We start from the raw sequence: 144179 nt of genomic DNA, 5'->3' as shown, positions 1-144179 counted from the left end.
ATCTCGATGCTTCCCCTTGCGAGAGGAATTCACCATTGATAAGCTCGTCGCTGGGGGTTGGACGTGGACTTTTTTGATACTTTTCCAAGACCCTTTGCACCAAGGAATAGCCAAGTTCATAACTAAATCGTAGTGAGCGTTTTTCCAATTTTTCCTTCAAGTAAACACTAGGTCGGAGGAAATGAGCTTTTATCCCAGGTATTTTTGTCAATCGAATTCCCAACGGATGAATATGCAAAATTTCACGCATTCTTGGCGCTCGGTGCGTCCGAATCCCAATAATCGTGGAACCCGGAAAATGTTACTACCACTAAGTACTGTACTACACTAATGCCCCGGCAGAGGCGCTGATGAGTTTGCGAAACACCGAAACTCCGTGAAAATTAATATTTGATGACTACGCGAAACTGGCGCAGCTGCCGTTGGTTTAATCCAATGAAAATTACCGAGCGCGCCAGGAGGATCTGGGTAATTATTCAAGAGTATACATGGGCTTATAATCGATGGATCATAATTTCGGCGAAACGATCCATTCCGGCTGTTGAATATTCAACGCCCTGTAATCAGATGCGTTTTAATGATTAGCACCGAGGATGTACGTACATATATGTACATACAAGATAATGATTTTTCGTTGTCGTTATCATTGATACTTGCACCGACCGCGTGTAATAACGATTGTTGACGCAAAACGGTGAATCGAGAACTGTAACGGAGTACGTACTATGAACTCTGCCATGACAAACAAACAAACAAACAACCCGGTGCTCGATAAACATCATTAGCATCGGTGCAATTTCGTCAATAATTTTCAGTTGCTCGAGCAAACGATAGCAACGCGAATAAACAAGTATAAACGGGATTGTTAGTCCAAAATAATACAGCTCGACCCATCAGCCAGTCTATGAAAAGAAAATGGTCAGGCTTCGTTTCGGGTGAACAACTTTAGAATACAACAAAAGTGTACACCATAGCCCTTCCAAGCACCTATACAGTGGACTCATTAGCACACGCGAACGCTGCACTTTGCGCTATCGCACACGTGGGGATCGCCTGTAAATGCGAGTTCCATCAGCACAACCACATCCGTACCAATATATCAACGCACTTGCGGCTTACGTTGGGGGTAAAAGGTCCCGAATGGGCGGCCTGATGCGTGCTCATTACGAATTCACGGTTTTATTGCGCCACGCTACGCGTCGAGCCACAAATGTGGTCGGCGACGGTACAATGTATACGCGCTCGATGCAAAATCGACTCTACGTTTAGCTGTAAATGGAGGCTCGAGATATTTTGGAATATATTTTTTTCCCCTCTCTATACGCACTCAAACGGATGTGACGTGTAAATGGAGTACGGAGCACGAAAACACGACATTGGGCCCAAAGTCAAATCATCGGTTTATGGTGAACTTTCCGCGATTAAAAAAAATTTCAGTATCTGTCACACTCGTCCAACACCGCAACTTTGTAGTTCGTCTGTCATTGGAAAAGAAGAATCTACGAGCAAAGCACATTTCACTGAAAGGAGAGAATAATCACACGGATATGTGGAAGGGGTCGATGGGCACAATCGTGGAAAACTGGATATCGATTTTTCCGACAATTTTCCTGTGTCACTTTTGCAGATTTTCTTTAGGGTTAATTGGAATTTCATCGCACGGCCGATTAATCATTGCCCGTGTTTGTTTTTGCCTCTGCACGAAATCTCCTCTCATACCATCGGATCTCTTTTTTCCCCTGTCGTGTCCATATCCCGTCCGTTCGTTTGTTTGGTTTCCGATCGAAATTTTCCGTTTATTCAATTAACATTTCGTTCGATTTGGTGCAAAGGCGCAGCTACATTGGACCAGTTGGTGAGCAGCTGGTGTGCATTGGCGATAACAGCAGCGATGATGGAGTGCGATGAAAAAGTTTCGGCCCCGTTTTGTTTCCACGCGATTCAATTACCACCGAAGCTCTCGAGCTCCTTGGTCTTTTTGAAATCAGTGATGGTTAGCGGGAGGGGGTGCAATAGAAGATTATCCAGAGAAGCAAGAGAATGAGCTAACATAGGCCATGAAGTGGTACTGATACTGTGTAACCAAGTGGCTATCATCGTTTCGTGGATAAAGAAATTGTTAAATCCTCATTGCTTATCTGTTGTTACCTCATGTTCTTTACGAAAGAATAGAGAAATTAATTTTTTCAAATAAAAAAAACTGAAGTTCTGTTTGAAATAATGAAGATAGGTACCTCAAATGATTTCGACAATTTTTAAAATGTAGTTTGAGAAAATTTTTTTTTAATCTTATGCTAAGTTATAAGTAGGGTACCATTTACTTGCTCACTTTGTAAAAGTGTGTGTCATGTTTTTAACAAAAGATTACGATACGAATGCAATGACAAACGTTTACTGTATTTTTTGTCTGCACAGCAGTACATTGTCAGCCAGCTCTAGATATGTTTCAAATTGACTGTAACAGTTATAGTACGCACTAGAAAAAAACCTCACAATTTTTGCCAAAATTTTCATTTCATCAAGTAAACAAAAAAATTTGAAATAGACCTTTTACTCTGTTTGTTATCACTCGCAACCGCATTAAAGTGACCAAATTAGCTTTATTTCAGACAAAGCAACTTGGCAGTGTACCTGTCGGTGATCCACCAACTTACCACATAACCAGCTACCCTTAGTTTCAATTATGTAATATTTCGCGTTGAGAGAAAGTTGGAGCTGTCCACGACGATTGAACCGGAAGAAATATGAAGGCCACTTCCTCCTTTACTCCAGCCCCTTTCTCACCCTCCCTCTGCTTCTCCCCCTTTCGTCTGGAGTTTGAAGGAGTCGTTGATTACGTGCGGATGTAAAACATGTTCGACGCCGCACTGCTGCTCCCAGTGGCCTTTGTATACGCGAGCTTGCATCAGCGATTGAGTCGTGTATAGGTGTTGGAGGGGGGGGGGGAGGGTAGCATGCCTGGCCAGTGGCCAACTATTCGAATTACCATGTAAATGGCATCCTCCGCACACTCTTCTCTCTCACTCTCGGGGCAACGCTTTGTTTTTGCTTTTCTCCCCACTCCGTGTACCCACTTGTGATTTATGTGCGTCGGACGCAAAAGGGCAGAGCAACTTTCCTCGTGGCCCCTCGGCTGTTAATACACCTACCCCGGTCCGAAATATCGTTTTTCCGGTTTTTCCAAAAAATTGTACGTAGCTTTTGGCGTTTTCGCGCTTTGATTTATCGCTCCTGTGTTATTTTTCCTTCGCTGTTTGCTTTACGAATATTAGGGATGTGCGTGGGTACCATTTGCATAGTCGATTGCATCGACTTTATTGATACCTCTGGAAATCGCGCGTAGCACGACATATGATGCAATAAGTATTTCGGGTGAGGGCGTCTATAGGTTCGTTTGGTTGGAAAAATAAGCTCACGCTTTGCAAGCTGATGGTTGCCGTAGGGTCTCATTTCTTTATAAATATTGGAGCATCGATTCCGAGTCGACACTGTAATAATATTTATTGCCTTTTTTGATATTGCATGTTTTTTCCAAAATTTTCGTTAGACCCTACCTGCTGTTATTCAACTCATTGAAAATAAGACTGTATTTGAACTTTTTTTTTTTTCATATAAAATCCTGCTCCCTCAACTGCTCAAAGATAAAATTACACAAATAAAAAGAAAAAAAATGTTTACGTGTACATAAACGCCTTTGAAATTATTTTTAAACTGTTCATTCTAGTCAAAGTAATTGAAAAAAATACATAGTATTGGTTTAATTACCATGTTTGCTTTTTCTTCTCTTGTTTTGAAATCAGAGTATAAACAAAATTCTACCTACATATTCGACCGAGGACAACTTTTTTCTGGTCAAAGTAATTAAATTTTACAATCAGCGTACATGAACCAAGTGCCTGCAGAAACTCAATATTTGAAAGGAAATTTTATTTTTGTTGTGTTTGCCTTCGAAAATTCTTGTAAAAACGATGCTTATTATTAAATTTTCCAGCCCCAAAGTCCAGGAAATTCATTCGAAAACCAGTAAAAGAAAAAAAAACGGAGCAAGGACTTGCAGAAAAAGTCAAAAGCGAGTTTGTAAAAATTTTTCCCCCGACTTTCGTGAATTTTCATTTCTCCGTCACCCAGCCCACGCACCCAAGCAAATTGAAAAGTTTCGATGTAAACGTCAATCATCGGGTTCCACCCATCCGAGTGACGACTCCACTTTGGCCGACTTTCGCCTTTCCATGAAATACCGTGGAAAACATATACGTATATACTCCTTTCTTCCGCCAGCCAAAGTAGGGGAATATAAGTCCAAACTATTTACGAGGGCTGTTCCGAGTTTTTTGAGTTTGCATATATACATATGCGTGGAAAAGTGCGCAGCACCACTTTTGATGATAGAATCTATGGGCGAGAGAAAACGCTTATCTCCATCGTCGCATTGCAACAAATAAAGCTTTTTTTCACCGTACCCTTCGTTTGTCAAAGATTGCAGCTCGAAAAGATAAAAAAGATAAAAAAGAAAAATCGTCAAATGGCGTTTGGCCACTGCAGAAACCTGGTCTAATCATTCGGAGCTCAAGCTTAAATTATCGAGCTTTCAGCGCGGAAGCTGTGGCTTATTTGCAGCGGCAACGACGGGCAAATTCAATGGGGGAAAATCGATTTCCGTCGATTTCTCGGCGAGGAAAAGTTTGTCCGCCCCGCGACGACGGAGACAATGAAAAACTTTGCCAGCTGCTTTCAAGGCGATTAAAAGAGAAAAGCTCGAACGCGGCGGTGGGATGGAGAAAGAACAGCCGGGCTGCTTCTTCGAGGCGGAATAATGTGGTGGGGAGGAAAAAAAAAAAAAAAAAGAGAAGCCACGCGCATTGTGTTTTTAGCTGGCTGGTTATTACGAGGCGCGTGCCCCTGCGATTTTTTTTTTTTCTTCTTCCTCCGCGAGAGTATACCTACGCGCTTCTTTTAACCCTCCCAAAGTCGGTGGTGCCGAGTTTTTCCTTACCATTACCACCACATCCAGTCGGTTGTTTCCTTTGCTTTTCTTTTCGGTCTGGCGGCGCAGCCTTTAAAGTTTAGCAGCAACGACAAAACGAACGACCGCTTTCAGATGACAATACTATTGATCACTTGATTTTTTTTTTTTACTTTACATTTTTATTTTTTTAACTGTATTTGGAGAATCGAAGAAGCAAAGTGGCGAATAAAGACGTGGCGTCAGTCGGAGGGTATCTGCAAAATGATATGTAAATCCCGCATATCTCAAAGTTTCCGTGCCTCCGAGTCTTCCTGCAAAATGTATAGGTATATGCATAGAAGCACATTACAAAGATATGCCCGATGTTCCTTCAAAGTCGCTGTCGCTGCTGGTGCTTTTCTTATTTTCATTTTTCTTTTATCTCGAGTTAGATTAACGCAATACACGTGAGATTGAAGTCGTGGTGAAGAGTAAGTAGGGTTTTTTTTAAACTTTGGAGTGAAGGATTTATTTTTGTTACGCATGTTTTTTGCATTAAAAAAAAAAAAAAAAAAAAAAAAGGCAAGAGTACACGTCGGAAGATATTTTACCGCTATGATAATTAAGGTTAAGCCTTAAACGGAGTTGTTTGTTCACAAGGAAGGGGCCCAGAGTGCTGTTATCCCTAATTTTACAGGTGAGATCCGGAAGGTCTACAACTGCACCATCTGTTTGCGGTCGTGTCGTCTGTGCCATATACATGTATTTGTACTTGGGAAGGCCATGATCTTGCAATTAGCTCTCCGGGGAAAGGAAAATGGGGCACGTACGCATGAAAATTTTAAAAATTGAAAAAAACAAACCACGTGACTCGGCTCATTCGCAATGAACAAACGTCCAGGAAATTGGAGGGTAAAAAGGTAAAAGCTCGCGAACCGCAACACTTTGCCATCACGTGTTTCCTCTCTGGTTTGGTTTTTGCCCGCGATGCGGTTTGAGTTTCCGGGCGGTGAATTCGCTCCGTTGCCGCAAAAAAGTTGATTCAGCTTTAATTTGCTTTATTTTCGGGCTCCTCTTTCCCAGGGCTGCATTATGTTTACCCACCGACGATTTTTTTTTTCCTTTTTTTTCGTGTTTGTAATTGTGTTAAATTGGGGGGTACACAAACATCACCGCTTATTAAGATCGTCTACTTCATGAACATGGATTTTTAAGCAAAATTTTCCTCCAATGACAATATTCCCTTGATTTTTTTTTTACGAAATCAACTCTGCCAAAAGCCGCTCAAGTTATTAAGTTATATCCCAGAGTGTCCGCCACTGTAGTTTCAAAGAAAATTAAAAATCAATTAGCTGAACGTGTAAGGCAATATTCGTCCCTCGCGCATCGAAAAAGTCGTACCTCCAAGCAAAATTAAAGCTCTCATGGCTAACGCGCCAAATTGAATACCTAATTACGCGCGTTGGCGTTACCCGAGCTCGTAATCCTCCCCTACGGTAAAGGCAATATTGCTCAGTATACCTTTGTAAAGCGATGCAGCAGAAACACGGCCCTTTTCAATTTCAGTCAAAATTTTATAGCGAGTAATTTCGTGGTGATGATGCTGCTGCCACTCACGGAATTTTTCATTAATCTTTTGCTTGGCAATTAAAAACCATGGGAAGTTGTGTAGTTCCTTCGAAGCAAAATAACGGACCTCTGCCGATTTGTAGATCTAACTCAGTCCGAAGAGTAGGCAAGTAAAAAAAGCTCTCGTGTGTCGCAGAGAGTGCAGTTGGACGTGTAAGAAAAAGGAAAAGGGAGTAACGCTGTGCAGAAGAGTATGAAGAATTTTCATTCCACGTTATTCGTCGCTTCTTACAATTCAAATCGAGTGATCGATATTCCCGCGAAAGCTCTCGGGAAGCCGACCCGGAATCGGGTATAACGGCGATGTGGCGCTTCACTCAAAAGTTGACTGCTAGCTCCAAAATGTTGCTTCTTCCGCACTGGATTTCATTTAAAAACTGGCGAATTCAAGAAACTTGTCCGAGGACAATTTTTACGGAGGACAGGAGTTAATCGATAGGCAGCTCTCGTTCGCAGTCGAGGAGAATAACAGTACTCCTAATATACATTCGATTAAAAAAAAGTCGTTTTTTAAGAATATAGTCACGTGTAACATGTTAATTCTTTGTAGGTATACCAATGGAAAATATATTGAAGATAGAAGCATTGAACGTCAATTTCGTGTCAATAATCAAATGCATTAGCTTTAAAAAAAGGACAAAGGGTGCTTCCAGCAGGCTCATTAAATTTACTCTCTGTCATTATAAAGTTGCCACTAGCAGAAGCGCCAAAATGAACTGTTTCAAGCAAAATAACGTGATGGTACAGTGCTACGAAGGCAAAACCGCAATTGTTGCGAACCGTGCGAGTGGTCTTTATTATATCATACGTGTATACTGTCACGTGCACATGTGGCGCGTCGATAGAAATCCGAGGTGACATTTTAATGACTTTGAATAATCCACGGCTCTCTCGAACACCTCGAGTCATAAATGGCATGTACTACATACGACTACGTGTACGCACATGGTACTCTATTTTCGTGCGTTGCTCTGCGATATAATTTAGAGCGCACGGGCTGCGATTATCCGGAATTGCTGGTAACTAATGTTTCAATTGATGGCTTTTCGAATAATTACTACCTCTATGGGCACCTGTACTCTATATGCCAAGTTTTTTTCCATGAAATTGAATCAGTTCTTTTTTATTCGATTCAAACGTTTGTTTAGTGGAGTGAAATCAGGTGGTGCCTTAGACCTGTCTTTGAGTGTTTTTAATCCTATTTATTGTACGTTTAAATTCATACATCTCCCTAAAGATCAATTATAGCGAGAACTACTGCGATGCCATGTGCCAAAGTTACGTAGTACACCAAAACTTTTCAAAAAAAGTGAAGTTACACATGAAAATGCATAATTGTCGAGGAGCACGCAGGCACTCGATTTTAATTGCCAATATTCCTTGGTGTTGGACGAAAGTTTGCTTCCGTCGTTTTGATTGATGCCACGGTGGGGATTCATCCTCCAGTTTCGGTTACGGAGCTAATCGTCGTGCGGTGTCCTCTTATTAGCCGGAAAGTTTTGATTAGATTCACCTAAACTACATTTCAGCTTGAAATTGTTAATTCCGACTCTGCCGTAGCGACAAATTGACAAAGTTCATTTGAGTCCGCATCATTGAAACGTGGAGTGATCAAATTTATTTCATTACCCCGAACAATATGCACGACATTTGATTCCATTAGCAAAGCAACTGAAACGAGTTATCATCCGTTTCCATCACAAATGTACTGTTCAACAGTACGCCATAATATTAATTACTCAGTCGTCAGCACATTGTGAGAAACTTTATTCAAACTCAATACATACTCTTCTTTCAGCGTAAATATTTGTGTAACTGAATCGTCGTGGAAAATATATTGTCCAATTTTAAGACTTTGTAAAAAAAAATTAAAAGTTTCTAGAAAATAGTGTCAAGGAGATCTAAAAAGCAAATACTAGGGCTCTACATCGTATTCTGTATATAAATTTCGAATACATACGTATCTGTTTTTATTTATACAATTATACGAGAGTAAACGTTTACTTTGACTTTCTCAACTTCAATTTTCACGTTTATTAGGGCTGTTAAATGATTAAACGTTTTATGTCACGGTGCTTAATTAATTAGATGGTTTTTTAAGCGATAAATCACACGATTCTTTTAAACACCGAGAAAGTAACGGAGTATTGAATTAATTAATGGCTGGGTACGATTTTGTCTATAAAGTGCAACAACGTTAGGTATACCAAGCCGTAAAATAAATCCTAGCAGGGCACGCGGGAAATTTATCTCATGGCATAAATCTATACGCGACCCACAGCGATTTTCCGGAAAGACATTTCGGATTTCGTTAATTAATAAAAAAAAAAAAAACACAAAGGAAGAAAAAGCATCAGGTTAGGGGTAAAAAACGTCTTCCAAATTTATAGCGCCAAACGCGTAAATCAATATGCGCGCAAAACAATCGTGGGAGGTGCACTCGTGTGCGCGTCCGATATACCTGAGCTCAGCGAAAACTCGGAGGCAGCAGAAGCTTATTGCTACGTCATTCTGCTCCCACTCTCTTTTTCCATGCTCAGCTTGTTTTCGCGAATCCCCACGTCCTAGCTCCGACAGGCCGAAGATAAGCTGCGTTTTTTCTTTTTTTTTCTTTTTTTTTTTTTGCGTTTTTTTTTTATGCCTCTTAGAAGTGACGCTGAAAACCCAATGTTGTGGGCGGATGAGTTCGTTGAAATCCGATGAAAAGATGTATGAATCAATGCTGAAATCTAAAAAAATCTTACGTCCCTTCAGGCCATTAAAATAGTGATTACATTTTGGGAAAACCCGTAATCAGTAGTATTACATGGTTTTTTCTTATTTCCAAACATGTATTAATTTTATTGTCAGCTCCTACTTAGCTTTTTACCTTAAAAATGAGTGCACCAACAATGTCGTTGTCTCTGTATAATAATCTATAATTATTGATTAAGGTTTTTGGAAAACTCCAGTGGATGCTTCTGCAGTTTCTGGAAATTCGATTGTTGTCAAAATTAATTGGGGCACACGTACGAAACGGATAAAAAATGCCAAGTATGTATGTCAACAATGCCGTTGATTGCAATCATAATTTTGCACTTTCAGCAAAGTCAGCATTTGCGATTCAGAAGCAAGTCACGTCGTTGCGAAAAATTAGCGAAAATAATTAGTGGCGTCGCGTTATTATTACTCCTTGTAATCAAAAGATTTTTGGTAAAATGTGAATATAAAAACCAATACAACCCTTGAATGAAATTAAACACTTTGCTTTCGCTGCACTCGTGTGTACGTGAATAATATACGTGCACGTACAAATATACAGCGCCACGGCCAGTGAATTTTGAATTTCTATGCTACACTCACGCTTTATCGCTTTAATTAAATGATCCTTCGCTCCTTATCGGATGGATTAATAGACGAGAAAAAGAGAACTATGGGATAATTGGGGAAAAAATTTTTGAAAAAAAAAGAATATTTGTTTTTTCCACGTGACATCAAAAACCGCTTTACTTTAATCTCCCAATACACGCCCATTTGGCTTTTCAACTTCGTTACGGAGATTCAATGATCACTGTACACGTTATTATTACTGTAATCAGCTTTTGTGAAAAGTTAAAAATTTGAATTCCACATGGCGAACAGCACGTGCCGAAAATAATGGAGCGAGTGGAATATTTCGAGCGGTGAAAATTTCGCACCGGAAGGGGTGCCATTAACTATTGACTGCTACACCTAATTTTGGAATCGCGCTTCCACCTCTCCCGCCCTTTTTCTTGCCCGAATAATTTAGTCGATGAGCAAACTCGAATCGTATAATGAAATTTCGAAAGTGCGCCATTTCTTTTTCGAGCTCGCTAGTATGGGGCCAACACGCGAAATTATTAAAGTAACGGGTTGGGTTGAGAGCGAAGTTTCGGCTGATTTGCTCACGCCTACTCTCATTGCGCTCGAAAAGCGCTTCCCTCGATCTCCTGCTTCAAAGAGGCCCATTATTCAACGTCATGGGTGAGCTAAGCTGTCGGTAATTTATTTCCGCAAACTCGAGTTTACTTGGGCTGTCGAGGTTCCTCTAGTTTTCTCCTCCTTTGGGAGGAGGGTTCAATGCAATTGATCGGTTGGGGCAACAAAGTTATGGGCTTTTTACACTGATGAAGCTAAGAGATTTTTCGGAAGATCGAGCAAATCGTGCAAGTTTTTTCTTTTAATTCTTCGAAAAATAATTTTATGGTATGAAAGACGGTTACTTCTGGCATTTTCGGAGAAGTTTTCAATCTCTCATAGCTTCATAGCTCTCTCTAGAGAGTCAAATAACGATGATACACACTATACATGGGGTTGAGAGAATTCAAGTATCTTTGAAAATTGCATTGTTTTGGGTGTGGGGAATGATGAGCGTCGAACATGATGAATTCACCCAAAGTAGTGCCTCTGAATCAATCAATAGTACATTCATTAGTTAGCTCAGGAGTACGTTTTGGGGCGATAGTGGTAAATAATTTTCAACGATTGAGATATTAAATTATTGTGAGTAGAGCCATGCGTTTGATTAGACATGTGTTCTTCGTTCTAAGCTGTGATCAATTCACAATAAATTTTTTGTTTAACTAGTAATTCATTTGTATTAATTTTCACAAAATGAAGACTGAGTAAATAAACTCTTTTAGGTAAAATAATGGGATAAGCAGTAGTATAACCATGCCTTTGGTCAGTCATGTGTTTCACTTAGCTTGTCGTGATCGATTCACTAAAGAGTTTAAGTTAAATTGATGTCTAATATAGTATCAAAAATACTTATAGTACGTCTGATGAAATTTTCAGTAGTAAAGCCACGTGTTTGGTCAGACACATATATTTTGTCACTCGTAGCGATCAACTCACATTAGAACTTTTTGTTAAACTAGTAATTTGTTTGTACTGTTTTCACAACGTTAAGACCATATAAATACTCACATATTATATAGTCTATAGGTGTACATACATATAAGTATAATAATGGAATAAACAGTAGTGTAGCCATGTTTTTGGTCAGGCATGTTTTTTACTTAGCTTGTTGTATAACCTAGAGTTATATTTAATTTCATGTATTTATTTTGACTAAATTAAGACAGTATCAAAAATTATTTATAGTCCATCTGATGAAGTGGAAAGTAGTAAAGCTGCGCGTATGGTCAGACTTATGTATTTTGTCGCTCGTAGCGATTCATTCACATCAGAATTTTTTTATTATTCTTTTATAAAATCAATTATTTGCTAGTATTTTTATAACATTAAGATAGTATCAATAAATACTTCGGCTGAAAGAACGGACTGTACAGTAGAATATCCATAACATTAGTCAGACATGTGTTTCACTTATCTTGTGATCAATTCTGTTGAACTAGCGATTAGTTTGTATGAATTTTACACACACAAAAAAAAAAGAAAATTTTTCTCGGTGGAATAGAAGTTAGCCAAAATATTGTCAAAAAATTTTCAATTCTGATTTTAATTTTTCCGTTATCAAAACTTTTGCCAAGTGATCGCAGGACTTTTCTGAAAGAAAAAAACAGAAAAGAAGAGAGAAATAAAAAGCTAATTATTAGTTGGTCTATAAGAAAAAACTTCTCTCACTTTGTTCTTTATGATTGCATTCTTATCGACCTCCAATTCAATAATGCAATCAAGGGAAAAATGAAAGGAGTAAAAAAGTACTAATAAGTACTGTGCTTTCTCAGCTATGCTTGGCTGCTGAATCAATAAAAAGTCAGTTTACCCAATTGTGTTAAAACAAAATTGAAATATAGTCAACAGCTAACTTGCATGGGTACTTGATAATGTAGTACCAGCAGCAACAGCAGCTTGGCAAGTTTCTGCTGTAATTTGTAATAGAGCCTGCTCCTGTTCTATTGGAAGAAACCACTCCCAAGGGACGGAGGATAGTATGGTACACAGCCGCATTTCGAGCTCGTATCCAATTAAAGTATTTTCAACAGGAAAAAAAAAAGAAAATTAGAAGTAAAAAATTTGCCTCTTACATTTTTTTAAACGATATGTTGCAATTTTTCACTTGATTTTTGACCGATAAAATTTTTTTCCCATGAGTTGGCAATAGAATCAGAAGGCAGATGAAAACACGCACATAAATCTGGCCACGTCCGAGCGCCGGAATTCTTCCATTGAGCCGAGAATGGTGGGGATATTTAAGGTACCGAGCAATTGCAGAAACGTGCCCTCTTTCCTTTCCTCTGGCGCGAATGAAGATCGAGAGGAGCTGCGAAACCGCAACTTTGGCCAAACTGACTCCATTGTGATTGTTTTCACTTGCTCGATTTTTTTTTTTTTTCCTGATTTTCAGGGGGAGAGAACGAAGAAAGTTTTATCCATCGTCTGGCTCAATAACTGGCGGCGATGGGTGTACGCTTTGCACGCCGTAAATTTCTCGAGGCATTTGTTTTGTTCCATTGATTTTTTTTTTTTTTTTTTCATAGAGAAAACTGTTCATCAATTCTACGAGTTGGTGCTCTGCTCAATTGGAAGTCACTCAAGAACAGTAACCTGACTCAGTCTTTGAAATCAAAGGTATCATTTGATCACACTTTTTGCAATAAGTATAACAAACGCATTGATAAGAAAATATGTAGTAATTACTGGATTGACCAAGAGCAACTTTTCTATCAAGGCTTTAAAAAAAAAAAAAAAAGTCGCATCTGGATACTATATTATCATCTATGCAAGCGTACACGCAACTGGGGTGGAACGCGTGTTTAACAATTGATCGATATTACACACAACACAAAGTGCACCCAAAGTTTCCCGCCCAAGTGCAGCACACGTTGATAGGGAGAAGGAGGCAGAAGAGGGAGAGGCGGCCATTATCCCAAATTACATGTAATGCAGCTCGGATCTACGCGTAAACTTACTTTTAATTAACCAGCACTCGTATACTCTGTCTCTCCGGCCTTATGATCTCCACTTGAATTACACGAGCACACACGAGTGGGGGGTGCGTAGGTACTCGCAGTTGAGCCTCTCCCACGAATATATTACCCTCGCCAAATCGACACATGCAACCAGTATACCAAGTACTAGGTTCCCCGGAAACTTGGCATCCACTATTGACGCAACTTACCAATATTAGTGTGCAACTCTCGAGTAATAATGTATCACACTGCGAACAAGATTAACTAAACTCGATAGCAATGCACAAAGTTCCTCCTTCGGGTTCTGTAGTGGCACTCCGGAAGCTTCTCTCGAATCGTCCGTGCACGTAGCACCTAAATGGCCAGCGATGCCGTGACAAACAGCCTTAGTTCTCGTGGTTAATTAGAAAGCGATTATTTTAAGCTTAACATGTATAAACGTGGAAAATAAATTATTCAGGTATCGAAGGATTGTTTCACACTTTCTCCAAAAGAAATATGTGTTCATTTCGTGACTCGCGTATCCATCTCAATTAGGGATTCAATTTATCGGAAAACGATTATCGGCATCAGCTGCGGAGCTTCGTGCATTGAAACGTACGTTCGTTGCAAACTAGTTCGACGGTGCTGAATTGAATAGGTACAGTTCTCAAATCGCTATAATGTGTTACGTTTACACCGATACGTATCAATCTGCATCAAATATAAATCACCCAAACTTCTAATCTCCTTGGTAGGAAGAGCATAAATAGACAGAGGTGAGGGAGTCACCGTAGAACTAGCTCGTCACATGTTATGTATCTGGACCATCCATCGTTGGGTGTGCCTACGCCTACCTATCCAATGTCAACCGTTGAAACCACGTGCAATGCCAGCACGGGCACTTGTGCTCCAGCTAGAGACATGCGTACTTATAATGAGGAACCGTGTGTGTAGAATTTCGTGTGTACCAGCCGGACAGAGAGACTAGATTCCGCAGCTATGCAGTGGCTAAAACCAACAGAGCCCGGCTCCGGTTCTGTCCACACTCTGCTCTTTCCTTTGACGTCTGTCCCTCTCGTTGTAGTTGGCGCCCACTGTGCACCCTGCACATCCTGTATTTATAGAGGGTGTCCATTCTACCTATCTCCTGTCCCTTACTCCCACCCAAGCGATCCGTCTTTGTGCGCCATCCTCGTTTGGTTCGCTGCAACTGGACTTGATGATACTCCGCTATCGCAGTTTGCGCATAAATTTGGAGGATCAGGTCTGTTGATACCGTGTAAACACGTGGGGTTTCCTTTTTTGTTCCTGTAGATACTCGTTATCTTTGTCTCTAATGTTGAAAAGCTCGTTTTACAGCCATCCAACATTTTCCTTCCATGCAACGGTCGACCAGTGCCAACAAACGAAAACTTTGAATTTAATCCGCTACAACAAGGGGACCGCACCTATACCTCATTACCCCATCGGAAATACATTATCTTTGAGCCTTGATCCACAAAGAGCTTGCAAGCTCTGTTTTTTTTTCCGTAGAGTGCTGGGTACACTCGATCTATTGTGTTGGTGTAGCGGTGATCAAACAAACTCCGAGATGCTGTAGCATTGATAAACACTAGGCTACACTGGAATTACCGCACCAGTTAATTAACCATCCCTGTATACATTCGCGTTTGATTTCTTTAGATGCCTCAATTTTTTGTGAAATATTTTAATACGATGACACCTCTGGTAGCAAACCAATGAGAATCTCATCTAAAGTTTATCATCGATGTACGCGAGAACGAGAGAAATTATAGCCATTACTGTTGTACTGACTACATCGTGCGGCTTCCATAAATGGACCAACGCTCTTCTTGAATTCCCGCGTACTCCCCCGTGAAACTGAGTCCCCAAGGACAGGTATCTCAGTGCTGCTATTGTGTTATCCAATAATCCATTTCCGCCTCGACGAAATCGAATATTGCGATTCTCTCTTGGTCCGATGCAAAGTAGTTTCGAATTTCTGTACAATCACCGGGAGACTGAACGACGCCACGTACCTCTTTGTCCTTGAAACAGAACGCACTGGCTTTTGCCAGAATCGCTTTGTCGTTTGCCAATGGTAATCTGCACTTGACATGTGAACTCCGTGACTTCCACCTTCTCTATCAGAACTTTATCGTCTCTCAAACAGCTAAATGCCATCGTCATCTCGCATATATAACACTGTGCAACTGATCATTGTTCAAAAACTTCACATGGATACTCATCTCCAGAAACACGTTATTTAACACGCCCCACACCTATAGCCGATACTCTGCTTCTCCGTTTAGTGACGAGTCGTGAAAATCCCCTCGTAACATCTCAGCTGCAGCTGTACTCTGTTTGCTCATCCCGAGCGAAGCCTAGACTCAAAGCGCGTCTGCTCCTTGGCAAATATTGAAGCGTCTTAGTTCTACTTCTTGCCCATTCTCGGGAAGAGCTCGATGTGCAAGCATACGGGCCGCGACGAGGGAAAAAATGAAGGGCAGCCGAGTCGAGAAAAGAAAGACTAAGCTCTTTTTTCAATTTGCTGTTTCATGCCCACGCGTCAAAGGTAGGGTGGGATTCTTCTTGTTTGCCATCGTTTTGGCATGACTGACGGGAAAAATGGTGGTTCCTTTTTGAATTACAAGCGCGTGGATCTTTCCCACTACTGCGAATTTCACTGATTCGATGTAGAGAAAAGTATACGTGCAGGCTCGTGGAAGGACTGAGCTCTCGATGCGGGATGATATTAAGACGGTTTTGTCGATGAAGAAAAAAAGCACCCGCTTCTAGAAGATGAATAGGCCAAAGTACGGATTGGAGGAAACGATGGGCTGAGGGTGGGTTGATCGAGTCTGCTTTTATTCGTTTAATCGCAAAACACAAGTTTTTGACTTTTTTTCGTAGTGTTCCCGACAATCAAAAGCCTTTGAACTTACTGCATGTCGATTCGTAATACTATTAAGATGGCTCCAGTGTCCTCAACGTTAAAATTATAAATAACCCAATCTAGGTTAATAAAATTGAATTATATTCTTTGAATTCCCATCTTTCTATTCGTATAAAAAAAAATTAAGGTTGACGATGAAAATTGTAAGAAATCATGCTTACAAAATCGTAGTTTTAAGACGGGTTAGATAGGAAATGCAAGCTTACGCGATATACAACCTACTGCTGCACTTATATAAATAACCCGTAAGGTGTAAAAAACATACTATCTTGTATATATATTATTACGCAGTTTTCGATGACATGAGAAAAGTGTCTTGTTATCGAACAAAATCTTTAAATAATCGGAGACTAAGTATACAGTTGCGAGTGCAAGTCAGCTCTCAGCTGTCTGCATTCTGCAGAGTACATATATGTAGATATAACTACTCTTGAACTTAGGAGCGTACCGTAACAGTTCATCAATTAGGGCACCATAAAACTTTTTTGTTTTTTTATATTTACTCACTAAAGTAACAGATAAAATGTAGAATATGGCTAACAACAGTCTCTACGATAATTTTATACCATATTTTAAAGAAAATAATGATTAATTTTAGTCTCCCCATTTTGATACGGCACTAGGCGCTGGAGCCACCTTAAGTGTATGGGATGAATGACAAATTCTGTTGGAAATAAGACGATTACGTTAACGTGTTTTAACTCCTTTTAACGTATTTCATACTTACTGTGATATTTCAAGAATATAGGGCTTTGAGTTGTGTCATACGTAGTACTTTTTGTTGGGTACTTCAAGTGCTTTTCTATCTTTTTCGTCAAACTGTTAACATGGACGGTTGGACTTACAGATTCCGATTGGGATTAGCTTGTATTTCATTTTATTATTCAAAAAATATTGCAAAGTCTGACATCGACGCTTTTTCGTACCAAAAAATCTGAATGGCTTTTAATTCCGACTTCCAGTCGTTGATTTGTCGGAAACAACAGCTTTTTATTGCGTACAAGAAATGCAGTATAGCCAGGGAGAGAATTTTGCCAAAAAGCTAAAAGCAAAATAAACTTCGCTTTGTAATCCAGTATGTGACCAATTCTTTTTTAAGTTCTCACGGAAGGCATGAGAAGGGTTAAAAAAAAAAAGATAAAAATAAGCTGCAGCTTCGTTTCAGGGCCTAAATGGCTTCATTAATATTTGCCTGGTAAAATTGCAACAGCAAAAAAATTCTGTGGCCTAGCGAATGAACGAACCCGTGAATAATTGCATAAAAGAGAAAGAGACCAAGGGTTAATTTACGGGCTTATGCGAAAGAAGCTTTTACGGGGAAAAGTAACCGCTTTCTCGCTTGGCTGGCCGTTGGCGTGGCGAAGGAGGGAAGGAGAAGGTGGGCAACACTTGCCAGTGAGCTACTGCCGCCGCACCTTTAGCAATTAACCGTGAGGTGTTAATGCTCACTCCCACCTGACCTGCGGCTTCTTGGGCTCTCATGTGCTGCTGAAACTGTACGGCTCTCCAACGGCAGCTAATTTGGGCTTTACGTGCCATTTTTTCTCGATTGTGTTATATAAGCTGACCACAGCTACATGGCACGTATTGCGGATCGTCCATTTATGGGAACGTGAGCATTGGCTTCCCAAACCGTTCGAATTGCTGTTCGTGGTCTATTGCTAGGACTCGAATAGCAATGAGATACTTCATGGTAACAACAATGCTAATGGTAATTGATCATCCAAATTTACATAGACCCTGTGTTGTACGGCTCCTATATCATAAATATATCGTATGTTGATCTACAAATATGTTTATCTACTTTTTGTAAAATCACATTTACGGTTTTTGTAGCGTCTAAAAGTTGTAAATTTCACTCTTACAGTCACAGTTTATACTTGAATAATTTACAATTACAACATAATAATTAAAACGGCACCCATTGCATACTCTTATCGTGTACTTTATAGTATAAAACATTGGAAAAAAAATCTTTCCTTATTTATTATTATTATTAAAAAAAAAAAAAAATTAACTTACGAGCAGGATCAGTAAGATCTTTGACGTCCATTGGACTTCCGTGGCTTGCAAGCTGTACACAAGCGAAAACCGTGAAACTTTTTCTTGTGCGCTCACTTCAATTTTCTGGAGCAAAACTCGTGCACGAGTATCTGCACCCGGCACGAGCAAGAGACAGTTGGACCGAAAGTTGAGTAGATAATCCGAGAGAGCGGCAGATAGGAGCTGATGGTGATGAGCCAAAGTGGAAAGTACAAACTTGCTTTGTTCTCCCTCTATCTTTTTTTCATTTTTTTCCTTTTTTTTTTTCAATGTCTTTACACAAAATTTACATGTTGGCACTACAAAGTTTGTTTACGCAAAATAAGGAAAAGGAAAATTTAACGATAAAGAGACATCTTTCTACTTTTCTTTTCAATTAATTTATGTGACGTCGATACATTATAAAAGTGTGAATATCTTGTCTCGCGAATTCAAAGCTCATACAGAAACAAATGACATTTTCGATCTTCTTCGAAACGTATCTAAATGTTTTGTATGAAAAAAATCCTCATTTTTCCTTAATATTAATATCAAGCTCGATTACACCATGGTCTGCAGACTAATCCGAAGCATCACCCAAAGGGATAATGGTCAAGAGACACAAAGAAATTTCCTCGATTTTTCTAATTTCCGAAGCAACAACCGTACACCTCTGTATTATTTCCGGCTCCCGGGTTATTTCTTCCTCTCTCGTTCCCTCAGCATTTTACGTAATGCGAACAAGCTCGGCTGCAATATCCTCCGGACGGATAAGCTCGCGGCGAAACAACGAAATTGCTCCTTTTTTTCTGCACCACCCTCCGGCCCGCTCCCCCTTTTTCTCCTTGGATCCTCAGAATTACGAAACAGACCTTTTCTCTCTTTTTTCCTTTCTTTCTTTCCAATTTCCCTCTTAAGCTTCTCTCGTTGGATTCACCACACGTTGTGTAAGGCATCCCCGTGTTTCCTATCATAAATATTCATCGATGAAGAATCCGCACCGAACGCGCAATTTAAATAATTCTTCCGTTTCAAATTCACTAAAATTTTTTAAACTCACGAATGGTTTATCGGCGTTTAGCTACTTGCTTCGATTTTTTTTGTCACGCCCCCTTACCCTCTTACCTATAAATATTGCGATGGCCACCGAAAAAGTAGTACACCTATGTATCTAAGAAAAAAAAAACCACTCCAAGACTCTCACCAGTAAAGTTTTTTTGCTTAAATCCTTTTTTTGGCTTCCATAATAAAAAAAAATAAAAAAATAAAAAAATAGTGATTTATTCAATATAAAAAGCTTCCGCAACTAGGTAAAATATTAAAGGTCCGCAATATGCGAGCTTGGACGCGGGTACCTACGTAATGTCAGTGGGGAGCCTCACGCGTTTTATGCTCGGCTTTTTTTTTAAGAGTTATGGGCGCGCTTACGCGCTTCTGAATTTTGCAAAAACACTCGCAAGAATCCACGATTCCTGGAAAAACGGGCAGGGTAAGAGGAACATTTTTTGTAAGTTTTTTCGTCCTGTATTTAATAATTTATTATCTGGAACAAGAAGGTGGAGGGGATTGCGAATGGTTTTGCGGCTAAACGTGGCCTTGAAACATTATTATTGCTAACTGTTCCGCGCTTGAAGAAATTGGTTCATGTCACTGCTACTTTTCGTTTCGGATCTCTCCTATTTCTACTTTATTTTTATCGTTTTGCTGTCGAAACATTGTAGACTGTGTAGATTTTTTTCAATTTGTAATTTTTCCAATCATTTGGTTTAATTCATCGGTTGAAAAAATACAAGGCATATTAATTTGAAATTACATAAGTATGTATAATAATCCAAATGAATTTTCTTGAATAAAAAACGTAATATTTACCACAAGGTATTGAAACAAACATGATGAAATTTACAATAAATTGGATATTTTTTGTGTTTTAGCAAATATTCGTCCAATCTATTTGGCATTAAAAATATCGTGGCTGGATGTAATACCCAAGTGCACTTCTGACGCAATCCATTGAAGCTTCTAAAAAAACGTAGAGCCCAAAACACTTGACCCAAAAAAAAGCTCGCAAGCTTGTCCACGTCCAAAAATTTTTTCTACCCCCAGAGCAAAAGGGGGAGGTTTCCGTGAAGAGAGGAGGTAGGTCTGCAAATTATTCCAAAAAACGAGAGCTATGGGGAAAAAAAGTGTAGGAGAAGAAGGGACGGACGAAGCAGAGGAAACGAAGAATCGAGAAAAGGCAGTGCCACACGGCTAGCGTGTACTAGTCACGGGTAGGGCGCAGGCGTCAATACGCGGTGGAGGAAGGGAGTCTTAGGGGTGTCGGAGCCTGTGCGGCAATATCAACTCCACGATCGCCAGTGCGACTCGCGTCGCGACGCCTGACGCCCGCGTGGCTTCTCTACTCGTTTTCCGACTCCATTGTATAGGTATTTGTATTTGATTGTCCATCACTCGGTCTTTATTTCTACGACTTCATCGAGTCCCGCGGTTTCGTGTTTCTATTGGTAACGGATAATTGACGCTGATTGTGAGTTATTGGTGTCGATTGACCGAGTCTTACGTGCAAGTGTGTGTTGCGCTACATGTAGCGAGAGGTTTTTGACCTTCGACGGATGTCAACAGAGGAGTGCCGCGTCGAGGAGATTCCGCAAATCAGAGTAGTTCCTCCAGAGCTTCTGGGACCAAGTAACCCTTGCCTTTTCTCCTACAGCGAGAATTTCATCATCAGTTGATGGTAAATCTTTTGTTGCGTTAATTATGTGCTCTGAAAAAATCGAGTTACTTGTTGAAAATAACCTGTTCGACGCTATTGATTCTGCGACACGAACGAAACGAGCTGAAATGTGTTTGATGAATCGCGAAAGTAGGCTGGGTTATTATTAGTATAGTAGTTGGGAGGGATCGATGGTGTTAAACGGCGCACTCCAGTCTCGCATCTACGTAAAGGTGATTTATGAATTTGAATTTTCCCGCGCGCACAAGCTTGTGCAAAAGTTCGAGCCCAGCGAATTTGTGATTTGCCTGTGTCTCATTCCTTCCTTTGCAAGTAGCTACTTGTTATCGAGTAGAATTGAAAATTATGCTAATGGCAATTTTTTTGGGGCTTGTACGGTTTCCCAGATTACCATGGTCCTAACGTAGTAATTTCGATTTCACGCCCTACTCTTTAGTTTGTCTTTTGAGTCCATGGAAGGGACAATGGGGGGTGGAGGGTATTTTGGTTTATCTCTCAATTTTCTATTCCTGTAAACATTTATCATACGATTTTCGGTTTCATAATATACGTAACATGCAATCAAAAACAAGACGGGGCTATACGTACAGATATCGTACCGATTATCATCAAAACTGTATGTTAATTGAATATTTCATATAGTCGTTCGCTTAAACTCATTGGTACATCCTCTTTAACGCTCGGTCGTCACTGAGCTGTGCTGTTGATTGGAAGTAAATAATTTTCTTTGAAAGACGTAATAGAACGAATCAAAAAGCTCTTTTCTTGTGTAAAAATGTATGGAATATTTTTTTAAAGTAAATAAAGTGTGATTCATCTGTATCAATAGTTATATTCTGGGTTCCCTCACGTTACGCGTCAGTTGTCATTCCATTTTTCATGAATTTGACAGCCGTCACAAAAATTCACGAAAAAGCTTTAAATAAAGTTTTGTAAAATAAATCTACGTTAATTGTTTGTCCAAACACATTTTTTATCGTTACCTTTTACCGGACTATATCTGTAAACATGGATGAATAAAAAAGTCATCAGTCGATCAAGCGGTGCTTATCCCCATACACAAATCGCAGCTGTGCTTGGTATTCGGAGCTATCTTTTTCAAGCGAGGGGTGAGGTTTGAGTGCCGAGTACAACATATTTATATACGCATAGCAGCGATAAGCACAAATGTCCACATTAATCAAACTGAGGCCAAATTTTACCTTCAATAGCATTTTTCCTCTGTTTTTTTAAATTTATTTATTTTTTAAAAATATTATCCCACTTAAGTCTGTATTTCTCGCAGCTTGCAGGGCTTGAAGACTCAATTTGTCGGCCAAACAAAGTTCCAGCATTACTTATGTAGGTCATATTAGTTTTCCGAGTCATAACGAGGTTCCCCACTATTTTTCCAGCGGGAACTTTATATTATATTGTATACACACCCATACACATGGACAGATGCGCTACATCACATCAAAGTTCAACCCTATTTTCAGGAGACGTTCAAAGTTTTTTTACTTCATCTCCTTAAACTCATTTTTACAATTACTGTTCCCTGAATTTACATTCTCTCACTCATAATTTACGACTGGACTTCCAGGGCCTCTTTCCTTAAGGATTAACTGTTTCCTATCCAGTTAATGTCTTCCTCGAGAGTTTAAGGACTACTTCAGGACTTTTTTCAGCCAAAGAGAATAGAAGAAAATCTGACATCATCTATGTTTTTTAAAGTAGTGGTATGTTGGTATTGGATTCAAATTAATGTACGAAACTAGAGTCCCGCCCGAAACCCAGACAAATCACCAAAGGGCACCTATAGCGCTGACCCACACGGAACAGGTAAAAAGACAGAGGATGAAGATACCTCAGCCTCTGGGATCCAAAAACTTTGCCGGGGACATTCCTCTCGATCGCTACGGGCGTACCACGACAATTTCACATCTCAAGGGGCTACGGAGGAAGGGCCGAGATTTACCGCACAGCCCCTCCCTTTCCTCGGCAGGTCATGTTACTCACCGATTCACGAGAACGGCGTGGCTTAAAACATATATACCAGACTAATTCCGCCAACAAATCGAGCATCTACTGGAGCTCGAAGTTTAGATAGTCCTGGAGCTAAGAATCTGAATCATTTAGTGATTGAAGAACTATTTCAAATGAATAAAATTGAAAAATCAATACACTACTTTTCTGTGGGAAAATAAATGATAAAAAAAAGTAGGTAATTACTTTTTAAGCGAGGTTTCACAGGATTAAACAAAATTTTTATTTCATTTAATTTAGCGTGTCTCTTGTTACGCTGTTTCAACTGGAACGAAGCATTATTTGATGAGATAATACTGCACTGCATGTGATTGTTAATTTTATTTTCTCTCGTGAGTAAATTACACGAAAATTAATTAGTAGTAATCTCTCAAAGGGAAATAATTCTGACCCGCATATGAACTAGCCTTTGTTTGACAAAGGCATACCCACAAAGCAAAAAAGTAATTACTGCAACAAAAAATTGTACAATATTTAAACCAAACTGAAATAAAAATGTTTTAAAGTAAGCCTTAATTTATAAAATTCGCTTATTAGATGTCAGAGGGTAAAATCGTAAGAACGTACCATGCTTAGCAAGCCATATGGAATATTCAGTGCTCATGGAATGTAGAACAAGAGTCGAAGAGAAGACGGAAGCCAGTAGTTACAGTAACACAAGTGCATAAGCTTGTCCTACGAGTTCGTATGTAGAGTCACGTGTAGTTTGCGTCTACATGCGTACGTACACGGAGTTCCAGCTGGTCTGGCTCCTTCCACGTGTTAAGGTAGTTACGTATACTGGGCCAGAAATCGTTAATTGAACATACACTAATTTGAGCTGCTGTTAAGGACCTGAATAATTACATTTTGAAGCTGGGCTCTGGAGGTTTCTCTGTGTAATAGCTGCCTTATACGGAGCTCTTCTCCCTCCATCAGACGATAAATTATTTGGGGTACATAAGTACAATCTGACTGCTTTATGTGTTTTTCGTAGGTGTTGAGAAAGAAAAACAAAAATACTAAAATAAGATAAATCAAGATGCTAGAATATGATATTCCAGGGGAGAATGCAACACTCATGTTGGAGTTCAACTTTAACGTCGTACACATATGCGAATATGTCCGACAGCTGTCAGCAAGTATTGGGATCAGCACGTTCTAGTAGCCTCGGGTGGACGTTTTCATCCTGTCTCGTTCCCTCTACTTTCATATTACCTGACAATCTCGACGCGTGACGCGTGATGTCGCTGTTCAGATAAAAGGCATTTCGTGTACCGCGCTCCTACATGTACACGAATGCATTGTGCAGTTTTTTTTTTCTCTGCGAATGTATCTTTTTTCGTATACTGCCTAGCTAGGTTTGAAAATGTGTGATGGATTAAGGATTTGGAGGAAAAAAATTGTTTGGTACAAATGCAGTAGATGTACAACGTAACAATATTTATAAATGAAAATAATGTATGGTGTCTGACTATTTATATGCTATACTACTTAATTTCAGATTTTAAGAAGAGTACGGTATTGAAAGTAACTCGACGTCGTCTGACTATTTTTGTGTTGCACTACTTGCTTTCTATACTTTCAGAGTTAAACTTAAAGATGTATGATTATTTTCATGCCATACTACTAGTTAGTTATTTTCAAAGAATACATACTATTTCCTATATCGTTAGCGGTAATTCTTGAAAAGTTTATAAAGCTAGAGATTTTTGTTTAGTCATGAATACCTAGATGTACATGCAGTTTTCCGAGCTAAGGACAATCCACACAATATCAATTTAGGCACACAATGAGTGAACTGTAAGGAATCTCCCTTAACCAGGTCCCCCGAGGGAGGAGCAAAAATCCGGAAGAGGGAAATAAATGACCTCGAAAAATCTCAGCTACAATAGTAACGTGGAAGATAGGGGCACGTCCAAAAGAGAGACGGCCTAATCCATGCGTCGTTGGTGATAATACGGAATTGATCGGGAAAAGGGAAATTATCTCGATCGGGGAAGATTTACTAAAATTTAAGGGTTGTTCGAGCTGTGCGGCTACGGGAAGATGCCACGGCTTTGTACTGACTGAGATAAATTACCAATCGGTGAAGCGACGATTTAAGGGCCAATCCAGAAACGAAACGATGGGGGCTTTGAAAACTAAGCTGCTCAGAGTACGAGTACAGTCATAAGAGGTGAATTATTTTTTCTCATACCATTACAATTACTGAAATAGCCTTGTGTCATATGCTAAAAAACACATCATATAAAAAATTAAAGTACCTGCTTACCCGAAGCCAATAAATTAACTTTTTCTTTTATTTTTTCACTTACCAATGTCCAATTAAACAAACATCAGTAATAATTTAACAATATTTTGGGACATAGCATAATCTTTGCAGGTAATCTGATTTTCATATTAATAAGTATGATAATACTAGTATTTGCGGATAAAGAAAAATGAAAAGAGTTAAAAATAATCAGGGTATATGCGTAAGGTGCAAAAAAAAAAAAAAAAATAAAGTTGCTGCATCATCATTACCCGAGAAATTGCTTATTAGACGAAGATTTTTCATTGCTCTCCAGCGAATATTGAAGGCACGGAGCAACCGCAAGTCTAACAAGCTCAAAGCTCGTCAAATCTCAGAAAATAAGCAGACACCTAGAATGAAAATTCTTCACTAAAAAATTAATCAGGCTTCACCTGCACCAGGGAATTACAAGCTCCAGTGCTTCGCATCTATTTCTAGCTTATTAGCATCTCATAACGCCCTTAGCGGTAAAATACAACTACCACAATCCACCTCGTCTCACCACCCGCATACACATACACACACACGAGCGCGCATAGAATTCAGCGGCTGAAGGACAAGGGGCGTACGGGGTTCATCGATCGGTGCTCCCCTTCTTTCCACTCCTGAATTTAATTTAGTTGGTGTTTGCTCTTTCCTATGGGTGACGAGCTTCCATCCTCCCCCCCACTCTTTTTCCTGCCTTTGTGAATACCAATTGCGTGGCCCCATTCTTTTTGGCAGTGGACGGAGCTGGATTTGCTCCGCGACCGCAGGAACGCTTTGTCAACGAGGCGGCGTTGAAAAGAGGGTAGATCAAATATAGATTTTTCGGTTGCAATTAAAGCCCATCGAGCGCTCGGTCGGTGGCAGGGGGGGGGGGGCATCGAGAGGGTTTCATCAAAGTGCGAAAACGCCGGGCTTAATGACACGGACTCGCTGAGTGTGATTAGGATAGGTAAGCCGTGGCCACAGTCCGGCCACGAAACACCGGGTCCTCCCTTTGTGCGTCAGCCCTCGGCAGTAGCTATACGTACAGGACGAGTGGGCTCTTTTGCTTTTGTCCGTGTATGCTGACGCGGCTTTTGCGTCAAGCTTCGGTATTTTGTGTATACATTCCCGTATGGTTACGGTATTTTCGTGGATTTAATATCAAAGAGCTGGAGCTGGAACAATAGCGACAATGGTACGGAAAGTGAATGAGGGGGTTTAATGTTATTTTTGCTTCCATTCGAAGGAAAATTAAACGCACTTTTATTTCCCTTACTTCTCGTGTCACTAGTTCAACATTGTATGTATTATGATGCCAGATAAAGTCTGCCGGTTCGAGCTTTTTGTCCTTCCACTGCATCTGAATAAAGAGGAATGGATTCAATACGCATTTATAAACATTTGTTGGTACGGACGTACGGAATTGTCTGTAGCACGGATAAATATGAAACAGCCTGGACACGTAAACATGATCGTTAAAGCTTGCGATCCTCAAAGACTGCACATATAGCTGGAGCTATGTAGGGGGAGGGGGGGAGAGACACCGAGGTCGATGGTACACCGATGCAATGTCCAAGCCACTTTACCATCGAGCGAGTGACCTACGGATGGTTCAATGGTACAGGTATACAAGCAGAGAAATGTATATATATACGATGGCCACTTGAAATGGTCCGTTAACCCTGGCCAGCTTTCAAAGTGGGCAGGCTCTTTGTAGACTCCTCTCCTCTTTCCCTCCCTTTCGTGTCGTTTCAAGTACCGCATTGATAAGTAGTGGATGGGAGAGCTCACGTGGAGGCCCCGAAGAATAGTGATCTCTCTCTCTCTCTCTGCTGCTCAGCTTTTAGCCCAAGAAAGCTTTCAAGTTCAAGCTGTAATTGCCTATAGGCTAGGCTCAAAGTTGAGGTCTTCCCGAGAAGGACACTTGCTCTCCTGGCGCGGATCCAAGTGAGGCTCGATGCTCGATCTGATATTGGAGTTGGTGCTCGAGCTGAGACTGTTTATTGGCCAATGTCTGCGTTAATCGAGGCCTTGACTCAACGAAGGAACGGGGAAGAGCTATTTTCCAAACCATATCTAAGCTTTTCACGAAATATTTTATCTCGCAAACATTTGTGGATTGTATTTGAAAGGAAAGGAGTAAATTCTAGGTCTGACCATTTTTAAACCTTACTACTCGCCTCGGCCATCGGTAGTTACAAGATCGCGCTACTTTTTATAGCGCGCGCGCACACACAATAAAATTTTTACTGTAACCTTTTGCAGTTCTTTCCAATTCCATACGCGGTATGATAGCGTATAAGGCGCCAGACTCCGGACTCGTTAAACGAAACGACCCTTAATCTTTACGTAATCGACTTGGCTACTCTCTTTTCTTCCCTTCATTTTCTTTCTCTTCTTTTTTTCATTATATCGCAGACATCATCGAGTTATTAAAAACGAGATATCGCTTAAGATCAGTGAGCTTTCCTCCCCCTTTTCTACCCCCGCTGTCTTATCGAGCGCACGTAAGCTGGGCCATTCTCTTTACTCCCTCCCCCCCCCTCCATTGGGTTTTTCTTTTACTCAGCTGCCGCCGTTTCACGTGGATCGCCATGTCATGCATTTTAATAATAAAGTCGTTTCGCTGTGGCAATTATTGCGTTTTATTTCACGTTGCCTTCAGCGGGCAATTGTCCTTTCGGCGCACGATTAAATTTTACGATAATGGAGAACGAACCTTTTTTTTACTTTTTATCACTCGATAGCCCGCTTCCCGATGGATTTTTATGTCCCTCCGTGAATAGAAACGCCGACTTCAACGTCAACGAATTTGAAGTATTGATTTTTTTAATTGGATGAAAGTGTCAATGGATGAATTAAAATAGTTTCTACCGTTTCATACCGTATAAGCCAATAAGCAGCTCTCGTTTCGGGATTTTACACCGAAATATCATAAAGCCCAAAAGGAAATTACAAAGCCCGAAAAGCAAGCTAATTCTTTTCTCTTCGCGTAAAGTGAGCTCTTTGAGGCTAAAATGAGTTTCGAGGGTGTGATGTTGCTCGTAAAATAAATGAATGCTTCAAAAGCGTCTCTTAAAAAAGAGGATTGTTTTAATCTTTCAATAGACGCAGAAATAATTTGTATGCAATATTCTGAAAAATACTGTTGCACGTCATTACATTCTTGGAAAGTTTTTGCGTTATAAAATGAGGTAGGAAATACAGACCAAAGTTAATGTAAAGTCACGTTAACTGCATTTTTCGTTTCATATAATTGAAAGCGCGAGGGTAGGATATAAATGGACAAAGCGAGGAAGGTAGCTTTAAAAGGGTGGTTGGTAGGGTATAGGCTATGGGAAAAGTTTCAGAGGAGGTCCACAACGAGTTGATCTAATTTGCCTGCTCAGCCGGGATTTGCGAGCTCACTGCGATGAGATACGAAGTGTATACGTCCACCACGTAGTTGACATTCTAAATAGCAGTCCCTTCCTTCCTTGCAACGCGAATGTATGTGGACGTGGTCTGCTTTTTAGGGAAAGTTTGGGATTACCGTAATTTCGTGCGCTTTTATAATTTTTTCGGTAAACTATGTTTTATATCCCCAGAGAAAAAAAAATTTCTTTAAGTTTTTTTTTTTTTTTTTTTTTTTTTTTTTTTTTTTTTTTTTTTTTTTTTTTTTTTTTTTTTAAGAGGTAGAAAGAGGGCACAGGTGCAGTTTGAACAAATTGACATTTCAAGCTCGTTCTCATCGCGACGTTTACGTTACATTTGCATACATGCGGCATGGCATCCCTACTTTGTGCGCCTCGGCGATTTTAATCATCCCCTCTGCTGCCTCACTGTCCCATGAAGCTTATTCTTTCTATCTATAATCGAGGCCCGAAGCCATAGCGTCCCTTTTATATGTTTTATATTGAAGATTTTTTTTCTGTAATCACGAACGTATGGCTTTTTCGGGGTTTTCATAGTACACTTACAATTTTAACCATTTTACCCATTTTTCTCTCCTCCTCCAATCATCATTACCCTCCTTTTCTTTTCAATTCACTGCTCTAACGTATACTACAGGAGCAAAAGGAAAAATTTATATTTATTTCTGAAGCCCCTGCACGTCTAAATGGCAACGTCGTCTCAAGGCCATGTGCCAACACGTATCGAGCACCCACACCTAGACATAATGCCGAGAACAAGAGAATTGCTGATATCCCCTGCCGGCACACACAGGCGTACACATGTACGGGGTTGGATCATAAGTAGCATTTGGGGATGTGAGCTATATGGGGGGGGAGGTAGCAGGGCGACCCTCATCTTTTGCGAAAATCATGATTGACGTGGTGGCGGCGACTTTACCATCGTCGTAGGGGAGATTTTGCGTGCACCAGCGACGCCCCTGTGCCTCACTCTACAATTACAACGTCTTCTTTCCGTGCGAGTGGGTGTACGTGACCATTTTATTCTTCTTCCTTCTTTGTTGTCCGTGTATTCGTTTATATTTTTTTTTCCATCGCGTGTGTGAGTGCCCCTGTGGTACGTGATACGCAAGGGCGTACCCCCCCCCCCTCGTCTAATTGGCTTCCATTAATCAACATCTGTCCCTTAGTTGGAGATTTCATTTTTAGAGCTTGATTGCACTTTTATTTCGTGCAGCTATCTTTTTCTTTGACGAGATTTAGCTCACACAGACATGAAAGGGATGAGAGTGGAAAAAGTAGTTTAAGCGTATTTTCAAAAGATTTAATTTGTTGATAAATATTGTTGGTGTGCAGATAAAATGTAAAAAATAGAGAATTTGTTATATTTTTTCTACTTTCTCGCGAAATTCATCCATCATCAGTATTGAATATAATTATACTTTACGTATGACGAAAAATTATTTTTTATTCACATAAATGCACTCAGAATATTAATAGTGAGGGCCCCATCATGCGTGAGCACACAGCAACGGAAACCTTTTCACTTTTGCATTCACTCTAGTCTACGAAAAATCGCCTCTTGTTTCCTTCGAAACGCTTGGCATGACAAACGATTATTCTTCCAGTTACGTAAGCTCCACTCCGTCCTCCATCCAATTCTGTTTTGCTACGACGCCACTGATCCAGAGGGTAAGCTCACTTCATTTAAAATCTTTTCCCCTGAAACTTCCTCCAAGTTGCACAATCAAGAAAAAATATGCCGAGTTAATGTTCGATCAGCAGCGAGACTACAATAGCCATGAGAATAAAGTCGGTCGGTCTCCATCCCCCTATTTCCATGCATACCCGTACGTAAAAAATGTATGACACCAAAGAGGTTTCCCTAGGCTCTCCCTTCCTCCTCGCATCTACGTACGAGCTCAGATTGCACGTACAATGATAAAGTCGGACAACTACATGGTAGACGAATAATGATACAACCAAACTGGATATACAGTCAGCCAAGTCGTACGTGTTTGTATATGTATGTCTCTCTCTTCGTCTCCCACGTTGGTATACGTAAGTGGATTGCGAGTGCAGTTGGACTGGGTGACGATACCAACTAATACCATTACCGCACCACTATGAAATACTGCACTTTTACACACATTCAGATGCAGGAGGCGTGCGCTATCGAACGATCCAAAGCCGCGTCTCGACAGTATACTCACTCTTGGAAAAGTGTAACGGAGTTAGGGTCAACAAACTCTCGCTCTCTCTCTCTTTTTTCTTTTTTTAATCTAATTTCTTTTCCCCTGTACCTCCCCACGCTCTCTTCCATTGCCTCTCGTGTATCCTACTTTTTCAAACTTTGGCTTTGACGCTCACCTCGGCATCGCGCGACTTTTATTGATGCAGTGGGTATCGAGATGCGAGACACGTACGTTTGAATTAAGTACTTTTTCTCGTTTTTTGTTGAATCTACCACATGGCTATGCTATGGTGTATTCATTTTTTAGCACTTGGTGCCGATTGAACGGTGTACAGCTGTTTTTACGAGTACTAACAGTTTTACAAAAATTCTGAAAGCTTTTGTAAATATTTTTACTTTGCTGAGTTCAAACACAGGTAGGATTGATAGAAGTTTCCTCCCAAGGTATCGGAATGATAATATTTCTAGATCACCCAATTTTCCGCAAACGATGACGGTAGCGAGTTCTCCAAACAGTTGTACTCGGCTCATGGGCCAAAAATCACGTGTCCACGTATGACTCATTGATTTACATGTGAGGTAAAAAGTACAGTCCTTACAAATGTACTGCGAATAAAAATAAGTTGGAGGTCTCAATCCATATTTCACACTTACATGTACTTCGCTCGTAAATCCCATGGACACAACCGGAGAACTTTGAGGCCTGCACTGAACGTCTTTAACGTTCAAAAAGCTTATGCAGTCCCATATAACAGTGTAAGGACTAAAGCGAGAGAGGAGCTTCGATTTTATGGCACAGCCGATGATTTACACGGTAAGCTCCTATCCACGCCTTCGTTGTCAGAGCACCGGATCGCTTCTCGGAGAATTTCATGAAAGTGCTCGCGGAATTTGTTGGGTTTACAAGGACGAACGAGAAATCGGGGGTATATAGAAATGGTGGAATGTTCAGTGCAGTTCTCGCGGAAGCGACAGCCGTGGGAGTTTTTAAATTTTCATGCAACGGGGGCTGGCTAGTGGCCGCTGCTGTTACTTCAATTTTGCACATTTGTAGACTAAATCACAGTAATCCTCGCCTCAATTACTTAAATGAGTAATAAAAAAAGGGTTAAAATTTTTGTTTCAGCATTGTACACAAATTGAGGGCGTACAAACGAAGTTTTACACTATATATAGTAGGAGAGTATCATAAATTTGTATGGCCTGGCATAAACAGAATATTAAAAAATGGTTAAGTGCTTTACGGAATTCAGCTACGGGCTCCTGTTTTTTTTTCCGCTTCTTCCTCGTCCCATCTATTCTCCCATTTGTACCAAGAACCAAGGAATATCATAATGGATTCGTGAAGACATAAAATACGTGTTTATTTCAACGTAATGGTCTCTGCAGTTCCTTTGAAAATATAGAACAAATGCGAGGGGAAGGGAAATCTCGGATTCGGAGACTTTCTTTTTTTTCCTGCCCCAAACCTTAGCTGCAGAAGCAAGACGAATAAGCTTTTAACGTGAATTACTGAATCGACTCCCTTACCCTCTTAACTCCCCTAATAGCTCGGAAAGAAAGAATAAAAGAGGCGAAAAAACGAGAAAATCGTCCAGACCAAAAAGATCTGCCTCCACACTGATTTCAGCTGCAAATGACACGGCAAAAGCCCCTGCCAACATACACATTTGGCTTTCAATCACTCAAATTGTTTTTTTTTTTTTTTTTTCTCTAACCCCTCATTCTACCCTTGAAGCTATTTTGTTGAAATACCAACAACTAAATTTTTTGACGCAAACACGTTTATTTCACCCCAGCGTGACGTATTTCATTTTTTTTCTTTCGTTTTTATTCTCATGAAATCTTCAATACTCAAGTTCTCCGTAAAAAAAACGTGCGGTACAATAAATGTTTTCCAAGCAAAAACACTTACACGGCATCATCACCCCCTCGCTCCATCATCATCCAAGTATACACACCTCCGTGAAGCGTGGCAGTTTTGGGAAATCCCCCGTTTTTATCTACACCCAGGCAGACGCGTTTTTCTGCACGAATGACCATCGAAAGTTGCGTCCAATCACCAACCGCATTGGAATAAGAATGAGGAGGAACGACATGTGGTGGAAAACGTGCATCGGAAACTTTCCTACGCTCGTGTAATCGAAGTCGTGACGACGCAGAGCCCGCGCTATGCTGGTTTCTCCCACTGATATTAATATTCAAGGGACCGTAACGGGATAACGCGGGAGGTATAATTTTTTTTCCAATCTTGGCTCGACAATTTTCTGTTTTTCCTCGCGCTGACTGGAAATTACGAAGATCTCCCGATTATCAACTGGGCTTTTCCGTTCATCCGTATGATCGATCGAGCCACACGTACACGCTTCCAGGGTGATTGAGTATTGAATGGGGACAAGAAAGATGATGGAGCATTGCGCTTTATTTGCTGGCGGGCAGCTCCTTCGCAAGTTAATTTTCGAATGCTGCTTTTTTTTTTATTCTTCATTGTTTCCATGGAGCGGTGAAAAGTTACCAGAGGCGTTCAAGAGCAAATTACCATAAAAAGGAGAAAGTAACTTTGAGCGAAAAAAAGTAATTGAACGCTCTTAATTACGCGCATCAAGCGGGCTACTTTGTCTTGTTTTGCGCTTGACTTTTTAATGGCCTATCAAAAGTAAAAGGATGAAAAAGGTGTGAGTAAATTAAGGGAGAAAGTATAGCAGAGCAAAAAGGTGAAAAAATGGCGCAGGCGAGTTGTTTGAGAGTTCCTGAATTATTCTGCAGAGCAGCTTGCAATTTTCCGTAGAAATAAAACTTGGCTCTTATCTTCTTCGTAGTTTCGTGCTTGAATATGAATTAACAAAGATCCCTGTAACATTGCGTCGAGAAGATTGTAAAAAAAACTGCTCATCATACTTGGCTAAATATTTTTTTCGACAAGAATTTTCCGAGACTTTGAAATACTTTTTTGGAAAACAGACAAGATATTTTGTGGAATTTCACTGCACCAGTCACTTGACTATAGACATACTTGTCATTTTGCTTCCTTTCTCCATAGAAAATCCAAATCAAGGGAAGAACGCACGTTTACAATAATTGGTGGTATAATAATTAACGATGTATATTCATAATATTCACATTTTGTATACTTGAAAAAAATTGACAACAACTCCATTTGTATCAAATGAAATAGATCTCGATAAATTAAATCTGCAGACGATGCAGCGTAAACTTGAAAATGCACACTGGAGGACCATCACTACATTGTAAAATTCAATGCGAAAGATGAAATAAAAATAAAATGTGCTTGTTTGGCAAAGAATCGAGTATTATTTTTGCTTGTGCTCGACACAACAATCGCGAGCCAACGCCGAACAAAGTGATTACTGCAGCTCGAAAGTGCTTCTCGATGTACGAGTTATGCATCAAACTTGGAATGCTGTGCTTCGTGGGCAGAGGACGGGAGCACTTTTATCTTGCCAAAATCTCGATAAACACGAGAAAACAAACACATAAAGTCACCCCCACTCACTTTGGCTCATATATGTGTGTGTTTGTTTATTCCCTGTGGAAAATCTTTGGTGCCGGTATGGGTACTCGATTATCGGCGCACGCCACCTCGGGACGTAATGCTAAATGCAAATGAGTTTCTCTCGCACTCGTGAACGGCTTAACTTTGGACCCAACTCCCATTCCCGTATCTATTCTCTATCTCCGTTTCCTACTTGTGTACGCGGTTATGTGTATCTGCGCTGCTTTTGACTCTGATTATAAGTTTCGAGTTATGTAATCTATGAGTTTCGTGGCTTCTTTCCAGCAAAGCAGGGGACAAACTTGTTTTTATCGCGTATCACTGCATCTATACGTATAGAAATACAGCAGCATTTCTCTTTATCTTTCTGAACTACACAACTAAACTATAACCAATAATGTATACATTTTTATTTACCACAATTTGTATCGATTGATTTTAAACGAGTTTTGCCGATGTCTGACCATATCTTGATCTCATCTACTTATTCGATTCGTTAATGCAAAATTCATCCAGAGACCACTCAGAACTTATAAAAAAAAAATTATACCCACAAAGACTATGCACACAGAAAAAATATAAGAAGACTCTTGGTCCGACCCGATTTTACGAAATAGGGCTCACGAGTCGTCGACCAAGAGTTGCCTGCCACACGCAAAAGAGTAATTTAATTACTTCTAAGAGCTGCTGAAAAGAATAAAAAGGCCATACAGGCCAGCATCATCACATTCGCCGTAGCCACTCGTATAATTTTTCGACCACTTTTACCATTTTCTTTTATTTCGAGACTCTCTTTCTCTCTACTCTTTTGTATAGGTCTTTCTTTATTTCCGTCTCTTGCGCGTGTGCACATCGTAGCTTCCGTGCTGCGATCGTCTTGCCTCCAGGCTACCAGCAGTAGCTACTTTGAGAGTCCAAGTATTCTTTACACATGACCTTTTGCAACTATGAGTTTGACAAACCTCCAAAGAGACGCAGATGTGTGCCTATGTTTACTTAACGTGAAAATATCTTTAAAGTTTTATGCATTTTTTTGCGAGAGAGAGTCTCAAATTGATGAGTAAAAGAAATGTGATAAATTAAAACCCAGCTCCACTTTACCCTCTGTTTCTTCATTTATCTCTGTACCGTTTTTTTCGCAGCAGCGCACTTTGTTTTCCCAGCTAAAGCTGAAGTTGTAACAAGGGCTTGGTGGAATCGGATATTACAAAAGAAAGGGCAAAGCTCCCCTCAAAAACTTTTTCTCTCGTTACTACCGCAAGTAATAAAACTGTGAACGTGTTGAAAATTTTTTACTCACACCTCCCTCTCTCTCTCTGAACGTCTTTGTTTTCTTCTCTGTCCATTAGTATTCTCCACCACATCCCTCGTGCTTTATATGCTTCACCCATTGTTTATTACGTACCTTGTTATCACGTGCCTCGTAAATCTTGTATTATTAACTATCTTACGTGCGTGGGTACGTGCCTGATAAAAGTTATCCAGCTATAAAGCTACCGCCCCGTTTAACAAGCGTTGATGGTAATCGCGGGTTAACAGTAAGTACCCCTGTGGACGACAGCCGTACGCAAAAAGAGAAAGAATCGAGGTAGCGGGTGGAAAAAAAGTAAAGAGCTCTCGTCTCGCTCTTCGCTCCGATCGGATAAAAATCACACTTCTTGCGTCTTTTTCCTCCACGATATTGATTGCCATACCGTGCGCGATATCTCTTTCTCTCTGTCTTATTCCTGCGTTTCTTGTTGTCTCTTCTTCCGGATACTATACCTCAGCCAGTGACTGAATGGTTCGTCAGAAGGTCCCAACCAACTTGAAATCAGTACAAACGACTTGATGCTACTCACCCTACGGTTCTCCATTTTTTTTGCCCTTCCTTAGCTTGACGGTTGATTATTATTGTAATTTGTAATTTGTAATTTTTGGTACTTTTCACTTTTTCTTTCGAATATGATTTTGGCCGAGTTTTAGTTTTGGTAAATGTTTATCATCTCTAGCGTAGCTTGAGAGGAAGCGTTGCAGTAAATTTAATGTATCCGATGCAGCTGGAGCTATGTATTGAACAACATCAATTACCTTCCGCTTGTTTTTTCTCCTCCTCTTTCGCCTACACATTTTATCACCCTTTTCGTTTTTCCCCTTATGTACTTTTCTCCTCCACCCAGCGAATAATCGGACGGGAATTACCCTTCGTGACCCTGTGCCGAGTGGGGCCGTCAGTGCTCAGACGACTGTATTATTCATCGTCCCTTCGCTCAAGAATTTCAGCTCCACCCTCCGTGTTTCTATAATTTACTCGTACGAAGGTTTGTGCACGCCAACACCACCACAGAACATTTTATGCTGAGAGAGCTCTCGTGTCTTGAGTAAATAGACGTACATTTTTACTACAGCAAAAAATAGTCACCCATTGTTGCAGTTAGTTTTTAAAGAATTACAAGAAAAATTTTCTTTCCCACAAAAAGCTTGATACTTACCGTTTGTTTCGATAAAAACAGGAAGCAGTTGTTATAAAAAAAAATATATCTTAAAGTAATAAAAACAATCTTAGTGGGAGTGAAAAAAAAATGCCATATCAGCTGCAATTCGCGTATTTGTCTGTCACACGCAGAGTAATGTGGATAAAATCCACGGCGCAGAGCATTGCCCGCAAAATCTGACAAGATGCTTCCGAGCCATGCTCATAAATCCTCGTTCGCAAACGTGTTCATCATTTTTCCACTGCTCTCTTTGACACATTGGAAAATCGGAAAAAGAATATCTGTCCAGTGGCTCCTGAGTGTTATCGTGTCCATTAACTATTTGTCATCTTCACGCCCCCGCCTTTCCCCCACCCAGAGTCTTTGTAGATATTCTCCAAATAAGACGAGACTTTATCCCTATTCCTTCACTCAAACTCGCGTTAGCAGATAGAGACACTCCCTCTTCTTGAACTTGAAGGACAAGCGCGTGCAGAAATTAATTAAGTATGCACCCCTCGTTTAGAAAAAAGAGGTGCTGAGCTGGTGTCGTGCCGTGAATCAGCACCAGAGTATAAGAAAGAGGGAGCTGCCGTCACTATTTCTTTCTTCCCGGTGGCAGCGTCATGCTTGCGTTTCGATTCTTACAACACGAGAAACGGTGTGTACGTTTTTGCGACCACAATAGACGGAGTTCAGGGGAGGGTTGAGATTCCGTTTGATTTACATCCTGAGCTGGTGTGTGACTCAGAGCAAAGCAAAGGAAAGAGGGTTGGCGAGGCACGCGATGGTGCGTGGGCCACTATTGTTTTCGAATGTATAGTATATTCAATGCGTGATGATCTCATTGTCAGCAGAACGGTTTTTCCATATCCTCATCACCCTCACAGTCTATTTCTCTTTCTCCCTCTCTGGCTCGGGTTACATCCACTTTCGGCTTACTCGGATTTCAACAAACGCCGTGACTCTCTGGCTGTGCCTTTACATGCGATACTCAATTACTCGCTGTTACCATTTCATCGATCGTGTTTCTATTTGCAATGTGTTTATTGACTTTTTTTAGGTAAACAAATTTTTTCAGCAATCGGATTTTGTTATTGTATAAATATTGAAAATGTATAAATAAATTTCGCTCTCGTTATTAAGCTGACTCTATTACTGCTAGAGAACATCTACCTTGTTAAAAATCACAAATTCTTTTTTTAGCTCCATGCTTATACTCCAATAAAAATGCATGCCTCAAGGGGTATTCTTATTGTACGATGATGAAAAAAAATGTCCTAAGGGTGTGTTCCGGCCTTTATTAAATAGTATATTGTAAGGCCGTCTTTTTGAAGGGTGACGGCAGGGCTCCCATTCACCCTTGCGACATGTATAAAAGACACTGAAAGCTGAATTACGACGACACGCGTGTCTGGGTAAAGGAGAGCCTGGGGTCCCCCTTGTATTTTCCGTCAGTTAAAGGGGATATTTGATATACTTCTTTATTATGGGTGCACTACCTCCATTTTGTTATGTCAATTAGTAACTTAATACACCCAGCTCAGGTGTAGGAAATGCATTGAATTTTTGTTGTCACAAAAAGGACACAATGTAGTAAGGATTTTTTAGACGTGAAACAGTTTAACGGGTAAAAGTTAGCTCTTCAGTTTCACCTAGCTTGCATTTTACGGATGATAGAGAGCTGATTGGGATACGGATAATCTGAATTTTCGTCCGTGTAAGGTTCCACTGTGTTCCGTACACGTTACTCGAGTTCAATTTCCCGACAAAGCTGCAGCAATCAGCCAGCCTTCACTCGAAACTACATGTCAAATCACTTCTGCTCCAGATATCACGAATGTACACGTTCGAAACGACACTTTAATCTCGGTAAAAAGCCATATCTCCTTCACCTTTGTTAGGTTATTGCGTCGCGTGATAAATTGATCATGCGAGAGAGCAGATTAATTGCCGAGAAAGCCGATGGTGAAGTAAAGACAGGTTTTCCGGTAGGTGCTGGTGTCACGGTATCCGGGATGTGTTGGGTGACAGTTTCAGTAGTGCCGAGTCCCTAGAGAGAGGTGAAACTCGATTCATCATGTTTTACGTTGTCACTCCTCTGTATGTTCATGTGTTCGCGTGTGTGTACGTACGCATCGATGACAATAAATTTTCGTCGATCTGGCGTCACTAATACATCAACGTGTTGTTGTTGTCCGAGTGCCCACTAACGTCGACTCCCTTTTTCCGTCGGTGCATATTAGTTTTTCTTTTGCTTGGTTCTTACGTTTCTTTTTCAACAGATTTTTCTCTCCTTTTTTTTTGTTCGTTTTATTCTAAGCGAGTAAAAAGATACACCTTCCCATTTTAAGTAGAAATATGCGATTTTAGTCAGACCTCGGTATCTTTTTTTCACTTAAATATTTTTTTTTGCAGCTAAAAAAGTATTTTCCGATGTTTTGTTTAATATATTACCATAAATATTAGAAACGTTGATGGCTCCTCACTTAGTTTCAAGCTGGATATTGCCTAACTCAACAGCATCACTATGACGTATACTTACGTGTGCTGCATTGGAGCATCTTTTAACTGTGGGTAATTAATGATCTATGGGGAAAAGAGGAAAGCTAATCGAGAAGTCGACCCTTTCTGCATTGTTTTTAACACAATTTTCTTCGTCACTAAGCGGATTTGTGGCTTTGCAGTAAAGTATACAGGTATCAAAAAAAGATCATTTGTACACGCGATTGTTTATGAAGATATTGTGCTCGTCTTTTTATTCAACATGAAAGATATTTCTCTCGTGTAGGCTGTAAAATTTTAACCATGCGATTGCGAAACATTTAATTAGCTGGAAGTGACGTTACAAGGATATCCAAATACAATCAAAGTTCAATAATTAAATATCATATATGGCTGAAGTATTAATAAAGTTGGCATGTAGTTATAACATACCTACTTTGTTGTTGTACAACACGCGTATATGCGTTACATTAAATAAATTACATTCCGTATAAAATGAAATGACGACTGCTTATATTAAATTTCAATAGTATAGATGTATGTAAATAATGTGAAAATTTCATACAGTGGAATCGACGTTTGCTTGCATTACGAGTGTAACATGCAGTGCACCAATAATAATCAGGATTTTGCATGTCGTCTTGTGATTCGTACACCTATTTTGAAAAAATCTGAATCAATCATTATTTTTCAAATAAGTTGTTTCAAACCAAATATTTGACTGATTTTTTCAAATGAATTTTTTGCCCTATATGTATATTGCATAAACCAAAATCTCTAGTGTGAGAGAACATTCATCAAAAGCACACGACAAATCTTAACTTTTTTTTCTCATCGTACGATAACGTCAACAGTAATGGGATCTCGAATGAAGACGAATCTGCGAGGTGCATAATAAAAGCTTATCTAACCCCCAGAAAGTAATTCGTACACTACTATCGAAGAAGAGAGGAAGACTGCAATTTTCGGTACGGAAGAAGGAGTGGGTGGGATGCTTAATTTCCGCTCATCGATTTTCCTATAATTTTACGAACGAACAAGTCCTCATTGGAGCCAGGACTTATTCCCCTCGAGACTAGCTCGGCGGACGCGTCGCTACGTATGCTCTTCCACTTCCAGCTTCTCTTCCCCTTATGGGTGAGGAGAGAGAAGATACAATGCTACTCTGCCTCGCTATCGACTCTCGATCCCATTTCTCTCCCTGACGCTTCACCCTCTAATGGTGTAGCCCGTTTGGCTCCAGAAATCAAAGAGCCGCGTGAGCTCGTGATACTTTCATTCTAAATACGAAAGCTTACTGTTAATAATGATGCAGATAAGGATACAGGGGGATGGCAAAAATGGAAAATGTCAAGGCAAATGGATGACCGTGTAGGTACATTTATCATGGCAATGGGTGCTCGAGGGTATGTAGTTTTTAGTGACTCGAAGTTTAATTTTAATTTACAATAGTAACTGCAGTGTTGGATCCATACCGCTCGTATAGTACCAAGATTTAGTGTTCTATTTTGGTTTAACTATACTCGGCGAATGCTTTTTTTATCCGAGCAACTATCAAACAAGTTTGTGAAAAGTCTTTTGGTGGAATGAGCATCTGCTGGTGATGAGAGATAAATAGTGTGTAAGAGAGAAAGGTGTGACTAAGTGACTGAGCGAAGCAAGCGGACCTAAAAGAGTCAAGTTGCTCTCTCGAGCGTTGGTTGATGAAAGTCTGGAGGAGTGAGAGAAAAAAAAGCGCACGTGATTCATGAAGAGAGAAAGAAGGGTCGAGCGAAGAAAGGAAGAAAGCGCGAAAGAGACGGAAAAGTGCATTAAGAGAGAAAAAGCGCCGCTCGGCTCGAAAACTCCGAGGATTTCATTTCCTGCGATAGTCCGTCCGTGGTAGCCTATGACCCTTTTTTTCTTTCTTCCTTTTTCTTTCTCGCTATCTCGATTTTATGCCCCATTTGAAAAGTAACTTGGTGATAATTTCAAGTTGGTCTCGCTCTTCTCTCCACTCCTCGAGCACAGCTCTCTTCTCAACTGTTTTCAGAATGCCACTATCGACGCTTTTGTTGGAAACGAACTGTTTTAATTAGGTGGCTCTTCGCACTTTCACGCTTTTTACCTCTTCTCTTTCTTCGCTCGCAACGAGTTCATGAATACTTTAGCATGCGACTCGATTATCACATTTGCATGCATGAGCAGCTTTTTATCGATTTTTTTTTTATCTTCGTGGTATAATTTTTAACACGACTGAGCAAATATCGATGAATTTTAAACGTTTAATTGATGCTTCTTTAATTAGGTTAATTGTGTAAAAAAAAAATGTTAATTAAATGTATCGTGTTGTCAATGTATACCAATGTTTGACGGACAATTATTTAGGAAAATCTAAAATGTAGAAAAAAACAAGTAAAGATCGTTAACGGTTTTTCTTGCACAGATAATACTTTTGTTAAAAGTTGATTGATTTTTTGATAATTTGATCTGTGCTCTCGTCTTTTAAAACTGGATACTACAAAACTGGATATTGGACCTGACGAATCAGTCATCTGATCTGGTACAGAATCTGTTGCACAAAAATGGTTTACTGCTATTAACTTTCAGTAGTGAAAGTCAATACATAGTCAGACATCGACGAAAGTTGCAAGTGTAATTCCATTTTACTGTCACTACATTACACTTTCCTATAAGTAAAAATCCCACAGATGGATTGATAATATGCATCATAGCTTTGTAGTTGCTGGTCACATAAAATATTATATTTGTTCCAATTTCAGTACCACCCTCATCAGTGCGATATCTGCAATATCGTACCCTGTGGTAAGTCGCATCGACATGTGTACGGATGACCTTTCCTCGTTCTCTGAATGTCTTTCCGCTTTGCTGATTTAAAGTTGCGAGAAAACATTGGGTAAGGAAAAAAAACGTCCCAACGTGTATCAGACCTCCATCCAGTGACATACGGCCCAAAGAGCAAGTATAAAAGAAGAGGAAGAAGACGCAGCAAAGAGAGATGCAAATTTACCCCGAGCGTTACTTTCACTCACAGGCTGCTGTTGCATGACAAAGAGACTCTCGCTATATATCTCTCGTAATCTCTGACCTTCTGACGTCCTTCTTTCAATCTTTCTCATTCTTTTTTTTTTTTTTTTTTTTTTTTTTTTTTTTTTTTTTTTTTTTTTTTCTAATGCCAGTTTTTTGGTCTAAACCTCAGCTCTACATGTATTTGCTTCTCGTTATCTTTTTCTTTTTTTTTTTAATGACATTTTCTTCTTTACTCTTTTCTCCTTACACTTTCTTTGTAAATATGAAAGCTCTTACAAAATCGTACCTCTACTATTTTAATTTTGTAGCGTATTTTTATTATTATGTACCCTATTTTTTCAGGTATTAGTTAAATCTATCATATATATCATTTTGCAATATCCATACGAAGCAAGTAATAACAACATCGGCTTCTGTACGTCAGTTGTATTTACGTGCGCAAGAATGAGTATCCAAGTATCAAAAGCCATGCATCGTAGAAGAACCCTATTTTTCCGTGAAACTATTGTTTTATAACTTTGCAGGAAGCGCTCAGCGTAGGAAGGCATTACTTTCGCGTCAATGCAGAGGACGTGCGCAATAAAAGTAGCGTCGAGGGGGGAGGCGGACGATTCGAAAGGAAGGGCAAAATTTCAGGAGGTATTTTTTCGGTTCACATATTTTACGTACGCCACGTAATACTTTGGAAGAGTAAGAGGAAAAGGAGAAGTAGGACATTGGAAGAAAAAGGAGGCAGACCGTATACTTTGAGTACAGAAAACTGTCGTGGTGCTCCAATGTCATTCGGAGGATTTATGCATAAGCGCGGAAGCGACAGCAACAGCACTGGCTCTCTTTTCTGTTTTTTCTCTTGCTCACCCCTACGTGCGAGGATGCTAGCCATAATTTACTTTCGGATAGGCTGTTGCTCCTAGAGTTAGAGGAGGATCTTCTTCTTGGCCTCTTTTGAATTTCGTGCTTATATTTGTCGAGAGCAGAGGAAGAGGAAAAAGTCGCTCTCAAGTTCTTTGTCTGCTCGCGGGAAAAATATGTGCGGCCCAGGCAAACTTTGGCACGCAAGGAGTCACGATTCCTCACTTATATCCGGCTCGCATTCGTTGCTGTCCTGTTCCATCTCAAAAAAGTGTTTTCTCCTTTCTTTTCATAACTCCAAGTATTTCCCCTTGTAGAATGTTTAATTTTTTTTTTTTTTTTTTTTTTCTTTTTCGTTTACGGTACATAGTGTAGTGTAATTTATATGATACAGAGCAAAGCGTAAGCATCAAATACGATGAGTAAACCGTAATACATGTATTATCGTTTGATGTTATCTTGTGTGTATGTAATTAATATTTATGAGTAATTGAGAACGATTACATCAAAAGCAGGGGTAAAGTTTGAATAAGATATTTGGACCAATAAACATAAATTTCAGTAAATTTCAAACAACCCCAATAAATCAACATCACACGTAAGCTGCTTTTGAAGGTAAATTTGTTCGATTAATAGCTCGTCAGATCTGTCTCGTGGTCGAAACTATACCATTGAAATACGCGCTTAGTCGTAGTTTTAATATTCAAAGTAATTCCCAGGAATATAGCATTAAATAAGCGTAAAGTTTGGGATTATTTGTGTTTGCAATAATTTTAAAATTTTTATGAATAATTTTCGCAACGGTGATGAGACTGGTTTAACTTTGAAGTGCCTTGCATAAGTATTACCACGATTTTTTTAGTCACTCAACCATGGAATTTAATTGAAATGTATTTAAATTTATTTATTGATATTTTTTCAATGATTCATTTCAAATAAACCAAAAATGTAGTTGACTAGATTGTTTGAAGTGCAAATGTATTTTATTAAATCAATTGAAACTTGAATTCAGATACGCTTGCACACATAAGAAGAAATTTGAAATTAATCCTGAAACGTATTAGTATTTATAATTAATTATAAAATGTATAAAAATTTATCACACGTAAATCAATTGAGTACAATTATAAGTAAATTTTATGTATTTACAATTTAAGATTTAGAGCATTGTATTACAAATGAAATAATCATTTTTTATTGCAACATCGATTGCTTAGAATATTGTTACTCAAATAATTTTGATATTTTATGCAGTATCTTATATGATGGAGATTATTACTTTCAAAAATTTTATATAATTTAAAAACCATTAAACTTTTTTAAAAACTTTAAAGACCATTAAACTTTTTTTAAAAAGATTCTTCTTTTTTCAATTGTTAGACACGAATGAAAACTCTGCCAAGCTCTGATGACACGAGAAGTTATTCAATGCGTAAATACATAGTAATACGGTCGTTAATATAAATAAAATCATACGTCGATGGATGTTAAGCAAACAAGGAAAAAATTTAATTGACAAAATAATTGGCACAAAAAAAGCTGGCACTAATTGTTTCGGTAGGATTGGAGGAAAAGGCCAAATTTATTCGGTTCAAAGAACAGTTGAGTTTGTCACCGCTTCCTCGTTTCATTTAAAATTTTATCTGCAATCAAAGGGCCATTCAGTTATTGCATCGCGTTCGACAAAAAGCGCAATTTCAGTGGAACATAAATATAAATATTGATGGTTTTTGTAGCCAACAGACTGCTCACCTGGTTCACAGCTAAAATTTTTTGTTAAAAATGAAGTTATTTGAAAAAAATGAATTGATAAAATTTCTCGTTGTAAGTGTAACACATATTAGCGTAAATTAACATTCGTGTTTTGTAAATTATTTTGATTTTTAAATATCAGCCAATGTATCATTTTTGTGTTGTATGAGTTAGTGCATTTTGCTGTTAAAAACATCAAAGTAAATTTTCATTTCTGATATGCCAAAAAGCTTTTACGAGTATTTCAAAATTAAAGGAATACAAGTAAAAACAAATGCAAAAATTGTTTACAAGCATTACTTTGATGTAAAAATTTTCTGACGAATACATGTACAAGAAAACAAAAAATTTTAAAATACAAGATGAAATGATATTTATTAAGCTTGATTTTCACATTTCTGTTACGTAACTTGAAATGAAAAAAAAAAAGTTTGAATAAAATCTCATGAAAATATTTTTTCTCAAAAAATACGACGAAAGACTAATCGATTATAGTAGAACATAACAGAGGCACAGGTAAACCATTGATTTACAGTATCAGCATTGGAGGGGGAAAGGTAGCTATGAAATTCAGAGCAGTGTCAGGGGCTTCGGATGTACGGATCGGTTAGTGGAAGGACGAGAAATGAAAGGAAGGTAAGAGAGAGAGAGAGAAACCTGCGAATCATGGGGTGATCATTAGTCACCTCCCGCGAGGCTTGACAAGCAGCTCGATTGGACGCTCGGACCATCCAAATGATCCTCCCGTCAAGCCAACGAGTGTTCGGTTGCTTGCGCCAGGTGGAACGACTGACGGACATACGTACACCTTTGACCCTCGGAATTACCCGATATTATTAGATACTCGGTACCCCATGTGAATTTTACCGTTTTTTCTATTGCAATGGAAAGTTTTTTCTTTTGTTTCTTAATTCAAGATAACCTTTTTTTTTTACAACGAGCAATAATGCAGAAGTACAAAATTTTCCAAGGGGATGAAAAAAGGAGATATGTAAATGTACACAAGAGCATTATATTCCAAGGGAGTTTTCAAAACTCTCCTCCAGACATTGACTAATTTTCTACCGTAACAACAGTAATGCTAGTTAGCTATTGATTTTCGTGATTTTTTCTTTTCTCATCACGATTCTCGATTTTTTTTTTTCCTGCGTAGGTGGATCTTCTCCGGCACTTATCCCTTTTTTTACGGCCCCCAATAAGAACCCTCCACCATTCTGGGGCACCTCGCTTACAGCCCGAAATTCTCATCACGCGCTCTTATTTCTAGGAGGTCGCTATTGCTCTTTGAAGCTGGTCTTGGCTAAATTTATTCAGGCTCCGTTCGCAGAATGGGTTTTTTTTTTACTTGCACGGATGCTAGCACGCACACGTCCGTGTAGGGTGTATCAGGGCGTGGAAAGGTGATCTCGGAAATCATGGTTGGTGTAAATATTTCGGCTGGGGAAAATCAACTGTTTTTACGCTCCAGTTGCGAATTGGAATCGAACGAAAACGTGGATAAGCTGCGAAAGTGGTAGAAAATGTATAGCGGCAGCTGTCGAAAGTAAACAGTCGGCGTTCAATATCTTTTTTTGGCCCACGAGTTTACTACAATTTCTCCAGTTGTAAATACCGACCTGGTGCGTTGAAATTTTTTTTTTTTGTCTAGTTTAAAGGGTATGGGAAATAGATTAAAAAGTCGCGATGAATGATTGTGAAGAGGAGATGGGTAAGATATTAAAATCATCACGCAAAGTTGCATAACCAAAGATCTGTATAAAAGAGATAACGAAGTGCAAAATTGGGATTATGACAAGATTGACGTCCTATACGGTAACCTCATACTTGTGAATTTGTTTAAGGAGAGTTTGAAGGTGAAGGGGATCTGTAATCCAACTACCACTTTGCCAGACATGAGGTCCACCAGCCTGCCTTGCCTACTCTTGACTACCACGGACATGGTGATTTCTCTCTTCGGACCCTCAATGTCTCTCCTCTTTCCCTGTCACTCCATCATGCGGTCCTCCCCCGCCTGATTTTTTTATGGCTTTTATTTCCGTCAGGGTAACAAAAGTAATCTTGTCCTTTTTCTCCTCCATTTTTTCATCAGCTTAGAAATTGACAGCACAGCTAAAAGTTGATGGAAAATAAACTTGGTTGTTTGTTTTTAAAACTTTTCTTCGAGGGCTACCTAACCAGTGAAGGTATCGATCAATTTTCAAGATAATTTATCCCTCGTTAAAAAACAGCCAACAATAACAGCACATAGCAGTACAGTGTGGTGGCCGAGCATCTGGTGGGTTGGGTTATTTTGAGCCAAAGAGGAGGACGCATCTGCCGAGCAATTTCAATACCCTCGACCGCTAGGCCCCACTTCCCTGTCACCCAAAACCGCTGCCTCTCTCTGCAATTCTGCTCGCGACCCCCATTCCTCGCTTTCCCCTTTTCCGAGCCATCCAGTTCGGCCTTTCGAGATTTAGTGCTCGTACGCGGATATCACCCCGACGATTCCCTCTCTCTTCTCGTCCTCGTTTCCCTTTGCTGCTGCCTACCGACAGAAAATAGGGTGTACGGGACGGAGAACTGGAACACAAAATGGCTGTGTCAATGGCACGTCACTCATCCCCTTTTTTCCGATCCCTCTTTGGTTTTTGCGTTTGAACAAGCGATTGCTTGTCGATGCGCGTGTTGGCTTACGTGAATTGCTCTGGTTTTGACTATCGTGTAGCTTTTTCTTAGTGACACAACTGCAGTTATTTGATCAACTTTGAATCTCTGAGGATCGAGTTTTTTTCATCGAATTGTTTTTGTATTGCTCTATAATTGGTTTGAGAGTAAATACAGAATTGACAAAGTAACAGAAGATGGTCATCTAACCAAATATTTTTCAAAAATTGCTGGAACCATAGTATAACTTATTTAATCTCGTGAGCAAAGTTGTAATTTATGTTTTGATGCCACTGAATGTTCTTTCAAAGCTATTAAACCATATAATCAAATTGTACTTCAGTGTGGAATTTAATATCGAAAAAATTATTATTTTTTTTTAAATGTCTGACCATACTCGAGTTGCACTACTTATTTATTTTCATGCACTCTTGGCTTTGTTTCGCTTCTTGTTTCCCTGAAGCATTAAAGAGGGACGGAAAATAGCATGGAAAGGGCTATTTATCACATCAATCCAAGCAGAACTAGAGGGTCCACTCTTGGTTTACCGCTAGCGACTCTTTGCTCTTTGCTCATTAGCACGTGAGAGCAGTTCTACTTATTTCATTTAACACGGCCTCTTCTTTAGTTTGTAACTTCCATTTTCACGCATATGTCCCTGTCATCACAAAGTTTGTTTCCTCTTAGCAAAGTAAAAGTCACCCTTTGATGTCGTCAGGTGGACGTTTGCTCATACTTTAAGGCTGCAATTAGAGGTGATTCCTTGCGTTTGAGCACTCGACGTCGCTTTGCCTTTTGCCTTTTTCTCCACTTTTTAGTTACATTTGCCTTCGAATTCTTGGACTTTTAAAATGCTTCGGCAAGAAAAATTTCCAACTTGAATTACCTGGATACTATTACTCGTGTACCTTTGAAAATTAACTTTTGGATGGGGTGTCGAAAATAAAAATTCATCAGGATGATAATGTTTTTGGAAGAAATTTTAGGATTTTTTTCTTACTTCCTAATGTAATCATATTCATGTAATAGGACTTTGACAGAGCGTGTGCTCAAATCTGTGCCTCTTGTTCCAGAATAACTGGACAATAACCATACCTGTAGCAATAAAAAAAAAAAAAAATCAGATAAACAAAAACGAAATTTGGAGATGGATACCAGAGCGGCTCGACACACAAGAGCGTCCTCGTCCACAAAAGGGAAACTAAGCCAAGGGCCCTTCTGCCAAAAACAAAAGCTCTAGACTGGTCAGGCAGAGGAAGAGAGAAAGAGAGAGAAAAAAAAGGAGGCATGGTAGTGTGTAGTGGTAAAAAAAAGAAAATTGAGAACGCGAAGGTACAAAAAGGTCTGCGCGCGAGACACATGGCACGAGTAAAGCTCTCAGGGCAGCCGGTGACGCGCGTATGCAGGTCACACAGTTATAGGCTCTCCTCCACCCCCACTCGTCCGAATGGCCAAAGGGTTTTCGAATTTCCGAGGAGATCCCCGGCTTTGTGTTTTCATTGTACGAAATAGAGGGAAATAGGGACAAGGGACGTGGGGTCCACCCGCCGCGATGCACACTGGCGGAGACGAGCGTTCGCGTTCGGAATTCGATTAAATCGCCGTCCACGACACACTGGTATAGACCGAGAAGAGGGAGGAAGGGGGTTAGGGTGAGTAAGTGAGTTTCTTACGCTGCAATCCGGGAACTCTATTCTTTCGCTCGCTGCGGCCCGCTATGTCTTTTGTGGCTTTGCGCAAACTTTTGCCTCGGCTCGTTCGGCTTTTTTCTCCTTCTTTTCCTTTTTTTTTTTTTTTTATTACTTTGTGGCTTGTTTTGCTTTTCTTGCGGGCGCTTTCTTTCTCCCAATCGTTTTTTTACTCGTCGAAATACGAAATAACTTTGATAGCCGAGTTTGGCACAAATATTGAGCCAAGCCATGTGTTCAACTGAAGAGTTGGAAGGTATGTAGTTTATAAAAGGATATGTTTGGAGAGGAAATTAAAGTTGTGGAGAATAACAGTAAGAGAAGTGATCATGGGGTAGGGAACCCGTCGAAATGTAGAGTTTTTAATCTGTCCAAGCTGGTCTCATATTGAGCTTCATTCTTTTTTCCACGTAAAAATTGTATTCATTCAGGGCTGGCTGGATCGTACTTTTTTTGACGAGATTGAATTGCAGCCACGGGGCTTTTCGTACTTCGCAGTAGCTCCCCTGTATGTTGTACAGGAACGAGGAGGGATGATGATTGAAACTTTGTTGGCTGCTTTTTTATCGTCCTTCCCCACCTGCTTCTCCCTCTCTTTTTTTTTTTTTTTTTAGTACATTCTTGTTTAATAAAAGCGGAAGCCCTAGATGGATAGATGTCACGCAGGCAGGTATACTTATTTTTCTTCTCAGTGAACATTTTACAGTAACATTTCCAATTTGCTCATTTTTATCAATAGGGTGGTACGAAGGCTAAATTTCCTTACGGTACATGTCATTGAGCTATCAGTTTTGTAAGAAATTATGCAAAAGTGCGAAGCTAATTGCAGTTGGAAATTGAATGTCAGGGTAGACTTTTATCGATTTAATGTAGGCTCGCGTAAGCTCGATGGTCCTTCAGGAAATTTCCTCGCGTGCCCGAAAAAAAATGATCCGATCGATCCTACGAAATAGGAGAGGAAGAGGAATAAACTATTCGGCAAATTTACCATCCACGAACGAGGAACTTTCTGGGAAGGGTGGAAGGAGCGAAACGTGTTCCTGCCATGCTCGCCGTTCGAGAAAATTGGTCTAAGCAATCTAAGCGCCCGGACGATTAATCGATTATCTTCTGTGGTTGATAGTGGTGGCAAAATGAATTATCGAGTGGGTGGGGAGCTACCTCAACTTTTTTTTCTTTTTCTCCCAGAATTTCATTATTAAAGACAAAATGTTGATCTAGTTGAGGTTGACAATCTGCTTAATCGTTTAACAGATTTTCATTTTTAATAATTCCATTTAATCTGTGCGAAGTAGGAGCAATATTTGAAGGATTTAGAGATTAAATAAAAAAGGGTTCAAGGATGAAAGAGAAAAGTCTTGGGTGATGGAGAAAATTAGTCATGGTTTCCCCACGAGAGGATATCTGCGAATGAGAAAAGATAGCCCGAGTTGATGGTTGGCTAAGGAAAGTCTTATAATACACACACACGTGCATGGTAGTGCCCCCAGGAGCTCGATCGGCTTTCCCACCCATTCTCTTAAATCCAACAGTAACAGCGTAAGCGACTGCGGATCCTCGAATTTACATTCAGCTCACGTTGGTAGCCTCTACGGCCTCCTCTCTGGCACAGGCTAATGGTACTAGCTGCATAGGTAAATTTTTACGATGCTTATCGTCATTGCCAATTCTTGTGACTAATTTTAAATATGCATCAAACACGTCTTCTTTATTCTCTGTACCTAAAATTGTTCAGTAGTTTGCTGGTAACTGCCTGTCAAATGTGGTCAGTGTATATGTGAAGCTTTTAATAGAGAAAATCAGGGAGGAAAATGGCATTAGAGCCCTAGGTAAAAAGGATTCCTTAGCCTTCAATTTCTCACCTTAATGTACCAGTCTGATACTTGACGTGTAGATATAGGTAGATACTTTTACCATAACCCATATAGTTAATTGAATTCCAGCTCAAATTACGCGTGGAAGATATATTGAGACCAATATCGGTGTACCACAGTTATGCCTGTGGCTATCGAAGCTGGCCGCATTGAAAGCCCCTTCTTGATGTGCCTCTAATTAATACTAGTGCATGGTAGAGTAGGTGGAAACGATCGATCAAACACATGTCTTCATCGTTACATGGTTATTTGGTTCTTTCGAAAGATCAATGGACTTCTTTGTTTTTGGATCTCTAACCACATACAAGGGTGCTGATATTTAACGCGGCTTGTAGTTTCTTAAATTTTTCTCACTTTTTAGGGCAAAGGGAAGTCATAAGCCCAAAATCGTGCGTAATGCCGCACTTGAGTCAGTTCTTGCTTTTGTAACACCAGCTTTAATTATATCTAGGAGTGTCCTCCCTCGATTCTGTAATGTAGTATTGCGTATGAATTTCTCCATAAATATATGTAGTAAGGTAAACATAAGTTAAATTTTTCAAGTCTTGTTCATTCATTTATTTATTTATTTTAATAAAAAATTGTTTATTGAGAAATAAACCAACAGCTGTACCAATACGTAAATGAATAGATAAATTATTCTAAAGTTGGTTGTACCCAACCCTCCAGCTACCTCCTCCTTGTCTATTTCCTTAGTCTTTCTGTTGGCCTCGGGAATCAGACTTGTCCCAACTTCTAATGAATTATTTCCGGACGGAAGTCAGTCCCTTTCTCGGCAAGGAACGAAAGAAAAAGGAAAAGAGGGCAGACAAAAAACGCCAAGGCTAAAAGAAGTCACGAAGGGAGGAAGAGTTACTCGTTCCGGTGCTTAACGGAGGGAGAACTTTTCTCTCTCCCTTGCGTATCGCGAGTCGACGAAAGCTTTTCTTTCTGGGCTTGTGGGTGCTCCTCTGCTGTTTCTGTCTGTGGTGAATTAGAAGAGGCAGAGAGGGGAAAGCAAAAGGAGATTGCCCCAGGGAGCTGACGTTTTGAGCGTTTATTTCGTACCGACGTTCGGCACAGGCTTTTAGAGCTCTGTACTGTGCCATGGTTCACGTACATTCTGCGAGCGTTGTTTTGTCTACCCATTGAAATAATTAAACAAGCAAATGGCTTTCTACATTCCTATCTTTTTTTTTTTATTTCATAATGTAAAACGTAAAAAACCGTTTGAACCCAGTGAAAAATTGTTTCGTCAACTGGCAAAAAAGTACTTATAAAAACAGAAGAGATAACAAAAACAACGTACAAGTACATCAAGAGACTCGTAATAAAATAAAATCTTAAATTTTAGCACGATACGAAAGCCCCTCGTTAAACCAAATATCTGGAGGCACTGTTCTAAAAACATTATGGTGTCCCAACTTTTTCTGCAAGTGCGTCCATGTACATTAAACCATTTAAATAAAAAATCCTCTCTAGTTGACTCTTACTTTGAACTGTAGTTTTTTTTTCTCAAAAAGGTAATGGCCATCGCTTTTTTAATTGTAATGCTGTACTCTATATTTTATATTGCTTTTTTATTATTTGACGTTCGAATGTAAGTTAAAGAGAAGATAGCATTCCCTACGAATTAGGTCAAAAAAATAAACTGTTGATGCTGAAAAAAGATTCTTTGTGGGTGGGTAATAAAATTAAAACAATTATAAAACATTTACGTGCTTCACCCGAATAAAATGATTAAATCTTTTTAAGAGAAACAATCTTAAGTGACTTTAGCGGTGTATGTTCAAGATTGTCATTTAACAATCGAATATATACCTTAGGAGCCTACGCCAAAAATACTTGTAAGCGTATCTAAATTGAAAGGCTGTAAAGGAATCTCAAATCCTCTCTCGCAAAAACAAACAAACTCTACGAAAGCAGAAATAGTAAAATAGAAAAAATTTATAGTATTTAATTAATTCTCTGTTTGCCTTAAGGGATTAACCGTACGTGTGTCTTCTTGGTTTGTTTGCAGTCACGGAGGGAGCCCCTTGAACTGCAGCAGAAAGAGGAGGAGAAAGACGACGGCAACAAAGTTGATTACAACAGTAGCATCAGTAACAGCAGCGACAGTGGAAGCACTCGAAACCGTCCTAATTGAAAAGTTCAGGAGAAGGGTGGTTTGCAGTTGTCATTAGGACGGTAGTGGGGAAGAAGGAGGCGAAGATGATATTGAGACAACGGATCCTCGCTGATTGAAACGGCCACTCGAGATTTAGGGGGATTGGGAGAAGCGAAGGTCAGAAGAGAAAAAAGGAAGGCTCGAGAAACACTATCGAAGCTGGCGATGGCGCATCCAGGACTGTACCTCGAGCTTCTGCTGCTGCTACTACTTATGCTCAGCCACTTCTGCCACGCCCAATTTACCTGGACGCCTATCTACGTTGGTGGCGAGAGTGAGTCAAATTCTGTTTTAATTTTTTTTAAGAATGCCCAACTCACCAAGTGCTTATGACATAATCGTTACGATTATCTTCAGTAGTGCGAGTCGACTTGCGGTCAGACTAATACGTGATTTTTCAATTTCAACAGAGAAGTCAAAAAAAGGGTTCTTTAAAATATTACGCCCCCATAACATGTATCTACATGATAACCTAAAGTAGTATGGTTAAATAAATGGCCAGACTACCTTGTTGTTGATATTTTAATGAATGATATCTAAAATAATCAAGCAGGTTATTTAAAAGCTACGTATTTCAATCAAACGCATATTTGTAATAGATTGAAGTAGTACGAGTAAATAGTCAGACGAAATTGCAAATGATGATTTAAACGGATAAAAGAAATCAGTTATGTGACTTTAAAATGGTGTATTCTCATTAAACTTAGGATTTTTATTAACTTAAGGAGTAAGATTCAATATGGTCAGAAAAATCTGTTGTGGATGATGTACAATAGAAACCTTAAAAAATTCGTGGTACAGTTACTTACAACGCGCACACGACTATTTCACTGAACGCATTGATTCATTGTAGACTTGAAATCATTGTGAATTGCGATATTTGATTCCTTTTGAAATACGACGGAAAATCGAAAGATGCTTACAAGCTAATGCAAGCTGGTGAGTGAATTTTTAAGCAGTTTTTTAATTAGTTCTCAACTTTAAGAACGTTTGAGCCCTGTAAACAAAAAATTTGCTTTTTCCTCTTCACGAGACAAAGTCTGGAAAATCAATTTGCTTTGGCTCACCCCAACGTGACAGAATACCATGGCTGAGGCTTTAATCCAGGGCCATGCGTCATTTGATCAACGTATAGCAGTGGATCAAAAAGTAATCAAACGCGCTCGAGTCCACGGTTTTGCATTGGTAATCAATTCGAAACGTGCCAGAATTAACTTGATTTTCTTCTCTTGCCTCTCGGTGCTTTGCAAGCAGTATTTCGCATGTTGAGTTGCAGTGACCAGGTATTTCATGATATTCCAAAATGTAGCAGCTCCCAGATTGGCTTCGTTGTTTAATTTACGGTTTATGATGTCTAGAAACTAAATAAGTTGGAATTCGAAAGAATCAAAATCAAGTCAAAGCAAAAGAAGAATGTGAATATCTAATGAAGAGTAGTTGATCACTACTAGCAACGATATCACTTTTATTAGCACGTTTATAGTTACCCATTAATGTGCTCTATTCCAGTGAAATAGCTGGTTAAGAGAAATTATGAGCTATTAGCTTATGAGACTTTTCATGCAAATGAAATTTTAAACCTGGGACAAAAAATAATCACCGATTGTTTTACAAAATTTTTTTTTTATCGTTTGATGATTTTTTATTTTTATTTACTACTCGAGTGTAATTTAATAAAAGTATTAATTAACTACTTGACTTCTTCTCCAAACTCTCTTGCACTTTTGCTGAGTTAATAACTATTCACTTTCGTCAAGTATTTATAGCAAGTTTTGCAATCATTTCAGCCTAATTTCTCACTCCAGTAAGTTTCTGTTTTTTCTCCTTTTTTAAGTTTAAGTAAAATTCTAAAAAGTTCCCAGTGTAACTTTTTGAATTTTTATTTCAAACTTTTAACTTATATTTTTGAACCATTTCTCTTTTCTCTCAACAAGTTTTGTAAAGTAAAGGTGAAAAACATGATGAAGACTAAACTGGAAGCCATCGTACGCTATCGCTTTTTCATTTTCCTCCTCTTTTGCGACGAAATTAAAATTCAATTATATGATACGCGTAGCTGTTAGTGGTGCTTAAATGGTGGCAAACTTTACCGTGTCTCATAATAAAGTAAAATTGCCAGGTTAATGAGAAAGAGGGAGGAAATTGCGTGATGAAAGTCTAGTGCGCTATCTAAGGCGTCTCAGTAGATATGAATTTCAATGGTGGCGGTCTACCTTATACCTAAATAAAAAGAGAAGTATACTGTTTATGCAATAAACGACCAACAAACATCTAGTTAAATCTAGAAATCATTAAAAATTATTTATTTTACGGGATGGATTTATTAAAAACGAAAAAATACTCAAAACTAATTTGAAAGTTACAAGTTAAAAAGAGAAAAGTCAAAACTCACAATAAAATCTCTGAATCATCGGACTCCCACTAGACCTTCGTAATCATCAGCCATCCTAAAGTTTCAACAGAAATTTTTATTTCAAACTATTATTTAAGCTTTCCAGCAATTAGAGATCCATACCGTGGTACATTTATTCACGAGACATGTTTGTTCCAAAACCCATGTTTCGTATTGTCTCACGTCCCCCAGGGCGTCCCCGTCAATGCATCTGTCGAATTTGCATTGCACGTGCATGCGCTTCGATTCGGTTCTCTTTACGTTGGCTCAGCATTCCCTACTAGTCACGAAAATTAACCACTGGCTATACCTGAAACGCAGGTACACCGAACCAACTCCCACGTCGGCAGTTTGTAAACGTAACTGCTGTAGCCATAAATTAATTATTCGACAAACGAATGTCAGCTCGGGTCTTCCTGTATCTTGTGTCTGTTTGCGTGGTGGCTAAAACTACAGTGTACCCGTCTCCTTTTCAACTCACTCTCCAGTATCACGAAAGGTTTGTTAAGTGCAGGCAAAACAGTGTAAATACAAAGAGAAATGAAATCCGTTATCGTCCAGCAACTACTTGAGGATGCACAGTACTGCAGATGCGTTTAGCTCTTGGTTTTATTTGCTGTGTTGTTTCAATTTGTCTCTCAGCTAATAACGTTATATTTTTTTTTTTAAATGTGGGTATTTACCTTTGTATGATTTCTTAAAAAATGATCTTAAACTATAGATACAGAACTAAAACAAAAGAGGAAGTATTTGCACTGCATTTACTTGCTCGTTAACGCGAATGCACAAGTTCACTCTTCTTTTTCCGGGTTGTTTTCGTACTTTCCGATTCTCTATCTCGATCATTGTTCGCTACCAATATACAGAGAGATATGAAAGCAAAAGGGAGAAAGCCAAGTGTGCTTGCCGAAGAGTTAGAAACAGTTATCAGTCAGTAAAGTTTTCACGCCCTCTTAAAAGTAACTATGCAGCTCACTTTTTTAAATTTTGTTTTCTAAATGTGAGTCAACTTTGGCAAACAAGTGTATGCCCGACTGCAAGAGCTGTTCGATAAATCGTATTCATGATGGCAATAACCGCAGTAGCAACAGCAGTGCCGGTCTACAATATTCAATAATTTAGCTCTCGGCCTCTGCTCTGATATTCCGCTACCGTTTATTCTGGCTCTTAGTTGTTATTTTTAATGACAACAAAAAATTAAGATTTTGTTGATTATATATCAGTGATTAAGTAGTACATTTTCGAGGAATTAATTTTTAAATACTTTGTCAGTTTTACCCGTACGCAACTCGATATTTCAGTAGTCAACATCAATATATGGTCAGACGGTGGTTAAATACACGAGTTTTCAATTTTTAAATTCAAATAATTTAAGTATACCACCGTATTTATTATAATATTTCAATTATTACTAGTGAAACATTATACACATAGTAGAAAAAATTATAGTTTTCTAAATCGTACCTTATAAAACGGGTACGGTAAGGCACATAGGCCGTCGGCGCTATCGATTTCCCTTTCTGGCTGTTAGATACAACTGCGGCCCTATATGTCGAGCTTTATAGGAGCATTTGTTACTTGTGGTATAGTCTCGCTGGAGCTTTACAGTTTTGGCTCAAGCCAAGCCTAGCTTCGGCCTGGCCATGTAATTGTCGCGCATTAGAAAGCCGATGGGGCAGCGATGGTAGCAGTGGTATGTATAGCAGTAGTTCCACCGGTGTTACAGTTATACAGGTACCAATGTACTGTGAACCAGCGCTATCGAAACGGCCTAAACTCTGCATTAGCCAGCTGGCCATGTAGATATGGAGTGAGGAAGGGTCCGGCCTTTGGATCACCACATTTTCTGCAGCTTAATCTGATTTTAATCGGTGAATACTTGCAGAGTACGTGTATTTTGATATTTCAGAAAATACCTGATGCATCATCTTTACTTATCGTCATTGGAGAAGATTTATGGATTTGCAAAATAAGAACAACAATTTGAGCAGCTACGAGACATCAATATATAGACGCTTTGAAAACAGTGATCCTTTGAACTACCAGAGTTGCTGGAAGTTATTCGTACCCCAGATTCAATCACTTCCTCCACTATGGCAGTACTAGGATCAACAAAACATACACACAGAAAGGACTTCGAAGCTCACCCATGCCACCTCGGGATAATTACCATATGGTAATATCGTGGAGCGAGGGCGTCTGGTAAATTATCGCCACCCTCCATTCCTCCCTCCTTCTCTTCGTCGATTCGAATCGTCGAGATTGTGGGAATTTGAATAAAAGCTATTTCACGCCGTCGTCATTTCAGGATATTAAAGGAATTTCAATAGCACCGGAACTTTGGCTGTCGCTTCGGAAAGCGAGGCGTGTAAAACGAAGCCCGGGATCGAGTAATTTGAAGCGATAACAGAGAGCACGATTTCTCGCTCGAGAATTTCGTGCCCAAGCCGAGAGTGGGTGTGTGCATGACTGCTTTGGAAAGGGTTTGAAGGGTTGTATTATTATACAGCCCACTACTATTTGTAGGAACTTTCTGGTGGAAGTAGTCGGAGAAATTTCGTTTAGCCTCAGGATAAATACTCATATCTCCGTATCGCGTTTCCTCCACAACCAACTTACTAACTTACTTGGGAGTACGATGATGTACTTGTCTATGCATGGACCGTGTAATCCCACCACAGTACAACAACAACAACAACAACAACAACAACAACAACAACAACAACAGCATCAACAACAAGTTGCTAAAGTCTAGCCAAGATAACGGTAAAGGAAGATACGTATATATCTATCCACTAACCAATTAAAAGGATGTACATGCGTCCAGAGGATAAGGTGTGCAATCGCTGCGGGGAAGGGCCATTAGTTCGAGCCTGTACGGCTAAAACACCGGAAGCGATGCTAGACGTACTTGAATCTCTTTCCGTTCATCTGAGGAGGTATCGACTCTCCTCTTCCATCTTGGCTCCCAATCGATGACGACAATCGACTGGTATATAATATATACCTTCAACAATTCTTCAGACGAGGGGAACCTTGCCGGAGATCCTGGAGTACTGACGTTAGCTCTGATAGCTGGATGAAAAAGATGCCTGGGATTATTATACGGTTGGAGAGGAAGGGAGAGAGGGAGGGAGGGAGGAGTTTTCTAAATAATTATACTTTATGCTCTGGGACGATTGCGTCGAAGCACTTGAATGGTCCACTGCTGCTGTTCTTGGGTATGAAAAAGGGAAAGGCCTCGGAGTTGTTTGGTTGGCTTGATTGCGAGCCGAGTTTTAATTACTGGATTTTATTTGGGGTGGGCTGAGAAAGAGTGATTTCGTCTGGAGATTTGCATTTTGATGATTGTTGGGTCTTTGGACGGAGGGAGCTGTGTCTTTTGGATCAGGTTTTACGAGAGTTAAAACTTTTTTATACCCTTTAGCTTTTTTTAAGATTTTAGTGAAATTAAACTCACACAATCTCTGAAAAATGAGTTAATGACAGTTGACGCTTTTAAGCTTAATACTTACATATTTATGTCATTAGCCGTAATAATTTCAATCAATCGTTTATTTTAAGAACAAAACTTTCCATCACAATACATCCATCGCTATTATTATTATTATTATTACACGTACGTATTCGAGATTATTCAAATATATAGGTCAAACATTTTTTAAGCGCATTGGAAAATAAATAGTCACGTTAAAATACGAATAATTGCATAGTTCAATCGTAAAAATTATTTTGAAAAGTTTTTCGTTTTATTTGCGACGTATAATCTAGTGGTTAATAAAGCTGACAGTAGAATAGTCTATGTTTGGTCAGACATCTGGGCAACTTGATTGAATCAATGTATTTTTGCTTCTCAGTACATGTATGTATCCTGGTTCTGTAAATTAAATTTCGAAAAAATTATCAAGATATTATATTATAATCCCCTTCATTAAAATAGTGATAAGCTGTATAAGAACATTTTTTGAAATTTATTTCGTGGTATTCAAACGATTATCCAATGGGGTGTTACTAATTTGAGAGTAGGTAATTGTATAAGGACTTGAGATGCAATTTCGTAGCATAGTGTGTGATGTACAATGTATAGTTTAAAATAAATAGAGATACTTTAAATTCAGATTTTACTATAATAGTTATGTACGTCACATCGATAAGATTTCCTTTTTTCTATAGTGAGTCATGAATATGGGGGCTTTAAATTTCTACACAAAAATTTTGTGGTCTGCCTGCTGACAGCCTATGTACTATTACTCGTTTGGAAAAACTATTAATTTTATAACCAAGATGCTACTTTTATAGTCAAATATTTACTCACTCATTTTTATCAATAAGTCAAAAGTATAAGATTCAAACATTTCAACATAAGATCCAACTAGTTTACCACTCATTACATACGCATAATTTTTTTGTAACAAGAGTGTCCTCATATTTTTCTCAAAGTTAAAATAATCAGTTATGCAACAGAAAAACAGGATTCACATAGTTTCGCTGAAGTACCGTCTGTACTTGCAATACATGCGCGTCTACCAGCTAATAATCCTCGAGGGTAGTCTCACGCCCAGACAGCTAAGCCACGTCCCCTTGCTAATCCGCTGTTTAATGGCCTTGTAAAGCTTCGTCCCGAGGTCCGTTCGTGGTTGGTTCGTAAGTTCTGATGGATTTTTAATCCTGAGTCGAAACCACTGGTGGCTCTGAGAGGTTTGCTGTAATCCTTTTTTTTCTAAAAACACAACTGTTTTTTTTTTCTGTTTTTTACTCACAGTGCGACAGCGAGATATTTCAAATATTAAAAAATTTAAATGACATTCGCCACCACTCCTGGATGATAATGCATTTCACATTTCATATCTGTCACGAAAATTTTTATAGCACCAATAAATTGAAAAGTCACAGCTGCCACTTGAATTTAATCGAGGCACGCAAATCTGCTGGTGCACTTGACGTCGTGCAAAAAGTGAAAATTGACATCATTTTAATGTGGAAAGCTGCTTTGCGTCAGGATATATTCCTTAGGACGTTTATCGATCGCATCGCTGTCATTTGCAGATGCGACGTCTACGGCTTCAGATGTACGAGAAATCTTCGAGACGTCATCCTACCCAATGGAATCCAATCTTTTGCTTCTTAAATATTTTTAGAATTGAATGTATGCTATGAATGTAAATTTTTCTGTCAATCATCGTACATCTTTCTTTCTTATTTTATTTCACACTGACGCAACTTGTTTTTTGGATCTAAGAAATTACTAATCAAAGACGTAAAAATATCTTTCGAATTAAATTTCAATGAACTGTAGAGAATTAAAGTCATAAAATATATAAAATAAGACCGAAAAATGCACGAGAGAGATGTTCCCTTATTTCACTTTACTCTGAGATTTCCTTTAGACTCTTTTCGAGTGGCGATGTACAGCAGAACTCGATCGCTCGTACGAGATGAGAAACGAATGCTATACTCGCAACTCAAAGGATAATTTATCGAGGAGCAGCTGCGATAGGATTTCGATAACAGTGTGATATAACAAAAATAACGAATAAGGGGGAGGCAAAATCGATTATGGCATGAGCTTTTTCTAATTTTTTTTTTTGTATTAATCTAAGGGTAAATTGAATGCAAAGAAAATAAAGGTTTGCGAGAATGACATTCAAGTGTCCGCAAAAGGAAAACTTTGAATGATATACGGATTTTTAAGTTGTTCTCAAGGATACAAATAAAATAAACTTTATAGCTCCAACGACGACGTGAGTAGCGAACAGTCCACTAGAGCACCTCTCGATGATGCCACACACGTGCCCACTCTTTTCGTCTCTTTCTTTCACGTGAAACATACACGTGCCCATAAAGTTGACAACGACAGAGAATATAAAGTAGCACGTCGTGTACGAGACAGAAAATCAAGTCCAGCCACACGTTTTCCGGCGTTTCCAAGCTTTTCGGTATATTCAGTGGCTACAACTTACTCAAAATGCTTGTCGCAAGTGACCCACCAACTGGACACGTTATTTATAAATTTTCCGAATATTATCTACGAATTCTGGTAAGCATGTTTAAGAAAATTTTTTCTTCTCAATTTCGATCAGCGATCTCAAAGAGCGAAATATTTGAAGGTATCGTTTCGAAACAATCACCGAGTGCCTACAACGTGTAATCCGCTCTCGGTAGCGCAATAAAAAGCAACAGCCCACGTGGGCCATAAATACAGTTTTTTCTCTAATCACAGCTACCAGCCGCGCGAAAGAATAGGGGTTGTTGTCACGCAGCGCGAGGGAGCGTACGGTGACTGGTGGCTATGGCTGAAAAATACGGCCTCGCGAGGCTGCAGTGCAGAAGCGCAATTACGCGCTCGCGTTCCACCGCACCAACACTATGAACGAGGGCGAAGCTGGGAAAGAGCGCTTGAGGCAAATGTTCGCAGAAAAAAAGGGAGGAAAAAAGGCTTTTCGATAACGCTTGTGCAACACCAGCACTTTTCGGGGGAAAAAAAGGAAAACAGGGACGGCTTAAGCCTCCACGCGTGTGTGTGTACATGGACGCACTGGCCTTCCAATAAACCAGCCGTTTTACAGGCGGGACAAACGTGGGAGGCGAGAAGTATAGGACTCTAAATTCGGGGATCCCCTTTGGGTGGTGGAAATTTTAAGCTTCTCGCTTTTCATCCCATTTTCCCTCTCTGTCGAATCCTATGGTTACAATCGCTTTGTTCCGGGCTTTTACTTCAAAGGCTCAACTTTGCTTTTTGGTGGTTTGATTTTTTTCAGCTTTGTCACGCCCCTCGGTTTATTAAACCCACGTCTATTTATCGTCATCTCGCGTGTCAAAGTACGTCATTAAAAAAACTAACGAAAACTAACGGCTGTGGCAATTCAGCCACCAAAATTGGCAACTATATTCAGTGAAAAAAATTTTTTAAAAACGAAGGTATCTAAAGTTTTTCTAGTGCCAGCAGTGGGCTGATTTCAATGGTTAAATCACTAAAAGCTCACAGAATCAGTTTTAGTGGGTTACCCCCCTCCTCCTTGGCCCCGGATTTGCGGCTTCATCAATTACGTTTCAAAGGGACTTCACCGTATGCCAAAGGGCTCAACTTTCAAAGACCATCAGACTTTCCCCCGTTGAACCCGATGCCCGCGAAAATGATTCACTAGCGTTATCCTCAGATCAACGGATCGCTTTCACAAAGCGAAGCCCCAATAATCTTTTTCACCCCCCCCTGTCGTGTGTATATTACGTATGTAAAAAAAGTTGACATTACGTATGCGCGTATACAATCCGTTTCGCTTGAAGGCAGTATTTTCTCCTAGCCCTGGGAAAAGCCCTTTGCCCGATATCTCTTATTTTCTCGCGGTCGTGAGCGGGTGCGCAAGTTAAGCCGACTGCTGCAGATGGCCGATTGTCTGGAAAAGTGAAGAAATGGTAGAAAAAAGGAGGAAAATCCCATGGGGTTAAATTGTTGGGTTAGCGGTGAATGAGAGTCGCAGATTCATGGATTCATTTTGGTTTTTCCGATTTATTGGTGGGTACGTGAGTTTGAATAAAACAAGATGATGTTTTGGGTATCGAGTTGAGCTATAATATTTTAAGGGGATCATTGTGTTGATGTTTTTATGGTTGTAGTGAAGAAAAAAACAGAAAATTGAATTAGATAGAAGTCAAGGAAACAAAAACAATGCTGGAAATTAATAAATAGCCGAGCAAGGCTTACGAGACTTTGTGGAGTACGGTTTTTGGGGGCTACTGGAATTAGTGGCCTTTCCAAGCCTGGTCGCCCCGTTCAAAAGTTACATCAATGTATACAAATCCCAAATGAGGGGCATAAAAAGGAATAAGATAAGGGCTGGACAGGTAGGACTGTAAACTAGAGCCATAATTCAAGAGCACTTGGGTAAATTTGACTACCACCTACAGGCCCAAGTTCAAAAGTTGCTATCGGCTTCCGAGGCTGGATATAATTGATTGGCCCATACTACGCCTAGGCCTGCTTTCTCCTCTCCTCCTTCCTGAGCGAACTTCTTCGGCGTCCACAGTGTCACTACACTGAGAGAAGGATTTGTTAGTAATTAACTTCATATGTTAATTATCAACTTACGTACAGAATATATACCACGTGGTGCCATGTAACGCGGCGCAGGTTCAACGTTAATATAGTATCCGTCTGTTCCAGTTAAAATTGAAAAATTTGTAAGGAACATGTAAACTAATTTTTTGTTAACATACTTGCACGTTGACAGTAAATAAATCTTTTTTTCTGTGTACCGGAAACTCGTTCTCCCCCTTTTATTTGATTTAAGTGTATTTCTTATTGAAACCCTTTCCTATGGTAGGTACGTATAAGTACGAATAGAAAGAGATGAAGAAGCAGCTGTTTTTTTTGTATTTCGTCTACTGCCATACTTACAAGTTGTTAGTACTCTCCGTATTGGGCATTTGTCAAATGTATCAATTGTATGAGACTAGGTGGGTACTTTGATTTCAAGACAAATAAAACAATTACAATCAACTGGTTTCGAAAGAAAAGCTTGTATTAACTAGTGTTGAGTAAAATAAACAAATCGCAACCGTAAATGATTTTATTAGAAAAACAAATTATATTCAATTTTTGAAAATATGGTTTTAATCATTAATATCCACTGTTTTAAATCGATATTTGTGCGTACATATAAACACATCAAAGATATTTATAGGTACACCTACATATCGTTACTAGACAAATGATAAATGAAAAACAGGTAACATTTTCATTAAAAATCATAACCTTTTTTAATCAAGAGTTTTGAGATGTCATGGTTTTGTCAAAAAAAAAGATATCATATTTTATGTTATGAAATTTATATGTACTATTCCCTATTTAAATACAGACACAAAATATTTTAAGTATATTGCGTTAATAGAAAGTACGAGGACATATTTTTAACCACATACTCCATCGCAATTACAAAATGGATTCGATTACAACTAGGTATAATTTTTACTATAGAATTTTGGAGAGTGACAAGCAATTACAAGACTTTTAGAATTGTATTAAATTTTTGTCACTCGTCATGTTGATTGTTACACACTGCTGAAGAGCGTAAAATATTCAGTAGATGTACATTTGTTGATAAAAATTTTTTTTTATAGTCAACAAACTTCTATTGCTGTTTTGGTGGACTTCACTACAATTAGTTAGCTTCAAAACTCGAAGCAAGTCAGACTTGTCTCGTTAGAATACAATTCAGCAATGACAAATAATATTACGTATGGTTCATAACTTTGTTTCAGTGAAGATTCTCGTTATTCGCAAAGTAACATAATTGTAATCTGTAAGTATTATCCCATAAAAAAATCTGTTACAGTTAATACACTGAAAAAAAATTATTTTGCCTTGACTAAGCCACCTCTTTCTTTCAGCTCAATACATTAATTGCTACGATGATTGATAAACTATTGGCAAGGATAAAAAGAAAAAATTTCCAATTCTCCTTAATAAAATTATTTTACTTTTATAGTCGAATTCTTGGGTCTGTAACTATGAGTTTTAACGAGATCTCAATTGAAAATAATAGTTTCAAACGCTGGTTATTTGAGTATTCTTACTCAGGGATAGCTTACAACATTTTTTTACTAATATTCTTCACGGTTTTACAATTTTATATCTTACAAGAATATTTGAGAGTACCTGAACTTCGTCTAGTAGTTATCGAATTTTACGTACTGATTTCCACTTCTATGCTTATTTTTGTAGCAGTTAACATTATTTTAATTCAAACGATTGTTAATAGTAAAAAATTTGTAAATATTTTTACAAAATTCAATTCAGTAAAAGAATTAGTAGGGGGATTGAAAAAGAACATGAAAAATGATAAATGGACATCCCAAGATATAAAGTATGTTTCTTTTGTTCTTAGCAAGTATATTGCATACGTAATTATGGTGAGTTATCTTACAGAGAAATCCATGTCAAATTTTGTACTCCTGAATTACTTTAGAATGACAAATTATATGTTGATAGACGTCATAGTTTTGCAGTACGTGTATTGTACTATCTTGATCAGAGTTTTATTTAAAAGGATTCGTCAGAATTTAAAATACATTTTTCAAAAATCTAGTACAATGGAAATTGATTCATTAAATTGTGTTAATGTAGAAGAGAAATTGCTGACCATATCAAAATTGCAGAAAATGCACATGTCATTAGCTAAAGTATCACAAAAGATATCTAATTTATTTTCTCCGTTAATATTTTCATGCATCTCAGTGTATTTCGTGCTTATTTTGCGATTAAGTCATCATACCATAAATATACTTTATTATTATGAAAAGAGTGGAATCCTGGGTTCAAGTGTAGACCAATTATTATTTCACTTATTTTTTATCTTTGATTATTTAATTATGATTTTTGTATTAACCAAGTGTACCGGATTAGTTACTGAAGAGGTAATACATTACTTATTTTACATTTATCATTTGAAATGCTAACATTTTATAAGATTTTAATACATTGCCTAGAGTATAAAGATGGACCATACATTAATCAATTGTTTGATGAACTATGAAAGTGTAAAAAACTATAGCATTACACATGAGGTAAGAATTTCAAGAGAACACAAGTTGAGTAGTTTTGAAATCGGAATGTTTATTTTCAGCTATTACTTTTCTCATACCAGTGTAAAAGTACAAACATCAGATTTGAAGCACTGAATGCATTTTCAGTAAATGAAGCATTATTCGTGTCGGTAAATTTTTAAAAAGTTTTTTAAATTTAAATTTCAAAGGAAAAAATAACTAAAGAAATCAAGAACAGTTTTTTTATAATACTGCAAATTGATATTTCATGATTTATGATTTTTTAGATAATCAGTGTTACTACATCATATATGTTTATGCTGTACGGATTCCAGAAGTATTATGATTAGTGCTATGCAGAAATGTGTATCTGATCATTGTTGATATCCTTTCAAACTGGAGGTCTTTAGAAAATTCATAGCATTATCACAATATTAGATTTTACATTACGTCGCACAAAGTTTTTATGATGTCAGAAAATGGTTTTTGAATGTCATTAAACACGTTGATTACAAATAATTCTATACTTAGATTTGTATTCTCTTAATTCTTTAAATTCTTGTCATTGGCCAACCAAAATGATTTTCTTGACGTAAAAATAAATTTGTTTTTTCTATTCAATGATGGTTTTGTTTCTCATATTCCCTTGTCTAAGAGCATTAAAATTAATTTGAACGAAGTATCACTTTTGTATTACATTCGTTTAAGTTTTGAGTAATGAACTGTTTGGCATGTAGTGGCGACATATCAAAATTGCAGAAAATGCATATGTCATTAGCTAAAGTATCACAAAAGATATTTAATTTATTTTCTCCGTTAATATTTTCATGCATCTCAGTGTATTTCGTGCTTATTTTGCGATTATGTCATCATACCATAAATATACTTTATTATTATGAAAAGAGTGGAATCCTGGGTTCAAGTGCAGACCAATTATTATTTCACTTATTCTTTATCTTTGATTATTTAATTATGATTTTTGTATTAACCAAGTGTACCGGATTAGTTACTGAAGAGGTAATACATTACTTATTTTACATTTATCATTTGAAATGCTTAACATTTTATAAGATTTTAATACATTGCCTAGAGTATAAAGATGGACCATACATTAATCAATTGTTTGATGAACTATGAAAGTGTAAAAAACTATAGCATTACACATGAGGTGAGAGTTTTAAGAGAACATAAGTGCAAGGGAAAAATAATTAAAAAATTGTAATATTTGTTTTCAGTTATTACTATTCTCACATCAGTGCAAAAGTACAAATAATAGTTTTGAAGCACTAAATATATTTTCAGTAAATGAAGCATTATTCTTTTTGGTAGGTTGTTTTAAAAATTTTCTAAAATTAAATTTCAAAGTCAAAAGTAATTATAGAATGCAAGAAGAGGTTTGTCATAACATATTTTTTGATTTTTCGGATAATAACTGTAACTACGTCATTAGTGCTTAACAGAAATAATTATCCGATAATTATTCACATCCTTTCAAACTGGAGGGTTTTTGATGGCTCAACCACAGTATTAGATTTTACGTTACTCGCTCAAAGTTTTTCTGATATTAAAAATTGGTTTTGGATGTAATCGTACACATTAATTTTTAATAATAGAATTTAAATTTAAATACTTTGATTAATATTCCCATAATTCTTTAAATTCTTATCATCAGCCAATCAAGCTTTCGAACACACTGAGATTTGCCTACGGGCCCAAGTTCAGAATTTGCTATCAGCTTCCTAAGCTGGATATAATTGATTGGCCGATCCCACGCCTTTCGTCTGCCCCCATCCATTTTCACCTTAACTCTCTTTCTAGAATTAAAATTGTTCTAGTTTCAGCATCGTCAACGTAAAGTTTTCAAATTAATTTCACCCCTCCTCTTTTTTGTAGCTATAACACTTCGCTTGAGTTTTTTATCTCCTATTCTCTACTTTTGGACTGTTTTATTTTTAGGTTTGTTACCTGTACCGTTAATTTGATCCGAACAAGCCATGCTAATATTGCTTTTTTTCTTCATTGAACCTTTTCGAGGCTTATTTTTATTTTATCCTATACCCTATCTTAATCACCCTATTTACTATATTAACCAGTTGGCAGCACCCCATTTTTTACTAATATGAGTTTTAATTACTTCATTTAACTTGTATGTGCATACTTTTATGTAAACTCTTGCTATCGTACCAAAACAGTCAGAAACAATTCTGTATCGAGTTTGCGAGATGTGACATTCACTTTGCCGTTCGGAACTATCCTGATAAGCCCTTTTAAAGAAATAAAAAGAAGAGTAAGTATCGAATGAAGAAAAAGAGGAAGAGAAGCCCTTTTCTTTCGTTCTTTTCAGCTGACTTTCACCCCCCCCCCCCGTGCGCGAAATTACTTTCACCAAGGTCCTTGCACGGAATCTACGTAATTGCTCGTTGCCGGTCGTCTGAGTGGATTTTTTTCGCACCTCCTGATTACCCGACCGCCAGAACCTCTTTCGATCCTTAATTGAAAACGACGGTGTCTCTCTTCGCCGTACCTACTCTCCTTCCCAAGTCCATTTTATCACCTAAAATTCGTACGAGAAATCCTCAAATTAAGAAATTTCCTTTTATCTGTGACCAACCATATCTCTAAAAAGTTTCCTTAAAAAAAGAAAAGCCAACAGCAGGATCCCCATCAGGACCTTCGATCATTTTCAAAGCTGACAGAGCAAACGGTACCACTGGAAAAATTCGTGCCTGCACGTGCGCCGCTGTACTGCAAGAGTCTCCCTCGTCCGAACATCGTTTAATACGAGGGCACAATACCAATAACAGAAGTCGCGTACTATGCGAAAGTTAGCCCGAAGGATGGGAGTCTCACGAAACTGTTATTATCCTGAAAGAATCCCCCAGAGGACTCCCGCAGCAGCTGTGGGGATGTTTTTTACTGCTCGTTCGAGGTATGGGCACACATGCGTACGTATGAATGGGTTGCTTCTGTCTTCTGGTTACTTGAAACAAAAATGCCAAACACGAGTGTACACTTGTTGAAAATTACTTTGCTCGTGAAATCAATGGCCTTATGAGCTTTTCCGCTTCACCCAAAGCTTTTTTTTTGCGAGGGTTGGCAATGTGCTGTACGAGTGGACGACTGTGTGTCTTGAAAGCTTAGAAGCAAGAGAGAACCGGAGAAAGGGGCAGCCGTAATGGCTTATCATTTCATAAGATAGCAAAAAAGGAGATAGCGTCGTCATCATCATGGAGGAAGTATAGCATTACGGGATTTGCGGTGCTCTTGTTTTATTGATTTTTTTTTTTTTTAACATTCACTCTATATCTTGAAAGTTTTGCATTGTCCCTCTATATAGCTGAACAAGCTCAGGTGCTTTCATGGATTAACGCAAGGAAGACAAATGAAGAGGCATAACATACATTTTTACTATCTTCCAGACCATTGTAAAATATTTACATTTTCTCTTTCTCTTTTCTGATTGGAAGGGATTCTTAATGTTTGACAAACTCTCCCATCTATTTTTTTATTACTATACGAGACTTGAATAATTTAGTACCAGATTATTGTGGTGATTATAAAAAATCATGTACAACGGATTCTTTTTACGCGCAAGTTCTCGTCAGTTACTATTATCTACTAGTTGTACAATGCGCCATCTAAATGTCAAAACGCTGTGTTGGCTGGAAAAAAATCAGCTCCGTCGCATTAAAAACCCTCAAACTTTTATACATACCTATTATCACGGAAGTAACCTGGTGTTTGCAGGAAACTCTAGCATATAGGTAGGAAGGAAAAAAAATAATAGGTGTAAAACCGAGGCTTCCTTTTTTCGTAATCGTAACAATTATACACAGCCACAGCACTCGACAACGCAAGTAACTTTATAATGAGCGGATTTCACGTGGAAAACGGAGTAGCCAGCCTTTTCTTAAGCTGCATGAATAATAAAATGCAGTTGGCGAAAGGAGAAAAAACGAGGAAAATTCAGCCCCTGGCTTTCTTTCGAGACCACAAGCAAGTGCGAGGGTAGCTGCTGGCTTTACAATTAGCGGGTTAATAACTTTACCTCTCCCTTGGGGGCTAATCGGAAACCGATGAGTGTGAACGGACGCTGCTGGCACTGCTCTCTACAAGCTAAAAAGAAAAGAGGTTGTGATAATAACACCTTGAAGATTATACACGTAGTGCTCATTTTATAAGAAAGTCATTGATAGACCAAGTGGAGCAGAGGATGACGATACGGGTATGCTCTGTTGGACGAGTGATCTATACCATTGAGGTAAACTGTATACAAAACAACTCAAAATTTCAGTTTATTTAGGACAAAAATTAAGCTCGACCCTTTTAAGTTCAATAAAATTATTCAAAATGGATCAGTTTGTTGCTATGCAGTAGTATAACCTCGATATAGTCAGACGCCGGGAGAATGTGCGTTGCAACCCGATTTCACTTTAAATTTAATAAGAGTATTATAAATTTTAGAGAATATCATTATTTATGATTATAATCAATAAGAATATTAATAGTCATAAATTAAAATAGCAGCGTAATGTTAACAAATTGCGTACCACAACTCACGTCCTCTGATACAAAAAAACCGACATTTTTTGTGAAAATTGACTATTATTCGCAAGTTAAAAGACCAAAACTCAAGAACGAGACTATTGAAAGAAGGAATAATTGAATGAAACTTGAGATCGTAATAAAAGGAAGGAAAGGACGTAAGAAGGAGATGATCACGATAACATTGTCGCTCGATGAAACTCCACGGACTAAGCCAATTATCGAGCCACTGAAAACATGTGGGATTCTAAAGGGGGTGGCAATTTACGTTATGGCTTCCTCCCCCTCTTAACTGTATAGGTGTATATAAGCTCTAGACAATAGTGCCGACTTAATGACTACGATCTCCTTTCATGATTTAACGAGAGTAACGAAGGAAGCCACCGAATTGGCTCTGCACCAGCCAACTATTTTATTTCCTTACGACGAGTTTCTTGATTTCGCGCTTTTTTTTCATCAGGCCTTAGTTTTATACTTATGATGTTAAAATTAGGCACTTGAAACATTTACTAATGCAATTGTTTACGAGTAGCATCGATTGTGTGCTTAAGACTTAATTTGAAATCTGACACAAATAATTTAAATGTGTATTTTTGTCTCGGTTTATTTTCAATCGACTGATCAATTCAATTTTCATCAAATTTCAGGGCTTAGCACTTCAAATAAATTATATATGTATTAGAAAATTATACAAAGGTTGTCTATTTTTAAGTTTTAATTCGGCGTTGTTCTTATATCAAATTTATTCAGGCCAAAAATACAAACACCTAAAAGTACATTGCGTTACATGAAAACGAATAAAATATAAACCCATGCCGTTTGATCGTACTTGGATGCTAAATATAAACACCTGAAAGTACCTGCCTGAAAGTATAATGGATAAATCACCCATCCACCCGAGAAACGGCAATCAGACAGCATCAAGCGCAATTTACTGGCTTAACCAGTAGGAGGGTAGGATCGGTAGAGATCGGAATATTATAGGGTGATATTTATACGGATGGTTAACTGGAAGAGACATTTAACTCTTTCTGCTTCTCTTTTCGCCTCTCCCTGCCCGTCTGGAAATTTAAATGACACTAAAAGACTAAATAGACAGCTGGTGCTGCCACTGGAGGGGTAGTAAAAAGAAAGGGGGATAAATCGATTGGACGCAGGAAGCGGCGTTAATTAAAATTTACCCAGCTAAATCAGCTTTGCTTATCCCTGCTGCTGGAGGAAGCCTTTCTATCCAACGATCTGATTGGCTCTTTTTTTTTCTCTTTGTCTCGGCCCGACGAGTGAAAAATCCCATTTTTATTAAAATTTCCACCAGCGAGTTACCTTAATCGAGGCTTTATTATCTTGCCACTGCTTCCATTGGAGGGCTAATTAAATTACTGATTTTATCACGAGCGAGAGCTGAAACTCGGTGGTGTATATTTAACGATGTATCGGGTCAAATGAGTTTTTTTTATCGTACGCTTATGAACTAACTCGATGTCGAGCCATTTTTGAAACATAGGTACCTACCCATGGATTATCGTCGATGGATGGCATGAAAAATTAAATTAGGCCGTATCCATTATGAGGGTTAACGTTCCGTTTAAAACGAACGGCAGCAGCAGTAGCATATTACACTACCACCATTACTTTCCTCGTGGGCATAAAAATTCACTTATCCCCTGGAACGTTTTTCTCGATTCTGCCGCAGCCCCTTGATCCACCTCCCCTTTTTCCTTGAGAAAAATTACGGCTCCTAAAAAAAAACCTACGCCCAATAAACCTTCGAGTCTCACTTGTACTATCTGAGGTAGTTACCTTCAGCTTAAAATTGCGTATAAAAATTAATCGGTGGATCAATTTTACTTATTCAAGTCGAAGGCAAGAGCGAGGATGGAAGGCTGTCGAAGAGTGCGATCGTGCAGAATACATCACGTGTTTGTGTGTGTGCGGGTGTCACACACTCAGGGAGTTGCTGCTCCTGAATCTTTTAAGAGTTCCTCACCTATTTTTGGCTCTTGAACTTTTGGCCCGACGGGTCGAGTCGAGCTGCAGAGCAAGGGAGTCAAGAGCTAAACATACACGCACACACGAAAAGGTGAGAAAGGGTGTGGGATATTGGGTTACCTTCACTGGATAAATCGAATTATTCCTGCACGACACAACCTACCCGCTATATTGAATTTCGCTATCTATTTTGGACCACCGATGCTACGCCTCCCCCACCCTCCTCCCATCACACTCTCTCGTACTCCTGATACTTTACCTCTCCCCCTGAACTCTAGAGTGCTATTTATTTATTTATCATCGTTCAGCTTTAATTCACTCACCTCTCTCGCGAAGTTTATTTCAGGACACCAACTGGATTTCGTTCTCTACTACTTTTTTTTGTTTGCTTAATAACAAGCGTTATTGGAAAACTGTCAAAGTGCAAGGGCGATTGAAACTTTTAAACGTCTCTGATAACCAAGTTCTGACTTTCTCTTTTTTTTCGTCCAGTCCAACAATGATCCTAGAAAAAAATTAAAAGTTTCTCTTCGTTCACCGAGTACGCTCCAAAGGAGAGTCCTGGGAGTCTAGCCAACAGTGCCTTTTTTTCGTCCCCCAAGTTCTTCCATTCGTTCACTCCTCGGCCGAATAAGTGCTGAAATTTCACCTTGTTAAAAGTAGCCGGCACCTTGGTCTCACATACCTCCCGGAGCCCTGTAATGTACCGCTTGATTTTACTTCACAAGTTTTTCTTTCGATTTTTTTCCTTCCGATAAGCCTTTCTCCCTCGGTTCTTCAACTTTGCCTGTTTATCTTTTTCTCCGTGCACTCTCGGCCTTTTTCGAATTATCTTCCTTTGTTTTTATTTCTTCCAGCCCCCAGGATTTTTAACTATCCCCACCTGATCGCCAACACGACACTGCCAACCTTTTTTTTCGTCGGAGCTATGCAAGGCGTAACTTTCAACTTTTCAAATTAAACTTTCGGATGTACCATTACTTACTTTTCTTGTTACTGAAGGGAATGGCACAATGGCACGCCTACTCGAGAAAGGTCTGAAACGTTCAAATTACTCCCAGTAAATTTTATTCGTCACAACTCATGGGCCAATAAATATTCAGATATTAATTTTTGTGTAAATTCACTTTTTCTTAAAAAAATGTTAAAAAAACTAACGAACGTGATGCGAAAAGCTCTTTTAATTAATTAGCAGCATCAAAAATTGCGTCTGTTCAATACCAATTGGCACATTCATTCACTTTTCCTATACGCGACACACAGGCACTCGAGCACTTGCAACATATTTTCACACTCGAGGGAGCGGATTTAGTTACTAAAAATTAAATATCTACCCACACCTTCCAATTTATAATTAACTCCGAGCGCGCGTCGATTCTTAACTGCTGTGCAAAGGAAAACTCGAACACTCATGTAAACCTCCACTAACTCTACCTTTTTAATCACATGTTTTTGGATCCACGAAAAAAAATGATATGAAAAAAAAATCAATTAATGAAAAATAAAAGTAAAATTGAAAAAAGACCTGGCATTAAAATTTGCTGAATTTTCAGCGAGTGTGTACGAGGAGAAAGAAATTGTACAGCAGCATCCGAAGGCTTGTAATTCTTCCGAGGAAAGTGGGGCGTCTCTAAGAAGGAGGGAGATAAAGCTGGATCGTTTTTCAAGTAGCTTTTGGCTTTGCCTCGGTCCTCTGCCGGAAAATGTTGCCGAATCGTCTTTTTATTTGGAATATTTATTCCCCATTGTTATGCTCCCCACAGGTAGAGAGCAGAGGCCAGACGCTTCCACCCCTTTTTTTTCTCTCTTTTGATCCTACCATGTCCTTAGCATCTTTTGCTTCATCGGGCTAAAGACGGAAAAGACAAGGAATGCCTTGATTTTCTTTCCCACTGATGTTAGCTCGAGGATTTATCGGTGCTGTATTAGTATGGCAAAAGTTTCCGAATGTAGTTGAGGAGGTATTGCTATTGATTTATCAATACGTGTATTTCTTTTCTTTCTAGAGTTGATTGAACAAGTTGCAATTCACTGTTTCTGTAGATATAACATATTGTACCGCTACACTGGCCTGGTTTTTTGTTTTGAAAAATCATCACTCCCTGACCTCATAGGTATTAAAATAACTTGAACTCTCTCAATGCGTAGGCAATGTATTGTCGTACGCATAGGAAAATTACTCGACGACAACAACACATTTTTAAGTACAAGTACTACTTTCTGCCACTACTGGCGCATTTCCTTCTTCGCGATAAAGCCCCAACTCTACTCAAGTCGAAGTGAAGAACAGGAGGAGGATCCATTACAGCTAAACATAGCGGTTTGATGCAAGTGTCATTTGTACATGTGCGTTTGTGTACGTATGCGTCACAGAGTCATAAAAAAGTTACTCACCGTAAGTGCGGGTTTTACGATGCCATACCTCCAGAGTATATATAAGCAACGTAGATGCTATCTAGCTAAAGTTTCGATACTGCAATACCTGAGATATACGTACAACTACATTTATAAAGTTTGTAATTCGGATTAATAGCTTGGCACCTTCAACTTTCGCTTTAACAAATTTTCATTGGGGTAATGTGTTGTAGTAATGGTACCAGGTGAACAACTTGATAGTACACGTTCTTTTCAATCAAATTCTGATGATTTACAAAACACCAGTAAAAATAATAATCTTCCTTTATTGTGAAACACCAGACATCGCAAAAAAAGAAATTTTGTATTGCACCTGGTGTCATAGAAACATATCACGGCTCTATTTAAAGTGACATTATAATAAGATTTGATTAATCAATGTGAACTACAGTACGTCAACACGATCTAAATTTTGAGGGAAATGCAACATCACAGTGGTATACATATAGTAAAAAAGAAAGATAAGGATATTAAAAGTACAATTAAATTTTCCAGCCTCACCTCGCTTTGCTCATCTTATGGGCTTCAAAAGTCTCGAACGAAAATATTGCCTCGCTCCAAAAACACGCCAAGTGCAAACGTACACATTCCAGCCGGAAGTGGCACTCTCTCCGCGTCATATCCTACTTTACTGCAACACAAGCAGCCGGAGGAGGAAAAACTTTGCGTTTCTCTCGTTCCACCCCTCCGCGTTTCCACCACGTGGGTGCTACTTTTCCTGCTACTGCGTGCAGGGGCTGTGGCACAGCAGCACAAGTCGTTACTCCCCTGATATGACAATTTTGTGGTCGAGAAAATATGCCTCACCTTTCCCTCCCACCCTGTCTCCTCCTTGTGCTTACTCCGTTTTAATATTACCACTGCGGAGGATGCGTGCAATATACAGGAGCTGCAGTTGTGGCTGTTTATTACCCTCTCGAGAGTACAGAATATTTTTTTAAAATTCAAAGCACCTTTGCACGTAGATTTTTTTCTCTTCCTGCTATGTACTTTTTTTTTTTTTTAACTGTGTCCCAGCAGGTGATGCATGACATGACTAGGTCTCACGGCAGTGAATCTTCATCTATTGGGAGGTAAAACACAACTATAGAATTTTTTAGATTTAAAATATTAGAAAGTTGCTAGATTCAAGCTGTGGCAGTAAAAATCTCTTCTTTGTGGGGTCGTCCCGAGATATTTAAAAAAACTTTTTTCTCAAGCCTAATGACGGCTGTGTTGCTTTTGTATGAGTTTCACTACTGGTATAGTACAGAGTACTAGTACTAGCTCCTTATTATGGCGCTGCAGGCACGAGGCAAGGAAGAACAGCTTATGCATATGCGATATTGTACGTGGGGCTTTTCTCGTGTGACCTGGAGTGAATATACTCAAAAACACCTTTCGCTCCCTTTCCCCCTTTTTCATGGGCCATATGCTGTGCTCAACGAAGTGTGTAAAGTTCTGAACCACGTGCGCGTACGACCCACAATGGATGCATGTGGATAAATAGGTGAAGCGTTTGAAAATAAATATCTTTTTAAAAAAGTGTCGGAAGCGTCTTTATTCAAGTAAGTTTTTATTTAGATCTAATTTGAGACTACGTTTGGTAGTGACTTTAGTCGAGGGGCTGTCCACGTGATTCAGAAATATTTGATTTAAATCTTTGAATCATCATAAAAAATATTTTTTCCAAAGATTTAAGGCAAGTAGTGAGTTGGTTATTTATTTTTCATCGTTGGATTTGTTTCATCGAATCCATGTTGAATATTCTACATCTTTATTTTATCTCATCACTTTTTAAATTGTGCTTTTGATAATAATAACAAATAAGTAAAGATATGTACACATTTATATTGACATAAATTCAAATATCAACATAATATTTTTGCATTAAAAGAGATACTGTGTGCAAAGAGAGAGAGAGAGAGAGAGACGAGCAGTGAGGAAGTCATTTATATGAGCCGGAGTGCGGTTTGTTGCTCGGTTCGCCGCGCCGTAATGCGTTTTGTTGGGCAGAAGATACCTTGCAGGCAAGGAGTAATACGCCTGAGCTGCCGGTGTTGGCGATAATAAGCAACGATATTAGGATTATAAGGATGGTGGATGTTTATGTGGCTGCTGGAGCACTGTATGAGTGGGACTGTAGTGCTCCGCACTGTGTCGTCTCTCTTGGCGTGAAGGCATATGAATGTACACATGAATCTGTTTCCTCTAAAATATTGAAGCTTGCTCCTGTCAAAAATTGCCAAAAATTTGGTAAAAATAACCTATCACAGAACTTAAACCCTATAAACTTTTGTAATGAACTTGTAATAATGAATAGTAGTAATCATTTTCTTGGCAAACAAGCGATGAGCCAAGCGACAAAAGATAAAGAACCCCTTGTTCGGAGGTATTTCATAAACTCAGAGGTCTAAGCTTGGGTGTACAGCAAAAACTTATTTTTTGTTATTGTTTACGTATGAGCACTATTTGGTAGTGTAGATGTAGACTCTAGCACATAAGTTGCTGAAACTCGTATTTCATGAACTAAAAAGTTTGTTAAAAATATTTACTCTGGACAATGCTTTCACTACAACTATCTGTTCCCTAAAATATTTTTAAAAATGAAAGACATACGTCAATTAAAACGATAAGAATAAAAAAAGCTACTCGCGTACTAAGTCATTATTGTTGGAAACAAACAACAATTCAGAGCAGTTGAACAGTTTTTATTAAAAGCAAAAGAAAAATGCGTCAATACCTCACGCAAACAATTTACTCCATAAAGGAAAAAACAAACAAAAAAAACTTCAGGACAATGTGACAAGTAAACAGAAAATTATGACCACGCAGAGAAAGGTTGGGCGGATGAGGAAAAAACTCACCCGCTACTCGAAAATTGTATTCAATGGCCCCATGAATCAACCCAATGGGCCATAAAAGCCAACTATCAGATCACTACTTGCGAAACACGAGGATCCGACGCGGCAGCTGAAAAAGAAGTACACCCAAGGGACTAAGCGTGGACTGGATGTTGTATGATTTGTTAGACTCGTGTTCGAATAATTTGTTCTTGTGCTTGAGATCTTTACTGCCAGCGTGTAAATACTAAAAATGACATACGTTTTTTGCAATAGAAAAAAAAAAATCTTAGACCGTACAAAGCAATGTGGAAAATTTTTGTTTACTGTGATATTTTAACGTATTAAGGCCCTAAATGAATTAAGTATGGGAAACATCAGTGGACGGAGAAAAAATATGTCTTGATAAGCCTGTAGAGCTATAAAGAGGATTAGGAAGATATGTAGGATTTCAGAAAGCATCTTAACAAATGAGTTTACTTTTTACGGCATAAATCATGCCAAGCATCATAATTGGTCTCTCAAAGGTTCTTCTACATAAATGTAATTCTACACAATATCAAAGCTTTGTCTTCACACTTTGCTTTCATAAAAAGCACATACGTAATTACAATCGAAGAGTCTGACTTTTATCATTCGCTCTCAGTGAAGTTATTCAAGTGAATCCAAGAAATCCACATGTTAAGTAGAAAAATCAACGCATAGTCAGACGGTCTGACTTAGCGACCACCTTCACTTTCACGACGTGTCCAAAATAGATGAAAATAGACCTGAAATTCAAGGCACGAGTAACAAACAACAATCCCTGGAATTGGAAAAGTCGTTTTCCTGAAATAAAACAGCGAGAAGGACATGTTCCCGCGAAAAATCTCTCGAGTACCTTCGACAGAAATTTCGCAAGGAAGACTCGAATATCGCGATTTTTTGTGGTGGTGGAGAGAGTGTGAATTGCATAGCGAATTCAAAGGGCATAGCTGAGCTGGTTCCTTGAATTTGGTTGGTTTCTGGAATAAAACGTGGCGGCGTTGCAGGAAGAAACGATTCATGAACACGCGTCTTATTAATAATTCATGGTAGAGTCGCGACTACAAATGCTCGCAAAGCGAGACATGGAGCTTTGCACGCGTGGCTGATTTGGTTGCTGTGAAGAAGTAAAAAAAACATTTTGGCAAAAATTGTACAAAAGGGTAGCAGATCACATACAGGCTGTCGTAAGATATAATACGAAGCTATCGTATGTCATGCGAACGTCAATATTCTTTCTCTTTGGCGTATCAACTAAAACGAATATTTCCTCCTTCTGATGACAGCATTTCTCTGTTGTAAAGATTTTTCTGTTCCACGTGATTTTGGTTTTTCATGGAGAGGTGTTTCTAATTTTTCTGCAACCTTGTTCAACTTTCCCATGAAGACAGCACGTTATTGTTTACTTAAGCACTGTGACGGATAATATATTGTGTTTTTTAGTGCCAGTTCCTTTTTTTTATCACAAATGCATTTTTGAAAAAATTCGCTTCATGTGAAAATTTCTGACATCTTTACAAGGCTAGCATTGAAGCGGCATGCATATTGTATGAAAATTCAGGCCTGTTTGGTCGCTGTGCTTCAACGCGAAGGTGCCCATGGAGCAGAGTACAATATGACATATACGTTGGTAGTGGGTGGCACGTGTCTTCACTGCTAGTGCCCCTATTCAAGTCTACCCATCACGTTCGTTCTGCCTCTTGGTTTATTTTTATTTTTCGCATCACAGCGTTTTTCTTACTCTGGGCGGCAGAAGCAACGTGTCACATTTTGGGCCCTTTTTTGCGCCTCCACGTACACGTAGGCAAGTGAGGCAAGACAGAATTTCTCTTCTGTACCTCCGATGCTATGTACGTACGCTACTGTGAGCACACAAATTTTGAACAAAAAATAAGTCCAAGCAGAGACGAAAGGTACGTGATGAACATTTTAATGCCTGCGTTAAGCAAGGAACGTATGTAGGCCCTATCCCGTTCTCTTGGATTTTTATTGTTAAATTTTTAATTTTTTTTATTTTATTATTTAAGCTTTACAAGTGTAGTGGACAGTCTCTTTCAATGAGAAAAGTGAGCTAAAACAAGAAAGGTGTTGATACATCACAGTAGAAAAATCAACAGAGAAGATAATAAATCGTGCATGACGGGTGTCCTTTTTCACATATTCTTAAGCCAAAACAATCTGAGCTGGCATGTCAGACACGATGATGGCAACACAATACTGTCTTTTCACTTTTTTCTTCCAAGACAAATTCATTGATTATGCTCTCGCAGGACTACTCGCTGATCTGCAGCTTTTTCCAATTCATCTGACGTCAACGAGCTAGTCGGCTCGTCCATCTCCGTGTCACTGATAGTAAATACAGCAGATGGATGGCACTATCAGGTCCACTAAGGGGTAAGAGAGAGAAGTGAGATACTGGTCATAGATATTAAGGAAGATGGACGAGTCTCACTTCTGCCCATCATTGACATCTAAGATGAGAGACAGGATAGTGTCGAGTGAACATTCGTTAGAGTAGTTTTTTTTCTTCAAAGGTCTACAATGTGTTTATCAGCTTAGACAATTCTAAATATGTTAGTATGGTAGCTACTTATATTTTTATGTTATGGAGTCGTTAAGATGGAAAAGCTAAAGAGAATGCTTCTCTAAAAAGATCCTGTCATTTTTTTTGTCATTGTCCTTAAAGTATCAGAAATAATTACCGTCTGACCAAACGCTGAGATTTCTACTTTACGGCTAGACACTGACGTACTAAGTCGTCTCAGCTCATTTCTACTGAGTTGCTGAGCTGGTGTGCGATGGAGCGTGTGAAAAAAAATATCTGGGCTCGTGGGGAAAACGAAAAGAATAAATCTACATCCACTGACGTCAAGGACCCTTGATACCAGGTCACGGCATGTGTGTGCGTGTACAGTGACTCCAAGGGAGGTATGTAGGGATAGCACAGTACGGCAGTAGGTGGATGCATAATGTGGTGGCCAACTCTCTTCCACAGCCCCACACCAGAGTAATGACAATAGTTGATCCCTCTCCCAGAAGCCCGGGCTCGCGAAACCCTACTTTCGTGTCCTTCCATCCGTTATTTGGAAGCTGCTATCTTTCTCTTCCCCCCAAAACTTTACCCTTCGTTATTTTTCTCTTTTCCTACCCTATCCTCTCCCCCTTTAATCATATTACTCGCGCTTTTCCGGCTGTACTTTAGTGTTGTTTTGTTTTCACTTGTTTCGAGGGGGGTCTAACTTCATTTTTATGTCGCTTTTTCTTCTTACTGTTTTATCTTCCATCAGCTATTTTGACGTTAAGCTCCTGTCAACGAATAAAATTAAATGTTAAAGCTGAAATCAAGTTTGAACTGTTGCCACGGCTTTTGTTTTATCTGGATTTTTCCTATTTTTTGGCGTAAGATAAGTATTTACTTATGGTTATTGAATTACACTTTGCATGTATTAAACATTTTATTTTCACTTGTCTGCAACTCTTCAGTTCCCCTTTGATTTTTGTGTACTGCAGTATAATCTTGTTTTCGACTGGAAAACATTTCATTAAGCATAACAATGTCAGTGTTGCTGTTCGAGATTGATAATGCACATCAAAGGCTAACATTTGAAAAAGCAGCGCAGTCAGAATAAAGTTTATGCTGTTTCTAATACTCTTTTCGGTACACAATTTCATCTACAATTTACGAACGAAAAAGCGTGAAAGAGCGAACGCGTCCGTCCGCTTGTCTGGCTCTTGCGCTCGTTTTTGCCGTATTCCATTAGGGGAAACGGTCGCTGGTTGTACATTTCGACGGGATTTTCGAGCTTTTCTAGGGAAAACGAGATAGAGACAGGGAAAAATACACAAACTCGGAAATAAGCTTTCGATGAGTAATGCCTCGAATGGTTCGCTGCCCTCGTTTCGTCGTGCTTTTTCATTCCCTTTACAAACTTTTCTTTCCACCCCGCTTTGCTCGTGTATTTTGTTATTTATCATTGTTTTGGACTTTTTCCACCCGAGTGCTACTAATGAAGTCTCTGCTCTATGTGTTTTGACGACGTTTGTCCGATTTTGTTTTGATCAACGTGGAACTAAATGGAACAGTTGGACAAAAACATCTGCCGATTGTAACTACGACTTACTGTCCACTCAGTTTTTCCATTCTGTTTCGATGACAAAGTGATTATGAAACTACAAATTTATCGAGAAATTCTTACGCTACTGTCAACACGAATGCACTCGACAACATTGTGCACAAAGAGATCTATTTCTTCTTTACAAATTGATATCGTAAACACATCTTTCTGATTGTTTTTCTATTTATTCAAGTGCCCAAACCAATGTTTTTTTTTTTTTTTTTATACAATTACTGCGAAACAATGACTATACCTGAATAAAGTACTCATCGATAAATTGCTCCTGAGCGGAGTAGCAAGAGATGGAAAGAGAGAAAAAACATCCAAAAGCTCTTTTTATGCTTTAACAGTTGAGTCATTGAGTTTTCCGTGAGATATTCGTCCATGCGCTAAAGTATGAATATGAAGCATACAGGCCTCAAAAAGCAGTATAAAGAGAGTTGACTTGTCTCTTCGCTTAACTATTGTTTCTCTTTGATCGTTTTAGTTTTTGTTTTTGTTTACTTAGAGTTTTTTTTCACCGATAATTTAAAAGTTTTCTACAAAATATTACAGGAAGAAAAAAATCAAGTTAAGGTAACAAAGAGAAGCATATCAGCATTTACGAGCCTTTCATATAAAAGCCGTAAGCAAGTTTTTGAGCTACTACCACACAAAGTGTTGATCATTGGCAAAGAAGAACAAATGGCAAGCAATACCTTTCAACAGCTAAAAAACAGATAATTGGAGTGTAGACTTTTTTCCGAAAGGAGCAGCTGTATCTACAAATTTTTTTTCATAAGCAACTCTAGTCATGCACCTGCATTTCATCAGCAAAAGATAAGGTATTCGCGAGTCCTCTCAACGAAAAGAAGACACATTTATTCAAAGTGAAAATTCGTACAAGTATCAAAACATAATTCTCGTATGACTATTTTATAACCAAAAATCAAATGTCAAACACCACAATAGAATCACTTGAAAAGATATTATTTCTCAAGCACAGGTGCTCAATGAAAGTTCCACTTAAATCCGTCACAGAGTACCTACCAAGGGCGAATCATACGGTCTATTTGTCGTGGATCTTCCGTGGCCAAGGAGGAGGAGAAGGAGTAGAGTTGGCAAAGCTAGCAGAACAAATTAGATATCACACCGTTGGTTGGGAAGAGGAAAGGCATTACGGCGTAGCGAGGGCTGAAGTGGCGCAGTGGCGGTCAAACTACGGCGAGTGTTTTGGTATAAGCCCTTGGGTAATCTGGACATGCAAATCGGCTTTGTGTTTCATGCGGATGTTTGAGACTAGGCCGATCCGATTATGTCATTATCATCATCGTCGTATGAAGATCCAACTTTCGGCAGAGGGCTCCCTTATATGCCAAATTTTCTCGGCCTCCCCTTTTTTTTATATAACTTTTCGAAACGACTTACTTTTAGACTTGCGTTGTACGTATTAAAATAAAAATGAGATAGAAGCATTTAAAATTTATGATAAAAATTAAACATTTGATAACTGAGTATTATGTACTAAAGCTCTTGGATTTGCAGTGCATACGTAAGATTCATGCATCTGAACCTATAGTCTTGTAGTCATGTACCTAGTCATTCGAATTTCGGGTTTCTTACACATACATTCTGGGTACATACACGCTTACTTCACTCCGCTCAAAAGGAAATTCGTTATGCATTGCCCCAGAACGCTCTGAGCACCGAGTACCTGATTTGCTCGCAGTACGCAGCCTTGAGCAAGAAGGTATGTTCCTATCTTCCTTCAAAGGTTGTACTAATCGTTTCTTTGTGGTCTCCCTAAGATGCATAATGTAGTTACTCTGCCTCTATCACGCAAAACCCCGACAAATTTGTTTGCTGAGAATGTGGTGTGTATTTATGCGTAAAGACGATACTATTTTAGATTGAACGAGTGGCTTCAAAGTGCATTGTAGAGTGTCATGAGAAGCACGTTAAGCGATCCTCTTACATGTTTCAGTTTATAAGAAAGTATATCATATAAGGACAGTATAATCTTGTAAAGTTATTTTTGTTTGCAGATTTAGTGTAGTATTCAGAGCAAGTTATGAGTGTACCTTGAACTCTTCTGTTCCAAATGGGGACATGTTATGAGAACGAAAATTTACCGTAAAGCTCGTGAGTGCGTATGGTATATTCGCTCACCAAGGATGTAGTGGTTCAACTCTCTCTTCTTCCCTCTCATTGCTGTATTAATATTATACAACCTAATTGGCCGCTTAGAGTGTATTGTATGGAATGACCATATTGTGTATATCTTCATTGCTTATTGCTTCTATCTCTTTATTGTTAACTTTTTTTTTTCTGAAATAGAGCTTTGATGTATCGGTGAGGAAGATATTGAAATTATCGAGCCAAAAGATCATTATTGTTTTGTACTTTTCTTTTCCATGACATATCGACAGTAATAATTGAATCGTGAAATTTTGCTCACAGTCAAGCCAACGAGAAGCGAGGAGTGTAAGACGCAGCTGACGTATTTACAAGCAAAACAAGCATCGAGCCAACCAAGCAGAGCCTCCAAGGGTAAACAATGCATTCCGATCCTACCCACTCGATATATGTATATATCTATAAATGCCTCCTGTGTACATTCGAGCTCGTGTTTGATTATTTGGATGGTGCAATCTCGACGAGCTGATGCTGCTACTGCGCACAGACAGACGACAAGCATGGGAGGTTCTCCTGTCTGCGCTCGAGGCTGAATTTCGTGGTGACACTGGAAGGTCCTCTCCTTCTCTTCCTTCCACGTACCACATATACCTATACACCTTTCCTCGGCCAGTATTGCTTTTTGGCTCAACTGACTGCACATCTGCATACAAACACACAGATCCCTCCAAGCGATGCCGATTCACTCGATGATTGACGAAGATGTGGCCCTTCCTTTCTCTGTCGGTCGTATTGAGAGTCTCGGTGCTGGACGTCGAAGCAGATGGATGTCGTTGTCGAGTCGAGACACCGTCAGAGTGCAAATGTGCACTGCACACAATGGAAGTTGGGATGAGGTGGAAAGGAGAGATTTACAGATGCAGTGGAGTAAAGGGGAGTCGTAGCACCGTTGGGTGAAAAGTCCGTTTTGATGGAGTGACTTAATTGAGGACTGTCTACTGTTGATGGTGGTTAAACTCATTGTACTCAAGGTGAAGGACAAAGAAAGTCTCAACTGTACGTCTATACAATTTATCGGATTGACGCTTTTACGTTTGGAAATCAGTGTGGGGGTATTCAAACTCGGTTGAAAACAAACAAAATCGATTGTGTCAATCCAACAGAAATTTACACATTTGTTTCATACATGAAATTGCGAAAATCCTTTGGTCACACAAACGTGCAAGAGAATCAAAAATGCAGCAAATGCAGCAGCGTACCCATTAAAAGATTCAACTCCGAGCTCATAATTCACATTGAATCCTTCCCCTTCCTTTCCCTACTCCATAGTACAGTATAACGATCGAGGTAAGCCAAACGTATGGGAGTGCTGGCAGCGTCATCGAAATTCCATCATCGACTCTCAGAATCTGCATGTTGAGATATGAGAGAGAGAGAGAGAGAGAGAGAGAGAGAGAGAGAGAGAAAGAGACAGAGGGAGAACTGGGGAAGTGGAAATCCAGAGGTAAATTTTGTGAATTAGCAGGAAAGCTGACGTTCTCATCGTGTGTATGATGATGACATAGGCGTGCAAAGCGGCAACAACATCGATGATAGACGGCAAGTGGTTTGACAGTGATTGCATACAGAGGTCATTAAAATATGCATTGACTCGTGATACGATGTAAAATGTGACTGTCTTTCTCATTTCTTGCTCTCTGTAAAATTTATTTGCAAAAAACATGTATATTTTCTTGGTACATAAATATAAGAGGAAGAATACATGATATAGGAAATTGAATGAAAGCTAAGAGCATATTGTTATCTCTTTTCCAATTCTTTGATTTTCCTATTTTACTTCGTTGTTTATGGTCGATGAAACAACAAATTTTTTTTTTTTTTTTTTTTTTGTTTATTTAATAATTTAAGTCTCATGATTACTCAAGAAAAATTTAAACAAACCTATTCCCACTTATCTGGCTGTATATACTGCATATATATATATATATATATATATATACTGTATCAAACTCTTAAGCAATGACTGTGTATTTTATCAGTATACAAATGAACAGCTAGTTGAACACAACTCAATTTTGGAGGGATTTCCACCAGCTGTTTAAAATACTCGCCTGACCAAACGCATGGTTATACTACTGATGATTGTATCTACCTACATATTAGTATTTTTGGCGCTATTTCATCTTTGTGCAAAATGTATGAGTTTGAACGACATTTTAAATATTGATAGTAATAGATAGCTTAGAAGGTGTTATATATTTTTATTGCATTTTTTAGTATAGTATATAAGTTGTTTATGTCTTATTATGTAACTATGTACACGTACCTCTTCAATTTTATAAATTAATAAAAAAATTATACCTGCAAAAGGCTTAAATTATAACTGCTGTATACAAATAATTATTATTATGATCATAAATTGAAAAATACTCGCTACGTATAATAATTACCCATTTTATTTGTTCCAGGCCAAATCGACCTCTGGACGCAGAGCATGAGCGGCTGTTCGTGCGGCTTCAACTCATCACAAACGGCCTGCGCGTGTTGCGTACCACGAGGTGGATGCAGCTGCGGCGCCGCCATGCCCAACAGATGCACCCAGTGCGGCCTCGAAAATTACTGCTCAAAAAGTGAGTACATTTATCATCAAAATAAAAATATGCGGTTATTAAACATTTCACACGACTTGTAAATTCTGTCTTGTTATTCTACCTTAAATATTTGTGTTTTGGTAAAAGAATTTTTCTATCATCGAGGTAGCAATGTACGTCTCGTTATTCACGGTTGTATTATCATGTCATGTAATTGTTTAGTTCGTTAGAATAAACACTCATGTAAATGCCCGCAGAGAAAAGTCATCAATTTCGATAACAAAAACAAATTACGCTCACATCAGCCAAAGTTTCCATTAGCGCAGCGTTGAAATAGAGCTCCGTAGTATTTTTCTAGTGGTGCTTGATCGAGTGATTGCATTCGTGGAATTGACTCACAGCTTCTAACTAACCAGCGTCCGTAACTTCAAACTTTTCCTCCCAGCCCCGACTTCGTTACAATAATATTTCTCAAATCCCTCCTTTTCCACCCTCTTTCTGATATTCTCCGTTGTCTTGAAACACTGTAGTTACAAACATAAATCGAGCCAATTGATCACGGCTCCCTTAACTACTTGGACCTTCCCCGCCCCTCGAAGTCGATTGGTCGAGTCGATCCGAATCACTGGAGAACAATGAAAAAAGGAAAAGGTGGCAACTCGCTACTTCCTCCCTTTCATAAATCTAACGACTCTCCTGAAGTATGTCATTATACACCGGAGATCTGTACTCGTTCCGTTGAATTCCATGGCACGACTACAGATCCCTAAGAGAACAGGTACACTGACGATGTACCGTGAGAGGGTTGGTGGCAAATTGATTTTAATTGCGCCGTTTAATCACACCTTTTGTTCAGTGGGCATGATATAGAGAGCTTCTACTGACCTTTGCGATCTTATCCTATGGTCCACGTGTCATTCCAATCTTTTAAATTTATGTAGTTAGAAATCTTGGTTGCCGAGAGGTGGATAGTTAAGTCAATTATTAGCGGTACGTTAAGCTTATCTATCCTTTACACTTTGCACAATACTTAGTGTTTCGTATGCTGACTGAGATATGATACAAATCACGTCTCTTCTGTACGACCACTCAATTTTTCAACCCGCAGTATGTTGTTCTTAAAATTATATAAGAAAAAATTCTGCATAGATGCACGACTCATTTTCCTCTAGATGCTCGATTTGGAGGACTTGTGTAAAAATATAGAAGTCTCAAAAAATTTACTGCTATTACCTTTTTTCCCTCCCTCACTTATTTTTTAACAAAATTTTTAGCACACAGTTTTTCCTATCTATAAGTATTTTCCCCCTTGGTGCTGGTGTCTTTATTTTCCTCCATCTTTTTATTCTATGGGAGCTTGACTTGAGTGTTTTGCTGCGCACTGAAGTGCTTTAGAAAAGGAAAAGTACAGTAGACGCTGTTGAGGAACTAGAGCACAGGGACACGGGATAAGATCAAAGAAAAGTACGTATCCCTTTTGGCGTACATGTCATAGACATAAAAGTACAAGTGTTGCACGTGAGACAAAAAGACACGAAAAGTGAGTAATTTTATTCTTATTTTATTTTGCTTTTTTTTTTTTGTTTTGGTCCACAGTGTGCAACGTGACGCTGGACAGTAGGCAGTTGTTCAGCAAATCGGATCGGGGCTTCGGTCAAATAAAGTCCCCACAGCTGCAGGGGCCCTCTTCGTGCACCTACAGGTTCGTGCCGGATACTGGCCAACGAGTGGAGCTCCAGGTCTGGCGGATCATATCCATTGGGTGGCACAACGGCACTGCGTGAGTATATTTTTTACACAATACTTCATATGATTTTGTCTTTCTGAACTTCTTCTATAAATTATATTTCTTTTGGTTTTATTATTTTTTGTTCGGCTTCCATTCGACGTGCCACTTATACCCTTAAGAAGCTATTCCAGGATTTTCCTGCGTTTCTAACTAAACTGAAAATATTAATTATGGAAAAAAAAATTCATTTTTTTGCTGTATCTCTATTTATCTTTCCGGTTATAAAACATCTCGATGCTTCTCTCATTTTTTCAACGGGTCAGGAAGCAGCAGCTGCAGTACTGGTTTGTTCCTCGCATTACACGAGGCGATGGTTTCTTCAGTGAAAATAGCGATAACAGGGCAGGCGCGAAAAACTTGGGCGAAAGCTTCTCAAGATGCGCATTGTCGATTCGAAGACCCGTATTTTTCGAAGTGCAGAAAATGTCAGAGGAGGCAAACACAAGAGTAGAAAGGTTGCAGGTGACAATAGGATGTATGCGACAGAAGAGACTTGAACGTGTTTCAACGCGAGCCGACTTTTTCGTTGTCCAGACATGTTTGATCTTTTAGCTCGTTGGAGCGCGTGTTTTCTCATACGCGATTGCTCTTTCTATACTTTTCCATTTTTTTTTCTTCCTTTTCCCGTGCATTTGTATTGTCAATATGCTTTTACTACTCTGATTCTTACAGATGTATTCTTTTTCCATCTGGTAGAGAGGGAGCCATAAAAGTTTGTGAAACTAAGGTACAGCTGGGACACGTAGGAGCAAATGTATCCTTTTCTTCAAGTTTTTGCTGTTTACACGAGTTTCGTCATACAAGTCGTTAGCTCCTTGAGCATTGAAAGTGTTCTAGACACAGCACTATTATGATAAGTAGTTTCAGTTATAGACGTTAATTTAACGAACTTGTGAAAATATCACATAAAAGCTTGTACATAGCACAATGTGATTGATATCTTACAAAAATAATCAAGGTATTTTAGTTTTATTCTACTATGAACATCAACATGTTTTCAAATTCTTTTTGAGAGCAATAAAAAATACAATAAGTTGCATTGAAACAACAACAACATCAAACTGAAAGCAGAGGAGGAGTAGTATACATTCCCTGAACTACTAGACAGGTGAAAACAATTTCCCCGACAAATGTTGCAAATCAGGAGTAGTACCCTCCTCTCTTCTGACTCCCTGCCCGCTCCCATGCAGTAATATCATCAGGACGCGTAGCTCGACTTTCCGGCGTAAATGATGGGAGGTTGCAAGCTCGTTATACACGTCCGCGCGCTCGGCCGCGAGCTTCTGCATGCAATTAAACCTTGATGCAAGTTATACGGGTCCGGCCTTCCACCTTTCTCCCTATCGTACTTGTAACTTGTACTGTTAAGTGCGCCCGTGCCACCTACCCCCGTGTCTGACATGCAAACTGGCTTGCGTAGAGTGTTATTAAACAGCCGAGCTTTCGTTGATGCTGTTCCATAATATTGCCCACTTTGATCCTTTTTTTTCAAAATAAAACTCTACTCTTCTCTACTCTTGCAATGACATTCATGACACTGAAAATCTGCATAAATTTACCATTCTTCTATCTAAAGACTTAGAATTAGAGAAACTTTGAATGTAAAAAGAGAGTATCTTATAAAGTAAAGTCTGAGCTTTTACATGTACCCAAGAAACGATTGATGAATTCGTTGGTTTTATTGGGATTGGATAACTTACCATATTCAGAATCCAACCGAATGAAATTTCGTAACGTAATCTGCCGTTCCTGTCTCAAAAGTTTTCAATGAGGTCTTCTTCATTATGAAACGGTAAAAGGCATTCAGTGCGTAGCTTCCAGCACAACTCTTTGGGTTTTTACTCGCTCGTTTCGTGGCAGCGTCAAAAAGCTTCCCCTTTCTTAAAGGAAAAAGGCTGACCTCAACAGCACACGTTTCCTCTCGTGCTGCTGCTGCCGTTGCTGTTTTTTCCACAAAAGGAAACAGAGCGTTGACAAAAAAAAGAGGAGAAAGGTTTGCTCGTCGTGATCTCCAGTTCTGGGACACGAGTCCTCTCGAGTGGAATAACAGGCCGTCCTTCTCTTCCTTCACTCCCTTTTCTTTTGATTTGCTTCGTTTTGTACTGAAGGTAACCGGTAATTAGGTCACTCTCCTTTTTCTCCCTTACGTGTCGTTCCACCAACGTAGACACGCATTTCCTCAAAGGCTTTGATTGTATTGTCGGCTTACTAAAGTTCAAAGAAAGTGCTCTTTCTATTCCTTCGTTTCCTTCATTATCCCCACACAGCAGCTCTCTGCTCTACATCTTTATCTTCGGTCACTTTACTCACTTTCACAGCGAAACCATTTTATTTTTATAAATGCAGAAGCTCAACTTTTTCTCCATAAAATAAACAACAGTCTTAAACATTTAAAAATCACCAAAATCACTGCTTGTCACTTCGTTATGATTAATCTATCGATGATAGTGATATACCACTCGCGAAAACTCGGGGCATCAATCTTCTCCTTATTTTCCTTACTTTTCATCCTCCATAACTAGATCCTCCACTCCTTTATTTGCACTGAGCGGCAATTCGAGTGAAAATTAGTCTTGGAAGCTCTCTGACTTTTGATGGATGACTTTGATTCGGGCTAGGATTATCTTCTCCGTGGAAGAGCAAAAGGGACATTAGAATTTCATTTGAAAGTCCCGGGAAACGTGTATCGGATGGAAACAGTCTAGACCATCCGTATACTATTACAGAAATAAAATTAAAGTCTTACGAAGAATTATTATCATCAACAAGTTAATTAAGAAATACTTTAGTAGCACTAATGAATACTTGTATTCAAAATAAATTGACTACCAAAATAAAAAACTGGTAAATTTTGTAATACAATTGAATGATGTGGGGACGTATCGCATATACTTTATTGAAATACATCGAGAGCTTTAATTTCCGTGTGAGTTTTTTAAATGATACCTATGGAGAAGCTCAGTATGAAGACGCTCATGTTTCTTCACGAACCTCTCAACTCCCAGCTAATAAGAATATTAAATATGCTTTGTATAGTATAATTTTTTACAAATGAACGTATCAACCACGAACGGACAGACAGTCACAAACAAAAGTAAACAAATTTTCCGTAGCTGTAAATTATACAGGTGTTGAATGCTCCATCACAAACTATTTGCCACAAATAAACAATGTCTACAGTGCACTAAATGTAAATGCACAAACGAAGTGAATATTTTTTTTTTTTTTAAGTAACGTAAACGTACGCGTTTAAAACCGTTAAACGGCGAGTAAGCAGTTGCTGTGTACAAAACAAAACTCACATCTAGCTCCCTAACAAGCTGATAATTAAATACTTTAAACTTGTTCCGCTACTGCTTTTGCTGCTGGTGGTGCTCGTATTCTGTTCGCTCTCCCACCGCGAGACTATTGTCATTTTCAAGTGTTGCTCCACTTTGTTTGGTCGCAAATTGCAGGCACCTGCTTCTCGCTGTACCGAGCAACAAACAAATATCTCACACACGGCTTTCCTGTAGTGTATATGGTTTGGTGACAAGCTCGCCCTCATTGCTGTTGTCCATGTTCCATTCAAACAGAATTTTTAATTTTGACACGTGGAAACTTTTTTTAATTATCGCTTGTTGATGTTTCCTCATTAAAACGAGTACCTACATGTGCTTGCGGAATACGTAAAGTTGCTCTAGTCACCATTTTCTACGAAAATTATTTACATTCCACATATTATGGAACCTCATGTACGTGAATTTTCAAAATAAATCTCTACGCACCAGAGACCATGGAAAATCCACGGAAGCATAAAATTATACCGACACTGGGATCATATTTCTCCTCCACATCCATCCTTTAATTAGTGCAAATTAGCGGGCCAAAAGTCAGAGTTTAAAATATTTTCAAAAATATTAACGAGATACTCGCTACACTACATCCCCTAAAAAAAGGGTGAAGACAAAAAATCTACTTGTACTCTAAATTTATTCATACGTCCCTTTCCTTCGTACTCGCTCTCTTCAAAAGGTGGCCTCTTTCGCATTCGTTCATTTGCATTTAGCTTTTCACCTTTCCAACCCCTTTTCCCTTTCTCTTCCACTTCATAGAGCCAGCATCACTTTGATGGTTGCAAGAAACTCAGAGCGCGAGCAAAAGACCACACCACAGCAAGAGAGTCCTGCGAAAATCGCTCCAACGCCTCAGTCGTTGATTACGCAGCTGAATGAAATTCGCGTCCTCTCCTCGATTCTCACAGCTGCTGCTGCGATGTCTCCATGGGAGAGGCTAAGTCAGTTAATGGACCAACTGGTGGGAGGGTTATAGGTGTCGCTGAGCCAGCCACAGCTCCAAATTAAGAAAAGTGCCAAGCAGTCTCCTTCTGCTCCTCTGTTTCTCGTAAATTAGTAAAAAATACGAAAACTAATGCTATGACTCCCACAGCATATACATTTTTTTATTCTCAATTTTAAACGTTATCATAATATTCGAAGGTGAATCATAAACGAGAATTTGTAAAATGAGTAAAATTCGTGTCTACATCCGTACTATTTACAGAAAAATAAGTATAACATACATGCATGTGAATCAGCGCAAAGTAGGTAGATTTTTTTAACAATGAAATTTCACATTTCCTGCTCTCCTCTCCAACTTCCTTATGTGTAGAAGTAAGGGAATCATTGAGAGAAAGAATAGGTAGTTGGAATTAGGTGCGGATAACTATACTTGAGGTTAAAAAATTTGAGTACAATTGAATTTTATTGCCATTCCTCAATCGTTAGGATTGAAGAATGATGTGTTATCATGAGATCAAATTAAATTATTATTTTGATCCTTGGACGTCTACATCTTGTATTTCAGACAGTTCGTACCTGGACAACTTCACATGCGCACAATATATAATTTGCTCGTTTGTTGCTCTCTGAAGCATGCGTCTGACATGACGCTGATTCGTACTACTTCCTTTCAGGTAAACTGTAGATCACCTTTGCCTCTGTATCACTGTATGAATTTTGATTGGTTTATCAAATATTTGTCTTGATTACCTCTGTTACTTTTCTGCTCCCTGATCTGTTATGTAGGTATAAGGATTCCAAATAAGATATCGAAAGACTCTAAATACAAGCTTCTATTCGAAATTGAAATAATACTTACCCAGTTTTTTTTGTGATTTTCATGGAATAAACAACGTGCTGGGATCGCTTACAGCAGCCACATAAATTTTCAAGTCAAACAGGAGCTGGTTTCTTCAGTGACTGAGCTGTACAAGAAAATTGTACATTACCGTTTAAGAGGTCATGGAAAATAAATATAGCCAAATTTTAATGGCATATTTGCCATGCCACGTTCATCTAAAAAGTTTCCAGTTCTATCTCAGAGTCAGTAGTCAGCCTATTAAATATCTGTTGAGCTTTTTTGTCTCTCCCAGAGAAGTTGCGAGCACTGAAACATCGTCGTGTTTTTTCTCTTCGTCGTTTTCGGAGCAGTGCCAGGAAAATTTTCGCCAACCCGAGTTTACATTTAAATTTACAATTTTCCAGGTTTGCTATACCATTGCTTTTGAAAAGTAAATTGATTTTCGCGATTCCAAGCTGCTGTATGGGCGAAAAGCGCGAAACATCATTCAAGCATATACTGCTGCTGCTTGTACAGGCGCCGCTCCGTAAGTGATTTCCGGCTGAGCGAACGGGTGACTGACTGACTGGCGCTTCAACTTGTCGCTCGTGGTGTTGGGCTCGAGATTTCATTCCCCAGTTTCGTGAAAAGTGGACTGGGACTTGAGATCTACGTTTGCATCCACACATTTACCGCTACAAGATAAACCTATCCTCAATATTGTGCCCTTGAAAGATATAATGGGGAAAGAAAAATAATGTCAACATCTCCACTTGTCACTATGATTATCGATGATAGTTATTTGACTGCTTTTGAACTATCACGTGCTCAACCATACCACGGAGATTTGTTCTTTTTGTTTTTTTGAAATGACTTCGTTAGTTTGCGTTTTTGCGAGTTAATCAGCGTTAGCAGAAACTCTTAGTTTTAAACTTATTTTAACACTAGTCAAGTGAATAGCAATAACTCATGGTAAAAAAATTTCTGGTTTTCTGGATGAATTTGCTCTATCGATATTGAAAAAAATGATGCGAACAAATGAAAATGGAACCTTGAAAATAATAGGCAATTAAGAGTTAAAGATGATAGAAAATAATTCAATGTAGCCAATATCCTGCAAAGAGACCTGGATTCCCGTCCGTTTTTAATTTCGCTGCGCAGATGTGATAAAAGAGTCTCACGTTTGGGCAGTTAAGCTACAAAAAGGAGAGAAAAAAAGTGACAGATGAAGGATCGGCAGATGGAAGGGACGGGGATGCGTAATCTGAGCAAAATGAGCGAGACGTGCAGCTGAGCAGCGCCGACAGCGTGTCAGGCTTTTTCAATTATTTATGTTGGCAGGTAACTGCATGGCCAACTAGAGAGAGATGATTTGCCCACGATAAATGGGATTGAATTTTCTTGCTCTGATACAATCGGGGCTCTTTTGAGGAGGTAAAATATACAACTGTCAATTTGCCTCTGCTAAAAGAGTGACGTGATATGGTCAGGGATATTCATGGCTCATCCTTTGCTCGGAAAAATTAAAGCAAGCTATTGCTATTTTAATTAATTTTTTTTTGTGTCTGTACTTTTAGTTATTCTATAATGATTTCCTACAGCTTCTTTCAGGATCGAATTCAAGAGAAGAAAAAGGAAAAGTAGAGTAATGGATATTCATGATTTGATTGCAGGTGCGAGGGTGGATGGCTGGAATTCGAAGGTGGGCCAAGGATATGTGGACGTGACTTACGACTGCATCAACCCATTGTACTTTTCTCCGACAAACCAGAGCCGATTTTGCGTGTACAGTGAGTATTTTGTTTTTTCCTTTTTTGTTTTTTTTTACGATTTACCAGACAAAAAGTATAGTCACTAGTAACAAAGCATCTTGTACTTTATCGCTTATTTAACGATCACTTGGTTGATGCAAAGACAAAATTAGTCATAGAATTTAAAAGAAAACCCTTTATCAGAACGTCCGGAACAAAACTATGAGGAAGGAAAAGATGAAATTTCTGCAGGACAAGTTTTTCATATAAACTAATCACGACATTTAGCTGACTCGTGTCTTTCTTGAATAAGCGGCGACAACAGTTATGGTGGTGGTGGTGTGCTGGCGGTGATGTTGAAAAGAAGAGGAAGACAAAAGGGGTGGGGCCAAGCCCACTTGGCAACGAGGCCAAAACAGTCGGGCACAGCAGCTGCGGAAACTTCAGTTCAGCGGAAACGCAGTCGTTGTCGTCGTCGCCGCTCGTCACGTTGATTGAGATGCAGGGCAGCTCTCTCTCTCTCTTCAACTCCTTCTTATCTATCTTCCTGTCTGTTTCCACCCAATCCCTCATTTTTCCAAAAAAAAAAAAAAACAGAAAAAAAAGAAGCAATTCTTTGAAACGATGTTAATTTTTTTTTAGCCCTTTTTTTATTTTGACAGAGTGTACAAAAATTTATGTAACAATTAGATCCATCGAACGATGAAGTATGTATGGTAACTCAATCTCTTACACAGCCAATCCATTTATTAGCTCTTTATCTTTCCACGCGCGTCTTTTCATCCTCCCGGCCGTTCTTCTCTTCGAATTTCTCTATCGGAAAGTTGCTATATATTGTAGTGAGAAGCGAGTGCTCGCCAAGACGGGCTCATTTACATTCTTATTAAATTGTCCCGCTAAAATTACGACAAAACTTCGTGGCTGCGCTTATTTCTGGGTAAAGTCCTCCCCTACCCCCTGAACTTCCTGTATTTTTTTCCCAACCACCACTTCTTTTCACTTTTGACTTTTTCCACTCTCAGCTCTGCTGTTTTTCTGTTTTCTTGACGCAATACCTCATTTATTTTTGGATCGAACCTTCAATGCGATCGTAGGATAAGCAGTTATTGCACAGAGAAATACAAATATCGTACGGTTCTTGCGTTAAAAATAAAAATAAAAATAGAAAGTAAATGGTATTAATAATTCAGAACGGACCGATGCTGTGGGGATAAAACGATAAACACAAACAGCAAATAAGCGGCGCCTCTGTATTACTTGATTACGCGGTAGAAATTCAATATCGCGAAGGATCGTACTCGAGACAATCTGATTATCCCTCCCTTGTATTTTTCCTTCGCTCTTCGTCTGCGAACCCTAAACTCAATCACATTTTTTTTTTCGCTGACGGCAAAGTGTTTTTTTTTCGGGTGACGAGTCGTTACTGCATCAGACTGTATACATACATTTTCTTTTTAATACTTCGGGCACAATATTCAAAAATGTCAGTGCAGAGATGTGAAAAATACACATGGATGAAAAATCTAATATTTACCTACACTGAAGAAAAATTTACCAAAAAACTTTTTCCCTCAAAATATACACCAGGGAGAGGCTGACATACCGCGTCCAACCCATCTATCACCGTGAGCTACCTACATTTACACACGCACACACACGTATATGAATATTATATTTGTCTCGCCATATCCATCAGTCAGAATGGCTCTATAACTCCGGTGGATATCTCCATCTATTTCATGGCCATTGGCCCATAATGTGCTCCTCCCTGGATCGGACTTCCCTCGTATCTTTTAAAATTGCCATGCCAACACCTTGCTGCTACATCCATAGCATCGATACGATTCTGCACTTTTTTGTTAGACGTATGCAAATGCAGTCGTTCCATCACTCGAGTGATGTTGCATATGGTGGTTTTTCATGCGTTATGAGTTACGACCTATAAACACGAACATCAATTACTGATAGCACTGATGCGTATGTGTATGCAGATTTGTTTGCATTTAATTACAAATCCTTTGGTAAAATTGAAATCTCATTTGAAAATGATTTTTACACTGGGCTTTTAAATTTATCGAAGGTGCTCTATAACGAAGACATTTTTCATAGTTATCCTTGAACAACATTGAACCTTGTCTTTAAGCCAAATTTGCTTTGGAGAAGATAACAGTTAATCATCTCTTCTCGTTCTCCATAATCAGGAAGGTGTTATCCTATTAGATGGCTTCGTGTAACATTTTTTCCAACCAATTAAAAAATAATCTAGGTTTGATTTGTTGTACAAAAAATAAGAGAAACGTGGTAGGAGATGTGGGAGGGAAAAAAAAAACGAAGTGGATTATCGCAATCTGTCTTGTCGTTAAAAAATGAGCCCAGACAGTCCAGGTTGACTGCGTAATTTTTTATGCAGCTGCTATCTCATCTCGTGGAAAATAAAGCTTCTTGGAAATATGTCATGATTAAAAAAATGTAATCATAAATTCAAAGTCTGTACGCTTTATTTTACAAGAGAAAAAAATATCTACCTATCTTCCAACGTAGTAATATAATTTGAAGTAAATCAACGAACTGTTGTAGCTTTGTTGTTTAATTATAATAATTTTAAATATAAAAACACCAATACCAATCAATTAGTTTTAAATGAAGTTATTTACTGCTAATTTATGTAAAGGTTCTCGTTTCTCATAGGGATTTAATTGTTTACGTTTTTTTAACTATTAGACTATTACGTGTACTGTATCGTAGTTTTTTACCTCATACGAAAGAAAATCAAGAAGTAACGAGTTAAAAACAGAAAAATATAAAAAGTTTCGTAATTTGATGTAAAGAATAAGTGATTATACAAAAGGACTAGAAAAAATGAGTTCCACTTTAATTTTTGTCTCACAGATAATCCTATTGTCATTTTCCGAAATAACGGGGTAGTTTTATTTTCCCATTAGTTAGCATGTGCTCTATCGAAATGATTATTGTTGTTTAGCATAAGAGTTTATTTCTTGTAATATTGTACTTAGCATACAAATTAAATAAGCGTACATATACTTACACGCTAAAGTCCTTTTTCGGTCAGGCAAATTTTATCTGTTTAATCTTTTCTTCTATAATTTTTTTCATGCAGGATTTTTATAAGCCCTACTATTTCTGTCCCCACCTTCGGTATATACGTGTATTTTTTCTCTTTTTACTTTTGTCCTCGATAAAAAATGTCTCTATTGTCTGCTGTGCAGAATCCCCATAATTTGCTGTCAAATGAACTGAAGCGAGACGCAGAGGATATAAAATATAAGGGAACGTAAAGAGTGGTAGACTGAGCTCATTGCAATAGGATTTTCGGCTGATCTAATATTTTCGATCAATTTTTTTTTCTTCGCGATGCCACCTTACTGCTGTGCTCGCAGGTTTTCAGGCATCTAGCCCTGATCCGGGTATTGGGATTATTTTTAGAAATAACATTTATTCATGTGTACCACAAAAAATACATACGATTCATTAAAATTTTAAATTGAATATGATGAAACGATCGCTGGATGTTTAACTTGTAGGCAGAGGTAATTTGCGATTAAAAATTTACCCGATTTAGTGATGCAGAGGTTTTATAATATACGTGGTTGTTATGCATAATAATTTTTAACGTAATGAGGTCTCTGTGCTTATTTATGGAAATTTAAAAAGTTAATTTAGTCAGTGAGGCAAACTTTTAAAACTCTTTACCGATTATTTTGTTGAATTCTGTAATGCTGAGTTATTTTAATTGAAACTATCTGGATAACCATAATTTCTTTTGTTGTTTCATCTCTTTGTAATGGTATTATTTATTACAATGCTGAGAACTTTTGTTTTATCTCCAATGGATTTACAGAAACATTTCAGGGAAGTAGGTACAGGCAAGAGGACATTTATTAAGTTAATTGAATAGTAAACATTATCGATCACTTTTCTGAGCTTAGATAAGACCCTTAAAATTTATAAATAATGTTGGGATCAGTCAAAAGAACACAAAATTTAGGAAACAAAAAAACTTTTGTAGACAATCGTTTATCAAAAAGACTGTTTTGGCGATTTATAAAACCTTGGAACCTTTTTTAAGTATTTTTAAGTGGCTGCGTGTAATGAAAATTAAATATAAAGAATAATTGTGAATAAAAATATGAATGGAAGTTAGTTCTCAACATTCTTATCGGCAATAATTTTCAAGCAATTTTTTTTTCAATTCACTGAACGAGAAATCCTTATTTTTCTCATATAATTAATAGATTTCAATCACTTTCTCGAGGAATTTGATCGTGAAAGCTTTTCTCATTAAACGGCTACGTTTAATCTTTAGGAGCAGAAATCCAGGATGTATAGCTACGTGACATTTGATGGAGTCTGATGCTTTTTCTTTTATCTTTTTCCCCGTATGAAACCATTTCACAGAAATTAATTACTTTCCACTTCTGATATTGACTTACGAATCTTATTCCGGTTATTTTTTTCTTTTTCTTCAGTTTCACTGAAGCAATTGACATCGACCTTCAAAATTCTTCCTTAAAATGTAAGAGCGTATCAGAGGGTATAATATAATATTTTTTCGCACCATTTTACGCCCAGTGCAGGACAAAATCAGATAAAATCATTACTAAATAACTTTATCAGCTACAGTTGAGCACTTCAGATTTTGTTCAGTCTGGGCTAACTTTTTCAATTGATGAGTGCAAATATCTCCGCTTTTTCATACCACTGGTATTTTTGTTTTCGATTTGTGTTTCTGCTGTTGACGTGTATTTCAAGCCCAGTGTGTGCTCACGAACAGAGCCTAGAATGAAAAAAATGAGAGCTTCAGTTGCTTTTGAAATATCATCGTCACCTATTATGAAACTCTCCGTTACTTTCTGCCAACTTCGATAATAATGGGCTGGGACTTGTCTATCGTTAGTGAGCTTACGTAATTTTCTTTTTACCCTTTGGTTATCACTAATTCGTCACATCTCATTCTTCTTCTTTTCATTTTGAATTTTTTATTTTTGCAGGTATAAGTTTTAGATTGTTAATGATAACTATGAGGAATGCAGCACTTCACCATTTGTTTTTAACGAGCATTACGATGAAAAAAAAAAAATAATAATAATAACACTATGTATACAGCAGAGGAGGAAAAAAGATCGAGTTAACTCGAGGTAGCAGCACTTTAGCGCTTCGTGGCTTTCGATTACTTTTTTTTCCGCTCACACCTTTTCACCACCTTCTCTCTTCTTTTTTTAACGCTTCACTCTATTTTTTTCTTATCGTTCTGGCTTGTGTTCGTCAGCAAGTTGGAAACTTGGTTGTTTGTCGACGTCAACGCCATTGATTTATCGCCTCTTGAGGAAACAGGAAAAAAAAGAGGAAGAAGTAGTGGAAAGTTTCCTGGTTATGAACAGTCTTCTCCTTTTTTTATTCTAGTCTTTCTGGGAAGAAAACGACTTAAAATCTCACTAGAACTGTCATCGATAACACAAGATTGCGTGAAAATTTTTTTTCATTTGAAAAACAGGTATTCAGTCATCCCAATACAAATGACAACTTAATTGTCAAATAAAAATTTAAGCCGTTGTTTCAAAGGGTGAATGTAATTTAAACGGATCAAGTATTTGGGAAGTAATTCATTAAAGCTTTTGATACACACGCAGATACTTGAGATAGGAACTGGAAGCGCTTTGGGAAGATTTATCACAGGTGAAAGACAACGTACAAGTATAACGTCTTATCTCTGACTCCTATAAGACTAACTTTAGTAATAGTATGAGCAAAGGTGAAAGTTCAACTTCATCCCTCGGCTTTATTAACTAAATAACTGCGTGAGATGTATTAATTCCCACAAGCAAAGATCCTCTTTACAATGTTTCCATCTGAGTGTAGTAACTTTCTAAACTTCTAATTTTCAATCTTAACTGTTTTTATTAAGTTTACGAATTTGTTTTAAAAGGAAATAAAAATTGATTCCAAAAATAAATACCAACTAGTAACAACAAGAGACATTCAAAACTGCATTAACTATGTCCAACCGTATTAATTTGTTGTTTCTTAATTGTATCACTTAAGTGTATCAAAGCTAAGTAACTTTTAGTGAACTGTGAATTACATGCCTGACCAAACTCTTGTCATACTACTTATTTAATGTCAATAGAGGCATAAAAGATAACAAATTTGAGCAAGTTGTTAGTCTGACTAAACTCAGATATTACTACTTAATTATATCGGCTGAAGTATAAATAGTAAACAAGTAATAAAAATTAAAGCTATTTAGTGTCAAAAAATAAAAAATTTAATTTCAGTGAAAAGGTGTTAACCATGTGGCTGACTAAACTTGGGTATCACTACTTACAATAATTATTGATTAAAATTGTGGTACTGAGAATACGGACAAAGAGAATTTGTTTATAACTGTTTTTTATCATGTTTTACATCTTAAATAAAATTTTCTTACCACTGCCTAACTGTGTCGATCAAGTAAAATAAAGTATCATGACTGCATGGCTGATTAAACTTGGGCATTTCTACTTATCCATGAAAAATAAGAGATCCACACTGAAAAAATAAACGCTATGATTTAAAACTGTACTTAACAGCTACAAAAGAGCAACAAAACCCACTAAACATACTTGCACAATGGTTCTCGATAAATATAAATATTAGTTTTCACGGGTACGGGCTTTTGAAATTTTATCAATAGACTCCGTCTATAAATATTGGTGTATGAAAAAAGAAGGAAAAAGTGTATTGAAGGCAAAGTTCCACCTTGAAAGGTGATACAGAATTTTTCATTCTTTTGGAGCCAGTGAGTTAAAGCACACACGGGCCATTAAGCAATAAATAAGCAAAAAAGAAAAAAAAACGAATGAAAATAAATAAAACAACAGCACGAATGGAAAATAAGAAAGCGCCAACTGTTCCACACCCAAGCGTGGAAGCATTAAATCTTTAGAGGAGCGGCTGCTATAATAAATAATTCAGGTGGTAACTCGGGAAAGGGGGAAAGATATTACTAGGTGGGCGCACGCACTAAGCGCGGAAATATTTATCGTCCGCAGCTCGGTGTGGTGCTTATACTGGATGCTATTGTCACTGGTATTATACGATCTGTCACCTAAGGCCACAGGCATATTGTTAAGGGTGTGCTTTTATGTGTTTCAGGATAAACGAGAGCACTGAGAGATCGCAGGTTTACGCCTTCTACAGTTTTGCGTCCACAGCTAGCACGTCAGTTGGTTGGCCGGCCAGGGGTGGTAGGCTGCTGCCGGATACAGGTAAATTTCACCTATATAAACTTCTTAATTCGCTTTCTTTTGTTTTACAATGGCTTTTTTCATTCATTACACCTTGTTTTTTTATGAAACTAACCAAGTTTTGTGTAAACGAGTTTATGTGTGTGCGTATAAAATTACATAACCCTAATGCCTGGTTAGTATGAAAATATAATCCTTATCTCTGCGATGACAATAGGATTTACGCATCATAGGTGTATTTCACACTGCATCGCAAAGAGTGAGTGATTTTCTATATATTTGTTCAACCAGCTGTTAACATTTAATAATGATACGGAGATGAGACTCTTCTATGCTTTTTTCAAATTGACGCTCAATAAGCTTTGAGTTACAGTATACACGAGAATAGAGATTGTCGTGAATTGCACGATGGCTATTTTGATAAATCTCGTAAGTCTTAATAAAAATGAACAAATGTTGCTGTTTTATTTACCCGCTTTTTTTCTTCAGTACCAAACAGGGTTTCTCAGACAGTTCGCTCTTTAATATGACGGTACAGTGCACTAACAGCAGCACGTTTCTTTAATACCTCATACGTGTCCTTGCTCTCTTTTTCCTATGTATTTCTGTTACTGTTATATTCCTTCTCTTTTTTATGCGTATTTATGTGTGTTTGCACTACCATTCATAGCGTTAATATAAATAATCTTGTCCATTTATCACAGCGATGCTTATCGCTCGCATGGAATATTCATAATATCAGAAAAACACAAATACAAAAAAGTTATGGGATGAAGCCTGAAGTAAAATTAGCAGTCACACTTATAGCTACCCTCCATCTCAATCTTTTGAAGACGTGGGACTAAAGTATAATATAATAATTACCCTTTGGTATTTTTGAGCACCTGTTAAGACGTACACAGGAGGGCATTGTAATGGCTTCGTGCTACTATCAAAGTAGCTCTTGATAGTTGAAACCTCATCGTGTCATCGCTGTTCGAAGGAGATCTTAAACTTGAGTGTTAATGGCATAACGTCTCCGATGGTGAGCGTCGTCAACGGCAAACCGCTTCTTCCCTTCTCTCTCTCTCTCATCCCATCTCTCTGTTTGTCTGTTCTTCGGAGAAACTAAAACCACACGATTAAATCATCGGCTAACTATACAGAGTACATAGAGGCTTTTAAAGTAGTTGTCGTCATTGTATGCATTACAGAGCTAACTTATATTAGGGCTGTAGTTGATTTTAAGCTCGATGTATATTATCCAAAAACTTGTTTTGACGCTTCCCTTGTTTACTAATGTAATCTGATTTTCGAATAATAAGTTATGAATATTCATCAAACGCTGAGCTCTTGATCTTTGATGTACTGACCTAGTACGAAAGGGGGTCGAAAAAAGATAAGTGCGAATACCGAATACCTAGAAAATCGGCCAAGCTCCGAACGAAGTCATCCCTGCAAAAAGCAATTTCACACCGAGCGCTCGAGAGCACTTGGTGGTCAGAATTTTTTCGCAGCTCCAGCCACTCACTTCGAATTCCTCTACTAAAAGTAGTGGTGGCCAGTAACTTGTTTTTGTGGTAAAAAAAAGAGAAAAAAAAAATATCTCGATGATTAGATTCTCAAAGTGAAAAAGTTTACTGCCTCCAAAAAATATAAGACAAGCTTTCAGTGGTTTCTAGCTATATGCAGCAATTCTCGATTACCTCAAAGGTAGATATACATTAGATGGAAGTGCGAGAAATAGAGGAAGGGAGTTCTACTCAGGGATCCTCATATGCGTGAAATTTGAAAACCATAGCTCACCCTCCGAGACGTAACTCTAGCAAATCTTCTTACTTCTTCTTCGTTTTATTTAATTTTTTTCCTTTTCTTATAGAGCTTTATGTTTTTTACGGAATCCTGATATTCTTTTCTGAAATAAATTTTTTTTTTTAATACGATTGGTGAATAGATTGAAATTCTGATATTCTTGGCATGATAATTTTGATAATAATGAGAATCGCCATAGAATAAAATTTATACGAGCGTGATTAGACACTTGACATGAAGTTGACATTCATTAAGACGAGTTATTCTCTTCATTTTAATGAGCACGCATATGAAATTTCCGAGAGAAAACAACGTCAGACGCATGAGAGGACAAGGGTGAGGGTAAACACGCGTTTGAAATAAGAGAAATCGGAGAAACTTCATAGTCCATCTGACAAACAGATCAATAAAGAAGCTCCTGGTTGATTAATCCCTTTCCTTTCCTCCAACGCTTATTCTGCCGCGTTGCAGCTGTGGCTAAGTGTAGCGATTTATTATTAACTGCCCTACTCCCCCTCTTAGTACCTGCAGTCCAGTACAAAGTGCGGTTACTTTTGTGGTTCGGCTCGTCCTCCCATTTGAATTGAACTATGAAAAAAAATGAAATTTAGTGCTGATAAGTACATCTCTCGTTTATTTGTCATTAAATTGTGCTTTCTTCTTTATTCATACTACTGTTTTACTGAGAGTTTTTCTTTTTCGAACACGAGTACAGAGGAAGCTGGGTCTTACAAAAATACTAACTTTACTGTAATCCACTTTAAACTCAAAAGATACTAATCATTTCATTTTCTTATATTTTGTTGCAGAGTGTGATTGGATTTACGAGGAGCACCAGTGCCACAGGGGCTGCGTTTTAGCGAGTCCCGGATACCCAGGCCTGTACCCGCCAAATTCAAGGTGTCGATATCTCATTACCTCCAATCGAACTGTCACCATCAATATCTCCTTCACTGCTGTTTTGATGCCCATGACGTAAGTAGAAAATACAATCCTCTGTTAATCCAAAGAAAGTTCCATAGACAAAAGGTACATTTGATTTTATAAATCAGGCCATTCGAAAATTCTGACAAATCCACAAATTCAGCCTTACTAAAATACTATACTTATACGAGTTTCAACTTCTGCTGTAGTTCTAATAGTTCTAAACTGACTCACTCCGTAATTTCCTTTCAATTTTTTTTTTTATTTTGAAATTTCGTATCAGAAGAGGAAATAGAGAACTGTCCACATGTTTTTTTTGTCAAGGAGATTTTAATATTCGTTTTTCCAATTATTGCACATCTCAGATTCCCGTTACTCTTGACGAGTTATATTATCAAACCAGGAATGGTAAGGAGTAGAGTAGAGTTTCAGGTTCTGGAAAATTCAATTCCCGAAGAGAACATAGCTCGAGATGAGGAAAAGGAAAAGAATATGTGGCTAACAGTTTAGAACTTGGAAGAAAGTGAGGAAGGCTGTTTTAAAAGTTCGGTGGTTGAGGAGGGCAGAAACGAGTAAGGATCGAATGTCCAATGGATCTCGCTTTTACCAAGTTAAACGTCTTCGGTTCCACGTTTCCAAGCCTGCCAGAGTTTACCCCCTTCTCTCATCTCGTTTTACAATGACTACGTTTCACGACCCAAAATAGTTGGATTCTTCTACATCTTCTTCATTTTCCTCTTTGCAGTTATATTTGACTATAATATACTCTCCTATTCTTCACCTCTTCACTCCTTCTGAATCAGGTTAATGGGATATAAAAATAAATTAAAAAAAAATCTATTACCACGTGCAGCTGAACCAGCAATTATCCAAGTCTCTGGTGTACGCTTTCACGGTATTATTCAACGCGCACAAAAGAACAATGAAGCAAAATAAGAAAGGGCTGGTGTCTAGACACTTGGGGGGCTAATGATCGTTAGTATTGCACCAATTCCCTAGCAAATGCTCGTTAAAAGGACTACTCGCAACGGCACCAGCAGCAGCCAAAGGACAGAAAAACACATAGATGCAACCTCACACCCGCAAAAGACGTTGTCTTCCTTGGCGTTCTCTCCCACGCTTTGTGCTTTCCTTCCTGCTGGGGTAGGTATATCTGGGGTGGAGGGTGGAGGGGAGGGAAATAAAAGCCAGCCCTTAAAAGGGTGCACTAGTACAGATGGCACACGCAATATTGCCGTACTGTATGTGGGGCTTCGCTTGGAAGGTGAAATGAGCGTGGGAAGAAGAAATAGACTTTCAAAAAGAAGAAAAGAGAAGATGCTCAGAAAAAGAGAAGAACATGGGATGGAAGAAGAAAAAATGTAGAGGTGCGTTGAAAAGCGCAAAGACTTTGTGCTCGCTCCTATTGACTGTGCTTCTTATGCTTCCCACTTATTTTTCGCACTTACCTCGTGATCGAAAGAAAATAAGTGATCATAATGAGCATGATATGTTACCTGTATTCAGTTGGTTATGGAGAAAAAAGCTGTTACTTTGATAATATGTACTTTATTGTAGGAATTTTTCTCCATTTAACCTTTTTTCGCCAACACGAAAAAACTGATTACATCCAAAAGTTATCAGTGATCGTCTAAATCTTTGAAACACTTATTTATACATTTTTAATGTTAAACACGACGAATGAACTTTTTTTTTCAGAAAACGAGCTTAGAGGAGTTCTCGAATTGAAAAGCATATCATTTTCCAGGATACACGTATGCATAGTACACGCTGTAAAGTGTAGTACATACAAATACAGGCAGATAAAGGGAATTCGGTGCGAGAGATAGAAAAGCTGGGCTTGAGCACACGAAAGAAATAGGTAGATAATACACTGTGGAGTGAAAAGCAAACCGGAAATGGAAGGTTGAGATGGTAGAGAGTTACAAAAGAAGAGTATGGAAACTAGAGGTGGGGTAGAAGATGCAACTAAAAAAAAAAAAAAAAAAAGGCAGAAAGGAGTTAGATGTGGTGCGCACATTCAAGTCTGAAAAGAGTGTATTCATCTCTTACGTAAATGATCCTTCGTACGAAACTTCTAACAACTCGTATCCTGAGAGAGGGAGAAGCGAGATTGTAGCGCCGCGACTGAGTCACGCGTTTTTTACGTGCCTGCAGCGTACACGCACGTGTGCATCTCAAGAACCACATATTATATTCTTTCATCTCAGAGGATTCAATATCTTGTGGAAAAAGTTTTACACGGAACGTATTCCCGTGACGATCCTGATGTTGCGTATTAGATGTACGCACATGACAAGGTACATGTATACGCGTGATCATGGAAAAAGTAAATTTACCGCTTTTTGCTTTGTTACGTGTCTCTATAACTTATTCTATATACGTACGCATGCCTCGGACGAAAACATCAAATTTTAACAAGGTGCTTCATTACTGGTAGATAGTTGGATACAGTTATAAATATGACGCACATTATATCTGGCATCGCAGCGAGTGAGAGATGGAAGAGAGGAAAAAAAAACAAAACGAAAAGATACAATAACGATGCGAGAAAATGATGATGTGTATACAGATATAGAGACAAGAGAGTTGCGAAACAGGCATAGAGGTAACCGTCATTATCGTTCGGATGGTTCATCGACCTGGTTGCCTTTTGGTATGTTGGTAAAAAAAAATTCAGAAGGAACTGCCAGTGTGGAAATTTTTCTCTCCAGGCCCTTATATTATTTACGAACTTGCATGCTACGGGCACTCGTCTCTACTTATGTATTTCTTTCTTTTTTTTTCCTTGTACTTACGTCCATCGTATCTACTTACACTGAAAAATAGTCTCCTCATATCCAGACTGATAAAGATTATGTCTTTGTTTAAGATGTATCAATCGGCCCATGGAATGTAATAACCAATGATCTATGCAGTGGTAAGCCATTGAATGTATGCAAATGTTTTGCGACAGACCTGCAGCACAGAGTCAATATGGCAGAGACAGATCAAAAAAGCCAGTAGGAGTGAAAATGTATGAATTGCATCGCGGGCACTTTGATTCGATTGATTTTGTTGTTGTGGTCGCCACCACCACCTTGGTGAGAATAGGGGTCGCGACGTGAAATGAATTTTGCCTGGCTTTCTCTGGGGGGGAAGGGGAGGATGTTGTATACCAGCACACGTACGCGAATAGGTGCTGCTCGTGCTGAAACCACGTCAATCTGCGATAGGTACGTGAATACTAAAAAGGCTTCCTCATGTCTTTTTGCAGTGCAACTGAGCCAGTGGTTGATTTTCTGCATATAGTTTCTTAAAATATTTATCCACCATGTTAAATTTACTTTCATTTTTTCACAGTTTTATAAAGGTGATCTTACATTGGTTTTGAAGGTGTATGGTTTTTAATGATAAAATTTTATAGAAACATTTTAGTGCTACCCCACTAAAAGACAAAACAAAGAGGAGGTAAAAGAAATATACATTCGACAACATCGGTGTCCATGAGTATGTAACTTTGCTTAAATATCTTTTTCTTTTCTCACTTTTTTAAAAGCAGAAATTGATTGATTCCACTGGTTATCATTTTTTTATTTTACGAAAAAAGCTAAGTACTGGTTGTTTAATAAAATAAAGTGCTGCAGAGGTTTTTATAAAAAACTAAAGAGAGAAAAATCGAAAATGGGATGCAAGCTTTCTGGATATCAAGCTTATTGCACCAAAAAATGTGTGCTTGGGCTCTGGGAATTTCCTCCTGCCGACTGACCTGGGCTGTAGAGTTAATCACCTATTTACTACAATTTTGGCCTCTTTTTTCATAAAGCATTTAAATTCTGCTCAACAAAATAATTCTTATGACTTGAGAAGCCACGAGAAATAAAGCAACGTAATAACTTTTGCGAAACACTCGGCCAAAAACAATGAAGAAAAAATAAGAACAAGAAAGCGTCAGTGGACAGTAAGGGTAAGACGGAAGAAGGGCCATTTGTCTGTCAAAAAGTTGAAAAGTCCTTTGCATTTTCTCTGTCTTACTGAAGAGGAGGTAGATGTATCTCGCAACACTCACCTGGTCTAACAATTTCATCTGAACTAGTATTTTCTCGTGCTTCCCCCTAAATCTGTGCTAGTCTCTTCTCGACCGAGTTTATTTGCCTGCTTGGGAAGAAGAGAAGCAGAGCCTCGAGGTCTTGGACCCCGGTAAACTTGGGGGATGGCTCGTGGGTTGGTAGGTAAAGTCGAGTGGCCGAGCAGACCTGGGGGAGAAACTTTCCGAGGGTGGGTATCTATGCCTTGGTGGGGAGGAAGTGCATTTAAAACTCGAAAATGTTGGGGAGAGCTCGCGGTAAATAATAACCAGCCAAGAGAGGTACGTGTCATAGTGTGCAAGTGGAGTGTGTATACGTGTATGGCTAAATTAAGTGGCCAACTTTTTCACTCCCTTTCTCTCGCGTCACTTGTTGCAAGCACTATTTTAAGTAAAAGGAGAAAAAGGGGATGGGTTGAGATGTCAGGCGATTCAATCCGAAGCGAAAATAAATTTGACTTAATTTTATTCAATATCCTTTCTCTCCCCCTAACCACACGTGCAGTCACCGAATTGAATCTCTTTCTTCTTGTTTATCCTGTACCCTTCTAGTCTCTCTTTTTTCAAAATAGTACAGATACTTTGTGCTATCTTTCTTCTCTACACGCTTTTCAACCAAGTAATTTGAAATTACCTTGAGATCCCTTGAAAACCACTTCCTCTTATTTCCAGTTTTTTAATTTTTTTTTATTTTATTAAAGTCTCATTTTTTTCAAACACTTTCGTAAAATTTTCTCTGATGAAGAATTCAATATGAAATACTAAACGACGTGGTCTTAGAGAAGGGATTTTTATTTTTCCATGCAGTTACCTACCGTTTAAAACATCGAAGGATATCGTTTTATTTGATCACTGGAGAAAAAAATATTGTCAATCTCTGAGTGTAAGCCACAGAGCGATAATTAATTAAAGCGAGGCAAAGGGAAGAAGAAGTGCGTGGCGATTTTTTCTCTCTCGCGTTTATGCAGACGTCCGGAGCAGAGTTTGCGATAACTAGAAAAGCAAAGTTGTCCCCGGCACGCTGGCTCCACTCGTAGGTATTGTTTTAAGTTTCTTATACTGGTATATTTATGTGCGGTATAAGGGACCGGCGAGTTTGTTCTTCCTGTGCTTAACGGGAAACACTGTGCGCTTGTCACAAAGCTTTATTCGAGGGTACTATTTAAGGTCCTTTTGCAAGTACACCTACATAATGAAATCAGTTACGAGAGTCCACTTGGATATGTATAAGCACTGACTGAGAATTCGTCGGGTGAACACAAAAGCATTGCTGGAATTACTCGGAAATTGACTGCACCGAGAGCAACAGAAAGGGTCTGGGCTGTGAACTCTCGAGTTATTTCTGGATATAATTGAGTGCGGCAAACAAAATAGAAGGTAGTGATTGTTTGAAGATTAACCTGGTTTAAAGCTTAGTTAAGGATTTTAACGAGAAATTTGTCCCTGTTTTTCGGGTGTACATTCTACCGTTTATGGAGTCATCGTATTGTTATTTGAGTCTTTATGTTTATACAATTATCAGAACTCCCATCTCGTCGTTCTCAATGGTTCATTTAGGGCACTTAAATTAGAGCTTTTGCAATAATACAGTTAAATCATTCTTTATTACTTCTCGAGTTAAAAGCGAGAACGAAAATTTAATTGCCGTATGGCACAAGCTGACTTTCATAACTACTTCGATGCGTAAAAATACTACTAGGAACGCCTAAAACGGAATCTTATTCGACGGAGATGTTTGCTAGTAGTGAGTTGTGTATGCAAAAGCACGTAAAATATAAACTTTGTGGCATAAACTTAATCCTCAGCTCACCTTTGCGCACAACCCACGAATTTATAAGTAATGCAAAGACGAAACCATGAGGCATAGATCGGCTGATAATCCCACGGATGATCATCAATAAGTTTGGCAAAGGAGGTGCAGCTCGTTACACGCTCTAAACCTAATCCTCCATCGGTCGTGATTTATATATGTATGTCTACACAGATGCTAATCCGATTAAACGTCGTTTATCGTTCGTCTTGCGTTTTGGTACGGCTTTGAATTTTAGCTACTTAAAATCTCTCTCAAAGGTCACGAAATGACGAAAAATACCCACTTTCTAAAGGTTTAATCTTTGTTCTCCTTGAAAGTGGTTTCACATTAAAGTGAATTGAATCCTTTCGAGTACTAATCTATTTTTATTGGAGTATTTAGCGCAAGCGCGTGCTATTTTCTTCAATAGAATTTGAGGGTGCCAAAGAAATCCTGGAATCAAATAACAGTTGGACATGTATCTCTCGTCTCTTTGCACTCGTTCTGAAACGCTGGTATGGTATAAGTAAAAATAGCGAATATTCAGCTCGTACCTATGATTCGGGAGCAAAGCTCGTAGCTGATGAAAAGCTCTTTCTCCCGTATACATCTTCCGCTCAGTGCTGCTCTCGCGTGAGTAGACTTCGCATCATTGGGAGGGGCATTAAAGTTGGAGCTTGCTCTTAAGATTCCTATGAAAGGTAGTTTCAGCAGAACACCAATTAGCACGTACATTGTTTGGCTGTCTCTCTGGAGAGTAATTACGGCAGGATCGTCGGCTCTTGCGTCATCAGAGTAATACCTGTGGGAAGAAAAGTTGTGGCTGCTGCTTGAGATGGAGCAGGCAGCTTAATGAGAAGTAGAGGTATATATGAGTATTGTAAGTGAACGCATTTGGTTTATACGTGTATCACATGGATGTGTCATACTGGCAGATGTAAAATGTGCTTTTGGTATCATGTTGCTGGTGTATTGTACGTAGATATACCTCATTTGCTTCATTAATCCTCTGGGTCACTCAACCCCTGTTTTTGATCCACCCCCCTTGTATAAGTTTTATTGCGAGTATTGCTGCCTCATTACAGCTAACTTTTTCCTGATCGAACCTATTGGACTCGTTATTGGATACTTATAGCAAGGAAACTATTTTTGACTCTTCGAGCGTGACACAATAATTACTTGCAATATTATTCTCGTTATTCCGTGATAAAACGACTGGATAATCAAGAGAAAGCATTCGGTCGATACATGATTCTAAAGGGTGAGTGCGTTCTCACGTACTATAGAAAAAGACGGGTGTACACTAGTATGTAGTCGTTAACATCTGAAGCTAAGCATACAAAAGCCTAGACAAGTATTGAGCTGAAAAGTTTTCATTTTTCTATGTGACCTTTTGCTACCTCTTTGTTTTTTTTGCCTCTTAAGCTCAAATGTATATTCACATACACGTAAGGGTTCGATGCGAAAATTTCGTGCTCAATTAATTTTTGCAAACTCAACCTCCAGGAACAAATAGCCCTGAGAAAATATAGAAAATTGAGAACGTAAGCTCCAAGTAATTCCAAGTCCAGGGTTTGCGCGAGACTGGCTTTAATTTATGCCACTAATTTGTTTTAATTTCGCTGAGGGGGTGAGGCGAAAGGGCATTATTCATTTTACGCAGCAGGGAATCCGCGAATGAAAAAGTGCCTCCCGCACCATCGGATGGAGGTAGTCAGTTTTCCTGTGCAGCTACGGTGCATTTCTTATCCCAGAGACCGCGGAAGCCCACTGGTGTACCGGACCTGCCGGTATTAGGTTATTGCAGCAAAAAGTGGAAACGGGGAACTGAAAAAACTATAACCACACCTTCCCAGCGTCTTTCGTTTTTCTCGATTCGCCTCTTCCCCAATGCCGCCAGAGAAGGAATTACGGAATGATGCGACGCAGTTTTAAACGGATTATAGCCGCTTCCTCGCGCTCGTAGCTCGTGGCTTTTTCCTCTTTTTCTTCTTCTTCCTCTTCTGGATTCAAAGTACATTAGCGATGGGGGTACTGTGTATACATACATACCGACGTATGAATGATGGCTTCCTCTCTGCCATCGGGTCAAAAATGCAAATGTGAAGAAGAGACCCTTTCCCAAAGCCTCGGTCGTACGGCTGCTTTTAAAGATAATTTACTGGGCTGCCCCACGCTTTTTGCTGTACGTATCCAACTGATGGATGCAATCTTTTAAATGGGCTCTGCTACCGTAGCGTAGTAGATTCTCTGGATTACTTTGGAATTAGTGTCCTGAAGATTCTTTTCACTTTTCTCCTTGTTTTTAATGTCACTGGGGGGATTATGAAATTTGCTCAAAATTCTGGGACATGTGTCTCTCTTTCTAAAATTCTTTCTTCCACTGCCACCTAAGTACTTTCCGTGATCGATATTTTAGATTTTAGTTTTATTGAGGTGCAGACAAAAGTTTTAGTGCATTACGAGAAATCTATTTATTCCATTTATTTTTAAATGTTACTTTATTCTTCAAACAATTTATGCGTTATTTTTATGGAAATTTTTTTACTAAAGTTCTTTACGTTTTAACTTTCATACGGAGTACAAAAAAAGTGAAAAAATTCTGGAATTCATAAATAATAAAAAAATTATTGTAAAAATCCATGATAGAGTTTACCTTGACGGTAGCCTGCTCATGCAATTGTGTACACAGGGATATTCGCAAGCTTGCCTTAATTTTCACCCGTCTTGGCGAGTTAATAGAATCATCGGAAACTTTATCCACTTGCTGTATAACACCAAGTTTTCAACACCCAATGAGAGAACTTTTAATCTTTTTACGATCCTCTCCCAAAAAAACACACACACATAAAGTTTCAAAAGCTCCGATTGATGTTTTCATTGCTTTCAAAGAGCCCAAAAAAAAGCACTAAAGCATCAAAAGAGAAAGAATGTACATAGAACAGCTCTTTTGCGCTAACCGACAAAACACACAAAGAATAACAAAGTGTCACTCCCACACAGAGCTTTTTCACGGAATTTCCCCTTTCCACCTCCCTGCAACCACATCTGTTTCATATGTGTTCGATTTTACTTCTGGCCCTTTGAAAACTACGTTTGAAAAGTTCCCGAGTACACACACACAAATAGGTTGGGGGATGAGGAGGGAAGGGACCGAGGTTATCCAATTTTCTTGGCTGAGCAACTTGTCCAGCTAGAAAATGGCCTAAAACTATTTCCCCGGGCTAGCTTTCGGGTACATGGGTGCCAGCGTTCTGTCATCTTGTGTACGTGTGACTATACTATTCGTTGCTGTTCCTGATATCTTTTGCCCGCTTCCTTTACCAACACGCTTGATCAAGGTAAACCAAATAGGCCGAAATATTTACTGCTACCCACAACGAGCAATTTCCTTGCTTATTTTTACGGCTTGTGGATAAAAAAAAGCTCTGAATGGTGTGGCACCGAAGCAAACTAGAAAGAAAGAAAAATCTCAGAAGTTAATTTATTTCAATTTTTTCCTGACAATGTTGGTGAAAAACTAAATCTCTTTCTTAACAGGGTACATGCTGGACGGCAATGAAAGAATGTTAATTGACAGAGCTGTTGCAATCAATAAATAAAATAGCTAAAAGTCAGCGTATAACATTAGTTGAGTTTAAGTTGCGGAAAATGAAAGTAACAATATTGAACAATAAACAGTATACCTTAACTAAAACGTGAGAGATGTTACTACAAGAGTTGAGATGTAAGTTTCAAGCTTTAGTCTGATATATTTATTTGAAAATGTAAAATAAAATCTATACAGACGTTGTCGAATCAATCATGATAACGTTTTTACTAAAGTCTCAGCTTTTATAGCAAAGCCGTTACGTATGAACTAAATGTAAAAGAAGTCAAATCATTTCTACAGAGAAAAGAGTTGCACACAATCATATTACACCATACAATTGCTTATGAAACATACAAACAGAGTTAAATCAAGTTTTTTAGTTAAAAAGGTGGCACTGTGTTTCTTTTGCAGACACTGTACGAGTAATTACATCGCCGTTTACGCCGGTCAGACGACGAACAGCGCACTGCTGAGGACACTGTGCGAAAAAAAGACGGGCAGTGTGGTGCACGTTGGGAGGGACCTTCTCGTTGAATTTAGGTAATTAAGTTCATATTTTCATGCTCAGCTGATTTTAGCTACCAGTCTCTTGGCAGCACAATTGAGTTGTAATTGTGTGTCTTTTGTTACCTTAATTTTTTTAATGTGTGGCTTTAGCTTGTCAAATTAATTGTAGTCAAGACAATCCAACACAACGTTGAGAAAAAAATTGTATATTTTTTAATGGATTTTTTGAAATAATTTATCCTGCATTAAAGGATCATTTAAAAAATTCGTTCTCGATTAACTATTTCCGTCAGCAATAAGTATTATAAAACTTTCATAAATGGCACCAATTTCCTCACTGTTTACAGATCTGGAGCTGAAGTTTCACCCTTTGACTACAATGGATTCGTCGCCACACTGAATTTTGTTGAAATAATGACAGAAGCACCCACGACTGCGAGCACTACAACGACTGTTGTCGAGAGCACGAGCAAAGCACGTGAGTAACGAGGAAACTTTGCATTACTTATTCTTCTTTGTACATGTCTGTTTTTGTATAAATTTAATGCTCAATTACTAAAAGCTCGTATGACGATTATAAATGGAGTAACATAAGCCACAAGTAGTATAGGTCAACATTTGGTCAGACATTGTCATTACTTGAATCCCTTGGTTTAATATGATTAGAGTAATCATTTCCTCGCGAGTCAAAGTAAAAACTGAGATACCGTAACGACACCCTCTCTCTCTCTCTGTCTCTCCTACTAGAGCTAATTCACTTGGAGAACGGCCTGGATGCGTTGGTGGACAGTCCATACTCGGTGACATCGCCAAGTGGCAGCCAACAGCAGCAGCGCAACGGCAGTACTTTAGGAGCACATCACCAGCGCTCCAACTGCGATGTCGAGGTCAGTGGTGACAAGTTGAGGATGGGCTTCCACAGTACGCGCAGTCGGACCGCGATCTTGGCTGCTCTGCCCGTCGTCTGTCGGCTCAGCCTCATCGGACGCGACTACGACACCGTCCATGTGTCTTTGGCCAACTACAGTCTCAAGTAAGCTCCTCCATACGAGGATGGGAAAGTGGGGATGGATACTTGACAGTCTGTTTTAATGTATAGTTGGAGTAAACCTTTGCCTTTTTTGTGTTTTTAAAACTTTTACCTTCACGAGGTACTTTTTGGCGAGAAAAAGCTTAAAAGACTATTTCAAAGTCATCCCACCAGGATCTTTTGGTGGTTGCGCGCGTGAATACCACATTATGCCATGGAATTTGTTTTCTTTTTATACTCAGGCACTTTCACTTTTTTATTCCATGAGCTCTGTTTGGAGACACTTCTTTTTACTTTTCCAGAGACGGAAGGTTGGTTAGTGGCTGACGTACACTGGTACACTTGGTATACCTTTGAGGGACATTAATTTTTGTATCTTTTTTACTTCATTTTGTTGGGGTGGGAGTAAAAAAAATCACATGTAATTACTCAACTACTGTTGTAATCGTGATGAATATAAATAAATTAATCTATATTAAAATTTTTCAAAATTTTTCACGATTCACACTTACGTACAAATTTACAAACGCGCTTGGAATAGTATTTCTAGTAAATCATATTATTAAAAACACTTTACCACTAACCATATTTGTCGATGAGAGGAATAACGAATTGTGAAAAAATGTACGTCCTGTAGTTTCAATAGCACTCATAAATCATATCGATGTATTTTTTTTATTGCAAAAACTTTTTCAATTCATCACCTTGCCACACTCGCTGAAAAAACGGGGATGAAAAATTGTTTGAATGCACGGCCTGGAAAAAGTGAGGAACGACAGAATTTGAAAAATGATTGAATGCGAGTTTTACCTAGACCAGAGGACGAATAATATTCAAAATATACATGAAATGTTGCAAATTTTTTTTCAATCGCCTACCCTTGCAGTTACTTCCGGTCATTGGGTGTATGTAATGATGAGTAAATATTTCTTGTAATATCTTCAAAATAATTATGAGTCTGTAAATCAGTTTGTTTAAAAGTTCTTGATGATTTTATTCTATTGTAAGCATTTGGAGTATAAAAATTACTAATTTTTCACACGAGCACACCGTTGCTGACGTGAAAAACAAACCACCAAACAGTTCACGTAGATAAAAATGAATGAAAGCTAAACAATTATAAAAAGATAATAAAAACTCCAGTTAAGTGAAATCGATATCAGAGTATAAAACAAAGGGTGCAATAAGTATAAAGTCATAATTATTGACTTGTCAGGTAAAAGTAAAGTTAGTACAACTTCGTTCACGGATATTCGATACGATCGGACGATTTAAATATGGAAATAATAATAATTCAATTGGATATGTTGTTTTTACGCAACTCTGCAAGAATAGCATGAGCTCGATAGGCATATTTGCACGAGCGAATGAGGCAGTGCGGAAAAAGAGTTTGTACAGAAACAGAGGGAGTTTGTATTTGCTCAGGCCAACGTTTGCTCGCTGCCTCGCTCATACGGAGTCCCTTCTTGTGTTGGTGTGTATAATTAGTTCTCTTATCAGTTACAAGCCGTCGAGTGAGCCCAGATATTTCTTTTTTCTTTTTCTTGCTTCAGTTTCCTTTTGGAGAGCTTGTTTGTACAGCCAACGTAAATATACCCTGTACACATACCCCGACCGTATTTACGTACACGTTTTCATTTCTAATTCATGAGACGCCAGTACATTTTAATCTTCTTTTTTCTATGTTTTTTTTTTTCTTTATGGAGGTATATTTGGGTGGAGCAGAGAGTATCTACAAGCACATGAACCACTGTCTATTGTGATGCAAGAACGAGAGAAAATAATGAACAATTCCAAGTATAATTTTGGTTTTACTGATGCTACTGTCGGTCTGTGTGAAATTCAAGCTTTGAGTAGATGGTCCCATCTTACTTACCTTAACTTTTTAATTGCAACATTGTTCTCGAGATAAAAAATGCGTCAGTGTGTTTTTGCTATTTTATATTTTCTCTATGAGAATTCAGTTTTTCATTGAATATGGAAAAACATTCCTCATTGCACTTTAAATTCATGAAAGATTTTCATCTTGGTAAAAAGGAAAATCGTATAACAGCATAAGAAGGTGGAGATTGAGGGTGAGACCCGTCAGGCGGAAAATCACTCATCGAAATGCAAGACCCAGACGCTTCCCAAACACATCAACATCCCTACTTTTGGCTTTTCTATGAAGTTGAAGTTGTGTGCGTGACTATACGTACACGTGTATACGTGCCGGTAATGCGAACCAGAGCATATCGCGCGTCTGAAAATGACACCTCCTCCATTTCCTTTCAAGCTAAGGAAATCTCGTCTTCGGAATATGACATCGCGGTGTGAGACACGAAAATTCACTCGAGCATATTTTTTTCTATCTCGAGTTCTCTTGATGGCGTACTCTAAAAAAGTACCCACCCAGAGGAGCGAGTAAGAGTTTGGATGTTCAAAGATCAATTGCATTTAGTGCAAAAATCAAAGTTAAAAGTAGCAAAAACTTCGATACAAAAAAAAATTACAATGTATTTTTAATAGCAACCAAGTGAGAAGTCAAAACATTTTACTTGATATTTGTTCTTCAAGATTATATTTACACTTCGTGGCTCTTGTCAACGAATACGTATTTGCTGTTATTCCACAAACAATAAATGCACAACGATACTTACGATGAAAAATTAATTTGCTAGCTTTTAAAACTGGTTTTTACGAGGTGTAAGTAGTATAGGAGCAGATTTAGTCAGACACATTATACGAGATTTAATTTGCGATCATAATTGGTATCATAATTGGCATGTGCATTATTTGTTAGTATTTTATGATTAGGTAAACACTAAAATCATGAAATTAAAATAAACCTGATGAAAGAAGACCCAATATTGAGTGATATACTGCATGACTTTTCGCATAAACGCAACATGTCAAATCAAACAATTAGAAAAAAAAGCTCTGAAAAAAGAAAAATAGGACAAAAAGAGACGAACATAAGTTTAGTATGCGAGGTCGTATCTGTCTATTGAGTAGAGGCTGAGCCACTTTAGCACGAATCTCAAATAGTATATTGTAAAGTATACCTCTATACTGAAAAGAAAAAGCACTTTGTATAGCCTTGGGAATACCTTATATATTCACTTACATATTTCACGAGACTACCTTTCCTGTTCGTTCTCTTTATACACGTATATATAAGAATGTAAATGGCAGGTATAGAAAGGCAGGGGCCTACAAAAAAGCGAATTTTGTTTTTTCTCCAGAAGGTGGTTTCTCTTTTCTATTGTGCTTACGTGAAACCGTAAAATTGTTTTTCCTAAACTAATCTTCTAGCTTAGTTCTTTTCACTTAAGATGGAAAGATCTGCTTTAAACGTTAATTTTATTGAAGTTGAGGTATCTCTTTTTTTCTGTTACAGCAAATCTTAGTACAATAAAATCTTTCATAGTTATTAATGAGATTTAAAAAATGTTCTGGTATTTTTACATTCATCTTTTTTTTTGCACACTTATGTAGCTTTATGAAAATAAACTTTTTTTATGTTAAAGCAATCTCTGGTATCAAAATTATAGAAATAATTGAAATACGTAAAGCAAAATCTTCCAAAAGCTCCTGCTAAGAATACTAGTTTTTATAAAGTTTTTAATTTCCTTTTTAATCCTTTATTCTTCTTCGTTTCCTCATTCCATAAAAAATTGATCCAGCGTCCCTGTCTCATATATCATATTAAAGTCGACAGTCGAGTAGAATTTTTTCTCACATCAAAAGAAAATTCAAATAAAAACAAAAAATTCATATTTATTTCAGCTTGGACTCTTGCAAGTCGCAGATAGAAGTACTCGATGGACCAATCAATGATAAAAACTCCCCGAGCCATTCCAAATCGATAGGAAAAATCTGCAGCCACGATAATCAGCTAACTCATCAGAAACAGACACCGTATAACGAGTGAGTATGACAATAATCATTGTTTAATGAGTATACATTGCACACAACAGCTGACGAATTAGTGAAACTCCTGAAAACGTACTGTTTCGCGTAAATCGCAATCAAGTCGATGTTATATTTGTAGCCCATGAAACTTCGGATCGGTGAACGATAGTACATAATAACTCGTACTGCACGCATAAACATCATAATTGACTCATTTGCACGAGGAAAGCAGTAGAATCAGCTTAATAATGCGAATAATTGATCTGTTTCTCACTCCCCAGCCGTTTTAGCTAAAACTATCAGAACCCGCATATTACTCGTGTAATTTACATACTATAACGTCCACAGGCGTCGTATTAAGGGATGATTAGTCCTTTTATTTATGAATAATATGCTAGAGGGTTAATGACTCTCTTGTATTACAAATCCGACCGTTAATGGTACTCGTATACACCTAGAAGTCAATGTGTTGTATAAAGGTGTCTACTCAGTTAAGAAATAATTCATTGACGCTATTGTATTTTAATACGTGTTTTTGGTGATAGATAAAAACTTTATTTGGTTTTTGTTTTATTCCTACTTTACTACTACACCTAATCCAAAAGAAAAACTTTTTTTAAAAGTCAGTTATACTTTTGCCTCAATTATTATTGGCTTGCAATTAAATTGAAAGCTCTCAAGATTTTCCAACATAAAGTACACCTTTAGAAAACTTATTTCTATTTTCTGTGATGTGGCCTGCACTTATTTCGGAAGGAAGAAAGGAAGCACGTGGTTCTAGAGTCGTATGTATGTATATGGAAATAGAGGAAAACGAAATTCAAAAACGATAAGGGAAGAGAGGAAACGGCAAAGGCTCGAGCTAATCTAACATGCATAGAGAGAACAGTTAACGCTGACGTTAAGTGGATCGACGTAATTGGTACCAATCAGTAAAATTATATCTTATTTTATTATAAATCATGTACATAAAAATTTATTTTGCGAAGTTCTATTTGGTAAGTCTGGTGCTCTATGCTAAAAGATAATCCTTCACGATTGTTAAATCCATTTTGAAATAAAAACCAATTTAATTGACATGACACCAATAGAACTCTCACAATCTCTATCAACTCCACTTTGACTATTCACTGATCTCATGTGGATAAAAAAGGTTTGTCTCAAAATTTAAGTAGTACGTACAAGTTATAGTCAGCCGAACTCGGTAAAGCATGAAAAAGGACTTAGGAAAAATTTAAAAAGTAGGTGAAAATTAAAGTCAAATAAAACCAGATACGCAAAGTGCTCTGTAGCACAACCTATGGTACATCAGTAAAGTTTAACTGACCACCCTCTATTTACACACATTATACACTTACTTCCACAGTTCATCTTTACCGATGCAGTATATAGTAGACCAGAGACGTAGGGGTTTTCAGAGATGTGTTGCGTACACACCTACGAATATATGTTGAATGTGGACACTAGAAACTTACACTGTTTGCCCACCCACAAACACACGGGCACTAAATGTGGACATTAAGTCCAGGAGTCTCGGAAGGGTTCATCTGTGTTGTAGTAGACATTGCTCACACGAATACGTTAACTGTGGACGATGGCTCAGCAAAGCTGAAGACATGAAACTCTAGGTGAAAACAAACAGAAACAGAGCCAAAAAGGCATCAAACCACTCACTGGGTTGCTAACTGCAAACGATGAGTCCGATATAACGGTCTATCTGTACCCGTTGGCTATACCCACTCATCAGCAGTCCTAAATAATAAGTATACCTGTGTATAGATGAATAAGAAGTATTCGAGAGATGCGCTGATTTCGTAGATACGAGGCGTCCATACATGATTATACGATTCACGTAAGGGAAGTACAAAGAGGTCGACTATCTAAGACTATTGTGAAATCCTTGGGTCGATCGATAGATATTGTATGGATATCGAATGTCTGGATTAGTAACTTTGTGTGAGATGTAGCTACTTGTGTGTACATGACAGTTACAGTAATTTAACTGTTACACTATACTTGATCGATACTAAGTTAGTCACAGGTAGAATGATAAATAATCTGTCATTTGCTAGTTTTGATTACCAACCAGAAAAATGATTAACAAATTTTGAAAATTAATCAAAAGCAAAAAAAGATGTTTTATTTTAAAAACTAAAATTTTACTTGTTGTTGCCATTAAATGATTGTATCAATTTTTTAACTCGTATGAGCAAGTTTCATTAGCCTTGGAGAACAGAGAAATAAAAAAATTGTAAGATGATTGGAAAACTTTGATGGTATGAAGTAATGACGACTGGTAATAATTAGATCCAACAGCATAGTAGATCCTCGGTCAGATGGAAATACCTGCATTGCATTTCGATTAGACTTTGATGAACGACTCGAGGATGGCGGATAATGGAAATAGTTTTCGTTATGAATTCGATCGCAGAAGTAAAAGTATGCACCGATATAGATGAAGGTATGCATATATATATTCAGAAATCGAGAGAGTGGAGCTCTTGATTTAATAAAAAATCTACAAATTAGCTACACAATTATTGTTAGCCATGGTGTTGACGATAGTAGTTACGTACTTCTGAATACTCGTTATTTCATTTTCAAGTGCAACTATACTGTTAAAAAGGATTCCAATTTCGAAAAATGGCCAATAAATGCAGTCTATCTGTGACTCCAAAAGAGACCGAGACACTTGTGTGTCTGAAAACAGTATCACGTGACCAAAATTTACATCGCGTGATTTTCCTTTTAATAGTGATCTTCTTGACTTGAAACAAAGTTGGAATATATGCTTAAGAACTAATCAATAAAATGCACCTAATATAGTCTAAATTACTTGTCTCTAAGCCAATATTTTTAATTTCAATGCAGTTTGAATAAAAGTTTATTGCAAGTACTTTAGACTGCTTTCCCAGAAGATGCAAGCAAACAACGAAAATTTTTGAATCATAATCAAATAACGATAGTTGAAAAAAATTTGATGTTTTAAGCGACAATATTCTTTGTGATGTATTTTTATAAATGATCAAACGAAATATACCAGACCAAATTGATAGATACGACAACTTGCGAAATTTTGTTTCTCGAAGATACGTCACACCAGAAATATTGTTTGCAAATTTTGTTTCTTTTAACTTACAATTTTTAAAAAATTTTGGCTTATGTATTAAAGTGAACTCGAAAGTTTAGTATTGGCTGATTATTTTGTAAACAGATGTAAAAATTGATTGTGCTAATCAATAATAACATTATGTTCTATTTTTTTATATGTTTCAGACCTAGGAGGTTCTCGTCGAGCAGTAGAAACATGACAATCATACTGACGCGAGCCAGTGACGAAGACTACTTGGATGTTTCGTACTATTTTCACAACGGTAAAATATCTTTAATTACATTTTTTTTTTTGATTGCAATTACACAAAAAAGTACATAATTTTGAGACGAGCTTTCTGATTATTTCTTGATACAACAGAGATGATGATCGAATTGTAGATATATACGGTGCTCTACGGTGTCTATTTACGGTGATTCTTAGCTTTCTCGGTAATTTTTCACTTAGTAGCTCTCCGTCAAATAGGTTTGTCCTGACTAGCTAACCGTACATATGCATATCTTGAATGCTACATACATTATATACACGACACGTCAAGTAATTACACGGAGACACGCACGAGGCATCACTTACAGTTTCGATGTCAAAGCCGTAGAGTGACGAGCCCAAAGTGCGTGTGGCCTTTGATGTTGTAGATGCCTCGTACCTCTTATACTCCGTTTACCCCGTATCGTCTTGTATGTACGAGCCAACCACTCGGTGGACACTTTGAGCGTGTGAGCATTGACGAGTCACTTGGGTAATCGACCCCCGTACCTAATCTTATTACCTACGCGTTACACAAACAGAAGGGTACCTACTTGAGGACGATGTTTTCAATTGCTTTGGTTTTAATTTAATCTCTCGTTGCACTAACTTTTGGAAAAATTTTCTGTGGATCTACCGTCAAACTTGTAAATTTGAAGAAATTCGATCGTAAAAATTTTTAATTTTTAATTTTTCCGTCGTACAAGCACAATTGAAAGAGCGTGTAGTTAAAATGTGGAAACACAGATGAGAATGACTCAGCAGGTAAAACGACCCTATGAGTCATTAGATAAACTACAGAAATTCAGGAGAAAACGTGCAAACTGCGGAAAAAAATTTTGAGAACTGAAAAATTCATGGAACATGAGGGAGAGATAGAAAAGGGTAGGTCATTATATGCAGAATATATATTACTCTGTTAACAAAGGCTAATAAGTTATGTAAACCTGAAATGGAGAACGAAAATTTAGGTACGTCAGAATTTTTATTCGTACTAATAATTTTAAAGCGAATAATACTTGCGAGCGAGATATTTGCTCTACATGTTGGTATTAAGTAGGCCGTTCTCGATTCTCGAGGTTTCGCTGGTGTCCGTAAAAATAATTTTTCCTGGAGCGAGATTTTGGCAAAAGGGCTTTTCAACATTTGTACATTCTAGATTATTTTTTATTGTCTCACGCTTTTATCTTATACTCCAGTTTGGATTTCTTTTATTCATCTAAGTATCAATTACAGTTTGTCTGACTCTGCAAGGGTAGTACTACTAGGAAACTATTTATTAATTTTTCTTACTTATGGACACCATTAATTGTATTTGATCTGAGTATGGCAGAGTATTACTACTAGTTTAGTAAATTAATTTTTCGTACCTCAGAAGAATAATATGAAATGTAGTTTGTCTGACCATGTTAGGATATTGATTTTTGTTCAGTAAATTTTTACCTGGTTTCCTCTGTACAAAGGCAATACTAGGTACAGTGGACTATGCTAGAAAATTGCTACTTGTTCAATAAATATATTTTTTTTATTAAGTTAGGGTTGGATTGAGTTTGTCTGACTATTTTGAGGTACTACTACTTATTAAGTAAACTGCTACTCCCTATTCAACAGTAGTATTAGGTGTTCGGACATTACCACTTGTTCATTGAATTGCTTTTTCTCTTGAAACAACATTACATGTAGCTTGGACGACTATGTCAGAGTATTATTACTAGTTCAATGATTTACTACTTGCGAATTTTCCTATTCGAGAACAGCATTGGAAGTCATCTGTCTGACTATATCAGGATATTACTACTTGTATCGTAAACTGGTAACTAGTCTTCCCAATTCACGTGCAGTACCAAATGTAGTTTAGCTGACTATAGCAGCATACTACTACTTATTCGGTAAACTGCTAAACCTAAATGACAATATAACCAGGTGTAATTAATACGATTGTGGAAAGATATTACTACTTGGCTTATCAGAAATCAAAGAAGAATCTCATCTAGTATAGTTAAGGGTACGAACACTACTTTAAAAAAAATTCACAAAAAATTAAATACCTTATTCATCGCTGTTAAATAAAGGAGACATAAGAAGACCAAAATATTTATTATAGAGCGTGAGTCTGGGACGCAACAACCCAAAACTCACTGCGACGTCGAGTACTACGGTCTAAGGTCGCCGAGGACGGGTAAGGTGGTACATCCCAAGGTCAACAGGTTCAGCTCGGGAAACGTCAAATGCAAGCAGTACTTTATACCAGCAGCCAACCAGGCGGTCATCATAACGGTACGTGGAAAGCACTGCACTATCAAAGAGTGAAATGTACAAATTATTATAATTTTTCAAAAATATTGTATTATTTTCCTTTGTGCTGATGACCGGCAGTTGAACAGTACAATGAACCAGACGCACGACAGCCAGTGCACGACGCAGTGCGGCGATCAGGGCTGTAGGTGCGCGAGCAACCGCTCGCTCGACGACATCGACCACCTGCTCCTCGTCTCGCGAGTCCACGGCAACACGCTGGCATGTCTCTGTGGAAACAATCGGGTGAGTCTCACTTTTTTCTGAAATCCAACATATCCTTGGAAAACCATAACATGATATTAAACGGATAATTGTCATTACGTGGGTAGGATTGGCTGCCGGTCGAGTTCTGGAGCACGACACCGGTGTACATCGAGTGGTCGAGGTCGAGCCACACGAGCCTCAATCTGAGCGCAGACTACGAGTTTGCCGACGACACGTTCTGCGGCTCGTATCAGGCAATCGCCGGGAAACTCGAGGGGGAAATACGCGCCGGCTTCTCGGCCAACTTCAGCTTCGCCCTCAACCGGTACTACCAGCAAAAGTGCACTTATCTGATCGAGGTGCCAGCGAACCGAGAACTCGTCATCATGATCGAGTCTTCCCAAACGAGTGAGTCTGTCTTTCATTTTTTCTTTTTTTTCCTTCAAACCATGTTTCGATTTCATGTCAATTTTAAATAACTATAGGTGTGAAATGCCTAAAGCTAACTTCATAAAAGTGAAACTTTAAACGCTACTTTCAATGGTAGATCAGTGGAGTTTTCAACTTGTACTTAAAATCTAAAATAAGATAAATATTATTTTTTTATATAAAAAATGAGGTAATCACTGTGAAATTTATTGACGAATTTTTTACGAATTTCATATTGGTACTGATGTTAATAGGTACTATTGGACAAAAATTGATCCAAAAGCTAGCCTGTTACATTATAAAATTCTCACTCCCTTATCCCCTCATTTTACGGTCTATATAATAAGGAGCTAAACCAACACTGGCAAATAACTTCCTTGGCCGAAAAAAAAGTAAGTCATGACGTATTAAAGAGTTCTTGAATCCAAGTGGATTCGTGGGCAACGGATACTTTTAAAATAATGATAAAAATATATCAAACAACAAAACGAGTACATTAAACAAACGAAATAACGATGGTAAGATGGGATACTTTGAAGATGAGATAGAAAAAAAGTGGAAAAAATGATCCAAACGTTTAACCGCTGCAAAGTTTTACGAAATTGTTTCTTCGTAAACGAGAGTGTTTACTCACTCACTTCTACATCGTTTTTTTGGGGTTGTACGCAAAAGTTTTACGAAGTAGTGATTTATATGTAAACTATGTAAAATCTCCTTGATACTGTTGGTTTGTTTATAAATGCAAAGTAAGCGAGCTCTTGAAAAATTATCATCGGGATACTATGATGTAACTACGCTCAAAAAAAATTATTTGAAAAGAAAGTTTGATGGGTCATATTTGGAAGGCTGTTCAATTAAGATTTAATTGGTTTAAGATATTTACCTGCTTTGTTCTTAATGAGTAAATTACTAAGGATGAGTTTGAGTAGTAGTAAAAATCATTGGAGTTTTAATATGAAATAAAAATAAAAACTGTTTATTCTAAAAAGTTAATTGTTGAACAGAGTAAAAGATAAAAAATTTCTAACATAAATTCTTTACGAAAGTTTACAGATCGGCGTGCAAAGCGCGCTGGGACGGAGCTTTCTTGTATTGAAAAAGGACATTAAGAGATCGTTATCTAGATTCTTCAAGCGAAATACGTGCAGTGCGTCTGACGTAGGATATTAATGTGCATATATATTTGCGTGTTCGCAGGACCGTGTACAGCTTGGAATCTGACGGTGCACGAGTACAACAAGACCAGCGCAAACAACGAGGGCCCGAGGCTGCACACCTTCTGCTCCCGGGACATTGCGAGGAACTTCACCATCGGCCAGGAGAAGCGCTCCGTCATCGTCAAGTGAGTTTTCTTCCTTCCATTGTCGTTTCTTCCATAATTTCACGTATCCACGTCCTTGCCTTGCTTTGGCATCCCTTCGCCTCCTTTAAAATTCTTGAATACAGTTCGAATGTATTACTTGCGCGTGCAGGTTGCAAGCGCTGGGCCGTACGGTGCCACAGTACGTGCTGAGGTGGCGAAGCCAAAGCGCATTAAAGTCACGCAAAAAAAATTCGCCTAACAGTAGCATCAACGTGGCGATGGTCAGCTCCTCGGTGAGTCCCAGCCTTGGTGGGTCCACGTTATTCTTGCTGCTGTTGGTACTAAAGGTTTTGGTAACCACCTGATTGTAGCCAACATCGATATCTAAGTCATCAGCTCCTTCTCACCTCTTTGCCGTGTTGTACATAATGTATGATAAAATGTGTTTGTCTTGCACCTACATGATAAGGTGCATCTACCTGTAACTACGAATCTTCAGAAATAAACACGTAAGTGTTCATGTACTATATAAAAATACACCCAAACACGATATAGATTTTTGTAAGTTGTTGCAAGATGATATAAAACGAGAGGTCGAAAAACGTTTGCTACTGATTGTTTGGATTGTCTGAACTATTTATGATGATGAAAATTTTTTATGATACTAAATATGTGCGGGCCATTTTGACGATGAATTTAAGACGCTTATTTTAAGTAACAAGTAGTGCAGACGAATGATGGATGTTCCAAACAACGAGCCGTAACGTTTAAGGTAAAAGCCGCAATGTTATCTTTAACAAGTATAAAGTGACTGCCTCTTTTATTGTTGACGACTGTACTCCTGTACGCTTATTTCATAAAATTTTACATTTTTTGCCATTTTTGTGACATTACTAACAATTTTAAAGGACTATAGTTGCTTTGAGCATTAAATGTCCACTAACTGTAGATCTACATCTCTCTTGAAAATTAAATTTAATTGAATACTTAATGTTCTTTTTGACAAGCTTCTCCTTCACGGATCTAGTCGTAAATGAGCAGAAGTAAAGCAGTCACCTTACCCATACACACACATACCATAAATGTTTTTTTACAAGATAAGTTTTTGTTTGATCTACTAAGTTATTGACATAATCTCATGTCATCAATTTTGCTTCAGATTATTTGACACCCAGAATAAATCTGATATTAAAGAATTTTTGTTATTTTTGGATGAAAAATATTTTTTAATGTTTTTAAAACAAATATCATTTTTGAAACTTTTTAAATTATTAAAACTATTAATGCGTTGAAAAAAAAACAACGTAAAAACAAAAAAACTCAGCAAATTAAAGTGATTTAACTGACCATTATTCAATTTTTACGTACAACAACACTGTTATTGGCACAGGTCCACGAACATGTACATAAAAGTAAAAATTTGTACATAGACAATACGTACCAAGCACTTATTGTTGCTAAACTGGACAAAAACTTCTTTTTCGATTGAAGGCTTATTTATGAATGTTCGACAAAGACGAAAAAAACCTTTTTTATTTTATTTATGTAACTATTTATTTTATTAACATTAAATACTTTGGAAATATGTATAAAAGTAGATGATGCAAATCTAGTTTTCCATTAAAGCTTTTTTATTTTTACTGATACGTAAATTAAAACGTTATTGTGTTTTTTAAAACAAAAGGTTCTGACATTTCAAGTACGATTATTCTTCAGCGAAATAGAAGCAGTAAACTTTGAACGTTTTACTCTCTCCACCATTTTTTGTTTTAATCATGTATAATTATTTTTTAATCCATGTACATACTTAGCTAGTAGGTTAATAAATTAACCTAGATAGTGTACATAACGAAAATGTTTTTTTGCACTTCCAGAAGGTCAGAAGTTATTAAACTTTTGAAAATGTGTAAAAATGACCGTAGACTAGTTAGTACATTATACAATAAATTATAATTAAAGGTGGTATAGGATTATTATAAGAAATCACGGAAATAATTCGTGTTTAATTAATTGTCATGATAAGTGTTTATAGACATTAGTAATAATACTGAAGAAACAAAAGTATTTTAACGAGCGAGCTTGGTCCGACTATGGTAACTGTCAATTTTATTACCAACGAATTTATTGATCGATCGAATGACCTTTTTTAAAAATGTTTTAAACAATGTTGGATTACTGAAATAATTTTAATTATAAACGATACTGGCAATGAACCCAATAAAGAAAGCCTCCGTTAAATATAAACATATATATAACTTTATGATGTATAACAACAATAAATATTTATTAACATTATAAGAACTCATAAGCTCCTAACAGAATATTTTGAAATTAAATTGAATTAACATGTTTAAAATGAGTTTTTTTAGTTAAATATTACAGTTCATTAACTATGCCTGACTTAATTAAAATCTACGTATCAGATACACGTGATTGTGATAGTTTACCACTAGTTTCGTCAATTCTTGGTATTGTAATTCAATTGATTAAAATATATTTTAATTCAGTTTTCTACAGTTTATTGGTTGATTGGAATAAAATAATTGAAACTAACGAGTGTGATTAAATTGATTGATCGATATTTTTAATGTCGATAAACTTATCTTGTGCCTTGTAATAGAAATAGTCATAAAACGCTTGTTGTCCATCGGAAGCGTGTCTACGACTATGGATTTCACGATCATGGGCCACCTCCTCTGCGGCCACCACTAAGCCCTCGATTAGAGGCACGTGCCTGTTTTGCGCTCGAAGTAATTGTTATGCGCCCATGTGAAACTTAATTCGTATCTCATTATTATACATCGTATAGTTATATTTTAATATTTTTTGTAAATACATTATTATATAAATATGTACCAAACGAAATTTTACATATTACGTGCGCAACGATAAAATACATGTGTACAAAATTTGTGTGTTATTACTTTTCCTAACATCTCCTGGTCCAAATCTCAATTAATTCAAGACGGGAGCTTAGGGGTGGATGTAGAGCTCTTACTTGGCTTAAACTGTCGGTTCTGAGGCCTTGGAGTGAACAATATTAACTGAAAATCAGAGTTTTTTAGAATACTAATTTATATTGTAAGTATGGTGATTTTGATCTAGATATATTGGAATTTCTTTATGACTAACGTTTTACATAAAATTTTATAAATTCAAAGTTTGTTGCTTGTTATAACTTTATCAATAGATAAATGAAAAATTCATTGAGTTGTGGTGTTAAAATGTAATGCATAAATCAAGTCCTGAAAAATGAATCGTGTTCGAAAATGGTTGCATAGTTAACGTAATTGAATAAAACCGACGCGGTGATGAGCAAAGGGGAGCTTTAATTCTCTGTACTATTACGCTGTGGATCGAATGTTTAATTAAACAGTCCGAGCGCATAATGTAGAAGGGTAGCACTGATGGTGACAGATTATTTACGGACGATTGAATTTTGTATTAATTCTAATAAAATAGTAGTACCACAGCCGAACCGATTGTTACCAGCACACAAAATCGGAATCTGCTTAATGGTGACTTGAAATTTACGATTTTGCTTTTTTATAGGTATACTTGTAGAATTTTATTATTCGTGATGATATTTTTTTTTTACACCCGTAACATCATTACAAAGAGAATAACTACTGCAATATTTTCTATATTTTTAACTAATCGGTTTAGTAAAAAAAAAGAAGTTTCATTGCTCGTGAACTGCTGGTCAGCTACAGACTTAAATTCAAAGAAAACAGGTTTCCCTTCATTCCCTAAAAAAATACATTGAAATTTTCAGTGGTACACGCAAAAGACAAAGTCATGGATACAGTGGCTGACGTTGCCTTAGATTACAGAAAGTAATAGCTAAGGAAAAATCAATAAAGCAGGATATAGAAGGACTTTCCCGCAAAGATTTCATCGATGAATCGGGTATCTGTTTGGTTTTCATTTCCCCAAATTTGATCTCATGTATGTGTTATTCTTCATAGTCAGTGGGCTGTACTATTTTAATTAAAATGGGAATTCTGTTTGAAGATTGGGAGGGATAGAATGGTAAAAAAAGACTTGATAGTTACTCCTCAGTGAGTGGATTTCGAATTGAATCGAGAGAAGACTAATTTTGTCCTAATCCTTGTGGGGATTAATTCCAAATCAGCGCTAGAGCTTCTCTACTGTAATCCTACCAGATGAGAAAGGAGATGTACAAATCTCTTGCAGAGTGGAGGTAGTGAAAAAAAAATTTCATGTGGCACCAGAACTTTGAAGTTTCCACGTATATTATGATTTTTGATTAGTTTTGAGAAAGTAGATTTAATTCCATCAGTTACAAAATACATCCTGTAGGTAGTCATCACGTCGACGTGAAGATACTTACTACAATTGTTTTACAGCCATCAGTAAATCACGAGCAAACTTTTCACTGGAGAACATATATTAGAAGGCACTAGTGTGCAAGATGGAAGAAAAAAAAGTAAAATTAAGGGGTGGGCAGTCTTTGTACTTTTCATTTCTTAATTCCGGGTGACACGTCGTTCCTTGCTTGCACCTCCTTACCAACCCTCATCTTGCATTTTAAAAAGTTTCAAGCTTGCCCTCAAATTTTTTTTGCTGTTTGTTTTCCTTCTTTTTCTTTTTCGTAGTAATTTACGAAAAGCAGCAGCTGGTATAAAATTTTCCACTGCTGTGAACAAGAGGATATAGAATATGTCTCTGTTCCGGTAAATATGGCTTTCCAACTTCGTTTATTTTAATTCGTGTTAAATCACAAATGCATTGAATTCTAAGAATTTACATTAAGACTTTCACTAGATTGCAAAGGAGAAAAATCAGTTGTAGAACCCAATAACGATGCAAGGTGGTGAAAAGTACCAAGAGCCTCTTCTGTTCGTTTTCAAGGCAAATTGATGCGATGCAGCAGCCAAGACTTATAATGCACTTAATGTGGACTCAAGGACGAGAGACCCAGGCAATTGGTAATTATTCCATTAAGGAGCTAGCATGTAAGGAGACTTGAGTGCCCCTTTTCCATTCCATTTTATGACTGTCTTTCATCATCTCATTCTCTTTCTTTCTTCCTCACGAATAATACTACGAGTTGTACTAAAATATCGTTTTAAAAATAAATTTCACGTTTAAATTTCATTTTTTTTTCTAATGTCATTATACGAACTAATGCTTACAGCATCAAATCATTCTAACAATCAATGAATCTATAATTGTTAAAATTGCATGTGAGCATTCAAGCTGTAAAATAAAGATCATTACGCATTGTTTCTGATAATTTGGTCTTCAGCGACAATAGTAGCACCTCACAAGTGCCGTCAACACTTACTTATGGGCGTTAGATATCCGTTTGATTATACTTTTAATAGATGTACATCAAAAATATTTGAGTGCATTTTAGTCTTTTCACAACTTATTTCACTCTAGTTAACACAAAATTGGCAGAAATACTCGTTTTAAAAATCAACAATTAGAAAAGGCTCTTAACAAGAAAGGATAAGAAGAAGTTTACTAGCGAACTCTTTCAGTTTAATCAGTTTAATGAAGTCCTTGCACAACTGGCCCCAATGAGTTTCACAATAATTTATTTCTTGTAACTACTTGTTACTTTGTTTCGAAAAAGCAATAATTGAAGTCTCCGTAGCGTAAAAAAGAGAGGAAGAAGCGTCTTTGGTTGGCATCTTCCTCGTGGGCTGCAGGAGATGCTTGTCTTTTGTTTTGCCGATACTTTTCATCGGAAATCACCTCAGGGCTCGATATTCTCAGCTTCTGATTTTCCAAGGCAGCAAAACAAGACCAGCCGCTAAGAGCTTCCATCGAAATTCGAAGCTTCCGTGTTTCCAATGGCAAAAAGTCTTGTTGTTTTGCGAGTCTTTAAAGTTTTTCTTTCGTACTTAACTGAATTCTAATAAGTACAATTTTGCGGAAAATTTTCAAAGAAACAATTTTCTTTGGCTTTGAACATGCTTTTGTAATTCATGTCTTTAAATGACACTGGCCTTCATTTTTCAAATTTATTACTTTAATAGATAAACTTCACAACTTTTGACGCAGTAACTTTACATGTTTATATTTGAACAATCTTTATTTCAGCATGTTTATTTGTCAAACCTTCCTATTTAATCTTGGTATTTGTATGCAATTGAGTTTCCATTAAACTTATAGGGAAAATATCAAAACAATCACAAAAACAAAATGAAAAGCCCACCCACTGTTACAATTTTCACACTCTAAACTTCAATCTCATCTGACATAAATGTATGCGCATCCGGTCGACGAGGATCTTTTTTTTCCATCTCTTACCATAAAAAAAATAGTCGAGAGAAGAAAAACTGGCAGATTCCCAAAACATCGATGGTTCCAATGGAATTCATAAATAGACCGAAAACGCCGGTTTCGCCGTACGAGTGGTCATTCTCTTTTTCCAGCTCTCGTTCTTCAGATCTTTTTGTCTTCACAGTCACGTGCTACGAATACGTTGCGGCAGGAGATGCTCTGTGTGTGCACGTACGCCACTTCTATCTTTTTCCCCGGCCAGTGTGACTCCTCGCAGTGAAGGGTTATGTTAAGCGGAACTCTCGTGAAAATGTTTTCCCACCACGTCGATAATATGGCACTGGTACGGTTGTCAAGTGAAGCTCTTTCTTCCCCTTGTTATCTCTCTTTTGATGCCGGAAGGAAGATCTTTGACACGGTTGGGTCACATCGAGATTCGATTTTACCCCACTGTACTTCTTTAGATTTGTGTATAAATAGTCGCTGCTATCATTGATTTATTGGTGCCATGTATATCAGAAAATATTATCTTATGATACTTCTTGGAAAGGAAATTGAATCAGGGTTACTCTTTTAATGTGATCAATGAAAATTTATGCAGTTACAAGAATAAAACACTATATAACCCTCTATGCTCAATGTTATTATTGTTTTAAAAACTTATCATTTCCTCTCTTCCTCTCTCTCTCCCTCCCTCTCTCTTTATCTATCTTTTCAAAAATTCATGGTAATTAGTTATAAGTTAATGTAATTTATTGTATCAAGAATACGTTTTAATTGATTTTTTTTTTTTTCTCAGTTCTGAAGGAAACCAAACTGCCTCGGGCTTCCTAAGAAATATTTGAATTGGGCTTAACTCAAGTGTATATGCATATTTATCCCCAAGGCATGGTAACGTCTCCAGGTATTTCCTTACTTGCCTTCTCACGTACAAACACCAAGAAACATATACCCAAAGTGCATGTACGCACTATCCTATTTGACTTCGCAAACCTCATTGACATTGGTTTAAGTATTTTCCAGTATTAGTTGTAATAAGTTGTTATAAAATTAGTTCTTTACATGTTTATTGATTATTTATTTTCCTGTGCCACCATCTAATCGATCCAATACAATTAGTGAGCTGCGTCATATATTCTTGCGATGTCTGACTAAATTTGAATTGTACTACTTAAATTTTTCTTTAACACAATTATTAAACAAAAATTGTGCAGGTTTTCTGATTTTTTATTTAGACAGATTGTTGTTTGTTGTGTGACAAAAGATATAATTGGATAAAAAGTAGCTAGTATGGATGCGCAGCAAAGTTTAATTGGATCATTCGTGATTCTGCGGACTATGTGCGTCTTGTTACGGCATTGAATGCACTATGCGGTTCTGTATTGCACGTTGCCTGAAAATAGAGTATTGCTGTAGATGCGGACATGAACATTGCATGGATCCTTTAACTTTCGAGGAAAGACATAGATGATCCTGGTGTAAGATATGCTTTGGCCCCACTTTCTTAAATTGTAAATTTTGAGATGTAAGCTTGTGTACAACCTATCAATTTTCAATTTTGCTCGCAGCTTCGAATTCAAGTGTATATTGATGCTAACTAGTTTCTCTCACTCTATGGAAACTCGACAAATCAAAGTTGGATAATTTAGTCAATTGGTTGGCAAAGTGAATTAGACAATGAGGTATCTGGAAGCGATAGGCAAAGAGAGGAAGAGACAGTGGAGAGTAGGTATATTTCGGTGGAGTGAATGGCCGAGGTTGTATAGGTGCAATACGAAATGATTTGGGAAGGGGAGCTATTCAGTTTCAACTTTCCAAAACAGTATAGAAACTCAAATTAATTATACGCTAGTTCTAATGTCGTGTCACTTCTACAGTACTGTTGTATATCGTATACAACTATAACTTCCTCTCAAACTTGGAAGGCCAATATAAAATATATCCGTACGAGTTAGTCAGAAGTTTTTATGCGAGATACGTCCTGCTACAGTATATTCATTGTACCTGACTACGTGTAAACATGAAAAGTTTGAAAGAGAAAGAGAGGCAAAGCCAGCGTTTTCTGACAATTTGTCGATGTTACAGAAGCCATTGATATTTTTGGAGGGCTGCCAGCTCTTTTATTTACGTTCCCCCTTCGTCCGCTTGCAAGATCTTTATCTGTATTTTTTTGTTGTTAATACATCGATATGACAACACGTAAAGTGTTTGGAAGGTAAGATAAAAATAAGGTTTGGTACAAAGATTAGCATAAATAATATTCAGCTTGAAGGTACTCTAAAATTAGAGACACATGCAGGATTGGGAAGGATCTTAAAAATAAAAACATAAAGTATATGTATAAGCCAGGAAAAACTGAATCCAATTAAGTGACACGCGAACGTATGGATGAGTAAAAGGGGAGAAAGAATTTGGGTCAAAAAGTTTTACTGTTGCTGTTTTTTGCCGATTGGATGTGAAGAGGAACTGGAGCGAAGGCGGAAAAAGTGAAGGCGGAAAAAACCAATTAATTCAAAGTTCCTCGTTACGTTGATTTGGTTTCTGGTGATTTCCGGTCAATAGGCATTACACTTTGTTGCTGTTACTACTTTTTCTAATACATATTCAATATTATTCGAAAAATAAAATTGGTCTTACCTTGAGCGTATTTTTTCAGGAAATAGTCCCTCGGCCCCAGGTATATCCCTAGCGATGACGGTACTTATGTAAGGAAAACAAGGCTATAGGGACACGCATTGCCTCTGAATATTCCGTATTTCATCAACTTATTTTATTGTCATACAATATACCATTTAACTTGTGATTTTGATTGTTATTTAAAATTTCAATTTGTAAAAAAACCAGAGTGAAAGTAAAGAAATGAACTTACAAAAGGTGTTAAGCGCTGAATAAGAATGCAACTCATGGGGTAAAAGAGAAGACAAGCTTAAATAATCGTCTTTTAAAGACAGTACAGACTAAAAAAATTGACCTAGAAAGAATTGTTTCCTCTCTTTCATCGATAGTTCATTTTTTTCTTCAAATTTTTTAGATTACTCTTTGAAACGCATTGCTCTTCCCATTTCATCTCTTTAGAGAATCACGTTATGATACGTTGTTTTTCAGGAGGGAGATAATGAGGTCTTGTGGTATTAAAAATATAGGAAACTATATTGTGAATACCCCAGTTAAAATAGAGCGAGCAGAATTGAGAGTAAGCTTAACTCAGATGTTGCATAAAAAAATTGCCTTGGCTCGGGACCGGGTTTTCCTTATTGAATGTACCAGCATTATGAGATAAGGTACATGGATACGAAAGGGAAAATGAGACGATGGGGAAAAAGCAAAGAACAAAAAATAATAGGCTAAAGGCTAGTGGAAAACAAAGAATGCCGTTTCCTTGGATTAGTTCTTTTGCTGGGTACGTCCACTTGGCTGAGGGAAATTGCTTCTTTGAATTTTCGTTTTATAAATTGTACTTGGAATCCAATTGAACAACGAAAGAAAAACTTTAAAGACTCGCAAAACAACAAGTTTTTTTGCCATTGGAAACACGGAAGCTTCGAATTTCGATGGAAGCTCTTAGCGGCTGGTCTTGTTTTGCTGCCTTGGAAAACCAGAAGCTGAGAATATCGAGCCCTGAGGTGATTTCCGATGAAAAGTATCGGCAAAACAAAAGACAAGCATCTCCTGCAGCCCACGAGGAAGATGCCAAATAAAGACGCTTCTTCCTCTCTTTTTTACGCTACGGAGACTTCAATTGTTGCTTTTTCGAAACAAAGTAACAAGTAGTTACAAGAAATAAATTATTGTGAAACTCATTGGGGCCAGTTGTGAAAGGACTTTATTCGACTGATTAAACTAAAATAATTTTCTGGATCTTTTATGAAAGTTTCTAAGATTCAGTTTCAGAGACGATAATATTTAATATTTACTCCGTACATTTAAGAAAACAATTGTTGTACTTTCAAATCATATTCATTTTTTTCCAAATACGCCAAAAGATGGGTCTCGTTTGCTCGTGTAGCGCACTTCTAATAGTTGATGTACTAATGTGCAAAAGTTTATCAGTATGATTTCGGACTTATCATTTTAAATTTTGCACAATGAAAATTATTAATCTAATGATATTACATTGACGGATTACAACCATACGAATTCTGATTACACAAGTTCGCATGAATTATTCGATATTTCGAATTAGTTACCTATACAATCGATCAAAGCGTAAAATCAGTGTCAAACTCGTACTCATGCAGAAATAGGTAAGTACGTGGCCATCCATAATAACGATAGGTTTTCCCAGCCTAGTGAACGAAAGAAAAAAAAAGTAAAGCCTAAAAAATTAACTGATGAAACGTAGAAACCACAAAACAGAACGATCTCACAAAAAAAGCAAGGAAAGCACTTGAGAGCTTTTTGGAACTCCCGAATGTAGCTGAAAAGAGAGAGAGAGAATTCAAATTTATGGCTTCACCAGAGCAGGAGAAAAGGAGAAAAGGTAGAGGAAAGGATGAACGTGAGAAAGGCTTCCAGAAAGAATCCCACAATTTTTCAGTCAGACGAAAGCTTGCTGCCAAGAAATTCCAAGCCTAAAATTTTAATTAATTTTTATGGTTACCTTTTTTATTTAAGTTGTGGAATATGGAAATGAAAATAAGAGTGAAAAATATAAAAGAGTTGGTTTTTCACTTTTTGTAAGTATACGTTACAGTAGAACCAACTGCGTTTTAGTCATTTGTCGAACCAAAAATAAAACAAAAAATGGTGATTAACGCAAATAATTTTTGCAAAAGTGAGATCTTTAAAGATTTCCATTGACATTACCAACACAGCTCCAAACAGGCAAATACGAGAAAACAGGTTTGTGAGTCTCATTAATGTACATACAGTCTGGCAACTCAACCATAAGATAAGCTAAGGAGGACGAGAATGATCGGGTCAAGGGATTGGTACTATATACAGCTACCAATCACGTGTTTGTCTTACCAGAGGGCTCACTTGCTTGATTGGGATCCGATTATACGTCATACATGCTATACGTAAATTATCAAAGCCACGTAGGTTCTGTCGTGTACTAATGATCCAATAACGTTTACTCTAGCATGTGTATTGTGTCCCGCGCTCATAAAATAAAGTGCGAGTTTTACAATAAGCAACGTTGGTTGGACACCTTGCATTTACCTTTCGTTAGTCATGTATCCATCGGCCACAACTAATTATGTGTACGTAAGGATGTACATGTACATGCAATATGTAGAGCAATAAATTAGTGGACACAACTTGAGGGAAAACAGGGAATATGAGAGGGTTGAGAAAATGATATTGGGTTTGCCGATTGCAATTAGAGCTGAGTTGCCGTAAGATCAAGCGACCAAGCTAGTGGTTGGGTATTAGTTTGGCTCTATTTCTGTTTGTTTTCACCTAGAGTTTCATGTCTTCGGCTTTGCCTACCCACCTTTCACAGTTTATGCGTTCATGTGAGCAATGTCTATTGCAACAAAATAAGGCCTTTTTGAGACTTCTATATTTGGTCCTTTACTCTTGCATGTCTATATTTTATCTAGGTAAACAAAGAAGAAAGTATCCTTTTCACTTTCATCTTCAGTTTGTATGAGTGAGCGTGTATAGATATAGTATACCTTTCTCATATACACTTAATCTACTCTAAATTACATACAATACTAAGTGAACTGGAAAGTCAGATGTGATATGTAATGTATGGAATATTAAGTAGAGCCCCACAGACACATAATAAATTCTTGATTTCACGTACTATTTACTTATTTCGTCTGACCATAAAATTAAATCAGTAAATTTTTTGAAAATTAAATCAATGAAGGCAGTAAAAAAAGGGTACAGTTATTGCAAAACAGTTTAATAAGATTTAATAATTAAGACGATGGTTTCGAAGTAGGTGCGATTGATATTTTATATTACGATAACTTTGAAACTCGTTCAGACAATAAGTGATGAGGTGAGAAAAAGTTTTATTTAACAATGTTTTTTTTTTTGAAGAAAATATAAAATACAGAGGTACATGTGTTTCAGCCAAGTATAAATTGAGAGCAAATCTTTATATGCCAAATAAAATGGAAGGGAACTGGGAGAAAAGTCTCAACAAAACGGCTCATGCAATTTTTTCATGAACAGCGGAAAAAAGCTCCTTACGGAGAAAAATAAAACTTGCTTTTCTTTCCAGTCTTCTTTATATTGTCTCCTGCTGTTGAATCCTCTATCCTTTTACCAACTCTTCAGATCTCCTTTTTTTCTGTTTGTATCTGCACACATGCCCAAACTATCTGCGTGTATATAAAGAGAGTGAAAGGGGAAGAGTAGTCGTGTGAAAAGCGTAAGTGAGGACATAAGATATTCCCGAGGCTACACAAAGTGCTTTCTCGGCTCAGTGGAGGTTGGATTTTTAGTATTCTATTTGAAATTCGTATCGGAGAAGCACCACCTTCAGATAGATACATGTACTGATACAGCCTCATGCACTTGTTTGTCAGCAAAGCTTTCTTACTTCCTTTTTTCAAAGCTTTTCTTTCGTTCTACCCGGAATTTTTTACACAGACACCTGTACACCTCTCGTAGAATTTTTTAAATGCGAATTACTCAGAGACATTCAATCTATTTGATAGATGACTTTTTTGTATTATACAAATCTGGATTATAATATACTTGATTAAGTTACACGTTTTTAATTCCTCGTCTGACCAAATCTATGTTCGTACTACTTAAAGGTATAATATACTGAACTGTACACTAAATTTTTTTTTTTTTTTTTTTTTTTTTTTAATAAATACTTACTTACGTAGTGTATTTATTTTTAGGCTTTATTGTAAACGGGTACATATAGCCTTGGTGCAGTAAGGCACATTTTTACATTATATTTCTTACGTATTACGAGCAATGATTGATTTGATCGTATCAAACACCTGTGAGAGAAGCTGCAATAACTTAAGCGTGTCGAAAAGTTGATAACAGCAACTTTACAAGTACCATTTTTATTACTAAGTTTTGTTTTATTTCTTTGGTATGCATCAAATTATATTTACGAATTTTCAGTGATATTTGCAAATTTTCGAGTATTTATTATTCTATAAATCTACAAAGTAGGAGATGCTATGAAAAATGATTGTAATTTTTTATATCCATTGTAAATAAAGTTAGCTCGTTTGCATAATCAGAACTTGAATCATATCTTGAAGATTCTCTGTTTAGGCCTGAATCTGAAACAATTTTCGTCCCCAAATTTTTTTAGCAAGATAGGTGTGGTGACAAATTAAAAAAGTTTTCGCTCAGAAATAATTATATCTAAAACTGTGAAAGTTGATTTAAAAAATATCGTATGACTACTATTCATGTGAGTACGATTTATGGCCCTTTTAAGGTGTAGTGTCGCGCAAAATGTTCAATAACGAGCGATTTTTCTCAAAAAACTGATCAAAATAAATTATAACAAAATTTTTACTGTTGATTTTATAATTTTCAATTGCAACAGAGTTTTCTTGAATGTAACTCGTTCATTTTTACGTATCGTGTTCTAACGAATCAAACTAAAAGAGAAAATGAATAAGCCTAAATCACAGATTCTTGCTTCTAACTTAACATGCAGCTAATTTAAAAACGGCTATTTTTTCATTACATTGACTTTCATTTGTCGGCCAAAATCAGTTTTCAGTTGAGGGATCAAAGTGACAGAAATGTCTGACTTAACACTTACTGATACTACTTAAGGCTTTGGTTCTTATTTTGATAATTTTTTAATACAAGAGTGAACTTTTTTAAACCTAGATAATAATTTGTCTCTACTGTAAGCTGCCCGTGAGGTTGGGGCCATAAGAATCATGTACTTTTTATTTTTATTGTCATCATCGTTATTGTCAAAATTATTTGGAGAAACTCAGTGCAGGTTAGGCGTCAAAGTGAAAATGAGATTTATACAGGGAAGTAAAATCCGACCTTCATGTAAAATATATAGCTTGAAGAGAACAAAAGAATAGAAACGTCACTCACCATCGCGTGCTGAATAGAAAGAGGTGTATACCAGTCAATAAAGAAGCAGGAGATCAACGCAGAAAGGCGTGTCTGAGTAAGATTTGTCAGAGTCACGGCTGCTCTAATGTTTTCCGCGTACGAAAATCTGTGAGTGAAGCTCTTCCCCCTTTTCTCGCTTTTAAACTTCATCCGTTCAACCTGGGGGTAATCGAAAATCGATGTGTGTAACGAGAAATTGGTGTACATTTATCTCATTTTTCTGTGGCACTAGACCCTTTCACTTTGCAAATCTAGCCGTTGTGTCGTTTATATACATATTTTTTTTTTTCTAGTGCACCACAGAAACGAGTTGGTGCTTGAGATGAATGGCCAGGGCTTTGAAAAATTCCAGCTTGCCAAGTGCTTTTGCGCTCTTGGCGTGAAATTGCTTTTTACGTGGACGACTTCGTTTCAAAGCTTCCCCAATTTCTCGGATATTCGCACTTACTCTATCTAGGTATCTTTTTCGTAGTGGGTTGATAAACTAAAGATCAAAGAGTCAGTATTTGTTATATGTGCAAGTCGAAATTCAGGGTACATCATCTGGATTTGTCGAATCACAGAATCATTTAGTTGAAAATCTCATAAAAATAAAATTTGACTGTCTGAGAGATAAAAGACAGTAGTGGGATTACGTATTTCATACGTGGGTGTACGTTTTTGCTGTATGTCTGATTAAACATCAGTTTATTAATCTGATAACCAAGTATAATTGAAATAAGTATTAACGTATTTTAGATGGGCTACTGTATTTTTATTCCTCTCAAGCCCTGATGAAAGACTTACGGTTTTAACTAGCGAAGTGAAGTGGAAAACCTAGGACTAAGTCAAAAAGAAAAAAAAACACACACACACACTGAAAGTCACACAGCCGAAGCATAATGTTAATTCTGGTAAAAGGGAAAAAGTTTCGTATTTTGCCCAAAACAGAGAAAAAAACGAGATGACGTGATGAAAAGCAATCCTCGGAATATAAGCTTTGTGAGCGAGAGAGATTTAATTAAAATTGATATCACGTACCGTCATTGTCACCAAGAAAAAGAGAGAACCAAACATAGTGCAATACTATGTGGAATAAACGGCTTGGGGGAGGGGGGTCGCACTTAGCATATATACACAAGCTGCAAGTGCGAGAGGAATACCGTGCATCCAGGTTTAATTATACGTGGGAGCTAGCTTGTGTACGCCAGCCAGTCGAGCTACGTGTCCTGCTATTATTGCACGGGGACGTGGAAAAACAGGAGGCAAGACTAGGGCAATGACGTTGATTCTTGAAGCTGCTGGGAAAATTATTCCTACTTGTCGTCTTGGGAGTATTTTTCGATTCTCTATTTCTCTCTGCTTGACTAACTTAAGAGTTATTTCGATAGGATTTCATTGATCTCTGTGGATGCGGTGATGACAAATTCTTGGCTGTTATTTTAAGTATTTGCAATGTGAATTTTAATTAATTTAAAATAAACAAAAGAATTTTTCCGTGTCAAGTACGATGATAATGTTTACCGAAGCGACATCAATAGAGCTGTTTGTAGAAGAAATTTTAACTACAATCACGTACATTTTTTATGAATTCAAATAAGTACATCAAGTATCTTTCATCAAAACCATAACACAGTGTTTAGGACTTTTTTAATACTCAATGTAGTAATGAAGGTATTTTTTAAAAGATACCATAATTTATTAAATCAGACTTGTGTCAACTAATTTTGAATTATATGACAAATAAAAAAAGATTTGTATTTATACTTTTACTTACCTTTACCACGAGGATATTGAGTTAAAGTACAAGTTTTCTGGTGTCACCTACATTGCTTTTGC

The 144179-nt window shown here is 37.9% G+C and overlaps 1 protein-coding gene across 1 annotated transcript; it reads left to right on the top strand.

Annotated features, from left to right (window-relative positions):
• The first annotated feature begins 53540 nt into the window (after positions 1–53540).
• LOC106647468 (uncharacterized) lies at positions 53541–129355 on the top strand. The gene is made up of 16 exons (XM_023392660.2): positions 53541–53736; positions 86890–87051; positions 88609–88792; positions 95575–95691; positions 102805–102917; positions 105497–105662; positions 115473–115601; positions 115916–116046; positions 116316–116601; positions 120367–120507; positions 123769–123866; positions 125955–126127; positions 126227–126391; positions 126478–126760; positions 127979–128123; positions 128254–129355. Exons 1-16 carry the CDS (start codon positions 53628–53630, stop codon positions 128447–128449), a joined length of 2598 nt encoding a protein of 865 aa, XP_023248428.2. The 5' UTR covers positions 53541–53627; the 3' UTR covers positions 128450–129355.
• The last annotated feature ends 14824 nt before the right edge of the window (positions 129356–144179 follow it).

This window comes from Copidosoma floridanum, unplaced genomic scaffold, assembly GCF_036245765.1.
Source record: "Copidosoma floridanum isolate Cflo_tuat_1 unplaced genomic scaffold, Cflo_Japanese_pri ptg000007l, whole genome shotgun sequence".
In the NCBI taxonomy this organism is placed as follows: domain Eukaryota; kingdom Metazoa; phylum Arthropoda; class Insecta; order Hymenoptera; family Encyrtidae; genus Copidosoma; species Copidosoma floridanum.
The sequence above is the reverse complement of the archived record's forward strand: the minus strand, read 5'-3'. Positions and strand labels throughout refer to the sequence as shown.

Excerpts from the sequence above, each read along its gene's own strand:
- LOC106647468 (XM_023392660.2), top strand. The coding sequence starts at position 53,628 with ATGGCGCATCCAGGACTGTACCTCGAGCTTCTGCTGCTGCTACTACTT. Across the intron at positions 126,128-126,226 it reads ACCAGGCGGTCATCATAACG|TTGAACAGTACAATGAACCA; the intron begins GTACGTGGAAAG and ends GATGACCGGCAG. Across the intron at positions 126,392-126,477 it reads GTCTCTGTGGAAACAATCGG|GATTGGCTGCCGGTCGAGTT; the intron begins GTGAGTCTCACT and ends TTACGTGGGTAG.